The sequence below is a fragment of the Pseudochaenichthys georgianus genome, chromosome 4, assembly GCF_902827115.2.
Source record: "Pseudochaenichthys georgianus chromosome 4, fPseGeo1.2, whole genome shotgun sequence".
NCBI lineage: Eukaryota > Metazoa > Chordata > Actinopteri > Perciformes > Channichthyidae > Pseudochaenichthys > Pseudochaenichthys georgianus.
The window spans coordinates 10,307,927-10,450,298 of record NC_047506.1 but is presented as its reverse complement, the minus strand read 5'-3'; the positions used below and the strand labels follow the sequence as shown (position 1 = coordinate 10,450,298).

The 142,372-nt window shown below is 43.7% G+C and overlaps 5 protein-coding genes across 11 annotated transcripts; 1 reads left to right on the top strand and 4 right to left on the bottom strand.

Moving 5' to 3' along the window:
- Positions 1 to 21,393: 21,393 nt before the first annotated feature.
- plpp3 (phospholipid phosphatase 3) lies at positions 21,394 to 53,604 on the bottom strand. Of its 2 annotated transcripts, none has more exons than XM_034081491.2 (7): positions 53,013 to 53,604; positions 36,663 to 36,817; positions 33,446 to 33,538; positions 32,841 to 33,028; positions 32,678 to 32,735; positions 28,830 to 29,006; positions 21,394 to 23,650 (listed from the first exon to the last, which is right to left on the bottom strand). In XM_034081491.2, exons 1-7 carry the CDS (start codon positions 53,149 to 53,151, stop codon positions 23,522 to 23,524), a joined length of 939 nt encoding a protein of 312 aa, XP_033937382.1. In that variant the 5' UTR covers positions 53,152 to 53,604; the 3' UTR covers positions 21,394 to 23,521. The 2 variants fall into 2 exon arrangements, with proteins under 2 accessions (XP_033937382.1, XP_033937380.1); XM_034081489.2 differs by lacking the exon at positions 36,663 to 36,817 and adding an exon at positions 36,150 to 36,307 and having other exon boundaries at positions 53,013 to 53,602.
- A 1,906-nt stretch (positions 53,605 to 55,510) lies between these two features.
- On the top strand, positions 55,511 to 66,879 carry prkaa2 (protein kinase, AMP-activated, alpha 2 catalytic subunit). Its single transcript, XM_034080808.2, is given in 13 exon segments — positions 55,511 to 55,634; positions 55,636 to 55,687; positions 56,835 to 56,976; positions 58,086 to 58,101; positions 58,104 to 58,122; positions 58,125 to 58,180; positions 59,113 to 59,257; positions 61,269 to 61,356; positions 61,749 to 61,973; positions 62,396 to 62,558; positions 62,803 to 63,141; positions 63,231 to 63,357; positions 64,766 to 66,879. Coding segments are annotated over 13 exon segments (1,662 nt in total). The 5' UTR covers positions 55,511 to 55,586; the 3' UTR covers positions 65,008 to 66,879.
- Positions 66,880 to 67,420: 541 nt separating this feature from the next.
- On the bottom strand, positions 67,421 to 74,652 carry LOC117445276 (uncharacterized). Of its 3 annotated transcripts, none has more exons than XM_034080809.2 (12): positions 74,565 to 74,652; positions 73,532 to 73,691; positions 72,427 to 72,562; positions 72,311 to 72,345; positions 72,147 to 72,232; positions 71,952 to 71,986; positions 70,425 to 70,494; positions 70,266 to 70,337; positions 69,930 to 69,949; positions 69,684 to 69,717; positions 69,245 to 69,346; positions 67,421 to 69,155 (listed from the first exon to the last, which is right to left on the bottom strand). In XM_034080809.2, exons 2-11 carry the CDS (start codon positions 73,625 to 73,627, stop codon positions 69,259 to 69,261), a joined length of 672 nt encoding a protein of 223 aa, XP_033936700.1. In that variant the 5' UTR covers positions 73,628 to 73,691; positions 74,565 to 74,652; the 3' UTR covers positions 67,421 to 69,155; positions 69,245 to 69,258. The 3 variants fall into 3 exon arrangements, with proteins under 3 accessions (XP_033936700.1, XP_033936701.1, XP_033936702.1); XM_034080810.2 differs by having other exon boundaries at positions 67,421 to 69,152; XM_034080811.2 differs by having other exon boundaries at positions 69,930 to 69,946.
- Positions 74,653 to 75,705: 1,053 nt separating this feature from the next.
- On the bottom strand, positions 75,706 to 80,206 carry LOC117445896 (uncharacterized). Its single transcript, XM_034081834.2, has 6 exons — positions 80,146 to 80,206; positions 79,305 to 79,871; positions 77,665 to 78,845; positions 77,395 to 77,525; positions 76,049 to 76,240; positions 75,706 to 75,967 (listed from the first exon to the last, which is right to left on the bottom strand). The coding sequence occupies exons 2-6, from the start codon at positions 79,311 to 79,313 to the stop codon at positions 75,801 to 75,803; spliced, it is 1,680 nt and encodes a 559-aa protein (XP_033937725.1). The 5' UTR covers positions 79,314 to 79,871; positions 80,146 to 80,206; the 3' UTR covers positions 75,706 to 75,800.
- A 6,085-nt stretch (positions 80,207 to 86,291) lies between these two features.
- On the bottom strand, positions 86,292 to 129,016 carry dab1a (DAB adaptor protein 1a). 4 transcript variants are annotated; one of them, XM_071202859.1, is made up of 17 exons: positions 128,599 to 129,016; positions 126,558 to 126,682; positions 125,993 to 126,263; positions 108,970 to 109,109; positions 107,692 to 107,790; positions 102,403 to 102,534; positions 98,917 to 99,036; positions 98,446 to 98,484; positions 97,943 to 98,005; positions 96,459 to 96,512; positions 92,486 to 92,629; positions 90,186 to 90,248; positions 89,976 to 90,087; positions 88,789 to 89,180; positions 88,016 to 88,211; positions 87,783 to 87,931; positions 86,292 to 86,393 (listed from the first exon to the last, which is right to left on the bottom strand). In XM_071202859.1, the coding sequence occupies exons 3-17, from the start codon at positions 126,060 to 126,062 to the stop codon at positions 86,313 to 86,315; spliced, it is 1,854 nt and encodes a 617-aa protein (XP_071058960.1). In that variant the 5' UTR covers positions 126,063 to 126,263; positions 126,558 to 126,682; positions 128,599 to 129,016; the 3' UTR covers positions 86,292 to 86,312. The 4 variants fall into 4 exon arrangements, with proteins under 4 accessions (XP_071058960.1, XP_033937880.1, XP_033937883.1 ...); XM_034081989.2 differs by lacking the exons at positions 97,943 to 98,005; positions 98,446 to 98,484; positions 126,558 to 126,682; XM_034081992.2 differs by lacking the exons at positions 92,486 to 92,629; positions 97,943 to 98,005; positions 98,446 to 98,484; positions 126,558 to 126,682.
- Between the last annotated feature and the right edge of the window lie 13,356 nt (positions 129,017 to 142,372).

The window sequence follows — 142,372 nt, the reverse complement described above, 5'->3', positions numbered from 1 at the left end:
ACATTACATTACATTGCATTTAGCTGACGCTTTTATCCAAAGCGACTTACAATAAGTGTGTTCGACCAACAAAATACAAACTTGAAGAAAACAGAATCATATAAGTACATCAGGTTTCATAGAGCAAAAACATTTCAAGTGCTACTCAACTGGCTTTAGGTAAGCCAGTCCTTTATTAGTATATAAGTGCTTTGTTAATAGTTCCATTGCTCGAAGTGGAGTCGAAAGAGATGAGTTTTCATTCTGCGCCGGAAGGTGTGTAAGCTTTCTGCTGTCCTGATGTCAATGAGGAGCTCATTCCACCATTTTGGAGCCAGGATAGCAAACCCACGTGTTTTTGCTGATGGGAACTTGGGTCCCCTTCGCAGTGAGGGTGCAGCGAGTCGTTTGGCTGATGCAGAGCGGAGTGCATGTGCTGGGGTGTACGGTTTAACCATGTCCTGGATGTAGGAAGGGCCAGATCCATTCGCAGCATGGTACGCAAGTACCATTGTCTTGAAGTGGATTCTAGCAGTTACCGGAAGCCAGTGGAGGGAGCGGAGGAGCGGCGTGGTGTGGGAGAATTTAGGAAGGTTGAAGACCAGACGAGCCACTGCATTCTGGATGAGCTGCAGAGTTCGGATGGCACATGCAGGTAGACCAGCCAGGAGGGAGTTGCAGTAGTCTAGGCGTGAGATGACGAGAGCCTGGACCAGAACCTGCGTCGCTTTCCGGGTCAGCTGGGAACGTATCTTCCTGATGTTGTAAAGTGTGTATCTGCAGCAGCGGGTTGTAGCAGCTATGTTTGCAGTGAAGGACAGTTTTTTATCTAGGGTCACCCCCAGATTCCTTGCAGTCTGAGTCGGGGAAACAATAGAGGTGCCGATGTTGATTGTTAGGTCAAGAGTGGGACAATCTTTTCCCGGAAGGAAAAGCAGTTCAGTCTTGTCAAGGTTGAGCTTGAGGTGATGAGCAGACATCCACTGAGAGATGTCAGCTAGACAAGCAGAGATGCGTGCGACGACCTGGGTCTCTGAGCGGGGAAAGGACAGAATTAATTGGGTGTCGTCAGCGTAGCAGTGGTATGAAAAACCATGCGGGCTAATGACAGATCCGAGCGAGTTTGTGTACAAGGAGAAGAGGAGGGGACCAAGAACAGAGCCCTGAGGGACCCCTGTAGTTAATTGACAAGGGTCGGACTCCGACCCCCTCCAAGTTACCCTGTAGGTATGGTCTTTGAGGTATGCGGTGATGAGGGAAAGTGCAGAGCCTGAAACTCCAAGTTCTTGGAGAGTGCGAAGGAGGATCTGATGATTCACCGTGTCGAATGCAGGTCCAACAGGATGATGACAGAGAAGAGGGATGCTGCTTTAGCAGTGTGCAGTTCCTCAGTGACAGCAAGGAGGGCAGTTTCTGTGGAGTGACCTGCCTTGAAACCAGACTGGTGCGGATCCAGAAGGTTGTTCTGATGGAGATAACAGGAGAGTTGTTTAAAGACAGCGCGTTCAAGTATTTTAGACAGGAACGGGAATAGAGAGACAGGCCTGTAGTTTATAACATCAGACGGGTTGAGAGTGGGTTTCTTTACATTACATTACATTACATTACATTGCATTTAGCTGACGCTTTTATCCAAAGCGACTTACAATAAGTACATTCGACCAGGAAGACACAACCTTGAAGAAAACAGAATCATATAAGGACATCAGGTTTCATAGAGCCAAGTATTTCAAGTGCTACTCAACTGGCTATAGATAAGCCAGTTCTTTATTAGTATATAAGTGCTCTGTTAGCAGTTCTTTGTTAGTCATTCTATCGCTCGAAGTGGAGTCTTTAGGAGAGGGTTTACTCTTGCCTCCTTGAGACTGTTTGGAAAGTGACCAGAAGTTAGAGAAGTGTTGATGAAATGGGAGAGAAACGGTAGAATATCAGGAGTGATAGTCTGAAGGAGGTTTGAAGGGATAGGATCCAGAGGACAGGTGGTAGGGCGGGCAGAGGTAATGAGGGTAAGAACCTCACTTGGAGAGAGAGGGGAAAAGGAGGTCAGTGTGGAAGGAGGGTCTGGTGACCCATCGGTGAGTAAAGATGAGTCAGAAAAAGAAGAGCGAATATCATCAACCTTTTTTTCAAAGTGGTTAACAAAGTCGCTTGACAGAAGGGAGGAGGGGGAAGGGGCTTTGGGGGAGTCCAGGAGGGAGGAGAAGATGGAAAATAGTTTTTTGGGATTAGAATAGGAAGATTGGATCTTATCTTGAAAGAAAGTGCTTTTTGCCTGAGAGATCGAAGCAGAGAAAGAGGAGAGGAGAGCCTGATAGGTTAGGATGTCGTCTTGGTGTTTGGACTTCCACCGTTTCCGCTCTGCTGCCCGAAGGACGGTTCTATTAGCACGCAGTGCGTCATTTAGCCAGGGAGCAGGAGGGGACTGACGAGCCTGCCGAGATGTGAGAGGACAGAGAGAGTCCAGAGAGGATGAGAGAGTAGAGAGGAGAGTTTCCGCAGCAGAGTTTGGAGGTAGGAGTTGGAACGAGTCAGAGGAAGGGAGGGCTGAGAGCACCGATGAGGCAAAGGTAGAGGGGGAGAGGGAACGAAGGTTACGGCGGACAGGTGCAGGATGAGAAGAGATTAGTTTGTTATGTTTGGAAAGGGGTAGAGAGAATGAAATGAAGAAGTGATCGGATGTGTGGAGCGGGTTTACAGAGAGGTTAGAAGTAGTGCAGTTCCTTGAGAATATGAGATCAAGGACATTGCCAGCATTATGAGTTGGTGGGGATGGAGACAGTGAGAAAGCAAAGGCGGTTAACAGAGATGTTAGTTCGTCTATCTTCCCTGTCTGGAGGTTGAAGTCTCCGAGAAGTAAAGCGGGAGGACCAGTTTCAGGGGTGTGTGAGTGGAGATTATCTAATTCCTCCAAGAAGTCCCCCAAGGCGCCTGGTGGACGGTAGAGAACAACAATGGTAAATTGTATAGGATGGGTTACTGTGACGGCATGGAATTCAAAGGTGGAAGGAGTAAAGTTAGGTAGCTTGAAGAGGGAAAAGCTCCATTTGGGAGAGAGCAGGAGACCAGTGCCACCTCCTCTGCCAGTGGGTCTGGGTGTATGGGAGAAGGAATATGCTGTGGAGAGAGCTGCTGGGGTGGATGTGTTGGATGGAGTAATCTACGTCTCAGTGAGAGCAAGGAAATCCAGAGACTGCAGGGAAGCGTAGCCAGAGATGAATTCAGCCTTAGGAACAGCTGACTGGCAGTTCCACAGGCCGCCTGTAACTAGATGTTGGATGTCAGTGGAGCATGTGGGATAGACGAGAGCAAGCCAGTTATACCGATTAGGAGATATACGGGGCCAGTGATAATTGCGAGAAGACACATGAACAGGAATGGAGAAAATACACATGATTATAGCATGAGGGGCTAAACAACCAAATACAAATAAAACACCAGCAATACTTAGTTCAATCAAAGTAGGATGTGCCTCCTCTTTGCCACCCTCGTGACTCCAGCAGGACTCTATTGTCTTTGTCAGTCTTACTCCAGCAGGACTCTATTGTCTTCGTCTGTCTGACGCTCCAGGAAAGTGCTACCTAAAAAATGGACACCTGATTGCTGAGTTCTCACAGATGTAGGGCCACGTCCCTTTAATTAGTTAACTCTCTGCAGCTGGTGGCCCTCAAAAGGAAATCTAGACTGGCTCCCTCCTGAGTTGCTATAGTATCTTTTCAGTGGCCCAATGGTTTTACAATTACATTAAACCCTAAGTTATAAAGTTATGAGTTTAACCCTTAATACAGTTACACCTACTCAATAAAGCTCTTAGTATTCTACAAATGTTTAAATCAAAGTTAACCCTAGCAGTCAGTTAGTTCAGTTTTAAGGTTTCAGTCAAATTACTTGTCCCAAGTTTCTGCCTGACAGATACTGTAGCGGTTTTGAGATTTAAAATCACAATTTCAGTCAGATCAACTGCAGAGCATTTATACAGAGTACACACACTGAAACAGAGAAGTCTAAAGACAGAATGTTACTCACACAATTCTAGAAGTCACCAGTTGTTATCCTGTCAAAATCGAGTTGTACACTGGCCTCAGGCCTATGGGGTACCTGGGCCAGCAGCAGACTCTACCTCTGTATATGACAAACACACGAGGCAGAAATGTTAGCTGTTTGTAGCTCAACTGCAGGGTTTAATCTTCTTATTTGGAAACAATCCACAACAAAAGCATTTATCTATGCTCAGAAATACCCGTATGTTCGCTCACAGAGCATGCGCCCCTTAAGCCCCGCCCCCCGAGCTCCCACTCTCAGATGCGCGTTACTTCATAATGCAAGGATTAAGGAAAATAACTCTCAAAATGTTCATACTGGGTAGTTTATTATTAGTTAAAAAAAAATATCCAACAATTTACTGACCACTCTTTCCCAATGTAAGCCAATGGGAAAAAGTGTTTCCGGGCCCAGCAACCCATACAGAAGTGTAGTACCGCCGTTTGGCCACAACGAATATTTTCCTCAGAATCCGGCGTACTTCCTGGGCGCTTGGTTTGTGCACTTGCAGGGTTCTAGATCCTCCCGAGTGGTATCGACCTCTAGTGATCACTCAGTCCGCCACACAGTTGCAATGTAATACATTTTAATGACTTCTAAAGAGACTTCAACAATAACAAATATGGGGGTCACACTTTTATAACTTAACTTATTTTTTTAAGAATTAACTGGTTTAACCCTTTACATTTGCAAGCTCTTGTGGGGCCACAGAAAATGAAGTCACGGGCTGGATTTGGCCCCCGAGCCTTGAGTTTGACACCCCTGCTCTAAAGCAGCATCCGGTAAATCGTAATTTTAACTTGACTAGAGTTTACATTAAACAAATGTGCTTTAATGAGCACACATTGAGGTGAAGAGTGGTTAATGTGAGTTTAAAACGTAGTGCTTAGGCTTAAGCCTATATGACAAAAGACAAATAAGTTTGGATTTTACATTTGTAAACTTAAGTAAGTTTTCAAAAACAGTCACAGGCTGAACTGTCACACAAGTCTTATCTGTCAATATGGTTACATAAAATAAACACATGCAGATCCACATTCTGGCCAGGTTTAATGCTAGCTACTGATACAATCTTACTATAATGAGATGTTTGAGATAAAAACATCCTGCAGTCAAATATGGATGAATGAAGTGGTGTGAATATGTGCCTCATATTACATTTGTACATACTGTATAGGCTGTTGAGGGTGTCACTCAGGAATCCCCCGTCTCTCTGCCAATCATGGAGCTGCACGGGCTGCTGACTGAGGTGCGGGCCTGTGGTTGGGTGAGCAGACGGGGGAGGGCGGGAAGTGTGACGTGTACAATGTGCTGTGTTAGAAGTCAGGGTCAGTGTGTGTGAGGTTGAGCCTCAAGCTATACCCATCCGTAATCATCTGTGTAGAAGTCAGTTATTAAAGCCCAGTAACTTGAAGCTTGCCTCTCGACTCCTTCCTGTGAACGCTACATTGGTGTCAGAAGTGACTTGTCGAACGGAGGACGTCTATCCTGACGGGAGTTCGTAACTGCGTCACGAGCTAGCCGGTAAGCTAGCGGAGATGGAAAAGTTCAGCAAGATGGGAGTGAAGCAAGAAAATAGTGATGGAGAGGAAGATGGAGCATGCGGGTGGTCGAAGGACATGAGTGGAGAGTTCAGGAGTGCACAGGAGGCGAGAGAGCGCCTGAGAGAGTCGGCGGTGAAGATGGCTAGAGACGCGGGAATGTCGCCATCTTCAGCGCCATTTCACGCCATTTCCAAGCGGGATGTAAACAACAATGGCGGCGCCCAGCAACCAGTAGCAGCCGCCGCGTCCGTGAAGACACCCAAATACTCGGGTAAGGCAGACTGGGAGGCTTTCCATGCCCAATTTGAACTGCTTGCACATGCCGGGGGGTGGTCAATAGAGACTAAAGCACTACAGCTAGCTTTGTGCCTCACAGACGAGGCTCTTTCATGTCTGCTACTACTTAGCCCGGGGGACCGACTCACCTATGAAGCGTTAGCGGGGGCTTTGAAGAGGCGGTTTGGACAGTGTTTCCCACCAGAGCTGCTCCGGAACGAGTTGAGTAACCGCTGTAGAGAGTTTGGAGAGACGCTGCGTGCGCTGGCTAACGACGTAGAGAGCATGACGCGGCGGGCGTATGGGCACATGCCACCCGGAGTGCAGAGTGAGCTGGCACGTGACCAATTCGTCAGGGCTCTTCGCCCTGCGGACTTGAGGGTCGAGGTACAGCTGCAGCATCCACAGTCCTTGCAGGCGGCCTTGGAGATGGCTGTGGAGAGAGAGAAGGTGTGGAGTGGGGCTGCTAGGAGCAACGGAGGGCCGGCAGCACCGGCTGTGAGGAGCTGCAGGGAGGAGGAGAAGCCTGCATGGGTTACCGAGATGACTGAATTGATAAGGGCTGTTTCTCTGCAGCCAACAAGCAGACCAAGTACCAGGGTCTGCTGGGGGTGTGGTCAGCCAGGACATTTGGCCAGGGACTGCCCCAAGAGACACCGGACCCAGGGAAACGACGGGGGGCCCGCATAAAGGAGAAGATGCGGAACCAAGCCCGAGGACTCCTCAACCAAACCACAGCTGTAATGTCATCAACTCAGACATCCGAGGAAGGAGCCAGACAGCACAGCCGGGGGAGCCAGACTCTACGGCTTCCTGAAGAAGATGACAGCACATGCGGGGAGCATGTCGTCGCGGTGGGCCGTGCTGGTGGTGGGGAGTCCTGCTATGTCCCGGTCGACGGTCGCCGGCACTGGTGGACACAGGCTCTACAGTAATCCTGGTGAGAGCAGATGTGTTGCCCAGTGGGACTATGTTTGAGCCGACAGCGGTGCGTCTACGCACAGTCACAGGAGAGCTGGCGCCTATGAAAGGAAGAGGCATGCTGACTGTGGCGGTGGGGGGGAGTTGAAGTGCAGCACCCCGTGTGGATAGCGGATGTACAGGACCCGTGTATTCTGGGTTTGGACTTTTTGAAGGCGGCTGGCTGCCTCCTGGATCTTCAAGCAGGCACAGTGAGTTTCCAGGGGGGGCCTGTGATCACTATGACCCGTATCCACGACCCTGCTGAGCCTGCAGGGAGACCCTCTACACCCACCGTGAGTACCCTAGGAACGGAAGAAAACCCTCCCCCCTTTTCCGTATCCCCGGTGACGGCCGCTCGGGACAATTCCCCATCGGTCACCCCCGGACTGTGCCACCAGATAACAGCCCCCCCTCAGGTACCCCAGGCGGAGGTGGAAGAGGCTCAGTCTGCAGTATTGGAGGTGTGGAGGAAGAACTGTGGCGGCCTGAATCCCGAGCAGCAGGAGCAATTGGGGCAGATTCTGCTAGAGTTCCAGGGCAGTTTCGCCATGAAGGAGGAGGAGGTGGGCCGAACGCACCTTGTAGAACACGAGATCGATACCGGGGACTCGCGTCCCATCAAGTGTCGCCCGCGGTGACTCCCCCTTGCTCGTCAGCAGGCTTGCGACGAGGCAGTGCAGAGCATGCTGCAGGCAGACATCATCGAGCCCTCCGACAGCCATGGTCCCGAAGAAGACAGGTGGCTGGCGGCTGTGCTCAGACTACAGACCGGTGAACGGGGTCACCAAGAAGGACTCATACCCCCTTCCCCGCATCGATGAGTCCCTGGACCTGGTCGCAGGGTCGTCGTGGTTCTCTTCCTTGGATCTCCGCAGTGGGTATTACCAAGTTCCTCTGGCACCAGAGGCCAGACCAAAAACGGCTTTCTGCACCGGCCGGGGACTATGGCAGTTCAAGGTCCTCAGTTTTGGGCTGTGTAATGCCCCGGCCACCTTTGTGCGGTTGATGGACAGGGTGCTGTCTGGGATAACCCGCCAGCAGTGTTTGGTCTACCTGGACGACATCCTGGTGCATGGCAGCTCGTTTGAGGCGGCCCTGGGATCTCTAAGAGTGGTGCTGGAGAGGATCAGAGCCGCTGGTTTGAAGCTACATCCAGACAAGTGTCATTTCCTGCAGAGAGAGGTCACTTTCCTGGGCCACAAAGTGGGGGGTGAGGGCATCGGCACCCTACAAGAGAAAGTGCAGGCGGTCGCAGGCTGGCCAAATCCTCGCAACCAGAAACAGCTGAAGAGTTTCCTGGGCCTGGCCTCGTACTACAGAAAGTTTGTACGGGGTTTTGCTTGCACTGCCGCACCCCTGTTCCAGCTGCTGCAAAAGGACAGAGCTTTCCTGTGGTCTGAGCAATGTCAAGCAGCGTTTGACAGCCTTCGGCGTGCCTTGAGTGAAGCCCCGGTTCTCGCCCCAGCCAACCCCGGGCTGCCGTTCACCTTGGACACAGACGCTAGCGGCGTTGGGGTGGGCGGAGTGCTCTCCCAGACTACACCAGAGGGGGAGCGGGTGGTGGCATACTTCAGCCGGGCGTTCAACAAAGCAGAGCGACGATACTGCGTCACCCGCAGGGAACTTTTGGCAGTGGTGCTGTCCATCAGGCACTTTAAGTACTAGCTATGTGGGCAAGCGTTCATGGTGAGGACGGATCACTCTGCATTACAGTGGCTCATGACGTTCAAAGAGCCAGAAGGGCAGGTCGCCAGGTGGCTAGAAGAGCTCCAAGCTTTCGACTTCAGGGTGGAGCACCGGGCTGGGGTGCGGCACACCAATGCAGACGCTCTCTGCCGCCGCCCTTGTGCCGCCGGCGGATGCTACTACTGCGAGAAGAGAGAGACTCGGGAAAAGGAGCTGCTGGAGGAGGACATCGTCTGTGCGGCAGCGCGGAAAGTGGAAGAGGTTATCTGCCGGGAGCTCCAGACAGTGGACGTGGCCGAGTGGAAGCAACAGCAGGAGCTGGACGCCGTTCTACAGCCTGTACTGCAGTGGGTTGAGTCGCAGCATCGGCCACCGTGGGAGGAAGTGGCAGTGCTCTCCAAAGCAACCAAGGGGCTGTGGTCTCAGTTTGAGGCTCTACGTCTGTGTCAGGGCGTACTACAGCGGGCGTGGAAGGAGCCAGCAACGGGGGAGAAGAGGTGGCAAGTGGTGGTCCCGAGGGGTCTGCAAGAGGTCGTACTCAAGGCCATGCATGGAACGGCAGGCTCTGGGCTCTTCGTCAGGGCTGCTACTGGGGGCAGTGTCGGAGGGATGTCAAAGACTTTTGTCGCCGCTGTGATTTGTGTATGGCGCGGAAGGGCCCACCTGGTCGTTCCCATGCTCCGCTACAACAGTTTTCCGTGGGGGCTCCGATGGAGAGAGTAGCGGTTGATGTGGTGGGGCCTCTACCCTTGTCAAACAGGGGGAACCGCTACGTTCTCACGGCCATAGACTATTTCACAAAGTGGCCAGAGGCGTATGCTCTCCCTGACCAAGAAGCAGAGACAGTCGCAGATGCTTTGGTGGCCGGCATGTTCAGCCGTTTTGGAGTGCCGGAGACCCTGCACAGTGATCAGGGGAGAAATTTCGAGTCCCGGGTGTTCGCCTCCATGTGCTCACAGCTGGGCATGCACAAAACACGCACCTCCCCCTTGCGACCTCAGAGCGACGGACTAGTCGAGAGATTTCACCGCACCATGGGACAGCAGCTGGCCATCCTCACGTCTCAGCATCAGCGCGACTGGGACGAGCATCTGCCCCTCGTGCTCATGGCATGTCGTTCTGCAGTTCAGGAGTCCTCAGCCTGTTCTCCTGCCCTCCTCATGTTGGGGAGAGAGCTTCGAACCCCTGCTGTTTTGGCGTTTGGTCAGCCACCGGATTCCCTGGACACGCCTCCAGGGCCTGAGTACGCCAGGAGACTTCAGGACCGCCTTGATTCCGCTCACACTTTTGCCCGCGATCAGCAGAAAAGTGCTGGGGTGAGACAGAAGCGGAACTACGACACCAGGACAAGAGGGCAGCATTTCAGGGCCGGGGTGTTGGTTTGGGTCTACAGCCCACAACGGAAGAAAGGGCGGTGCCCAAAACTGGACAGTCAGTGGGTTGGTCCCTGCAGAGTACTGGAGAGGGTGGGGGAAGTGGTCTACAGGGTGCAGCTGCCGCCAAAGGGGAGAAAAGTGGTGCTCCACAGAGACAGGTTGGCTCCGTACAGAGGAGTCGCTTCTCCACAGGCTGAACCCCAAGGAACATCGGGGCCCACAGCCGTTCCCTCGACACCCCCACTCAGGTCCCCCGGCGAACAGAGTAGCAGTCCCCCATCAGGGACTGAGTGTCCCCTCATTGTTTCGCCGCCTGGGCCAGAACCGGCCACCCCTGTCCTCCTGACCCCAGTTCCCCTGCCGAGAAGGCAGGTACGACCCCCGGGTCGTTTCAGAGACTTTGTTTGGTAGTAAAGTAGAGTGAGACCCCTCGGTTCCTGTAGAGGGCAAGAATGCGCCCTGGTCTCATTGGAAGGGATGGTAGTCCACCCAGACCTTCCTAGTCAATGTACGGGAGTAATTATAGTGTTTGTGCTGAGTTTTTTTTGTTCCTCGTGGGCGAGGAATTTTGTAGTGGGGGGGTAGTGTAGCGACCCTGGTATAGGCTGTTGAGGGTGTCACTCAGGAATCCCCCGTCTCTCTGCCAATCATGGAGCTGCACGGGCTGCTGACTGAGGTGCGGGCCTGTGGTTGGGTGAGCAGACGGGGGAGGGCGGGAAGTGTGACGTGTACAATGTGTTATATAGGTGCTGTGTTAGAAGTCAGGGTCAGTGTGTGTGAGGTTGAGCCTCAAGCTATACCCATCCGTAATCATCTGTGTAGAAGTCAGTTATTAAAGCCTAGTAACTTGAAGCTTGCCTCTCGACTCCTTCCTGTGAACGCTACAATACCTTTAAACGGGCAATTTACGGATTGAATACGTGTACTCTGCTCACAGGTAATGAGGTTTACCATTCAACCAAAAGAGTTGTGACATGTGTTTTGTGGCTCTGTAAGAGCTTTCCAGAGTTTGGCAAGATATCCCTGATGATGTCATTGTGATTGAATCTGGTTATCTAATCCTGGGTTTAAGATTTACAATTGAACAGAAAGCCTGGTTTACAAATTGGAAGTGTGTTTTGAAGGAAGTTGGACATTAGGAGCAATTGTAAATGGGGGATACAGTTTTTTTTTGCATGACTAAAAAGTCTGGAAACTCTGCCTTTTTTGCCTCTTTATTCTGCCAGTCACACAAGTTTATGGATATGCATTTTTGCTGTATTCCCTTACCAAGCCCTCACAGTGAATCTAAAACAATGTGGTGAGAAGGCCATTGGAAATTAAACCACTGCAGAATAGCATTATTTGGAAAATCCAATGTTTAAGAATGTAATCTGTTCCATTTATATTTAATTTGATATTTATTTTATGATACTGACTGTGATTTGCACCGACCTTCAAAGAGCTAGCAAGTTTAACCCAACACTCAAATACAATATAAACAAAAATCAGTTAGTCAATGGATCTTGAGGACACACAAAGAGACAAACAAGCTGACAGCCGAGAATAGACAGAGCCCAGAGAGGAGGCGCTGGTCACAGCAGGAAGCCCAGACACACAGATTACCCCAGCCAGATAGAAAGATGCCCTTGTCCTCCACAGCAGCAGCCATAAACAAATGTTTTACCTTTCATCCTCCAGTGTTCTATGCTACCTGTTAACCTTTGACCTCTCACACATGATCTCCTGTATCCCGATCTCTGACCTATAACCTCTGGAGGTCATGGTCAGTGTCCTGATGTCTATCACTCAGTATCTGAAGTATTTTCTCTCCTTCATGCTCAGATGGGGTATTCCTTAGAGTTTACTTTGCTTATGAGTTTGTTAAAAAAAAAAAAGCCCCACTAATCCCTAGTCCTTTTCCTGCTAAACCAAATCAGTCATCCAGGATTGCCTGGAAATGAGCAACACAACATGACAAGAAGACAGAGGGTTGAGAGGGGGGATTGTTTTTGATGCAGCGCTTACGCCTGTAATCTCAGCTAAGATTGAATCCAGATGTCGGGATGACGAGAAGTGGGAGGCAGGAGGAGAGGAGTTAAAGAAGCGGTACTAAAGGTAGATGAGGAGGAGGGGGGGGAAAAAGCAATGTGTAACCCCTGAGTGCCCTGCTTAAAGTCTTGAAAAGTATCCACATCTTTCCCTGAGAGAGATCAGCAACACCTCGTAAATCTGCACATTTTCCTGCTTTAATAACGTTGAAGTTCCACAACATGAAACTTTAGTTCCTTTGAAGATGAGATGCCACACCTCCCAGGAGTTTACCTTGTTTTCCTACTTTTTCTTTAATTCACGCCATCATGTTCCCTTTTTTGCCTTTTCTTGCCCTTCTGAGTCTTGTATCACTCACTTTACACAAGAGCAAATTCATATAAGGGCACCTCAATGTATTCGAGTGAGTGCTGCGACTTAAAGAGACTGCAGATGTGACATTTGCTTGTCCAGAGAGGAATGCGTTCGTGTCAGGGGTTTGATGGCTTGCTTTTCCATGGAAAACCCGCTGAAAAAGGTCACATGAATAATGTGAATCATCTCAGAATTAAAAAAGACCTCTTTAAAAAGTTTCTCAACGATAAGAGATCATTTAGGATATGTGTCGTGGCTTCCTTTCCTGTTTTTCTAACAAGCCACAAGACGACTTAAACAGACATTTTAACTTGTTTTCTTTCCTTTACATTACTTACTGTACAGTTGAATAGTTGCTTGGCCTCCGATGGTTTGGATGATATTATGCGATGTGTTTGCTCAAAATAAAATAACAAACTTTTACACATGCAACAAAGAGAAGAGGCCTTTGCAATAGCCAAAACAAATAGGCAAAACTCAAATAAAATAACAAACAACTTAGGTATTCTTTCTTGTTTTCCTTCTTTGTGAAGTCTTATATAACTTGAACACTTAAAGGGGAATTGAACGGTTAAAAACTGTGCCTCGACGGCCAACAGGTTGCCCATCACTGTCACTTTAGAGCCCAGGCGCCGTGGGAGTTGTAGTCTTTTATAGTGTGTTGACTACAGACGTCACAATTAGGTGGCCTTTCTTATCAAAACTAAATACTGGCTCTAACAATATCTTCATGTCAGCTGTAAACAGCACTGATGTAAATAAGGTACATTTTTGGAAAATGTTCTTTTAGCTGCTTCAGTTATAATGATAAAGTGCTTTTTCACTGTCCCACTGTCATGACTTGCTGGGACAGAACGTGTGTTTAACATCTTAATCCTATTAATAAACAAAAGCAAACTCAAAAAAGAACACCATTCACAGATTTTTTTTACAAACCATATAAAGTCATGCTTTACACAACATTTTAAAAGGAAACATACCAAATCAAACACCAAACAAATGCTGCTCTCTCAGGTGTGCAGGAAGTAAGGCCCAGGTGAGATTCCTGCCCAGGAGGAGCTCACTAAGGGTGCTTAATAGGCTGCTATGGCATGACTTTTTTTGAAAATAACTCAATAAATAGAGAGAAAGAGAGAGAGGCTGCAGAATGAAAAACAGAGATTGAGACATGCCATTGTTCCAGCACAAACAAAGCCATTAGCAGCAGACTGTTTATGACAGAAATAAATTAGGCTCTCAGTTTGAAAAAAAAACACTTGAACTACTTTATGGTATTTGGAGAAAGTACTGTCTCATTTTTTTATAGCCATGTAAATTCATGTTGTGCATCTTAAATATAAATAGTTGAACACAGCCGAGGATAAGGCTAGCATTAGGAAAGAATGCTTTCTCAAATAGCTGTTAATGTTATTGTTTTCCCAAGTGTCAATGTATCAGAGCAGCTGACTTTCTTTCCCATTTTGGAATGAGTCTCTTCATCGTGTGAATGCAATAAAGACCTCATGGACATTGTCTCGCAGAGAGGCTGTAAAACATGTATTGACAGTTATTGTTCACTCTCAAAGGAGACTTTATCGTGTTGCTCTCCAGGCCTCAGAAGGACAACAAACAAGCATCTGGCCACGGACAGTTTACAGCACTGAGCCACACCACAGCATTTCTGAAGCTGTGCTCACTGAAAGTCATCTGTAGATGTATAAAAGGTGGTCTCTGTCTTTTCTCTAAATGTTTGACTCACTTCCTTTCACTATGTGTAGAACACATTAGGGGGTATGGAAAGTGTCTTGTGAGGAGGTGAAATGTGTGTGGTTTGATGCAATTCCTGTTACTCAAACGTGTGAGTTGTGGTTAGATAGTTTTGAAGATTGGTCATAGATTTCAGAAAAACCCACATACATACACGAACACACGTACAAGACGAGCGTGTGGGAATGGGCTTCATGGGAGCACCAGGGAACATGCATTTAACTGTGGGCCAAGAAGGGACAAGCGTGAAATCTACCATGAAGGACCTTTACCCAGTCTGTATCACTCATCTGCTTCTGTATGTCATCTTTCACACTCACTCCTCTGTCTGTCTGCTCCTTTCTTTTAATTTTCTTTGCTGAAGTCCTCCCCCTATTTGCTTTTAGCTAGCAGGGAATGATGGTCTGTTCATCGTTCCACAACTTTGCTATCTATCTATCTATTTAATGGCATTTTTACCTACATTGAATCACTCAATCTGACAGCTTACTCAACCCTGAGGTGTTTTTCTGTGTGTGTGTGTGTGTGTGTGTGTGTGTGTGTGTGTGCGTGTGTGTGTGTGTGTGTGTGTGTGTGTGTGTGTGTGTGTGTGTGTGTGTGTGTGTGTGTGTGTGTGTGTGCGCGTGTGCGTGTGCATGTGCATACATACTAAAAAACACTTTAAGTCAGAGACATTAGGAGCTGCTTTGAGGACAATGTACTGCATATTAAACTAAGTTTGAATCACATGTGGGGAGAGATATATCAAAATAATATTTCTACATTCTCAGTAAAAATGTTGAGGATGATTGTTTAGATCGGTCAGAATGAAAATACACGTATATTACATATAACAAATACATTAACATGAACTGTAAATGCATAAACATGAACGTCGACCAGATTTTAGCTGATGATGTACGGGCTTTGGGAGTTTTGTTCCGCACTAAATCACATTTCACTCGACTCAACCCAGTCCCATATCTGACCTTATGAAACCTTGCAAAAAGCTGCACTCTCCTCCATGCCCCCCTGACTCCCACAAAGACAAGACTGATACCAAAACTTAATCGAGCTCTACACAATCTATAATTCCTACTTTACTGGATATGGTCAAAATACAGCTTTCAACCTAAATTTGCACAAATTCCAGTAAATTCCTCCGAGCGAACATCACATCTTTACGAGTCTGATGGATGGGCCAAATGTCTGGAGCAGGTATTCAGCCCGTTGTCAGCGGGGCAGATGCATAGTCCCTAAGTGCTGAGATCACAGTTGGCGCCTTGCAGGATGACACAACAGATACACAAACGCTGCACAGACACACACTCTCAGGGCTGTCCAGTAAATCAGGCAGCAGCCTCTGGATCACATCCAGAGCGAATGAGCTGAATTCTGACTCCCCAAAATCACCCAGTGGCTCTGCTGGAGAATAAGAGTGTGTACTTTGTTTATGTGTGTGCATGTGGAAGCAATATATGTTTGGGGGTTTGAGTGCAGTGTTGCGTGAGCAGGTGATCCATGGGGGTTTAAGCAGCTTTGGCTGTATGACAGAGATCCCTTTGGCAACCTTGAAGAGAAAGGAAGGCAGAGAACGATGAGGGTGAAAGATGCTTGCCTGGCTCCATTTTGTAAATGTAAAGGATCAAAGAGGCCTGTGTCGCAGGCGTCTAACCCCATTTCCTCCTCACCAGTCATTGCTCTCCCTTCATCCTCTGTCCCCTTTCTTCTCCATCTCCCTCTGCCATCTAAAAGAAGTAGACACCAGTAGAAATCTGTACTCTGCATTCACTTAACCTGTCTGAATGCATCAGTGGAGATGATGACTGTGTTTGAGTGTGTGTTTGTGTATGTGTGCATGCACTCCTAAAGGTCGAGATGTCATTACGTATTTTTCCCTTGTGTTTCTGTTTTTACCTTGATGTTTGGTTCAATGATCTCTGGGTCAGTACTGAAGAAATGAAAATAACCACCAATAAAAGTGTTTGCATCTGCAAAATTTCTAGTAAAAAAGTTCAGAGCAACCATATCCCTGCACTCCTTTGCTTTTTTTGTCCATATGGGCCACAAGGGGACTGATGGGAGGGTGATATATTTCCCATACAGGGACTCACAGAAGGAGGTGAAATGTAATGCAGGTTTTATGATGTTCAATTTGTGAAGAAAAGGATGCAGGTTAGTAAATAAAGCTGGATCTTTAAGTGCACACACTTAACTGTTTGTAGAAAAGTTGGTAAATAGGGCTTTGCAAAATGTGAGAAGAAAGAAAGCAAAAGAGTAGCTGGACACAGAGACCATTTATGTGAAGATGACATAATCACCTGTTGCCTCCACGAGCAGCCAACATCTGTGAAATGTATTAACTTTCTATCCCTCGCTCTCTTTTTCCATTCAGCTCACCACACATGCACAGACTCCATGTCATACAGGGATAGTATTGCTGCGGGTGAAGTGGGCATTTAGTTTTGATATTCACGCTGTTGTCAAAGTTAAGCAATTTAAGAAAAAGGCTCTCGAATTGAAAAGGTGGGACTGTGTGAACCATGTCTTAGACTAAAACCACAAACATGAACCTCATGGCTTGAGAGAGAAAAGTCATGAAATCTCCGAAATCATGACGTGTCATCCTCTGGGAACCATGAATATCTGTGAAGGAGATCTCCAAAGTCTGTGAAATGTATCCTCTATGGACAATAAAAAGTAGTCACAATATTTCATGGCAATCCATCAAATAGTTGTTAAGATATTTCAGTCTAGACCAGGGGTCGGCAACCCGCGGCCCATGGGCCGCATGCGGCCCTTTAAGCCCTCTGCTCTGGCTCCCTTGAGCTTAGACAAAAATATTTATATTTTGTTGCATGGTTGAAAATGTTTCGTATCTTGTATTTTGAGGTGATACTGTGACATAAATAAAAAACTAAACGGTTTTAATTAGGTCAACTAAAATATGCGTCACATCCTGCTACGGTCCCGCGCGAGCGCCTTTTCTTGGAGGCGAATAACCTGACCCCCGGCTCGATGAGCGAACTATGGATAAATAAAAAATAAGTACCGGAGGAACACAGGATTTAATTCTGTGTGGACAGAGTTATATGCTTTCACAGCAAACGATGCTGGGTTATCGGTATGTTTGATATGTAGAGAGAAGTTGTCAACGGTGGTGCAGCCTTTACGTATTGAGGAACAACAAGGGAGAGGAAGACAGCTGAAGATCTTCAGTCATAATTCAATGGGGTATGTAATTTATTTCAGAAAACACTTTTTGTTATATTCCATGGAATGCTCTTAACGTCCCGATAGCAATGAATATTAAATGCTTTGACAATAAATATATACAAAAATTAATCTCTGGAAGCCGTAGCGCTGTAAAAAGCACGACCAATCATCTGAGCCGGCCCGGCTAAAATAACTGGATGGCCTACCTGCCTGTCAGCCTTCCATCTGTGCACAAACTTATCTCGTGCCCTCATTGGTCATGTGCGCGTTCGTGTGTGTTGGAGGAGGGACTCTGTAAGAAAGTCTGAAGGAAGAGGCATATTTTATCCGGTTGTGTACTTTCAAATTCTAGCGCACTCGAGCTGGTTTCTCCATTCGTACCTACCCTACCTTTAACTCTTTTTAGCGTGCAGCTATATGTTTTATTTATTTCAAAGTGGGCCCATTTTAATAATATTTTTTTTCCCTTCAAATGTGCAGAGGACTCCCCAAGTGCTGTGTTTAATTTATTTTAAAGTAGGCCTGTGTATTATTTTGAATTCTCCTTATAAGAGTTCTTTGTTTCTTATTAGAGGTTAACAGTTTTATATCATGTAATAAATAGCCTAATAAATGCAAAAAAACCTGTAGTTTTTGTCTGATATAAAAACAAATGTTTTGCGGCTCCAGACAAAACAATTTTGGGAAAAAGGAGCAAAATGGCTCTTTTGGTCAAAAAGGTTGCAGACCCCTGGTCTAGACCAAAGTTGTGTATAGCCACGCAGACATCTATAGAGAACAGTTTTTATACCAACTGTCTGTTACACACAGAAATATGAACTCTTAAAGGGGACCTATCATGCAAAATGCACTTTTGTACGTCTTTTATACATGAATATGTGTCCCCGGTGTGTCAGGGAACTCACCAAGTGTCAGAAAACACAACCCTCTCTCTTTTCCTCCATACCCAAATCTCTAAAAACGGGGCTGCAACGGAGCTGATACAGATTTGAATTTGTCTGACGTCAGAAAAGGGGTGCTACGCCTATATGGGCAACTCTCCACCTATCAGGGGAATGGGGGGTTGGGCCACGGCCATTGCCGCTCGAAAGCGCTGGAGATGCTGTAGTACATATGCCAGGCCTGTAGGTGGCGCTGTAGTCAGCCACAAAAGCAGAGAAGAAGACTTCTCTCAGAATTAGCCCTTGCAAAAACAGGGCTGGAAAAGAGCAAATAGAGCTAAATGAGGCATGGCTAAAATGCATGATCTGTTTGGTATTTTTTATATAGGTATGGTCCTACAATATATTATTCAAATATAGCATGATAGGTCCACTTTAAGGTCAGAACACAAGAATTAGGTTAATCCAGTCTGTCAAAACACCCCTTTACGCTCACTGGATTTGGATTTGATGTTTCATTCATATCAAAAAGCTCAAAACATCACTCGAGCTCAGACAAAGACCCATTGTTCTCATGCCCGATCATCATCATCATCATAACAACATGAAATTAATCCTTGATCAAATCCTCCTGCTGCCTACACATGTGCCCATTAGATGAGAGTCACACCCACATGTCCTTATTGTAATCACTCATATGCTTTTAAAACAGTTGATTGACTAAAAACGGTCTTCTTTTCATTTATTTGAAAGCTGCTCAGTTTTCACAATGTATCTAAATGAGTAAATGTAAGTGAGTTATTCCTTCTGTAAAAATCATTCTGACTCAGCAGTGCGGTGCGTGGTGTGTAAGCGGTAGAGGCATCTGTTTCTGTTCTTTTTTACTAATTTAATTTATCCATCTTTTCATTTTAGTCATTGAGTTCAAGATGGAAACCATTTGAATCAGCATTAGTGATGTTGGCACTAAAGCTGAAACTGAAATGTTTCTTTTTCTTTCTTTCTTGCTCACTCGTTTTCGTTTTTTGTCCTGCAGTTGGTTTATATTATGACTGCATACCTCATGTGTGTTAAAACCATACAAAAAGACACTGACATGCTGAAAACAGTTAACTGCCCATACTGTCTACTCCTTTTCCCCTTCAGGTAGTGCATAACCTTTCTCAGAGTGCTCTCCTCTCCTCAGGCTCTCCTCTGGCCCAGCTGCCTCTCTGCTCTCTGGCCTGAGCTGCAGAGAAAGACCCTCAGAGCTCCAGGCATCCAGACGGCTCTCCTGGAGGTGCCACCCTCACCACAACCCAGCTCCATCTCTCTCTCCCTAACACACACTCACAACTTTCCAGCCAAACCAGAGCCACCCACAGTAGCACTCTTGTTAATCCGTGATGCTTTTTATATCATGTGTGCCAGTGGGCCATTTCACTCAGGGCTTTTTGACTACAAGCACTGCATGGAAAGAAGAGAAGTCTGTAAGTCTGCCTTGTTTTGGCTCGTCAGCTGAGAGCCACTCTAACCACTTTTACACATACTGATTCTACTGCTACTGTGTTGAGTTAAATACAAACTGAAATTAATCTGCATCAATTCTAGCCTTTCAGAGAGTAATATTAACATTCAGTATATGGCATATGCACACATATGTTATCAATCAGTCGGTCTTCTTCTCAGAAAGCAAAGGTTTCCACAGCAATTACACTGGAATCTCTAACAAAGTGCAGTTGAGCAGAACAGGGTTAACTTGCTGTTGACTCTTACCAGCTGTCAAATTACACTTTATTTACATTCAATTGTATCAAAAATGTCTAATTAGCTCACTGTTGCATATCAAATTTATTATTTTTCCATATTTGAAAAAACATTGTTGTGCGGTGGAAATCTCCAAACCTGACTGAGGGAAAACTACCTTGTTTTTAATGTGACCACCAGGTATTTTTGAGTTTCTCTAAAGGGGTTTTGAAACAGTTTTATAAGACCGAGTGTGAAGGAATTCCTCTGCCCTCAGAGGAGGATGTAATCCATCCAACTTGTGTAAAAATGTCAACATCACCATCATCGAAGCTTCAGGGATTTCACATGCCAACAGTAACTAGTATATTTTATAAGAAGTTTGGGCACTGAGATGAAGGAAACATCAGCTTCATTTAAAGGAATACATGAGAGTCAACAGTGCCAGTTGATGTACTGTGCAGTGTGTGATGATGGAGGACACATACCCAGCACACTGAGAGGTGCAGTACGCTGTAATGCCTTGGCCTCGCTGCAGGGCCTCATGCCAGCTCCGCTCTGTCTGCTGCCAAACAAGACCACAACATGGGCCTCTCTCTGCCTCAGCAGCAGGCCCTCCACTATTACAGCCTTGCATGGCTGACCCCAGGCCTACCAGCTGTTCACAGGCACCGTAAATCTCACTTTGGTGCTGTTGGTTTTTTTGTGACTGACCTCAGACCAGCTGAACTGTCACTGTCAATAAAAGACTTAACTTTACAGGACACTATGGGGAAGCTTGCATGCTACTATAATGATAACATCAGTGTGATTGTCCAAAGAGATTGCCTTTTTACTCATTGAGTTTATAAAGCAAATACCAGTCATTCACTGATCCCAATCAGTTTCTTTTCCTCTTCTTTTTATTGTCACATTGGGAATACAATTAAACAAAAAGACATCTATTAGTTGTTGCCTGAGAATTTTAGACATTAAAAATATGTTTATAAAGTGCTATTCTGAACATTGTTATGTGATAGCATATGATGTGCTGTGCATGATAACAGTGTAGCTTTTGGTTTTTGAGAGGAAGCTGATAATCACTTTCATTCAGGCTTTTCTCTTCTTGATTCAAACTCTCTGTGGTGGAGAAAATGACACTTCTTGTTTAGTGATAATCACAAACCGTGATGACACACAAACCAGTGTAGTGTCTGCCAGAGTGTTGGATCACACACACACATCAGGGCCTTTGTTGTGTGTATTGCATGTGCCATTTTTGACAAGATGAACTACGGACTTGGAGAGGCCGCTGCAAATAAGATATTTTTCAGCTTCCATACTATGTAAAAGTAACTAAATCACAACATATATTTTTTACCATGTCAGAAAACAGACATACATATAAGGAACGTTTTTTTATTATATGCATAACCAATGCATACATTTCTTATTTGTGCAGTTTTTATATGTTCTTGTGTTTGGGAATATAGAGGACTTTCCTCATACACAAGAAACAAAGCAAACATTTACAACAACAATCCATAAAGCCAAACAAAACATATTCATATTCAAAACGTGTAGTCGAAGTGTGGGATCAATAGTCAAGACAAACCAAAGTTGTGTTCATATTGAGCTTTTTATTTGAAAGCACATGTATTAGAGCTAAGTACATTTAGCAGAAAAACAGCATTGCAACTATGTCTTTGTACAAAAAACGAGACGATACAAAAATACTAATATTGAATTTGAATACAATTGTGGGTGTATTTTTTGAATGCATATTACAAACATAACTATTACAATCTACAATAGTTGATAGTTATCTAGATACAAAAATCTGTCAATCGATGCTTTTTAAGCAGCATTTTGTAAATAACACAGGTCTGTAATCATAGTGGATATATCTAAACATGTTAAGAAACAATATCTTACAGAGTTAATTTTAGTGATCTATACATTATTTATATATTTATAAAAAGAGTGAAAACGGTTTTGTGAAATAATAGGACGGACTATACGATGAAAAAGATGTGCAACATGGCGGAGTGTGTTGTTGGAGGAGGATCTGAGTAGGCTGTAAATAAAAAGGGTTTCTGTATGTGTACTGTACAACGGTTAGTGATTATACAGGACATGCTAAAAACACACACGGTTAAAGATGCTTCTCAGCAGAGAATACAAATAATAGATCCACAGTTTTTAGAACGCTCACCTGCTCTCTGACACACAGTGGCAAACACATGCACACAGACACATAGACACACACACACACACACAGACACACTTGGCACAGCTGACAGTGTGTTTCATTTGACACACACTTAGTTTATCATGAGGGGGTTTGTTTTCACAGGGCAAATCGCTCATACCTATGTACACACACATTCACACACACAAAAGATGTACATGTACAAGCACACCCACACAAACACAAGAGTCTATAGGACACACACATACCCACACACACACACATCGAGAGACAAACATCCATTGCCAATGAGTGATTGGGTGGGTGAGAGCCCCTCCCTTCCAGCAGAAAGAGCCCAAATCATCCCAAACAATGTGCCAGCTTAGCTGTAATTCATCACCCTCTTCGCATTGGTGACAGCCTGCACCGCTTCACTCTGTGCACCCATCCCCTTCCTGTTAAGGAAGCCAAACAGATGGCCCCAACACCAGGAAGTGGCATGGCACAGCCACGCCTCTTTTACAGGTGCTGGGAGGCTGTGAGATCTGCCTCCCTCCTTCCACAGAAAATATTCCCCCTTTACTACATCTAACTCTCAAGAAATGCAACATCCCGGGTTTGGGCCGCTCTAAGAGTCCTCTACAAAAAACTTGATGTGCTGATCTTGGGACAGTTGTGTTGGAGGGCTTCAGTTCCTAATGCTAAAACAAAGTGTATTCAGATAAGGATGTCTTGCTTATCAGTAAGATAAAAGGCAGTCAAATAACTGCTTTGAAACCTGTTAAAAAGGTCGGTATATGACCCTTGCTATGCTAACTCTATCCTGGCTAAGCATGGTGAAACCACCACGCCGGGCTCTGTCGGATTCTCGGAGTCAATTCCTCAGTTTCATGTGCGTCAGCATCATCAAGTTTTTTTTCTCAGTGAGACATCTCAGGCAGCAAGTGGTGATAATGGACAATGGACTTAAAAACAGTGCTATAAGTTATATTTTTCTATACTGTTAATATTTCTATGCTGCTAGTTATTGCAGTAATATCCTTCCCATAGCTAAGGAAGTTGTTGTCATACGGCGTTCCAAGGCCACAGAGAGTTCAGAGAGGATGCATCACTCGAAATCCCTCTCTCCCTAGGCAGGGGGTTTGTCATTTTTTGTGTGTCTTTACTTCATTTGTTATTCTTCAAAAGTGTTTTCCCTTTATGTGGTTACACTTCCATCAACCCTCCACACCCTCAGCTCTGCCTGTCAATTTCTCAATTAAATGTGTCTTTTAGTCTTCCAAATCTTTTCTGTTTGTGCTCAAAACGATGGGCTCAAATGTTGATTAGTAGTTAACATAATAGTAAATAATGAGTCTGGATAGTGAGAGTGGACTCTGCTGTGCAAATCTCAAATCTGACACCCTTATCCACAAAGTGCCTTGCTGGACACTGCAAAAGGGAGGAGGGTGTCGTTGGAGGAGCAGCTACAGTCTCTCATCGCTACATTCTACTGTCCGATGGGAAGAGCAGCGATGTGATTGGCTCCTCAGTAACAGGAAGAAGTCGAGGCCACTCTCACACCATGTTGTGGTGATTGTTCCTCTCAATGATGTCGGACGATTGGAGCAGCTCCTTCTTGATGGGGGAGGGCGGAGGCGTGGCGGGCTTCACTCTGGGCTTAAACAGGTCTGACACATAGAACACCTGGTGGACACAGAGGGAGACAGGGTGAGGACAGGAAACAGAGACCACATGGGACTCATAACATAAGGAAGGATACAAGTTTCCTCACTAAATAAAGATGGGATTTCTTAGCCAAAACTAAATATGGAGATTATTTGGCTGGTCATGTATCATTTTGAAGTTCAGTTTTAATGCAAATGTACCACATTGCATGCCAGCAAAGTCATTTAGATAGAACATGTTAAACTAACCTCAGATGATTTGACTAAACCAGACAGCTGCCATGGCAATGCTACTAGATAACATCAAAATGTCTACTTAGCTTGTAGCCCTGGCTCAAACAAAAAACAAATCTAATGTAATTGTGCAAGTGAAAATGTGATTAATTTAATAGCAGATGTAAAATGCACATTTTATTTGGACCTGGAAGCAGTTTGGAAATAAAACGCGGGTCTGAACAGGGCTAGTGTTAATACACTGTAAGCTGGCGAGAAGCATAAAAGGAAGGGTTGCATTACTTCATGATGCCATGATGAGAAACTCCCTTAACCTCCCTCCTCCACACTTTGAAAAATCCTACTTTAGCTGCACGGAGTAATGTGGCTGAAGGACGTTATGTTAGTAAAGCTCACCCTAAACTGACATTCAGATATAGTAGCCCAATCTTTTATTAAATGATGCCAGGGGTGAATTTCCCCGTTCACATCATCTCTGAGGTCAGTCTGGCAGCAAAGGATGTAAGAAAAAAAAAAAAAGGCAGAAAGGAAATCTCTTCCTGAGGTCCTGATGACATCATATGTCAAACAGGAAAATGGGCAAGGGCGTACAGGAAGTGGGACCATGGAAACTACTGTCCACTGTAAGAGTGGATTACCGTTTCCGCTCACAAGGGTCTTGGGTCAATCATGAGCAACAGCCGATTAAGCTACACACACACACACACACACACACACACACACACACACACACACACACACACACACACACACAATTGGCGGGGGCAGCTTTTCCTTCCGTGCTGCCAGTGGAGTCCGAGTCTGTGCCAGGGAGACAAGGGCCGAGGGGGGAAGCTGCCATTCAACACTGAACTCTGAGAAAGAGTGCCTATCATGCACACTAGGAAAACAATATGGATAACCGTCATATGGGAAATTCATATTTAAGTTTGGCCATGTTTCGACATGCAGTCAATTATCTTTTTGTATGACAAAGACCGTCTTATTCCGAGTGGTGGGCTCAACACAAAGACATTCTCTTTTTACAGCTTGACATTTACTGACCATAAAATGACCTTCACTGGTGACCTTTGACTGATGGATGACATCACTAACGTATAGATATCTTCATAACACACAGCTGCCTTCAGAGTTAGAGAAAAGGGCTCTTTGTCTGTATGGCCATCAGTTTGCGCAGTGTCTTCAGTGCATCATTATATGGTATATTATGTATGATAGGGGAGTGTGGAGGGATGTGATGTTATTATCTCTGGGAATAACCCGAGTCGTCATGGGAAATATTTTAGGCTCGTTTCCCATCAGGAGGCTCAGCGTCCAACCACAGCGGGCCTTGTTGTCGTGTCAACCGACCTCCAACCTATCGCCCCTGAACCTGCCATGGTGGAAAGCTTATCACGACTTCACCACTTCCTGTGCCTGCCACACACACACACACACACACACACACACACACACACACACACACACACACACACACACACACACACACACACACACACACACACACACACACACACACACACACACACACACACACACACACACACACACACACACACACACACACACACACACACACACACACACACACACACACACACACACACACACAGAGAGCGAGAGAGCGTCCGGACCTTTTGTGTTGAAAGCTGCGGACTCAGCAGTTAGGCTCATAATACAGGAAAAAAGCAGATTCTTTAAAGGCATGTATATAAATGTATGGATGTGTGTGTGCATGCGTGTTTTTTTTACCTCCAATTGTGTGTCTTTAACCACTATTGAAATGTCAAGCCTGTCACATAAAGATGGTAAGTCCCGCAGGAAGTGAGTGTACTCATTTGCAGGAACTGTGAAAGTCTAAAAAACCACTGCATTACTCACTAGACCCCATCTGCCTCATGTCAAAAGATAAAACTGAAATGTTCTGCACGCACTTGAAACTATTTATATTTTTGCAGCCATCCCGACAATAAGTCAGTAAATGTATTCAAATTAACAGATGTAAGTTAGAGGATGGTACTGAATAAGATATAATGATGACTATACTTATAATGTGTGCAATAATTGTTCAATTGTGCAATACTCAAATACTTATCAAATTCTAACATTAGTGTAAACATATTAAGTCTCTTACTATATCCTTGGATAAATAAAAAAAATAACTTTGCTAGGGTAGATTAAATTAAATTTAGAAACTTGTGTGTGGAGGGATAAAATATGACTTCCTGCTTCAGTTCAATGACCACTCAGACGCTGCTTTTAATATTTAAGACCCTGAGTATTTACAGCATGTCCTTGTGAGTTTAAATCAGAGTGACTCCTGACCTGTACTCCTACAATGTCTGACCCAACTCTTCTCCATTGTGAATATGAACCTCGAAAAACGCTGCCCTAGCTTTCTCTCTCACAGCTGCTTCCTGCTGGATTCGGTCCTCTCGACCTTCATTACCACACATGTTGAGAAGGAGGTCACTGCGTCTGATAGGAAGTGCCAGGTAGGACAGACTGACCACTTCCTGTTTTGGTTCCTAATTTTTTGGGATCATGATTATGGACCACAGCCCTAAACACATCTGGGCGCGATGGACTCCAAACAAACATTTATCTACACATTCTTTATAAATCTTGAGTTCGACCACCCATCTTTAACTATGACGACAGACAAATGGTTTAAAGCTGCAATTGATTTACAAAGACACAGCCGCCACTACAAATAAATGTGTTCATTCTCACCCCAGGTTTGTTTTGTTCATTTACTGGCACTCAAGGGGGGGGCTCTGGGAATAAAGAGGTAACTGTAGTCTAGGGAAACCTTCGAAAGCTAAGACAATTAAGTCCAAGATCAACATGACATTCTAAGTCTCTTGCGAATACAGAAATATATTTGAAAAGGAAGACACTTTTCCACAAGGCCATGTAACCCACCATGTTACATTCAGAACAATTGTTCACAATCACTCACTTGGGACTGACGTGCAGACCCACCAATTTGACTACCGTGTTCTTTTGTTTTCCAAATCAGACCTTTCTTTGTATTGAAGTGCACTGTGAGTGAGTGCCCTCGCCATTATATGCACAAACTCAGATCCATGGACCACATTACCCAAGCTGCTTCGGGGTTTTTAAATATTAAATGCTTTATAAATGCATTTCATGAGAGGACAAATTCTCCAATAACAGAGCTGCTACTGCAACTCATTTGTTAGTTCAAGTAAATATAGTATATCCAAGCAAAATCATTTAAGACTGTTAGCGCTCTTAACATCTAAGAGACATGACTTTAGAGTGTAAACTCAGTCTTTTATCCTTGCACTTCAAACTTAACGAGAACAAGAATAACGACTGTCCACATGTTAACTTAAGATCTAAGGATGCTAACACTTGAGGACTTTCTGCTGGCTTCTCCAAAGCCCACAGGCTTCATACGTCCTCTGTCGGCCTCCACTCATCTCCTGTCAGCTTCTTTCTGCTCTGCTGCTTATTGAGAGACTGACACAGCCGGGTTTAAGCATTCACAGATGTGTGTTTCTACCAAGACTGGGCAAATCAGACCGGGCCTCAAGGATTGTTAAACTAACCTCAGCGCCTTAATCGGCAGGGGTTTAAAAATGAGTGTGCATGCGCATGTGTATTATTAATATATATATATATATATGTGTATGCAAGTGGATACAAAAAGTGTTTTTGTGTGTTTTAAGATGTCTCTCTGAGGGTAGTGGGATAGCTGAGTTGGATTAAACCCACGCAAATCCTGAGCCAAGATGTAGACAAGGCTCTTCTCTCATGTCACTGCTCTCCCTACACTCCTCCAGCCAGTTCTGCCCATTTAGAAGTCAAGCTCATATGTTGAGGATATTTATGAAACATTCTTCCCCCTTTTTTTTTTATCCTTGTCAAAGCTGATGTCATCCAGGAGCGCCTTCCAGCTGGAGGAGTGATGATTTTGCCAGAGCATTACGTTCTATTGTTACTTGCTGATTTCTACTTAGGGTTCATTTTGGATCATGGATTCAAAGGACCCTGGTGTGCTCTGTGTGTGTGTGTGTGTGTGTGTGTGTGTGTGTGTGTGTGTGTGTGTGTGTGTGTGTGTGTGTGTGTGTGTGTGTGTGTGTGTGTGTGTGTGTGTGTGTGTGTGTGTGTGTGTGTGTGTGTGTGTGTGTGTGATTACATTTTGGCAGTGCCAAGGTCTGCCTAGGCGCCACAACTACAGTCTTGCTGAATTTTATGAACCTAATCCTTTCCACGTTCATGATTTGGATCGTGTAGAAAGGTAAGGCTTGTTTGAGTCTGCCTGTGTGCAAGTGTGTGTGTGTCTTTCCATACGTTTCCCAGAGGCAGCAGAGTTAGGCAGGGGCCTGCTGGGCTGATAGAACCAGAGCCGCCAAATAAAAAAAAACAAAATAATTAACAGCCTCATTCCTGTTTCAAAGGCTAATCCTCTCTCTCGCTCTCTTTTTACACTCCCTCTACTTTCCTCTTGACCCAAATTCAATTTTCCTTCGTTCCATGTAGCTTAGTGTAATGATGAGGGTTACGAAAATCATCTGGCGACTGCCGTCACGATGTCAGAGGAGTAGTGAAGAGAGTATGGCATTTTTTCACACACACGCACGCACACACACACACACACACACACACACACACACACACACACACACACACACACACACACACACACACACACACACACACACACACACGCTTGACTCCAAGCAATGTGTTATTCATTAAAGGGAATCAGATTCTCCTCACTTCACTGCCTACAGAGAGGAGAAAAGTGAAAGAAGGAGCTTCTTGGAGTCAAGGTTTATTTAAAGGTTGGTGCGCCTGCAGGATCCCCAGGCAATTATAGAAAGGATTTAAATTGCAAAAAGATGTAAGCATTCATGCTTTGCACTCATATCATGTTTTCATGCAGTTTGCTGGTTAAGCTAGTGTGTTTCGAGTGACATGTGTGCACTCACTATGCAGTAGGCCACCAGGGCTCCCTGCACAAAGCCTGCCAGGACATCGGTCGGGTGGTGCTTGTGGTCGGAGACGCGTGACAGGCCGGTGTAAAAGGCCATCATCAACAGGGTGAACTGCAGCAGGGGGCGGAGGAGACGAGCGCCGCGCCAGGAAAACCTTGAATGGAGATAGAACTGTGAAGAGAGAGAGAGAGAGAGAGAGAGAGAGAGAGAGAGAGAGAGAGAGAGAGAGAGAGAGAGAGAGAGAGAGAGAGAGAGAAAGAAAGAGATATTGTTATTTATTTTGTCTTCATACAGAGTTCAATATGCAACATTTGTGTGTAACTTGTACATTTCCTCTCTGCGGGACTAATAAAGGTATTCTGATAACAAGCTCTGAGTCTCTGACATACAAACCCTTTAACTAAGAGTTCAAAAGATGCAAAGTTCCACATCATGTAACTGATGGTGCTGGGCTGGACACCTGCAGCATGTGTGTTAGTGTATTATTACTGTCTGAGAGGTCTAGACCAAATCAAAGTAGGCAGGCTGGCCAGAACCGCAGAAAAACCCTCTCTTCCACATCACACACACACTTGACTGCCTGAGACCCGGACATGATTCATGGTTTTACATCCCAGCTGTAAAAACAACACAACCACAGAGAGCCAGTGGAATACACACACACAGACACAACGGAACACACACACACACACACACACACACACACACACACACACACACACACACACACACACACACACACACACACACACACACACACACACACACACACACACACACACACACACACACACACACACACACACACACACACACACACACACACACACACACACACACACACACACACACACACACACACACACACACATTTCCAACCATGAATGTTTCAGCACTGTTGGGATGCACTGTCTACCCTCGATGAGAGTAAATAGAAGACAAAGCGGATGCACCTCCAACCCAGCCAGCCGCCATGAACCATCTCCTGGGTGGAGATAAAGACCGAGCCGAGTCTAAACAGGAACAAGTAGGTCCAAGGCCACTTACTGTACAGTCACTCCTAAAACTTCAAATACATTCACACCACCCTTTCTCTTTATATCCACATACACGTGCAGTGGTGAGATCAGCACAGGTCCCTCAGACATCCTGTGTTTCAGCACCACTCGTACCCTCAACTTCCTGTCCTTTACACCCAGAGACAGAGGGCTTAGGAGGGGCCGGCCTCAGCCAAGGTCTACCCAGACCACACCTCAAAGCCTGTGTGTTATAATCAGCTAAGATAACAATACCTACAGACAGCCGCAGTGCCTCCCAGCAACCCCGTCCACTACGAGCCCCTGAAGGTGTGGACGTAAAGCTCCCTCACACTTCCTCTACGACACCATCATTGTTCTTCTCCTAACGGAAGCAGAGGAAGCGATCCCTCCCATCCCTTACAGTTCTCTCCTCCCTGGCAGGGATGTTTAGACTTCAGGCTTCCTTCTCAGCGTTTCTCAGGTAACGGGCAAGGAGTACCGATAAGTACTTTTGTCTGACGTCTTGCAGTCATGAATGCAACGTCCGAACAGCCTCCACACAACACCCTAAACCTCTCAGCTTAAGCAAACGTTGGTGGCGGTTGGAGGAGAAGGGCTCAGCCAAAAGAAAGAGTTACAACCTGCGTAATATGGCCATATCTGACTGAAGGGTAAACCCAAACAACCTGTTCATGAGCACATGACGTCATGTTAACCGATACAGACGGTACATGACCTTCTAGAATCTTGAAATTGATTATATTCCCCTCTATAATCTGTCCCAGACACAAATAGACCCCTCTGACCCTAGCTGTCCTCCCATACATTAGTTTTGTGTGTCTCAAATAGTTAGATCTGAGAAAACAACAATGAAACACAACAATAAAACGAGTCCCAGAAGATTCCCACGACAGATGGAGACAAGAGCGACACAAAGTCTGGTGGTTTCTAAAGGAATCCAGCTCCTTCCAGTAAGATCTTCTCCCTCTGTCTTTCTCGCGCTGACTCAGCGTTCAATAAAAGAAAACGCACAACAAAGTGCGAAAGAACGAGTTTGAGGGCTTGATTTACACGCCAAGCCCCTTCCCATGCCGGTTCACACCAGGCTGTGAGACAAAAGCATAGCTGTGGTTAAGACCACTTCACAAACAAACATATTGGTTGTTTCTTTACAAACGACATGTTATCCCCTCGGTGACAGTCGGCTCTGAAGGCACACATAACCCACAGAATGATCCCAGCTATTTGTATCTGGATCGTTGTGTTCACATTAGACAAAACAAAAGATAGCTCAGTCGGCCAATGAATGCACACAGGCTTCTTCCCCTTGGCTGTGGTGTATCTGTACAGCGTGCCGTGCTGTCTGCGGCAGTTATCAGTGTGCCGTCTTGGAAATGTAAGCACAAAACCACATCAGTCACACTCGCAGCACTCAGACGCACTTGGCAGGAAATGAAGTGCTTCAAAATCAAAGAGTGACAATTAGTAGATAACTGGGGGGCTGTGAGTGGGAGACTGAGGTGATAGCCAGTGTGGAAATGACACTTTCCCCCGGTGAAAAAACAAGGGCCGATGGGGAGGGAAAGCATCACAGAAAGATAATGCTTTTTTCTTTTTAATCTAGTGCAGAAATTCCGATTTATTTTTAATTTGTCCAATATCTGATTTAGATTGCTGTGTCATTTAAAGTATCAATTTGACATTTTGAGGAATACACACATTTGCATTCATCTAAATGTTCTATGTCATGTATCCTCATCTATCAATTGAACTTGCAGTCATTTGTTGTCCTTATATTATATTTATTTGGCTTCAGAATTAGAATCATATGTTGTTGTGGACACATCACCAACACAAATATACTTTTTTAAGCACATCTCAACAGAGAGGGAGATTCTATAATTGAAAATGTGATGTCACATGACGTTCAGCTTGGAGTAAACAACAAATGCCACAGATTCCTTTTTCCACCAGGAATGCCTCAACTGTGGGCTTTGTTTCAGGATGGTTTAGTATTCCAAAACATCCACTACAAACCTAACATCCTCTCTTCTCGCTTTCTGTTGCGCTGTTTGCACCAACCTCCTCTGGCTGTGGTCTTGAGCTTGCCACAGCTGGAACATTGGTCTCTGACTAGTGTGTCCCTCTGTGGTCTGGAAGCATCACATGTCCATTCCCTCTCTGCTTTTCCACTTGCTTTTAATTCATTTCCCTCCCTGGTCCAGAGTGCAGCTGTAGGTTCACCAAGAGGCTGGGAAATACCCACAGCAAGCTCTTAGTCCATGACAATACACTACATCAGAACTTCAACTCTCAGCCCACCGTGAGAACCGAGGACACCAAGGTTGAGTCAGCCAGACCCAAAACATTGAATATGTTCCCCTTAGAGGAAGAGGGGGAGGATGATTGGGGCACTGTGAGATGGCAATTCTCTGTGTATGTGTAATTAGAAATGCATCTTGGGTGCTAAGCCCTGCCAGACACCCACAACAGGAGTGAGAGGGAGAGACTGAGGGAAATGGGAGAGGACAGGAAGTGCAAACGCAGCTGCTCTGAATAAAACAGGTGGAGTGCATCCATCCAGCTCTCAGAGGAGGAAAAAAGGAGAATAAAACTCTTTATAAACCCAGTGAGGAGAAGTGGATAAGAACAATGCCTTGCTTTTTCTTCAGGCGTTAAATCCCTAAATCACTGCCCTGCCTTCTTTCCATAACTCCCTCCACAATCTGTAAGCCACTGTTTCTGCTGCTCTAAGCATGTGTGTGCTTGCAAGAATGTGAGTGTGTTGGGATTCATGTGGAATAGATTTGAATAGTTACTTACAGCCAGGTAGAGCATGGTAAACATTGAAAATGAGGCATGTCCCGAGAAGAAGGATTTTCTGTTGAGAGAAAGATATCTTTAGTTAGTTTTTCCAATTCTAGGAGTATTTTTCAATACACAATAACTAATGTATGTTGTGTATGTATTTGGTGTTAACACACACCTGGCCTCCTGTACATCGCTCTCGTCACCAGTGCAGGTATAGTTGGTGATGTATCCCATAGAACAATCGATGGTGGAGAAATCTGGTTTACAAACATCTAAGAAGTGTGGCCTCATACGGCCCACTGACACCTTGGCAATGTCTGTAAATGACTGGCTGACGGCACATCCAAAGAGAAACACGCCCATCTGCAAGACGGCACAATAATATTAGACAAGATATCAATATAGCTAAGCCTTGTTGGAAGGACATGTGAGATTGTCTGTTCTTACATGGTACATGTGCAGTTTACTGTGATAGCGGTTTACAGCTCATAGTTTATAATCATTTCTGTAAAAATGTGTCCTTGATTTTAGACAGTGGTAAACATGAGCAATTTCAACAGTCAGTGTTGCTTTAATGACAGCTATTGCTAACAAATTCCTGAAAAAAAAAAAAAAAACTGTAACAAGCAGGCTAATTAAGCTAATGTTAGCACCTCAAATTGTTTGGAAACTATCTGGCAGATTTGTTCATGCTTCAAGCTTAGCCATTTTAACATTGTACGGTTCAGTAAAAGGCATTTATTAAAATAGATTTAAAAAGCACAATTCTTCATGGCTGACCTGCTTGTAGAGGGCTGCGACGTAGGGGTTTCCGACAAAAGACTTGGTTCCCTCGTGAAGTTGGTGAATCCTGAAGCATTCTCCAATAACAATCTAAAAGAAAGGATCGTTTTTAGATAAAAACAAACGGCACAGATCACAAACACAAGAACAATTCTAGCTTTTTTAACGTCTGAATCTTATAGTTTTACAGTAGGTTTACAGACTTATCACCATGCATTAAACATGAACAAGTTTGAGTGTTTATTCAGCAGGAACATCTAATTTCATTCCAGGGTGAAGTCACAGATTGAAGGGATGTGGAAAGGACAGACAGACAGGGAGAATGAGTGATTCACACAAACACAAACAAGTAGAATGAGCATGGCCTGCCTTTCCCTCGGGCAGTTTTGATGTGATATGAAAGTATTAATGAGTGGTTATCAATGCTCAATGATATGCTTTTTATGTGGGACATGAAGGATAATGACACAGTGAAGGCAAAGGAAAAGGAAAACATGAAAACACAGGTTCTAGACTGGGTTAATATCCCAGTCCGATTGACCTGACTTTGATAAAAAAGAGGATTTATTTCAGGGCAATGGTCTGCTTGAGTAGGCTAACCTGAATCTTGTGGTATTCAAGCCAGAAGGTTTTATGTCGTGTTGGGGCCCAGGGTAAGACCTCCTCTACACTGAGGGGGCTTACACCAAGCCAACCCCCAGGGCACGTAGATGTCAATCATATCTGTACCTCCTGGGGTATCTGACTGACGGACGGGCTGCTCTCCACCGCTAACCACATCTCCCTTTCCTTCTCCTTCCCACACAAGGCTCCAGTCTTCGGCCTACATTCTCTCAGGAAAATATTTACCTGCCTATCTCTAAGCCAGCTGACACTCAGTGCTCTTAATGCAAATAGCATTAAGACTTTTAATGTGTACACATCTACAGGATCAGCCTTTTCCCAGGCACCACCAAGTTAATACAGTTACATAATGTTTGCGTATTTACATCTATTGTTTGTGTGCTGTTAGGCTTGATAAACACATTTATCCTGCCTATTGGGTGGTCAGCTGGCAGGCTTAGAGCCAGAACAAACAAACATAGTGTCGCATTAGTGTGTGTGTGTGGGTGTGTGTGTGTGTGTGTGTGTGTGTGTGTGTGTGTGTGTGTGTGTGTGTGTGTGTGTGTGTGTGTGTGTGTGTGTGTGTGTGTGTGTGTGTGTGTGTGTGTGTGTGTGTGTGTGTGTGTGTGTGTGTGTGTGTGTGTGTGTGTGTGTGTGTGTGTGTGTGTGTGTGTGTGTGTGTGTGCTATTGTCAATGGATTGTTTTTGATCTAAGCTTGAGATTAAAACTACAGGAGGCTGATACAGGGCAGAGAAGTTTATTTGGGTTGTCGCCATTTGCATTCAAACCTCTCCGCCCCTTCTTCATCTCCCTGGCTTGGGTTATTGGTATGTGGCGAGTTTATCTTAGTGCAGACAGAGCCTGTCATAAATACTGCAGAACTTTCTGATCAGAGGAGAGGGCTCAATAGACGCCTGGAGGGTATATTTTGTTCGGCGATAGATCTGCTTATTGATCTCTAGCTAGCTAGAGCTAACTCTGCTTTTCACAGTTGAAACGTGGCCTTTTAGACATTGATATGTCTGACCAGTAGGACTGTTGGGATTTCCCTTGTAGCGAAGATAAACAAGAGACCCAACTGGAATCCGCTACCAATTTATGTATATGTGTGCATATCTGTGTGTGTGCCTGCATGAGTGGTGAAGGAATGGTGTCGGCATGGCACTAGTAATGAAACACAGCTGTGTGAGACACGCCAGCTTTGCCCACACGTGAACATGTGAGGGAGCTAACTAACACAGTCTCCTGGTTCCAATAAGCAGAACAGCTGAGGTGGTAAAGCGTGTGTGTGTGCCCACCAAGCTGATGGCGAGGAGATGGCGAGGAGATGGCGGCACAGCGACGTCTTAGTCTGAGAACTTATGAGGGGGCTGTGCCACAAAGAGGCTGGGGGCTGTAAAGATCATCTAGCCTGACCACGTGGCACTAATTGACGTACACATACCGCACCAAATGTCATTATAACATGTTTCCACTCACCCTGACCCCCCCTCTAATTTGCTGGCACTAGACTAGGGCCATTCCCTCTTTAGAGCAGGAGTCAATGATGGGAATGAGGACTTCATGCTGTTTTCTAACTGGTGAGATGCCTCAGGCCATCAGTGAGGCACTGCGGGCATGGGAGAGAGCACTGACACATTCACCCCGGGCGATGTGCAGGGCAGAAAGGGCATGGTGTCACTGTGCAGGGATACGAGTCGGAGGTTTGAGAATGAACCAAAGGCTAGTAAAATCTCTTTGGTCATTGGCATGCATGTGTCAACCCAAACTTGGGGGGCCTCTCGCCACCACTGACTTGCTTAGAGAAGTCATTAAACAGACCATTACAAATGGTTTGGATGAGGCGAAGCTGATACGGAAGAATAAAGTATGATGAAGAAAACGTAGGATGAAAGGGGTAGGACATATTTAGAGAACATTTAAAGCAAAAGACTGGAGTTTTTTGGGAAAATGTTGCATGATAGAAATCACTCAAACTTCTCAAATAAGGTTTTATGTTAGTGAGACTAATCTATTGGAGCAAGGTAACCAAGATTTGAAAAGAAGTGACTTTGGAGTACAAGCAGTAAACAAAGGGAGTTGTAAAGGTCGACTTACAGAGAAGATGGCAATAAGAATGCCAACACCACAAAGCACGGCATCGCTAATGGTGTCTCCCTCTTTTCGGGGGAAGCGGATGGACTCGTCCGAACAGTAAAACCCGCGCTGGTACGGCTTTATGGTGCTAGTCTCAATGATCAGGAAAGGCAGGCTAGCTACAAAAGACACATGAAAGAGGGGAGCAAAGAGAGAGAAGGACAGAAAGAGAGAGAGAGAGCATAAAAGCACCAGGTCAGTGACACAGACATAAACGGAGGAGAACAGGGGGGGCACAAGGAGCACACAAAACCGGGGGATCATGGGATAAGGCAAAAACGGGTGCTGCTTAAGATTTTCATGTATGGTCATCTGAGAGTGATACTTTTGTAAAATCAGAAAACTGACACCATAAATGATAAGCTATGATTTAAGAGTATTTTTCTTCTCAACCACCACCATGAACCGTCAGCCATCCCCGTTTCTGCCTTCAATGTTCCCCAACACCGAGTGCTCTTTGTGTGTGGGACTTACGGACACCGAGGGCAGTGTCAACCCAACGACAGTGAGCACTGAGGAGGACACGGTGCTCTTCTTGTAGGAGTATCTCAGGCTGGAGTCACTGCAGTAGAAACCCCTCTGGTACGGGCGCACAGAGGTACGATGCAGGACCAGGCTGGGCAGCATAGCTACACATACACACATTAATGAACGGATGTGTGAACCCAGGCACACAACTAAAACATGGAATCATATGGCCTCATACAGATAACTCCACTTACCTGGAAGCTGAAAAGAAATCTCATTAAAACACACTTTAACAATCCTTCACAGGTGTCTGGATGTTAACATAATCAGGTTGTTTACTCAGCACACGCCCTCCTGCTGCCCCTGTTGACAGTGTGACACACGGCTATAGAGAATTGAGGGTGATTCTTTAGCATTAGGAGACCCCTCCTGACAGGGCAAATACAGATTGACATTCAAGACTAGGGGTCCACAAAGGAAACCTTCCAACATGGGTACTTGGTCAATACTACCAGAACTCTAGTGTTATAGATTGCAGGGAAAGAGAGTGCCATTCTAGTTAGAGTGTTGTTGTTGATAGAAACAGCTTAGCATAGCAATCTGTACGGAGGCTCAGTCACTGGTACATTTTTATATACAAAGCCATGTTAGGGAAACTTCCATCTTATATCTGCTCCCTGATCTCACGGAGAATTGTAAGTGGCTACTGCCTGAGATCGAATGCTGTGGTTTTATTAAATGTGCCAACTGCTAGGACTGTCTTAGGGAAGACAGCTTTTAGATGCGCAGCTCCTCTGTCTTGGAATAGTCTGCAAATTAAATGGAAACTGAACAATCTGGTGCCACTAAATGTTTTTAAAGCTCGGTTGGATGCTACTCAATCGGAAGTTGTTGGTACCTGTTTATGTGGATAATTTTGTAAATGATGCTGTATGATGTCCTTTTGTTGTTCTATTTATGTTTATGTTTCATGTGGAACTACTTGAGCAGGTCTCCCTTGGAAAAGAGATCAATGATCTCAATGGGATTGTATCTGTATAAATAAAGGTTTGAAATGAAATGAAATGAAAATAGAGGCTGACAACAATATAGCTAGCCTGGTAATAAAATCCAGGTTTGGATGTATGAAAGAAGAAACATTTAATGTTAAAGCAAGATGTTATTACCTTTGGAGTAAGCCAGGCTAGCTGTTTTACCCTGCTTCAAGTCTTGTGCTAAGCTAAGCTAAGCTAACTGGAGTCGAGCAGTGGCCACATATTTTCCATAAATCTAGAGTGATATCAATCTACTTTTTATTCCCCATAATAAAAAAACATTTCACAAAATGACAAACAACTACTTTAACAACAGCCTTCATGAGGATCTGAAAGAGCTTGTCCAATGACCTCAACAACAAATACACAACCTGAGAGCAGTGCGAGATGTTCAATGAACTCTAAAATACAAATCTCCAAATTAAAGTACTACAGGCATGCACATTCTGGCTGACACTGTCCTTTAAAATGTGTGAATACCAAGAAAAACATAACTAAGCCCACCCAACTCTGGAACATTTTTCGCACAAGAACATGTTTGGTGTGTGTACGACGTCTGACTGTAGTAGCTCATAAGAGTGGGCTGAAGACATGGAGGCGTCCTGAAGACCCACACATAGACACACCAACATATACATTCATCTGCAGACTGCACAGATACTACTCCCACATGTGGTTCGTGTGGTTAGCTCACATCACAGGGATTTTTTGACATTTATTTGGGTCAAAGTCAGAACTCTACTCATGAATGTTTCTAATGCGGCTGAGAACCGCGGCTCTTGTCTCACTAGTGATGGGAGAAGGAGCTCATGTTACTGGTCTGTCCTGAACAACACAGCAATCATCGGTAACCATTCACACGAGACCTCAAAACACACTGTCTTATGCATGCTACCCACTCGAGGCTCCCACAGGTGTGACATCTGCCCTCACTTGAAATAAGAATGTGTGGTCTCAAGGTGCCAATGAGTCAAATAGCCATTTTTCTTCATTTTCTCCTTCTTTTTGCATATATGTGGTTTAATATATGTGGTGGTGGTGGTGGTTTTCGAGCATAGGAAATTATCATTTTGAAAGCCGTCTCAAAAAAGTGATGCTTTTTTTGGAGGGTTTTATGTCAAGAATGAACTTTACAACTCAACTTTTAACACACACAAGGTGTCCTTGAACATAAGTGCCTTCAGATTTGTATGTAATTACAATGTCTACATTTCCATGAACACTAAGGTTACTCCAACTGCTGATTCACACGATACATTTCAAGCTCCAGAACAAAGGCTTAATTGACTTTGAGGTGAGAACGTTTTGTCAACTGGTGATTTAAGAATCATCCTAGTAAAAACAACTTGAGAATTTAGAAGCTTCTTTTCATCCGTACTAAATAATACTTCCAAACAGCAGAGAGCCACTTAAAAAGCTTAAAGGGTTTTAAGCATGTTTCTATTGTTTTGAAGTTTCAGTGTAATAGAAACAGTCTGTCTCTCTCTCCAGGGGTTGGTAGAGGGCAGCAGATGGGCCGGTCCCAGAGGCAGACACCTGCACAAACATGGTGCCGTGCCAGGGCTGGACAGGCTGCTGGAGGGCCACACAGGGCCAGGCTCAGTGGTGTCTGAGAACCACACAACAGGCAGGGTTAGCTCTGGGTGAGCCTGTTCACACAGAATGACGTGGGCAACGGGTGTTTTGTCTTTTTGCTTAATGCCCCTGTGAAATTGGGTACAGTCAACACCTTGAAAACCAAGGGAACACCAATGCATTAAGTCCATGTAAAAAATGTGTTCTGTTGAGTAAACACACACTTTTTCTGAAATAGAAAAATGCTTTCTTCCACGTCAATCTCTCTTTCTCTGCTTTTCCAATTTGTACTCTTTTCCTTCCCTCTCTTTCTCCGTCCCTCCACTCTGTCCTACTTGTGGAGGGGGGATTCACATGCTAATGAGGAGAAGTGAAAGGAGGTCATGGGCTTACAGACATGGGAAACACACACACATACACACACACAAAAACGGTGCTTAAACCCGCCTAAACCGATCGAAAAACAGCACCTCAACACTATCTATTGAGAGTGAAAGAAAGCCTCTCTGTCCGTCCGCACACCGCCCAGCCTTGAAATGCCAAGCTGTTTTGTGCTGCCCCCCCCCCCCCCCCCATGCAATCTCCCTGAAAACATCCTGGTATGTGGGCATACCACATTTAGCACATGAACCTCTCAGCACAAAGTTACCCCAACTCTACAGACCGTCTGAGCCTAGTCTCCTGCAATCAGTGTTGAGAAGAAATATGACCTGTTTAATGGCAATAGGACAAAGAGCGGGTGACCTTCACAGGGTCTGCTGACCCAGAGAAAGAGGAAAGGGAGTGTCAGAAAGATGGAGAGATAAAAAACAGAAAGGGGAGAAGAGAAAGAGGTGGGTTGGGCTCTTGGCAAAGGACTGTGGTGTGTCAGTGAATTAAAAACAACTATTTTACAAGATAAGATCATTCAGTGATGCCTGAGAATCTCAAACACTCACTTAAGAGGGGAAAGCCCCTGCACTTTTGACACAGAACCTAAACGAAATGTTTTATATCCATTGGATCTATCGTCTTCAACTATTTTCACCAGTTGTTTTGATTGTTTTGTCTTGCTGGAGCGGTAGTGAGTTCTGAGCTTTGAGAGCCAACAAGCCTTATGAGCCATCAACGCCCTGAGCTGCTTTTCAAAGGCACAAACAGCCATCTGAGAATAATTTAAGGCAAAAAATAAATCAATTTAGAGAAAGAGAGAGGGGGGGGGGCAATAGAAAGTATGAAGAATGCAACAGGCGGAAAAAACACATTCTAAGTGGGTGGCTTGGCGAGTTTGAGGAACAGTTCTATTTGTCTTATCAGATCCTGTCATGCATTTCTCTTTCAGTCTATGAGGAGAACCGTTGCAGACCACTACACACTACTTACCACAGGTCAGAGAGAGAGAGAGAGAGAGAGAGAGAGAGAGAGAGGGAGGGAGAGAGAGAGAGGGAGGGAGAGAGGGAGAGAGAGAGGTATTTCTTTGGCTGATGCAGAGGTCATGCCGGTGCTTTATGTGCATGTGCGTGTACTGTACTTATTCTCCATCCGTAAATCCACTCAACTTCACGCTCCACTGCCTGCTAGAATTTATGGAACAAAAATAATGTTTATATATGATTTGCTGTGCACTGCATATGTATTTACGTTTGACTGTATGTAGCTTGGTATGTATGTATGTATGTATGTATGTATGTGTGTGTGAGAGTGCATACACCAGTTGTTTGTGTGACAGAGATTATCCAGCAAGCACTCGTTTGATTGGCTTAGGAGTTACATTTGGTATTGCGAGTTAGCTAATAGATTAGCAGGGCTAACACCATGAAGTCTGAGTTTTACACTTCACGCAGAAACACTTTCTATCTCGTAAGAATTTGTTTTTTTAATGCATCTTAACAGAGTTACTTGATATCCGTTTCTTTGTCCTGCGTGGTTAAGGATAATCAATCTATTATTTCCCCTCATCTTAATACCAACTGTACTTCAGAGAAGGACACAATGGTTATTCTTAAGGCAGCTTATCTTCTTTGACGGTCAAAAGGTTAATTCCCTTTGACATTGCACTACTTTCTCCATAGAGCTACACCTGCGTATCTGCTGAGACTGTAGTGGCAAGCTTCTCCCATGACGCTCTCTCCTCTCTGGCTCTCTATTGACATTTTAATGGGCTTCATGGCTCTCGGGGACAGAATTAGAAAGATATCGTGATTATGGTGAGTTAGCTGGAGCGTCAGCAGTCAGAGTGAGAGGTGAATGGGAGGCGGAGCGGTGTAGAGGAAGGGGTATTGTAGCCTGCTCTAATGGAGGATTTCCTCCTCCCGTCTCTCAAGCCCCTCATGTGACCCGTCCTAAAGAAGTGGGTCCAAGAATTCAGAGGAAGGTTAGAGAGGGCGGAGGCTGAGGGGGACTTGTCTGCACAGACCGGCAAGTCCATCAATCCGACTTTGTCTTTTCTTCTATGATTTTTCTCACTGCTCTACAACAATTCAGCCGTAAGAAAATTAATGGCTCAGCTCCGCCCAGAGTATATTCATGTTATTTTTTTTGCAAATCTTCTAGATTGCTTATTCTTTAGTATCAAGTACTAAGAAGTCATATGATAAAGTTAGGATTTTGCCTAATAACATTTGATACTGTTAACTCCTTTAAAGCAATTAGGCTTTCAAAAAATATATTGTAAACTGTGAAGACAATCTTTCCAGTGATCTATTTAGAAAAACCTGCTAAATGACTGATATTGTTGTGAATTTTACATAAATATCCTCGTGGGACCCGAGGAAAAAAAGTGTCTTCCAATTTCCCTTTTTTTGTGATTTCCTACCTATTTAGGGTTAAAAAACCATATTGCAATTTAGACTTTATTTTATTTTAAAATGTTACAGTATCTCCACTGTAGAGGACGTCGGGACCATATTAGTTTGAAAAGACAGCCAAAATTAACAGATGGACTATGTAATGTATTATGGTTATAGAGTGATATTAACACAATAATACATTCACCTTTATTTAAAACATGAATAAGTAATTGATCTGAACATTGCTGTTTATTTGGTCAATACAAAACTAGCTTGTTTTTTGGTGAATCTTTCCAGATCTTCAAAGACTTTGTAGTCAATGTAGTGGGAAAGTACCTCATTGACTCCAGTCGGCACGGGCTGTAGGGTCAACTTGACTAGTTTGATGGATGTGGTCTCCATTTGACCTGCTCATAGAAACAAAGCTTGCATTCCTGAGGCAATTCTCATTTTTCGTGGCTCCACTTAAAATAAAAACAATAAGACATACGTGCTACTCTTGGCCCACAGAGGGCCATGTCTTTCCAGCTCGTCCCTGTCTGTCTCTTTGTATCTATCTGTGCGCTCATGGAGCCTCCTGCATCTTTCCCCCCCTTCTTCTTGACCCTCTTCTATCCCAGGTGTGAAAGCCTCATCTCTCTCATCATCTGAGAGCTCAAAATCTTAATCTTTCTGAACTTTCTGGTACAGAAAATGTCTGCTTCAGTTCCGTCTCCTGCAACAATATTGAGTCATAAAGTCCATGAAGATAGTCCTGACGTCCACTAGAATGGACATTTATAAAAGGACTGTTATTTGAAAACGTATTATTTAATTGCTTTCAGAACTAATTATATAGTTCCTCACATGTTAATAAACAAGAACATATATAATTTTCATGATAACAATTACAATTATTCAAAAATATTTGACTTCTCCTCCTGCTTCTATACAATTTTGTTTTTCGTATGCCAGCCATTTTGGATGAAAAGAAAGAGGAACTTCCCAGCATGCAATTTTAACCAATGACATATCACTGGAAAGACCAGGATGTCCTCTGTACAGTACATCAGGGATTGATAGAGAAGCTCAAAAGAGTAAAAGGAGATGCATGTTAACAAAATGTCCACTACAGTGGACATTTTCAATGGGCTGGGTCCCAGGAGGTTTGGTTTGGGATTGTTTAGAAAACAAACGATATAAGACGCCCCCATTGGGCTCTGAATGATTGTTAGGGTCATTACTTACTTTTTCTGACATCAGTTGCAGTTCTTAACTTGATGAACTACTTAAATACAAACAAGAAACATTTCTTACCTTCTTTATCATAATAATTTATCTTAAGGAACCAATATTTCTACTAAGAAACTAGATGTGTTTGTGTCTTGTTATGACAGAGAAACCTGATATATGTGTACAGATCAATTACCTTCACAGGTGTATTTCATCCCAATCCCCGTCTCTGAAGAAATCTTTTGACATTCACTCAGTTGAAGCTCCACGGGTACACACACCCTGCAACATAACCTGTCGCTAAAGGACACTCCTAAGTAGATAATATGTTGTTGTTATGTAATGACAATGTTAACGTAATGAGTGTGACTCTCTCAGTGTCTAGAGAGTGAACGACAGAGAGTGTGTCTTTATTGAATTAGCACAGCCCTCTTCTCCATTAGTTTGGATGAAGGCTCTCTCCCACCGTGTAATTGCAGTGTGTGTTTGCATGTGGGAGGAGATTAGCATTGAGTGTGCGAACAGTGAGAGCGTGTGTGCTGTTTTAGTGTATCTGATAAGAACAAGGGATCAGAGAGAATGTGGCTCAGTGCCAGGTATACTATTTTGGTAGACATTATTATAGCAAATGAAGGCAGGTGAGCAGGAAGCTGGCTCCCTCAGTGGCAGTTTAAATGAATTTGTTTTAATGGAGACTTGGTACATACGCTTTATGTTTAACAAATTAAATTTGAAGAACACACACACACTTATTAGTATCAAACTATAACGCTGCCGTGACCTCGGTTTTAAATACGACCTGCCAAGCAGATGACTTGGATGTTGTGAAATCTGTCACACATCCACCACCACACAGTGCCGTTAGCCCTCACAGTTCCGCCTCTCTGTATGTCACTGAAGCCGGGAGTATGTGTGGCCTTCCAGATATTTGGGAACAGAGTGCATAGGTTGGCTGAGGTTCACGACCGGCCCTGGAAGTATCCACAGAGCCAAGGGTCAAAGGTGAGGGATGTGACATACAGTGGGGCAAAAAAGTATTTAGGCAGCCACCAATTGTGCAAGTTCTCCCACTTAAAAAGATGAGAGGCCTGTAATTTTCATCCTAGGTATACCTCAACTATGAGAGACAAAATGAGAAGAAAAAAAATCTAGAAAATCACGCAGTGATGTTTTGGGGCTGTCGATGGGCAACACGGACTTTCAACTCCCTCCAAAGATGTTCTATGGGGTTGAGATCTGGAGACTGGCTAGGCCACTCCAGGACCTTGAAATGCTTCTTACGAAGCCACTCCTTCGTTGCCCGGGCGGTGTGTTTGGGATCATTGTCATGCTGAAAGACCCAGCCACATTTCATCTTCAATGCCCTTGCTGATGGAAGGAGGTTGTCACTCAAAATCTCACGATACATGGCCCCATTCATTCTTTCCTTTACACGGATCAGTCGTCCTGGTCCCTTTGCAGAAAAACAGGCCCAAAGCATGATGTTTCCACCCCCATGTTTCACAGTAGGTATGGTGTTCTTTGGATGAAACTCAGCATTCTTTCTCCTCCAAACATGTCTAGTTGAGTTTTTACCAAAAAGTTCTATTTTGGTTTCATCTGACTATATGACATTCTCCCAATCCTCTTCTGGATCATCTAAATGCTCTCTAGCAAACTTCAGACGGGCCTGGACATGTACTGGCTTAAGCAGGGGGACACGTCGGGCACTGCAGGATTTGAGTCCCTGGCGGCGTAGTGTGTTACTGATGGTAGCCTTTGTTACTTTGGTCCCAGCTCTCTGCAGGTCATTGACTAGGTCCCTCCGCGTGGTTCTGGGATTTTTGCTCACCGTTCTTGTGATCATTTTGACCCCACGGGGTGAGATATTGCGTGGAGCCCCAGATCGAGGGAGATTATCAGTGGTCTTGTATGTCTTCCATTTTCTAATAATTGCTCCCACAGTTGATTTCTTCACACCAAGCTGCTTACCTATTGCAGATTCAGTCTTCCCAGCCTGGTGCAGGTCTACAATTGTGTTTCTGGTGACCTTTGACAGCTCTTTGGTCTTGGCCATAGTGGAGTTTGGAGTGTGACTGTTTGAGGTTGTGGACAGGTGTCTTTTATACTGATATCAAGTTCAAACAAGTGCCATTAATACAGTTAACGAGTGGAGGACAGAGGAGGCTCTTAAAGAAGAAGTTACAGGTCTGTGAGAGCCAGAAATCTTGTTTGTTTGTAGGTGACCAAATACTTATTTTACAGAGGAATTGACCAATTAATTCATTAAAAATCCTACAATGTGATTTCCTGGATTCTTTCCCCCCCATTCTGTCTCTCATAGTTGAAGTGTACCTAGGATGAAAATTACAGGCCTCTCTCATCTTTTTAAGTGGGAGAACTTGCACAATTGGTGGCTGAATAAATACTTTTTTGCCCCAATGTATATCTAGGATTATACTGCAGCGTACAGCAGCCCATTTAAAACTGCCTATTAAATCTAAGAGTGTGTGCCTGTGTGTGGCTATGTGGGTGTTAAAGTGGATTACTGTGTGGTTCCACTGACAACTTAAGCAAAGCCTTTCTCAAACATGTTTGAGTTGTCAGCCACAAAAGGCTTTAATAATGCTTGCACAATGCAAATAAAGAAACTCGGCTCCATAAAAACCACCCAGGTTTTTACGCCTAATCACTATTTAGGAAAATATACATTTAGAACATGCACACATGTAAACAGATGTTTGGCCCTAGATATCAGTTCCTTTGTTTCCACAAGCTGCTGATGAGTTGCACACATATACAAAGCTCACAAATACACACAGACACAGACACTCACACACACATTTGAGTGGCTGAGGTCAGCAGAGTGGTGCAGAGTGAATCCCTGTCCCTCTGTGTGAATGCTGCAGGGACCGGGGGGCCGCTGGCTGAAGCATGTGCTTACTCAGAGAGATTTTATTCACAGGAATAAATGCCCCTTTACACACAGGCATCAGTGGGACACTCTCTAGGGGACTTTGACCAGCAGGCACCTGCGAGGGCAGCCTCTGAATGCTGCTGCTGGCCTGTAGGTACATTTGAAGAGATGTTGGATTCAACACTGTTTTGTAGAAAATCAACTCTGGTCCACATTAGCGACTAGAGGATATTTATAATGCATTTTGAAAATATCAGTTACAACTCTTCAAGATATTCCTAATGCTTGGCCGCACTGTCAGTTGAGAGAGGACAAACGCACAGCTGCTCCAGTGAAGGGAAACCTGAGCAGTGTCCAGAGGCCAGATCAGGCTGGCTGGTTGGCTGGCTGGGCGTTTCTCTCTTGTTGCCATAATGGCATTATTACCCCTGGGACAAAAGCCTGGCTGCGAAGAAGAGGACCGTGGAGTCTTTGAAACCTGACGCCACTGTCTGGATAATGCTACCCTAAACCTAATTCAATACATTCCGCATGTTCTTGCCCTCCCTCCCCTCATCTGCTCCTTGATTTCCTGCAAATCTCTGAGCACATCTTTGGCTTTCTTTATCTGAAGACTTTAGGTGTTGAATTGACCCAACAGTGTGAATGTTCCGTATACATTCCGTAATGTTAAGTATTGAAGGGAGCTTCTTCTCTGTATGTAAACAGGATGTAGCTCAGTGGCTACAGCACAGATAAGGCCTGCGTCAATAAAGATGCAGCTGAGCTGATTACTGTGCAGCGCTGGCCACAGCTGAGCAGATAAGTACTCCACAACACAGTCAACAATGCGTCTGGAAGCAACAGCAGCACCCATAAACCACTGATAGATAATTAAGCGGCCTTGAGTGTGCAGCAAGAGGAGTCTCTCACTCTCATCTCTACCTCATTCACTTTTTTCCCTCCCTCCATTTCATCCTCCTTCTGTCTGCCACTGGCATATTGGCCCTCGTTAACGACACAAAGAGCACTGAGATGCATCAAAAGGGGTATTGTTCTCAGTGAAACAGTGAAATCTCCCTGACCCCCAACCCCCAATCTCTGGATGCGCACAGCATGTGCACACACACACAAATACAGAGGATTGTAGTGGGCCATGCAGTAAGAGAAAGTGACAGACAGGGCCCTGTGTAGCAGCAGGGAGGAGGCCCAGGCCAGGACAGTGTGGCGAAACAGAGAGCTTTCAGTCTGTTGGCTATGACGAAGCATGGCTGTATTAGATCATGCTGCCTCGGCTCTCATTTACATTACATGACATACAACCTAGTTGTGTTGATGTTAATGTTTTTTACAATGCTGATCCTATGTTAATAAGTAGAATGGCCATGTTGAGTGATTCCTCCTTCATATGATCCTAAAAATACAGTTGTGTGCAAATTGAAAAACTTCACTGAAATGGAAAAATAAAAGCTTATCAATGAGCTCATTCGCAACACATACAACTTCACAAGATATTCATTTCCGACGTCCACTGAAAAACTCAAACACAAGCTTAAACATATGCAAGATTGCCTGCTAACAAACGGTTATGGTAGGGAACAGCCCAGCAATCTGCTTTATCTAAATAAGCAGTTTGAGGGTGTTTACTGAAGAGGGATATAATCAGGGATGAGAGTGGAGTGAGACAGGACAGGCTGAATCTTTACTGCACTATTGTTGTCCAAGAGTAAACTACAAGCTGTTGCTCATCTCTTTTGTCAAAGTGTTGTCTTTGATTGTGTAATTCAATTGTTTGACCGTATGGAGACGTTGGGAAGAGTATAAAGAGATGAATGTGTCTGGTTTGTGTACCAACATAAAGAGAAACTGTCACATCCGTCAACATGATCCCTCTGGCTTGCCCACGGGAACCACATGCGATACACACATAACGCCATAGATGCCTCACACATGCTACCCACACATGCATTGCAGAGCGTGCACGTATATACACTCTTTCACCCTTGAGGCCACACAGTCCATCTAATGACAGCTCTGGGCGCTCATTCTACCTCATAAACCCATGGACACACACACACACACACACACACACACACACACACACACACACACACACACACACACACACACACACACACACACACACACACACACACACACACACACACACACCTCTAATCGCAGCCCTGCGCAGACATAAACCCCAGGGGTTTGTCCTTTAACTGATGCACCAGCACCAGCAGTCACATTTCACAACGACTGGCTGAAAATGTCTGGCCGCAATGCCAACACTACAAAATATATTTCAACACAGAAATGCACACTTAAAATTGCATACATTCTTCAAGGACTAGTAGCCTTGAGGCCTTGACTGTTGTAATAAACATCAGCTGATCTATATCCGATTACATAATCCAATGATGGTCTTCTGCCAGAGGACCCTCCTCACCTTCTTAAGAGCCCTAACCTCGCCTCGTCCTGCAGCCACAACATTAACACACATCACAACGCACCACAGGCCGCCCCTAAAGCCACAGATAACACCGAGGCATGCATACAGTGATGTAATCACACAGTAAATACCATACCATATATCGACTATAGTCAGAACTGATTCTGATGTCACATTTTCTTCTCCGCCGTTAAATGCATGCATCGAGCCCATGGCTGTGTGTGAGTACAGGAAATGTCATACAGAGAAAACTGCAAAAACAGCCTCTTTTCTGCCTGACCTTTGACCTAATCCGAAGAATAGACAAGACAACAGTGGCATGCAAACAACTTCCAAAACATCTCTTCAATCCATACACGTGGTCGTTCTTGGAACCTATAGCAAACAAGTTAGTGGCTACGATTTGTTGATTACAACAACAACAACAACAAATGAGTGCTGCTTGGCTAGCGCACTTCATGTAGATTTGGTACACTGTCATGTTTTCCCCCCACATAATTCCACCTCTCTTTTCCTCTGTGTCAAGCTAGATATTCATCAAGAGCACTTTTGTGCATTATTTCTCAGACTGCTCTTACTGACGGAAAAGACTCAAGCAGAACTCTTGAAAGTGTTTACCCTGACAATAAGGTTAGCCGTTTTGGACTTACTTTGTTTATAGGGACATCCTAATAGGTGTTGGATTACTACTCAGTGGGTTGTTATCAGGCGACTTTTTTAACGCATTCACTTTACTATATATTTCTGATTGTATTCAAGTATATGGTGATCAAAGATCTTTCATGGCATTTTTCGTCATTAGTGCTAAGCCATTTAAAAAGACGGAAGACAAGCTCAAGTGGAGAGGGAGCAGAGAGGGAAGGAAGGGCGGGAAAGAAAGGGAATGAGCTGCGAGGACAAAAAAAAAAAGGACAGGATTTCATTTCACAACCACACCTACCTCTGACCGACACTACCTTTCCGTTTCCCACCCTTTCCTGAGCACTATGTATGCACATACACACACATCGTGCCCCCTGGTTCACTCACTCCCAAAATTGCACCAGATGTCACTTCAAGAGTCTTTGGCCAGGGCACTACAGCCAGATGAAGAATTTGAGAAATTCTGGAAAATATTTGTAGAGCGGCTCAGGATTGAAGTGGCTGAGGCCTGGAGAGGTAGAGGTTAAACCTCTCCAGCTTTAATGAGGGGCTGTGTGCCTGACTGCTGTCATGCTATAGCAGCTAATGGAGAGGTAAGAGTTGGGTTTGAGCCATATAGGGTTAATTCTCCAGGGCCAGTTAAGAAGCCGATTCCCCAAGCCAAAAGGTTACACTCCTCTCCGCTACCAATAACAATCTCAGCGCCTGTCACGCGTGGAGAATCACGTCACTGAACACCTGACCGTAAAGCAGATCAGAGCGGATAACAGGACATTTGAGAAGCTGATGGAAAAAAGGCAATCTTGTGGCTAATATATTTGAGTGGTTAGTCACTATAGCAACACCCTGACAGATCTTGTGGAGCTTTAAAATAAACCCACAGGAGTGAAAGTCAATGGAGCCAGTCCGGGGTGAATCCATGTTTCTATTCTGCAGAAAAGGCCCCTGCAGCTCAAACTCTTGAGTGGCTTCCAAACCCAGACGCACTAATGTGGGCCAAGCAAACACACAATGTATAATCTCCTTTGCATTGTGTCAAACTTAATCTGAGTTTAGGCGAGGCTACTTTCAGAGATGTTTTCACAATAAACATCCACTCTCAACCGGATGCTAATAGGCTACCTGACAGCATGCAGCCATGTTGAGGACAGCGAATAAAGAGAAGAAGTCATTTCAGTCTGCGGCGGAGGTTGTGTATTCATAGTGAGTGTATGGCGTTTGTGTGTGTTCTCCTTATAGCGTCGCTACATCAACTCTGCTGCTCAGTAAGAGGGGAACCCGAGCCGAGGTGAATTCAGCAGATGATCTTGGGCTCAGCTGCCAAAAGCACACGCTAACTCCGGTCTCAGCGGTTGAGCACCGTGTGTGTGTGTGTGTGTGTGTGTGTGTGTGTGTGTGTGTGTGTGTGTGTGTGTGTGTGTGTGTGTGTGTGTGTGTGTGTGTGTGTGTGTGTGTGTGTGTGTGTGTGTGTGTGTGTGTGTGTGTGTGTGTGTGTGTGTGTGATCCTGCTGTGTTTGCATCATTAGCCTTAATAAGCAGAAGCAACATAAGGAGGTAACCATTCTTTAGTTTGTGCACATGTGTGTGAGTACAGATGGCCTCAGATGTCCTTTATGCAAATAGGAGTGCTACCCATGCCTGAGGGTGGGTGTGTCATGGAGATGGACAACATACACAAAGGTGTCCCTGCACAGTGTGTGTGTAGCACCAGCTGGCAGATAGGAACTAATTAAAAAGGTAATTTTAGGATATCTATGCATAGCTGTATAGTGTACACCACCCTGCTCTGATGCCACACAAAGCATTCATCTGAGCCCTACACACCCTCATTCCTCATTCAGGACCCTCTGATAACCCCCCTTCTCTACGGGGCTATCTCCTTTTTTCTTTAAACCCCCCTGTCCCTCCACCCTCTGAAAACCCCATGTGTGATCCCCCCTAAACCACTAAAGTGGGCCAACCAATCCCCACTGAGCAGCCAGATTGTGTTTAGCATGACAAAAGAGAATCTGTGTGACCATTCGTGTCTGTGTGTTGTTTACATGCATTGTGTGTGTGTGTGTGTGTGTGTGTGTGTGTGTGTGTGTGTGTGTGTGTGTGTGTGTGTGTGTGTGTGTGTGTGTGTGTGTGTGTGTGTGTGTGTGTGTGTGTGTGTGTGTGTGTGTGTGTGTGTGTGTGTGTGTGTGTTGTGTGTGTGTGACATGGAAAAGACAAGCTTTTACCAGTGAAGGAAGTTGGTTTAAGCAGGAAATTCACTCCACATGCGCTCAAAGCACATCTCCATGTATATGCGTGCAGATGAAACAGCGTATCTTTGTCTGAGGTTCTTTAATAAGCTAACCAATATAAGCCCACTGGAAAACTTTGCATCTGTTAAGCAGATCTGCTTCAACAAATATGGAGTTAATTTGTACCATTTTGTAACATCCTGGGGGATAAAATCCGGTTTCTTTGTGACAATGTTGCAATTGTGTTATTACCGTTGATGCCTCAGTTTCTCCATATAAAGCTGCGGCTCACACCTGCCCCTCTTATGCCTGGTCAGCCACGCCTCCCACCTCTCCATCTCTCTGTTAGATTGGAGAGGCATTCCCCTGCCACAACACATGCTTAAGCAATTATTCCACACAGTCCCATGGACAGAGAGGGAGGAAGAGGGCTAGAAAGGGGAGAGCCATGGAGAGAGAGAGAGAAAGAAATTTGAAGTGGAGTGATCAGGGGCAGCTGGCCAGGGATTTGCAGGGTTCTGGGAGAGAATGTGTAGAAGTTAGAACTCCCATAATCCTTTTCTAAAAGAGAGAAAGGAGAGACGGAGGGATTGAAAACAAAGAGAAGAGAAAGGGGGGGGGCACTGAGCCAGAAACTAAAAGGACTACAGTGACAACGGCCAAAAACAAACTAGCTATGAAAGCAACACAAACGCTGAATCTGGACGGGACGCCAGCTGAATAACAAGTTAGGACTAACAAACAAACTTTACATTACAAACAAGTTGGAGCAGTCAAGGCCATTGGCATCGCCTCGGCTTCAGTGACAGTTCGATCAGCTACGAATCAATTTTCAACTTTGTTACATCGATGTTAGTGTCAGTCAAATGTCATCTCTACTTTTGGACAGCTCTAGCTAGAATGGCACCTCTGGAGGATTAGGGTCAGATGAACAGGGTTCTGAGGGCACAGGAGGGGTGTCAAGGGCTACTTAAAAAGGGCAGGTTACAACACTTCAAAACACTCATGCCCCGGGTGTTGGCAGGCAGCAAGAGGACACTGATAGATCCCATGATGCTCTGTGGACTTTACAATTATCAATATATGATGTGTTGACAACATGTTCATCTTGCTGTCACAGCAGAGTAACCATACGCGTGTCAGTCGATCAGCAGAATGTCAACGTCTTATATTGATTAATAAACTAGGTTTGAAGGTTGTTTGTATTGTGAGATTGTTAAAAATACACAATTTCTAGCAAACAATGTGAACGCCTATGTAATGATGCATGTTTTTGCTATTTAGTACCGCGTCTCCGGCATGGGGTGGTGTGTTGGAACTGCATGATAAGGGGATGTTGCAGATAAAGTAGTCTTGTTGTGACAGATAACGGGGAATACTTTTAAAACGATAAGGCTTTTACTGCCAACTATTAGAAAGTGAGTTCCGCTTTTAATCTATTTATTTGTTCATGCTTTTGTGAATGCAGAGTTTAAAGCAGCTGACTCAAAACAGCTGATGTGAGGCGAAAACGTAAACAATTCAAATTATAACAGAGACGGAAACACACAAAACTGTTTCAAACACTTACCAAGTAGAAGACAGAAGACGTCGAGCGCTATTAGAAACTTCTTCTTGCTGTTGTCAACACCATTGTTGTTATTTAATGTAGAGGTTCCTCCGTTTCTTGTCTCTTGGGCCATTGCTTTCTCATACATGTACTTTTGCATTTGAATGTCCCCGTTTCAGCTCAAAATCCCACACCACGCGGTAGGTGAAGAAAGTCTGTCAGTGTCTCAAGTCCTTCAAAAAAAATGTCATGCAAAGCTCGGAGGTCTCGTAAAGTTTAAAATCTGCGGATGACACGTTGTCTCGTGTTTCAATTTCTCTATAAAAAGGTTAAAATATATGAGTACTATCTGGTGAACGGACTCGCGCCACGGACTCAAGAAAGAAAAGTTGCCTGCGCTCGCAATGAATGGAAAGCCCGCTCCCCTTTATCTGTCTTGGTTCAAAGACTTGGAGTGAGTGGAATTGCGCTGCGCATCGACAGCCGCTCTTGTTATATCAATCCTTCTTCTCCTCCTCCTCCCCCCTGCTCTCTTCAAGTTCCCCCCAGCAGCTTCAAGGCTCAGCCCTCTTCCCTCTGCTAGCGGTGGGTAATCACCTCCATCCCTGCATGGAAAACTTTCTCAGACTGACCGAGAGGGAGAGGAGCGCGCAGACACAGCGCCCCCAGCGGTAGAGCGGCACGTGACAGGCGCACTTGAGTGAAGCGGTTACCATAGTGGGAAATACTCACTCATCTTCGTAGGAAAACATGGAAAACACTCAATTTTAGAATCAATAGAATGAACTGTATATAGACACAGAGAAGTTAAAGTCAAAACGTGCACATTGTACCACAATACATATATTACAATGAATACAGTAGAGTAAATATATTAATAATGATATGCTTAATGGAATCTATTGTCAGGTCATGGCTGAAACCCTATGCTATTGGAGATGGGATGTTCTTTTGTTATCCTAAAAAAATTATAAAAGAAAAAAACGTATTCAACGATAAATATTCTAACAGTTTGTTTCACAAGTTAAGGTTGAAAGATTTATGCTGAGTAATGTGTAATAATGAAATAAAATAGAAACATGAAACATTGTAGAGATATGTTAAATATGTGTTTCGTCAATGCATCTTTAACATGACGCTGATAAAGATGGGGGATTTTTCGAAAACGATTAGGAAATTCTAAGATTTTATAGATTCCTGCCAGTACCAATTACACAAATACTTTTTTATGATTCAATCTTTTTTCCTTTTCATTATTCGTTTTTTCTGAGGAAAAGTGGAACAGGGACTTTTGATTGCTGTGGCCAGATTACTTTGACAGAGAGTGCTCACAGAGCAGCAGAAGTCCCAAGAGTTATACTGTATGATTATAAATTTGACTTACACTGCCATCTAGCGGTCAAACATGAACATGTCTTTCATTTTTGTTTGTAACCCATCTCGATGTAACCCTCCTGTTGTCTTCGGGTCAAATCTGACCGATTTACTACTTTCATCAATCATAACTTTTTTGTTTTACATTCGATTGCATTAAGGCTTTATGAAATCCTTCACAGTTGACATTTGAACATATACAATTGCTGATCACCACTTTCGTTGAAACAATATTTACAGTTTGAAAGGGTGTTAAATAAAATGTGGTGATGATTAATGGTTTTTGTGTTAATGTAATAGCAGTTAAACCGGACCGCGAACACCAAAGTAAGGGGGGGGGGGGGGGGGGGGGGAAGAGGAAGGCAATAGGAGGGTTTAACTTTATTTTCCTTGATATCTTCACAAACCCCATCTGTTGTAAACAATGAATGAAAGGTTAGCATCATATTAACGCTTTAAATAAAACTGGGGTCTTAGTTTTTACAAAAACAAGTTTACATATTGTATTCTGTGTGGACTAATCACAGCGAGGGACGTAAACTACATCAAAAAGCACTTATTTGTAAGAATAACAATGAATATGTCCCTGACCCTGTCATTACAAATTGATATGCCATAGAGATGGAAACTTGACACTGCTCTGGTTATGGACATTGGATGAAAAACCAAAACAAACAGCAGAATTACAATCATGCATTGCACTCCCGTAACATCTCCTGCCTGCCACTGTATGCACATGTTGGATTTTAATCTTTTCATGACAATTTATATAACACGTATCCTATTATTTACAACTCAAACATCAGTAACTGTTTGGGTTGTCTTGAATAATGATGGCCTGCCGTTGTGAATCCGATTAGTCGTGTGAACTGTCTATACTATAGGCTATATCAGGGAAGGAAGTTAACCGGGATGCAAAATTCGACACCACACCCGTGTGAAACGCACACCAAACAGCCGTTTGGCTATGGGGTCATAATCCCGGTTGTGACTCACAAAACGGTGTTTTACCATAGCATATGGGGATCCAGAAAGACAGTTACCTATTTCAACTACAATATTGACCCAAAAAGCGGACAGTGCGTTCTGCGCTTAACGGGGCAGAGTCTCCTGTGCTATCTCCCAGTTACTGAGGGTGCCCCGCCCCCTCCGCGCACACCACAGGCAGCCGGGCAGCACATTCTCCGCACCAAGCGAGCCCAGCCGTCGGTAACGGAGAAGATGGCAGAGAGGCAACAACAGAAACACGAAGGCAGGGTACAAATCGCGCCATTACATCCTCGGCAACACGCTCGGAGTGGGAACCTTCGGGAAAGTGAAGAGTTAAGTCGTGCTGTTGTGAATGTGTGCGTTTGTGTGTGAAGTAAACATGAAGTAGTCACGGAGCTTTCCCCCAGTTAGCGTAGCTCGACGGGTTACCAGCTGTGACAGAAGGGATTTAAAGCGTAAATCTGCTTCGAGAATCCGCCAGCTTGAAAGTCAAATTCTTTCACGAAGCCCCCGCTGTGGCTACTCTTTACAGCTATGGCAGGTGAAATTACGTACGTCAGCAGCTAACGGAAGATGCACAGTCATACCCACTTTATTATCTTATAATAATGTAAGAAGTTTGTGTTGTGGTTTTTCTGCCCCGTGTAGCATCAAACACGGTTTACAGCTTGCCCGAAACCCACCGTGTGAGCATGATGTTAACTGTCACTGACAAGATGTTTATACACGCTGTAGGTTGTCCGCTATATGATCCCATTGCAAACATGTGTTGGCCTGCTAATGCCCACTAAGTCGAGACAACCTTACGTTCAAGTACTGGAGGGCTATCTATAGGATTTTATTTCACTTTTTGCGTGACCTTGTGAGCTTTAACAAGCATGTTTCTTGTGTGCGTAAGGGATGTATTAGTTTAGCTGGGACAACCCTCCTCATGTCTTGGCTACATCATAATCCCCTTATTATATTTTTTTGCAATCTAGCAAGCATCAAAACTATTACAAAAATCAGTTTAAAACGTATTTACATATTACAAAACACGTTTTAGTTGCATAGCCTACCTAATACTGCCTTCAATCCAAATAATGAAAAAAAAATACACAAGATAGAAAAGAAAAATGTAAAAACAAAAAACATGACAAACTGAGCTGAAAAAACTAACCCATCAGTGGACTGCAATCCAATACACAAAACATCATGCATGAAAAAACAGCTTAAAAAACAAAGACTTCAGACCCTCAGAAAGGCCGATAGCTCCAACTCCCTAAACAAGGACTTGGCCAGCAGATAAGGAATAAGAGAGCAAAACATTGTTTGCATAATTGTAATAACAACAGTAATATACTGTCATGTTGAAGCCCACGGTGCTTAAGATAATCCAAATAAAACATAACATATATCTTTCCTCTCTCTTGTGAGTCCCTATGTGTTTTTTTATCTGCCTGCTGCATCTGCTTCATATCTACATTCTGTTGTTTTCAGTTGGCGAGCATCAGTTGACGGGTCATAAAGTGGCTGTAAAGATCCTAAACAGACAGAAGCTCCGCACCCTCGATGTCGTCGGGAAGATTAAAAGAGAGATCCAGAACCTCAAACTGTTCAGACACCCACACATTATCAAGCTGTAAGTGCAGACAGATGACACATCCTGCTCAAAGATTGTAAGACTCTCTGTGCTGACAGTGACACAGAGAGATAACAGATATTTGAAAATAAGGGGGCTTATGTAATGTGGCCCTTTTGCTATGTTGTGTTGTCTCTGTTGTGGCATGTTTTGCATGTTCCTGTTTGTTTGCTACAGCTGCTTGTGCAGTACTGAGCATGCCCACAGGGCTCCCATGAGGTAGAACACAGAAATGCCAATACAAAATCAATGCACACACACTTCTGGTTAGCTCAGAAATCCAGAATTGGCTATTATCTCTTCATGTCTAAATCCTTGTCCTCCTCCCAGATGTCTTGGCCTTTTGTGTTTTTGTTTTCTTTGACCTTGTGTTCCCTGTTTCTCTTTCCTTCATTCTCACTGACCTCTTTCTCCTTGTCAGTCCATGTCTCTCTGTTTTCTCTCCAAACAATCTCTTGTGTTATTTTTAGGTAAGGGTTAGTCCACTGACATACTGTAAGCTAGTGCAGATATATGAGCTTGAGTGCTGTGGAACACTCTGTCACAAACATTTACATTCAAAACACTGGCACAAACACACATATATTTTAGACTCAGAAGCTTGCATGGACACTCGCCTCTTTGTTTGGCTATATTGGCCCTTTTTGTTGGAACCAGCATGAAAGGAAACTAATAAGAATAAGTGTCCTAACGTATTACAGACAAAGAGAGAAATTGTGATTTGGTTTGTGCATTTCCGCCCAAGGTCCCGGCTGTGTTATGCTACACTCGTCTAAACACGAATAAATCAGATTGTGATGAAGTACAGAATCTCCTGAGAGCAACCACTCATGAGATTGGGCCTGTATTGTATTAAGCCTGACCTTTATGAAATAATGCCTACCCTTAGCAGTCATACATCACAGCGTAGCCTCGCCTTTCTCTGCATTGTTTCTCTATATTTCTTCCTTTTGTGTTTTGAAGCAAATACATTTTCTCTAGACATGATATAATAGCCTATTGACATGTTTATAGTTATATTACATGTAGGGATAGGATGTTAAAGAGGCAGAAGTGTTCATTAACTTACAGTATGTAGATGTCAATACAAGCACATGTTTGTGTTTTAGGTACCAGGTGATAAGTAAACATCCACAGACTTCTTCATGTTATGGAGTATGTTTCTGGCGGTGAGCTGTTTGACTACATCTGCAAACATGGACGGGTAAGATATTGCATTTATTAGTTGTTGTGCTCAAAGCTGTCTGTATTTGCAGTTTAAATGTGATTTCTAATAATGTTTCTGTCTGTGTTTTAAAAAATGTGTGTAAAGGTTACTATAGGGCCCCCTCAAAATCAGTTGCGACATCTCAATGTGTTTTCCCTTCAATAAATTCAAGTTATCCTCATCGACTAGGTCCCAGGAGACACTGCATTACAGACATAGTTAGTCCTGTAGTAACAGCTCGAGTTGTATACACAGTAATGGCGTTGCAAAGCAGTGTCTGAGGTGATGTGACCTTTTTTTAACAACACTTACGGGATTTGTTTTATTTGGCAGGTGTTCTAAACAAGTAATACTTGTATCAGTGTTTCATTGGGGGTCATAAACACTGCAAAATGCAACTTTCTTTGACTATAGAGATATAGTTATTTAGGATAAGTTGTATTAGCATTTTTTTAGAACTATGAATGTTTTCCTACTCTGTAGAGACAGCTAAATACTGTCTAAATTACAGCTAGCTTACTTTTCCTTTCACTATTCGTGTGACCTTCCAAGTAATATGATTTATAGTTTATAAGTCATGAACACTTGATTGACAACAGTTTTATTTTTCTGTCAATATGAATTTTAATGTTTACTTCACTCACATTTAACTTTCTTTGAGATTTAATGGTATTGGTATTCCACAATCACACACACATATAAACAAGCACATGTAAGACATCTACGTAAAGACAATCTCTTCTTGGGACTGTCTTTATTTTTAAAAGAATAATCCTATTTGGACCTGGGCCATGAGCCATAACAACCTCATGACCAGCCCTGAACATGATACTTTTGCTCAAAACAACACGTCTTATCCAACGTTCTTACCAAACAATAAGAAAAACACTCACGGTTCGATCATGTGGATTTCATATTGTGTCTTTCAGGTGGAGGACACAGAAGCTCGGCGTCTTTTCCAGCAGATTATCTCAGCTGTGGACTACTGCCACAGACACATGGTGGTCCACAGAGACCTCAAACCTGAGAACGTCCTGCTGGATGCCAGCAAGAATGCCAAGATAGCTGACTTTGGTAAGAACCCTAGAGACTTACAGTTAAAAGGAGAGACAAAAGGATTGGTATGGCAGAATAATTGTTAGGGAATTTAAGAAGAGAGAAAGCACAACAGAATATTTTCATGGGGGGAAAAAGAAACACGAAGAGGCAGAGTTGTGGCAGAGCAATTGGAAAGTTGATTAGAGGCAAGAGAACATTGGTTGCAGTTATATAAGTCATACACTTAATTATACACTCATACAAAAGTGTGAAATCACCATCTTGCACCTGTTAACCTCATAATTAAATGAACATTTATTTCTCACTGAGCACAGTTTCTCATCGGTTATGGCATGATTTTTCTGGCTGATTTGTTAAAAGACTGTACCCGAGGCAATAAGACCATGAAAGAGAGAAATATTTTCACAAACACACTTAGGCCCGTGTGCACAGCAGGGTGTGTGGGCTGCAGAGAGGTCCCCTAGCAACGGCCAGGTCTCATATCATGTCTGGCAGGAAGCCTTGAGACCCAGTGTCATCCGATAGGGAAGGAATCGTGGGGGCTTACAGCAGTGGTTCTCAAACTTCTTCTGTCAGGCAGAAGGGGGGCCTTTGGAGAAAAAAAAAAGTTGGGCCCCCCCAACACAAATAGTCAGGCTCAGTGGCGGTGCCAGAGATTTTTTTTGGGGGTACTGTGGGGTAGCTTGACGTTTCATAGAGGGTGCTCAAACATTTAGGGTTTCCCATTAATGTACCGGGCGCTACAGTGGAACTTTCTACTGCAACAATCCCCACGCATATACACAATGTCCCCGCGACTGTTACAATGAAGGCTCGATAATCAGCTCACGGCATATAGGTGTAAGCAGGGGTAAAGTGATATTTTTATAGGTGGTGTGTGGACCTCACATGGGGGGATCCGGGGGCAAGCTCCCCCGGGAAGATTTATTTTTAAATATTGAAGTTAAAAGCATCAATCTGGTGCACTTTGAGAGCAACATGAAGAGATCTATGGATACATCTCTCAGCACCCATATGAAACAGAACTGTTAACAGATTTACTATTTCTTTATGGATATTTTACAAATCACTTCCCTTTTAAACTTTATACATTTTTTAATGTCATATAGTATTTCATACCTGTTTTTAATTTATTCTCTTATTTTTTTATAACTATAATGATCATATAAACGTGTGCCTCGGAAATAATTGTTTACATTAATGGTGACCAAAACGTTTGAGATCCACTGAGATAACACTGAGAGAGTCCTTTAGCTCACTGAGTCTCTCAGTCTGACAGGAGAGGACTCTCCTCCACTTTGTTTTTAGCGTAGCTCGCTAGCATCAGAAGCTAACATCAACGATCTCCGGTACCGGTGCGCTCTCTCTCTCTCTCTCTCTCTCGCTCGCGCACACACACAAAATGGCTTGTTCCACACACACACAGAGCCGAGCTTTAATGAAACACAGAGACCCAGGCGTAATAGTACTGTACTGTATCATATTATTTTCGATTCAATAATTTTTCCAAATATGATTTTTTTATTTTTATTTTTTTAATAACCATTTTTCCTCCTGGTCTCTCGCGCCCCCCATGTCATGCCTCTGCGCCCCCCAGGGGGGGCGCGCCCCCCACTTTGAGAACCACTGGCTTACAGCAAGTGTTTTGGCTGAGGGCAACAGACACTGGAGAGCAGGGAGAGGGAGTGTTAAAGGAACCGGGCTAAAAGATAAAGGAAAGGTCAGCACTTCACAGTGTTTAGCGTTTGACAGAGGCCCTGGCAGGCAGAGACAGGCTCATCTAATTAGATGAGCTTTGTGCTTAGAGCCTAGAGTCTTGGCGGGTAAATGAGGATAAAGATATCGGCCGTGCCCGCAACGTAAAACTCTGCCCTCCCTGTCTGGGGGCCATGTTCATTTAACCAAAGGATCAATGGCAATAATACGATGATAGAGGATTGTTTCATTAGTCTGTGTTATTGTCCGACTTAAACACCGAAGGGTGTTAATATGCATCTGATATATTTATCCCGCGCTTGGCTAACAGGTCTGTCGAACATGATGTCAGATGGGGAGTTCCTACGGACGAGCTGTGGCTCACCCAACTACGCTGCTCCAGAGGTCATCTCAGGAAGGTGTGTGTGTGTGTGTGTGTGTGTGGTGTGTGTGTGTGTGTGTGTGTGTGTGTGTGTGTGTGTGTGTGTGTGTGTGTGTGTGTGTGTGTGTGTGTGTGTGTGTGTGTGTGTGTGTGTGTGTGTGTGTGTGTGTGTGTGTTGTGTGTGTGTGTGTGTGTGTGTGTGTGTGTGTGTGTGTGTGTGTGTGTGTGTGTGTGTGTGTGTGTGTGTGTGTGTGTGTGTGTGTGTGTGTGTGCGCGCGCGCGCTACCCCACATGGGATTGAAGAGAGAAAAATGAGAAGACTCACAAACAGAACTCAAACGATCTAAAAGCATAAACAAAATGTTATATTAATATTACTATATAAAATGTTTGTTGGTTACCTGTCACGTCTTCTCATGGCTCCGTCAGGCTCTATGCCGGCCCAGAGGTGGACATCTGGAGCTGTGGGGTAATCCTGTACGCCCTGCTGTGCGGCACGCTGCCCTTCGATGATGACCACGTCCCCACGCTGTTCAAGAAGATCAGAGGAGGGGTCTTCTACATGCCAGAGTACCTGACTCGCCCGGTGGCCTCGCTGCTCACACTTATGCTGCAGGTGGACCCTCTGAAGAGAGCCACCATCAAAGACATAAGGTGCGCCCCCCACTCTGTGTGCCGCATTTATCTTCTCTTGATCCCTGCCATGGTCACACAGGTTAAATCATTGTTAAGAGCTGCATTGTCTTTAGTCTCTGCACTCTGCGGAGGATTGAGTAACATTTGTCATTCAGCTTTTTTCACCACATTGCCTAGAACCCAGCATTTTCAGATGATTGTATTAACAAGTCATCAGATTTTATTTCTCAAAGCAGTGGGAGGAAAATTGAAGTTAACATCAAACAGAAGTGTATTTTCTCTTATCTTAGTGCTTGGCCTATAATGGTAAAGGTCCCCCATCTGAAGTGTGATTACAAAAACAGCATTATATGTCATACTGTGACATTTTGAGATGATTTGCTTTTCCATATCCCCTTAGGTTGGGTTTTCTGATAACTGACGGTTATTCTCTCTGTTAGGGAACACGAGTGGTTCAAGCAGGACCTGCCGTGCTACCTGTTCCCCGAGGACCCCTCGTACGATTCGTCAGTGCTGGATGAGGAGGCCGTCAGGGAAGTGTGCGAGAAGTTTGAATGCACCGAGACAGAGTTTGTGTCCAGCCTTTACAGCGGGGATCCACAGGTACACAAGACACTTTTTAAAGAAATAAATCGGCCTTTTCTCTGTTTACTAAACTGTGACTGTTTTAGTAGTGAAGCCATATATTTGGTGTCATGATCTTGGCAGTGAAACAATGTGTTATAAGATATTTGACGCTAAAGTTGGGAGTTATTTACTTTACTTTAGCCAACATCAACGTCTGCCTTTGGTTTCAATGAATTATCTCTTTAGTCTTTAAATGACTGCTTCCTCCCTGTCTATGCAGGATCATCTGTCCGTAGCTTATCACCTGATAATAGACAACCGTCGCATCATGACCCAGGCCAGCGAGTTCTACCTGGCCTCCAGTCCTCCTCAGGGCTCCTTCATAGAAGAGGGCATGCCACTGCCCCCCGGGGTTAAAGCCCACCCAGAAAGGATGCCTCCCCTCCTGGCTGACAGCCCAAAGGTTCGTTGTTCTCTGGATGCTCTCAACACCACCCGGCCCAAACCCCTAGCCATGAAGAAGGCCAAGTGGCACCTCGGCATCAGGAGTCAGAGCAGACCCTACGACATCATGGCTGAAGTGTACAGGGCTATGAGAACCCTCAGCTTTGATTGGAAGGTAAGAGGATGTGTCTTAAACATAACGTATACATACAGTATTTACAAAGGCGTATATATGAATGACATGGTCTGTTTTATGTTCTGAAGGTGGTGAACCCATATCACCTGCGGGTGCGGAGGAAGAATCCAGTGACAGGAAACTTGGTGAAAATGAGCCTGCAGCTGTACCAGGTGGACAGCAGATCTTACCTCCTCGACTTCAAAAGCATCGATGGTTAGTGACAGACAAAACTGATTTTACAACACCTATCATTTGGAATAATCCATACCTAAATGAAAGAACATTTGCATCATAAAGAATTTGTTCTTCTCTGATAGCAAATGCATTCACAATGTTGCTACACTGCAACTCAATTTGTCTGCCCTAATTTCACGGCTCTAAAATCTGCTTTAGCTGAGTTGGTAGAGGAGGTGGTGTTTATGCAGATTAAATGGCAGGGTGCACTTCTGGTACTTATTTAAGCATCAACTTGCACTTACGATGCAGCCTACGCAGGCCACCTCTTTTACAAACGCAAGCACAAAAGGCATCTTTTCATTCGTCATGTATATATGCCGTGCTTTCCTATGTGTTAGATTATTCTACACACAAACAATTGTAAAAATATTTACCACCAATTATCATGAGTAGATCGTGACCGTCCTCTACCTCTGCCTTATTCTCATCTTCTCTTTTTAAGATTGAATGTGCCTCGTTTAAAGGGGACCTATCATGCAAAATGCACTTTTGATGTCTTTTATACATAAAGATGTGTCCCCGGTGCGTCGGGGAACTCCCGCAGCGTCAGAAAATAAAACCCTCTCTCTTTTCGTCCGTACCCAAATCTTTTAAAAAGAGGGGTACAACGAGCGGATACAGATTTGCTGCCGATTTGACGTCATATCGGCAGCGGACCCACAGAAAGTTGCTATCAGAAACAATGCCTGACGTGTTTTGGACGTAATCTCGTCTTTGTTTACATTAGCAAGCCTTGCTAACACTCAGAGCTAACCTGTACTGTCGAGCACGTGTTTAAAAAGCAGGAAATAAAAAAAGGAACTCACCTTGTGATAAACCCGCAAGAGAAAAAGCATTTGAGCTCCATACTGTTTCAGAAATAATCCTTGATGTGGTTTAGAACAGGATGGCGATTTATCACAGCAGAATTGAACTTTATCTCCGGTAGAATTCTGATCAGGCATTAGCTCCGCCTACTCTTTTTTTTTTTTTTAAGCTAATGACCCAAAATCCGCATTTCTCTAACAGGGCTGCAAAAGAGGGGTATGAGCAGTATGAGGCATGGCTACAATGGGTGATCTGTTTGGTATTTTAAGCAAAAAACTTCACAGACATGTTTTGTATAGGCCCTACAATATATTTTTCCAATATAGCACAATAGGTCCACTTTAAAGGCTAAATTCCTAATTCAATTCAAACATTTTTCTTGAGAGTACTTGAATTTATTTTAACATGAGAGTAATTGGTTGTGATTTATAATTAATCCAGTAATTGCATTATGGATGCACGTTAAACATTTGAATTCAACAGACAAAAAACGTTTCCTATATCATTTTAGAATCGCTATACAAACACATTGACCTCATTCCCTCTCTGATCATCTGATTCTCTCTCATCACCCCAGATGACATCATCGAGGCGGCAGGTAAATCAGGGTCGTCCACTCCCCAGAGGTCGGGCTCCACGGCCGGGCTGCACAGACCCAGACTGAGCATCGACTCGGCGACCCCGGCGCTGGACATGCAGCTGCTCAGCTCCTCGGGGTCACTGTTTGGCTCCTCCCCCCTGCTCACCTCACGCCAGGGTTCACACACCATGGACTTCTTTGAAATGTGTGCCAGTTTGATCACTACGCTCGCACGCTGAGACCTCCTCACCTCGCTGCCACCTGGGTGTCAGTGGGGATTTAAAGCCAAATGCTGATCTGGGATGTAGGGAGTGTAGAGGTTCGGAGTGACTTCCTCTTTCTGTCTCCTCGCCATCTCAGCTCCAGTGGTACTGGACTGGAAGGGTGAATGGCTGTCACCTCAGATCAAGGAGACATAGAGAGGAAGCCTTTCTCAGAGAGGCAGATAATTAGTTTTATTTTTTCTTGTTTTGACACAGTCATGGGGTCAGAGTCTTAGAGTTTAAACATCCAGCCACAGCTAATGAAAACTGATCCTGGGAGTGGAGTCTGTGAACTGGTCGGCATAGAGAGAGGCATTAGGGCACAGCTCAGTCGCGTTGCAGTCTGCAAAGGTCAAGTGTAACGTCACTACTCCCACAAACACCTTCAATCTGTTATTCACTGCTGTCATCAACCCAAAATACACTGATCCTGCTGACTTTGCCCAAGCCACTGATCAGAGGTCAGTTTTAATGTTTGTCTTATATAGTGATCAAGACACTGGTTGATACACTTTACATTGAATCTGTGTTCTGAGGGAAAGTTAAAACATATAAAATCTTATTTCAGATTTTATATTATATGGTTTGTAAACTGCTTTTGTTCTCCATGTAAACAATATATTTATGATGCAATCGTATAACGTGGGTGGAAAGGTTGGCCAAGGTATACCAAATAACAGACTTTATACAACATAAAATAGATCATTATTTAGATATCAGATCCATATTTATTTTTGAAAGATTGTTATTTAGGCACTGTTATAGTATTTAAGCACAGAATCTATGTAGAGGTTTATTCTGATTTTGAATAGATTGTAGAAGATTAATGAACCTGGAGAGACAGCCGGATAGCCGGGCAATAATACTCTGCATAACACTGATGAGTGTCGAAGCACAGATACACACCATCTCACAGGAGTTTACACAACCACCCCATAATCTGACTATTGTTGTGAAGCAACGGACTGTGCATAGGTATGATATTCTCTGATATTCCAAAGAAAAGACACACACACTCTACACTTAATTTAAGTGCATGAATGCGTTAATGTTGCGTAGTCATGCATGTCCAGAATATAACTGAAAAACATGGCAGTCAGTCAGATAAGCAGTGAGCTAAGAAAGAAGCCATGTGCTAGGCTACAATTAATAACAATCAAAACCAAAGTATTCCCCTTAGGCCTTTTAAAAGGCATCAACAATAAGCGCCTAATGTAGATCTATAATCTATATAATCTAGAATAGATTTTCTCTGTGCATATTAATATTTACTTCATAAATTACTACAGAAGTCAATCAATTTTCAAAATGGCTACTAATCATTCTAGAAGTAATAAAGTTAATTAGCCGTGTGTACGAATAGATAATGATGATGACAATCGATGAGAGGAAGATGATCAATCCATGTGAGCTGGTGTGTATCTGCTGCAGGACAAGCCACAGAAACCTTTTTCCAGCTGCCTTAAAGAATGCAACACAGTCATTCTGTGCATGTGTTTATGGAGAGTGTGTGCATGAGCCAGTGTGTGTAGAGGAGATCAGATGAGTGTGTCACATGACTTTCTTGTTCTTTGTCTGGAGGATCTTTGCAGTGACTTTAAAGTTGGTAGAAAGTCGTGTCAAAATGGGATGTCTGTGTGTTGGCGCTGTCCTCTGTGTGTTCCGACTGTTGAGCTGTCTGTTCGTCTGCACTTTAAAACTCATTTGCAGATTTAGTGTTGTATTGCATCACAGCCTTGTTGTGGATACATAAACTTTACTGTACCTGTTGTTTCTTGTCCTATGTTTTCAGACTGCATGTTAAGTGAAAGTTGATGCTGCTCAGATAAATCCTCCTGTCCGTCTTTCTCTCGGTTTCTTTCCTTGGTTTTAGAGCAGCGTATTTGTTTTCATAGAGGTGTTGCCTTTCTACTGTTCTCAGTCAAATATGTAGGGGGTTAGTAAGGCAAGGCAAGGCAAGGCAAGGCAAGGCAAGGCAAGGCAAAGTGCTTTACAAAAAATGAAAGACATTAAGCACTCTACTTAAGACAGGTGTAACAAAACCCCAAAATGGCCAATATATAATATATTACACACCCTCGTAATGTGTTATACCTTTGTATCCATCATTATATTCACAGGCTGTGGGGTAGCAGGCAGGGGTTTATTTATTTCTAATTAAAAAGGAGATTAACCGGAAAACATTTCAGAAACTTTGGTGACGTTGGAGGTTTACACACATCGCTGACTATTCAACCAGTTACAGTGTTTTATGACTTTATTGGACTTAATTTGATGTAGACGAGTTGGTTACTCTACTGCATCAAACTCAAAATGGAGTCAAATTTGGCCTTATGAGAGCACTGTGAAGGCTTTTGGTTGAAACAGTGAAAGCCCATTCTTACCTAAATCCCTTTATTACATTATCCTGTTTCTACGTGTGGTTGCCTTTCCTGTCTGGCGTCACATACACTGAATATACTCCGATGTGCTCCCTGCTGCCAGACACATGCCACTGCACACCGCTTTTAAACAACAATCAATGTCAAACCTCTATATTAAACTCCAGTGCTGCTGTGTCTAATGACTTCTGTTTAGTGAGCGACTCGGTTCACATCAGGATCACATCTGGCCCATTATGCATCTGATTCTGCATTGGAGAGGTCATGGGTATTTTCCCTGATATAACCAGTTTTTACTATCAGATGCAGCACTGGACATTACAACTGTATGCAACTACCAGTGGCATGTTAGTAGTTAGACTCTAATCTGTGTTTAAAGCTGGGAAACACACGGGGCCGAATCAAATACTCTTTATCTGTGGTGGGTTTTTATGATAAGTAACTTAAATACACCTGTGTATGTTGTATGTGTGTGTGTGTGTGTGTGTGTGTTTGCACACACTGGTTATTGGGAAAGAAAATGTATAAGCCTGTGTTTGTCACAGTTTCTCTTCCTGTCTCTGTCTGATTGGGGTTTGGATTTCTCTTGTTACGCACTGCATGAAATTGCTGTTAGAATTTGAACTTGAAGAGTATTTATTGAAAAACAATAAAGCAACATATAAAAGGAAAATGTTTTTGTCCTAAATCATAGGACCCGCCATCACAGAGGATTATATAGGTGTTTTTTCCAGACAAAAATGACCTCAGGTGATCATCACACCACTTTGTCTTTCTGTAACACTTGGTATTCATCAGCTTCAGGGAAAGTCGTAGAAGAAAGGCGGTAAGATAAAAGTGACACCTGCTACACATCCGCTCCATAACAATTAAAGAAAGAAAATAAACTTTATGGATTGTGCTTCCCTCCAGAATGTGCAACTGTGAACAATACATAGCAACTGGTCTTTGTCTGTTTTAGATTTCCCTCCATGGTTATTGGTGCCATTAAAGATAATTATACATACTATCTTTAAAGCTCAGCATTTAAATACTATGACATGAGTTACATATGCACTTCTATAATCCATAATGATATTTAACAACACTAACAGGGGTACATAGAAGTAGAAAAGATACTCATGTACAAAAAAACAACAATAATACAAAACACATGGAAGAACTGACTAGCCCAGTATTAAGTAAAAAAAGAACTATGTAAGTTTATATATGTAATTGTATATGCAATTTATTCATTTGTATGTCTACAAGCTATACTTCCATGTACTCCTTTGCTACCAACACTGTAAACTGGTAACACGTGTATTGGACACTAACTAACTAGATTATCCTGAGGAATAACCTGACTGGTGATTTCTCGGAATTTTCAATGTAAAATTGTAAATGTTCAATGTACATTTCAACGCATGAGGTGTGTTTGAAACATGTTGTACTTCTTTTTCCTGGGATCAGCAGCTCATATTGGTCCAATTTCTCAAAGTCATACAGAGCCACCAGGTCCCTCTGCTTTCACACGGAGAGCTTGAGGAGACGGTGTATCGCTTGTTGAGAAATGTCCTTATCTCGATCCTCTTCATCATCATACTGATCCATAAATGCCGTCACCAGGTAAACGAGGTCACAGTCAGGAAGACGAAGACACTGTCACAGTATTGGGTGACTGACACGGGTCACGGTGTGCACAATAACAGTATGGACACATGTTTGTTGTGTTTGTCCTCTGCCTGGCTGCTCTTTGTCCTGCTGTTACAAACAGAAAAACAATGTGTCGGTAAGTGAAGTGCACAGTGATGTCATGTAGAGACGAGAGAGTCCAGGCGATTTATTATTACCTTGTTTATGAGAATTACTCCACTGTCAGGTCAGCATACATGTCAGGAGGAGGTAAAATGATCATGTCAGGATGATCAAAATCTAATGTAGTAACTTCAGGCCTGTAAGAAAACACATTTTAAATTATTCAACATGCCCAAACACAACCCAGAAACTTACAGTTCAGTATGAGGTGCTGCAATGTGGGTTACTGTGCCAGCAGGAATCAGTATGACTATGAATATAACTCCTTGTAAAAATTCCAGTACATGGAATCAAGTCATTATCCTACCAGCCACAAGATAACTACTGTCAACAAAACAACAAACAAAGAATGTCATGCTCAGCAGAATAATACAAAGGGCAAAGAGGAAGGACACTTTTCTGTCTGCAGGTTGCACAACCTTAGCTTTGTCCTTTGTGCACGAGTGTGTGTGCATGTTTTATAACTCTACTTACAAGGAATCTTCTTCCTCCTCCACTAGCACAGGACCTGTGATGGAAACACATTCAGTCAAATCGAATGCTTTTTAAATGGTATAGATGGATACACCGATTTTTATTTAAAAAACCAATACTATAGGTATTCACAATAAACTTTATAAAATGAAATGATCATGTTGCACATTATTATACAAACACATTGTCATTTTACTTTATAATGTTTCTATATTTAACAATCAGGGATGTTCAGACATCACTTACTTGACACTGATTCAATGCTGCTGTAAAAAATAAGGAAAAGCAACAATTAAAACACAGTTTGTGTGTGCGTGCGTGTGTGTGCGTGTGTGTGTGTGTGTGTGGTGTGTGTGTGTGTGTGTGTGGTGTGTGTGTGTGTGTGTGTGTGTGCGTGCGTGTGTGTGTGGGTGTGGGTGTGTGTGTGTGTGTGTGTGTGTGTGTGTGTGTGTGTGTGTGTGTGTGTGTGTGTGTGTGTGTGGTGTGTGTGTGTGTGTGTGTGTGTGTGTGTGTGTGTGTGTGTGTGTGTGTGTGTGTGTGTGTGCGTGTAAAGCGGACGTGCAGTTTGTGCTTCATGCCTACCTTGGAGCAGGTTCGGCAGGTTTTGGTGCATGGAAAAATGTGGCCAATTTCTGAAGTGCTTCATGTCTTGCTCTAATGAAAAATGAATACTAAAAGAGTCAAATACTATTCGATATACAATGAAGTGTATATGTGTAAGAGAGAATCAGGTAAACTCACTTGTCATGTGTGCCCTCTGCGCTGATGTCACTTTGACTGTGTTGGTGGTTTATGCTTAGATCTCTGTTTCCTAATAAAATGAAAAAGACAAATACAGGCGAGAACTTTACAACACATACCTATTGCATTCATTATATCATAAGCACACAGGTACTGAAGACACTAAACCTTGGAGTCATTGTAACACACTTTAATTACGAACATCTTCCTGTGAACTCAAACAACCTGCTCCTCTGCTGATGTTGTAATTCAGCTTTTATAGTATGCTAACAACTGAGACTTCTGTGAGTCTTTCAATGATGATTAATACAGAAGGGAGTGGGATTCCAGTAGCTTGACAAAAAGTCCTGATGACATGACATCGCTTCTCTATTGTATCTGCACACTTATATCAAGATAGGAGATACAACAAGTGTCGACACCAGGGCCAGCCCTGACCAATTTGCTGCCCTAGGCAAGATTTTAGCTTGCCCCCCCCCCCCCCCCCCCCCAAAATGCAGACACTCACTATGACTTGCGCGTGCACGGTGTGGCATGACCACCAAAACAGAAAGATATGGACACAAGATGTGTGCAACTGTATTTAGTTTCCTATCCAATTGAACATGATTTAAGTGGGGTGGGGGGGGGGGGGCCTTTTTTGTAATATTGAAGTTAAAAGCATCAATCTGGTGCATATGAGAGCAACATTAAAAGATCTATGGATACATCTCTCAACACCCATATGAAACAGAACTGTAAGCAGATTTTCTTTTTCTTTATGGATATTTTACAAATCACTCCCCTTTCAAACTGTATTGTTGTTTATTAATAACAACTTTTTTGTACTGTCATATAGTATTTTATACCTGTTTTTCACCTATTCTCTTATTTTGTATAACTATAATGATCATATAAAGGTTGTGCCCTTTACCTCACTGAGCTGAGGTTATCAGACCCGCTCAGTCTTTCAGGAGAGAGCTCTCTAAAGCTCTCCCCCCCGCGGCCCGCTTACGATGTAAATTCCAATGTGAATAAAAGCACACAGAAGCTGTGTACGTTTTTTGGGAGTTTGATTTATATTGAAATGAACACAAATACAAATTAAAACCTATAATTGCACACTAAAACCATTATTTAAAAAAAAAGAACAATTTTCACATAAACCGGCTGGGGCAGTTCAACTTGATTTTGGGGGGGGGGGGGTGGTGTGCCATAGTTTTATGGGCGCTGTACGCAATATAGGCGTAGTTCTGTTAGTATAAGATAATAGATGTACTTTGTTGATCCAAAATCGGGAATTGTGTTGTGATGAAATTAAAATGTTTCTTTTTTTTTTTTTGGCCCGCCATATGGGTTGATGCGCCCTTAGCATTCACCTATACTGCCTATGCCGAGGGCCGGCCCTGGTCGACACCATATGAGAAACACAAGTGTCACACTGTGTGGTACATAACACAACCAGTGACATCATCACTAATTGTTAAGTATAAACAGTAAGCTAGGAACACAATGTGTTGAAGAAAGTCCTAGTTTTAAATGTCTTACCCATATCTGGCATTGAGAGTGTCCTGTTGTGGCCCCTGCAGAGGAAACAGATTGACAAGACGAGGCATTGATAATAAGAAACTGAACGCATAGCCAGCGATGACTTATCAGAGATCAGTGTCAATGGTGCTGATAGGTCTCTATCTCAAGATGTAATATCAATCAAAAGCATAATGTAGATCCATCCTGACTTACATTGGAGTCAGTGAATCTGCGGTATCAGGAGGAGGGGAGGTGGGTTCTTCTTCGTCACCGGTCCCACTCCTCACTGTCATCTGTGACTGCACACAACATCAACATCAGACTGATGCAGAATAAGATCAACACAGTTTTCATGAATAAGAACAGCAAGATATTACAGCTCTCCGCTGACAATGGAAAGTGGTTTGAGGCCCTGAGAAAAAGAGAGAAATACAGCTATAAATAATGTTCCAACAGTGTGAGGGAGAATGATTGAGGGAGTGTGCCCTCCTACCTGCTCCCCGAGCTGGTAACCTCCTTCTCTGCGACCACATTGTTGTTGTTGCCCCTGTGAGAGATGGCCGCCTTCTTTCCGAGCTCCAGCATCTCCTTGATGTCCAGCTCCACATGATCCACGGCAACATATCCGTCTGTAACAAACACACACAGGGTCAGTGCCGTGATACACAATCAAGGAATGTGATTGTTTGTTTGTTGATCATTCTGTGTGTGCATTTTAATTTGATCAATATAAATCAGGGGTGTCAAACTCAAATACACAGTGGGTCAAATAAAAAATCGGTACTAGTCAAGGGCCGGACTGGTTCAATGTTTATTGCAGGACTTATTGAAATTAACTTATTGCACATATTAAACCTGGAACTAACAAGCTTAAATTATAAAAACAACATTAAACATTAAATAATCAGTCACATTCATTTCTTATGGCTCTATCTGCAGCTTTTCCAGAGTCATTTCTTATGATTACATTTTTCCACAGGCCAAAAAACAGCTTCAAAAAATAAATTTCCCTCAAAGCCAAACATGCCCTGTTGTCGCAAGAAACAAAAGTGCAGAAGGAAACATCCATTGAAACTCAGGGTGCTGCTCTGTGATGCTAGCTCAGATACTTGGCTTCTCATCTTGGGTGCTAGTTCATCAATGTTTGGGCTCAGGCTCTGAGCGGAGGAAATCCTCAGGATTGAGTGAAGGTGTGCGTGCAATATACCGGCGGGCAAGATCTAATAGTAATTTAAAATGATCCTGCGGGCCGAAATTAAATCTACCAAGGCCTGATTTGGCCCCCGGGCCTTGAGTTTGACACATGTGACCTAAAGCGACAGAATTAGCTGTGCTTGGTTTGTTTTAAATCATTTCATTCGATTTTAATTATGTAGCATATAGCCCCGGAGCATTGAATCTAATTTTCTACATGGGCCTGCCTAGTGTAATCTATTGCTTTAATCCCACAATTACAGCATTTCAAGTTTTCTGTGCGAACAACTTTTGTAAAGTTATTATGTTATTCTCTGACTTTCCATTAATCCATTTGTTCCTCCTTTTACCCTTTAGCTGAACAAAATGCTGATGATAACACATGGCTTTAATTAAAAACTCACAGTTGTTGCTGCTGTCCCTGGCCAGCCATTTCCCTTTGGGACAGTTGGTTGTACTGATGATGCTGATGATGTCCCCGCTGTTGGCGGACAGATCATTTTTACGTCCCTTGGTCGCCATGGTTACGGTTGCTTCGTAGATGGCGTCCTCCTGTCCTGTGATCTAACAAATACAGCGGCAGGTTAACACAACACCTCACATATACGTGTATATGCAAACAAACTACAGAGACTTTATACAGAGAATGTAAACAAAATCAAACTTTTTAATGGATCTTTTTCACAGCAGATATATTGACATGATCCAGAAGGAAAAGCACAGGTGTAATTATTATTATTAACATGAACTGTTTCCCACTTAGAGGGACTGACTTAATGGTGCACTGAGCCATAGTTAATGTTTCCAATTCCACCTGTGCTTTTCCTGTTATCACAAGTCAAAGTGTTTGCAGTACAAAATAAAGGGATTTCATACCTAATGACATTAACTTCCTTCCACCATGTGAAATGAATGGTTTCCAAAATAATGACACAGTTTGAATTTAAACCTGCAATAACTGTTTTTTTTGTTCAATATTTGCTCTTATTTGAACTTTGTTTTCATAGGCAAATATCTGGTCCATTAGCTGCTCAATGCTCCACTATGTAACTATAGTAACATTCAAGAATGACTTAGTTTCTCTCTGTACTGCTAGTTCTAACTAAAATGTATCCATTTGTCTTTGTCTGGTAAGAACCATTTGTTTCAAAGCTTTCGAACGTATGCAGGACCCACTAGATCCTGAAGAAAGTTATTGTGTGAATATGGTAACCGTACATTGCATAATAAAGAACAGACTATATATTGTCTGTCGTAAAAAAACGATGAAACAATGTTTAGACATTCCATTTGAGCCTGCTCGTGGTGCTCAGCACGGCTCTTCCACCAGGAGGAATGAATCCCGACAGGTTTGTATGCCAAGACACATACCCCACCCTCCCCCGCCGCTCGAACACCTGCCATACATCCCTGCTCCGTCAAAACAACAGCACTCACTTTGAATTTCTTCTTCATCTCATTCTCCTTCTTTTCCTTTTCTCTCTGCTCTTTCTTTTCCTTTTCTTTTTTCTCCTTTAGCTCCTTCTTCTCCTTCTCCCAGTCGCTGCTTCTCTTTCTTTTTCAGCTCTTTCTCATCCGGCCCTTCAGCTTTCTTTTCGCTCCTGCAGAGGAGAGAAAGAGTTATATCAGTGTGTTTGAAAGGGACTCCTTGCAGGATATTTAAATGGCAGAGGAGATTATGAGGGAAACAAAGGCAGATCAAATTCTTATTTCTAACACCGTCTGGGGGGGAAATCCAGATGGAAAATGAACTGGGTCAAAAAAGAATATGGCCTTACCTGCCGAACCTGCCCGGCTTGAGTTTCTCTACATTCTGTAAACAACAACAAAGAGATAAGGCTTTATTTAACTTGCATTGAATCTCCAACAGCATGACTTATCTCACGTCTTTTGTATTTTAAAAGTGACTTCAGACGGAGGCAAGCAAATTCTCACAAAAGCTACTTACTATTTCTTGTTGAGCCACAGCATATGGATCTGTGATAAATAAAGAGGTCCACAATTCTTTAAGTCAACTTTGATAACAAGCAATGAGCTGGACTATTTTTAAGATAAAATCAAACTTCTTTTTGGTATTTATTTAAGAAATGTTGGTTATAGTGTTGGTATTTGTCATTTAAATGAATGGATGAATGCTAATACTCCATCTTTAGAATTTGAGGATTTAGTTAAATGTCGCACTTCATGCATGCAGGCATCATATAGCAAAACATATGAACTTTCAGTCTATGTTTATTTGATAAAGGGATTTATATGTCTTATCAAAGTTATATGACCGATGCAATTATATCTGGTGTTCCAAATATCTTATTACTAATATGATAACTGAAAAGACTGCTCACTCTTTGGGGGTCCTTTGCGTTTCTTTCCACCGTCACTCTTTGCTTTATTTTTGCCCGAAGACGTAGTGATGTCCTCGTAGACATTTTCTGTGCTCTCATACACATCGTTGTGAGCTTCAGCAGGAATCCTGAAAAGAGAAAGGATGACATCTAAGTTCTCAGAGACAAACAAGTATTTTGAAACAGAGAGCACGGGGTCCCTCATGTGTCTTACCCCGGAGCTTCCTGAAGGACTGGGAAGGAAAATCCTGATAGTCGATTATCTGGATGATCGTCTACAAACGTTGGAGATGCATGCACCTCAGCTTCAGGTGGAGTCGCCCCGTTACTGTCAAACTCCGGCAGGTTCTGTTGATCTGGAGTCTCTGGACCGGTGTAATCCCCATCCCCCCCACTCGGGCACCTGCAGCTCTGGAGGATAAGCATCTGAGGTCACATCATCAAACTCTGGGATGTCTGTGGGGTCAGCCTCGGAGAATTCAGGAAGAGCAGGGATCTCTGTAGATAAGATGATATACTTGTTAGGCGTGGTGTATGGGTTTGATTTCACAATGTCAGGGTAACAATGCTGACCATTACCTTCCAGAGGAGGAGGAGGGATGAATTCCCATAGGTTGACAGAGGGAGGTCTGTGGGGTTTCTCTGGAGCAACTCCCAGAGACTCGGGGTCTGGGCGGAGCCGTTTGGGGGGAGGAGGGGGAACCACCAACAGCTCTGGGACAGGGTCCGACCCCTCATCAGTGATACCTTCCAATGCTGGAGAGGCTTGCCCTGCAAAGAACATGCCCCCATGTTAATACATGATCACGATTATTAATGTACCATGTATGACTCGTTTGTCAGAGACTTCTGGGTTTCCCAAAGTATTGTATTAAAATAGTATCTGCATTTCAGGATCAGCATTTAAAAACAATGAATTGAAAGGGTGAAATATTTCAGCTGAAACACCCGACGGCAAGAGAAAGTGGAATAACTTATGTTGTTGTTAGGAGAAAAAAACAGTTAAACAGTTCACAGAAGTCATCGAACTAGGCCAGAGCAGAGCTAATGAAAAAACACACAGCAGACCTTAAAAATCTCTGTGTAACTTTACCTTTTAAGAAACATCATTTATTTTAAACATATTTCTTTAAATCCAAAGAACTTAGTGTGGCACTAGTCCTAGAAAGGTGCAATTGTATTTAATTGAACCATTTCTTCTCATTATAATGCAACATTTTCCTTAAAATGTTATCACTTTGTATTACAAATAGGTGTTTTGAAAATAAAAAGGCAATCATTTAGACTCAAAAAGCTTTTTCCACTGAGAGTTAGCATAGATATACAAGTGTATTACTTTACTATAAGTGACCACAGATAGGGAAATAGTTAACAGCATGAGGTCTTTTTAATTGATACATGCAGCGACATGCACAATTAATACGCTAATAAAGCCACTGTGACCACAGCAGCAGACTCCTCATTATGCACTGCCAGTTCAACTGACATCGCTCCTCCTCACCTTCATAGCTGACATACCTGTGTGCCCTGCCTGCTGACGCAATGGAGGAATGTTCTGTGTGTGTGTGTGTGTGTGTGTGTGTGTGTGTGTGTGTGTGTGTGTGTGTGTGTGTGTGTGTGTGTGTGTGTGTGTGTGTGTGTGTGTGTGTGTGTGTGTGTGTGTGTGGTGTGTGTGTGTGTGTGTGTTGTGTGTGTGTGTGTGTGTGTGCGTGTGTGTGTGTGTTTGAATTGTGAAAGTTACTTCTCCAAAGGTATCCTAAAGCATAAATCATACTATACATACCAGCTTTTCTGTATAGCTGAGACACTACACTAAGTAAAGATGTCATGTAGTTGAAAGTACTTCCTGATGATTAGATTATACTTCTGTGTCATACATTTACAGTTTAAAACTCAAAGAACCACAGTAAATTGTGTAGACTTACTGTGGTCCAAGCTGTTGAGCTTTCCCTCATAATCAATGGGTGGTATATCTGGGAGGGAAATGGTGGGACTTGGTGGACGCTCTTCAGAAGGTGGGGTGAAGGAGTAGGATTCGGTGGGGTTCGTCGGTTGGCTAGAATCAGATGGACACATTAGAAACCCACTAAATAGCATGAATCAGCTGAACATTTGGTCCTACCCTCCATCACTTGAACAATGTTTCAAATGTTGTTTTAATTATGTTTCGGCGCAGAGAAAGTTCTTTTGTTTACCCAATCTTCTTGCGTGCCTTCTCCAGCGCATTGAAGATCCTCTGGTCAACCGGAGACATCTTTCTCGCTGGGCTCATATCCTCCGCCCTGGAGAGGGCAGAGAGGGCCGAGATGGGTCGCTCAGCTTTGGGAGACGACGGAATGGATGGAGGGTCTGTTCTAGGAGGAGGAGGAGGAGGCGGCGTCTCCACTGCAGATATATTTACAGCCTCTACACAAGCCTCAGCAGCAATCTCAGGCTCAGGAAGTGATGGAGGAGGAGTGGGGGCCACTGGAGAAGGAATAGAGATGGCAAGACTGGGTGGGGGGGTTGGGGAATCGGTGGGTGGATTGGTAATGACTTCATTCTGACTAGCAGGCCTGGAAATGTGCACTGCAGGAGTCTCCATCTCAAGAGGAGTTTCAATCTCTAAGGTTGGCACTTGGAGATCTGGGATATCAGGAACAAAGGTAGGAGGGGGGGTCAGTTCGGGAGAGGCAGGGATAGTGGAGGGCGGGGTTATTTCCATTACAGCAGCTGAGTCCGGTAAGATGGGGATGTTTGGTAGAAGGGCCCTTGGGGCAGAAATGTCAGGTGCTACAACACCATAGTCAACATGTACTGGGATAAGTGGCGCTGGTCCAGTAATGCCTAAGGTGGGAGAGTCTAAGATCTGATCTTCAGGGACCTCTGCTGAATTTCTTTTTGTTGACTTCATGAAATCCAGGATGCCCCTCTTCTTTGACACTATGCCTGTAGGTGGGGGTGCGGCTGGCACCAGCTCAGCAGTTTTCTCCTTAGATGCTCCAGGGAGCTGCGGGAGCTTCTTCACTTTCTTCGGTTTCAGATCCTCTGAAATCTCTTCAAGCTTCTCTTTGCTTCCTTTCATTGTCTTGTCTTTCGCTTTTTTCAGCTTCACTTCAATCTTGTCTTTGCCCTTAGAGATGAGAGGCGTTTTGCTCTGCTTCTTATCCTCTTTGAAGATCACTTTGGGGGCATTAACTGTTTTCCCACCGAGGGTCTGGTTGATGGAGGTCAGAAGGGAGGGGCGTGCTCCTGCAGGGAGGAAGTGAGAGGGACTCGTGGGAGGGGGGACACTTTTAGGTTTGTCTGGGAGGGCAGGTCTGCTCTTCGGTTGCTTCAGAAGAAGTTCTTCCTCCTGAAACTTGGCCATCAGGGCCTTAAAGTCCAGCGTGACCTCCTGGTGAAAGGACCGAACAATGTAAAGCTGATGTACAATACTACGCTCAGGCAAATACAGAAAGTATATGTTTACTTGTTATCACAAAAAAGATGTCACTTGTTATGAAAGATAGTGTGGTGCTTAGCTAAGATGAAGATTGAAACCATGGCCATGTTCTACCCTTCACATAACAATGATTTTTTTTACTCATTAGCATATCTACAAGTATTTCCAACCTGATAGTGATCTTTCAACAAATGTCAACAAACACATAGGAGGCCTGTATTTATATAATAAATAGCTGCCAGACAATTAGTCTGTACTACTAACTCAGTCAAAGCTTACTATGCTGTCAAAGATTACACCTATTAACACAATATCAATTATAACAATAGTATTGCAAATAGTATAATTATGATAACATAAAGCAAAGTTAAACACACTTTGCGTAATGTTTGATATTAAAGGGCCACATACCTGATCCATTGTGTCTAAATGTCCACCGAAACGTCAAAATTCCTTCTTAGTCGAGTAAGTTAACTCCAGTGAGTTCCTTTATCAGCTTCTCATTATATGTGCAAATAAATCACAGTTAACAGTTGTAACGCTTTATAAATCCTGTGCCAACTCAGTGCGTCTCTGCTCCGTGCTGATCGAGACTGGTGTGCGTCCCTTGCGCACAGGAGATGGTTTCGGGGCAGGAATGAGGTTGAGTAGGAATACTGACACTCGTCTTTACAAAACAGCCCGTCTCGTCAAACGGGTCTTGGCCCCGGTTGAGCATTTAGAGCAGCGCAGTGACTCTCAACAGCTAGGATTGTTGTGTTTTTATCCTTCGGGAATGTTGCCTGGCTGCACGGTGTTACGCGCAAATGTGAGTCACTGTCATGAAACCTCGCACCTGGAGTTGTGTTCTTAAAACTGTTAAATATCCACCGTGATTTTGCCAATACAGAACATCCTGAATCCTAACAATATAGGTGTGTTTGCTCCTGTGGGAAGATGTTGTCCATCGGTGCATGTTGTCTGCAGCTGAAGTTTAATCTTGAAAGTTAACATAAAGAAAAAGCAAGCAAAAGAGGCTTGTCAACATTCCAGGTTTATTATTACATAGTATTTAGGTATGCATTTGCTTTCACTGACATGTGTGCAGGGACTCAGCAGCTCAAGAGCTTAGACCTCATGTAAAAACATTTTTGTCGTTGTATTACTGTCTGTGTAGAAACAATCTTAAAAACTATAGAAACTGCAGATTAGACGAACCTTAAAAGGGGCAGATCACCCAATAACCAATATACATGTACGCATTTCCACTTACCCTTGGTTGTATCCAGTTATGCAGATGTTTCCAATTGAACCTGATCTCACCAGAATGCGTGACTCCACCACGACTTCTTAACACCACAATGCGTGGTGGAGTCACGAACTTTGTTACATCAATACAAAATGTTGCCAACACAATAAGACAATGGCGTGAACGGAATCCCATGTGTGGACAGCTTTCATAGAAGAAATGTTTACAAAGAAAACTGCCGACAGTGAGATATGTGGATTATTAAGTAACTGGGACAAGGTATTTGGAAGACATTGTGGAAAAAATATCACAGATAAGTGTCTTTATTGTCTTCTAGTTTGAATTTCTCCTGAATACAATTATTGAATCAACGAGTGTGTTAAAGTTGTCTTGATGTGTTTTCCCCTTTTCCACAGGGAGGAGGGGAGAGGCAAAATAAGAGGACGAGGTCTTTGTTCTGTAGTGGCTTGCTAATAAAGCTTATGACAGCTTGCATTAGAGGCTGCCAGTGGAGCAGAATGTGACAGGCCATTAAAGCTGTGTTAAATTACAGCAACATACTGTGGAACTTGCTTTACACTATAGCTAAAGACTCACTGTGGTCACCTCTGCCAGGCACACACCATTAGGCTCACTTTCTCTTTCAAACACACACACACAACCTCATTACAACAGAGACACACACATAGACATATCAGTCATTTGGGATGTGTTTATTTGTTACAGTAATACATGGTGGAATACATAAATCAAGAGAGAACCAAAAAAATCATCTAAAAACCCACTGTAGAATGTCATATTCATAAAGATAAAAATAATGTGTCAATTTACATTAAGAAACTGTTAGCTGAGGTAAGTTAAAATAGGTCTAGAAATGTTATGTACTCAAACAGCACGTTTCCCTTTTTATTCAACTTCTCTGCTCATCTTCTAGTTGTCAAATTTGAAAGTGAATCAACATCATAGTCCAAAAGAGTTCTCAGTGACATGGGGGACTCTGGCCATAAAATAGGGAGTCATTGGCATCAAAGTTGATGTAGTTGTAGCAGAGGAAGCTGCCGTCCACACACAGACGCGGGGACAGCAGCAGTTGGCACCTGACCAGCAGACAGACAGATGGGGCGGAGCATCACCGTATCTCAAAGACTATAGAGGGGGGAATGGATGGAGGAGCAGACTACGTTACAGTGAGTGACACATGTCCTCTGCAACATAGAGAGTGTGAGGTACAGAAACACATACATAGGCCATTGGTGACATAAACTGCAGAAGCTGATCGGCTATCAATGTGAGGTGGTGGACTCGAAAAGACAGAAACGAGCAGGGTTGCAGCTGGAAACAGGATTAGTAAGTGAGGTTAAGACAAGACCAACAACATCCATGCACAAAATCAAAACAACATTAGAGGATTACAAAACATAGTGGGAAAACAGGAAAAGAAACATATGTTGGTATTGCTTGGTTAACGTCGAGAGTTTGCATAACTGAAGCCTTCCTATTTTATGGCACAGAAGTCCATTAGACAAAATGGTTGTTGTTGTCGTTATTTACAAAATGAGTTTGGCAAACCAACGATCCGATGCTTAAAGCCATGGTTGACTCTATAACTCCTATAGAGCTGACCCAGCGGCTTGATTGACTTATAAAATAAAAATTCAATTTTTTAATTTCTTCTTTTTTTAATCAGTATTGTACAAAAGCTATAGAGAATGAACAGTTCGATCACAGAATCTGTTGCAAAACACTTCCTTCTCAGCGTCCATCCTCAGTTTGTCCGGTCCTCTGGCCTCAGTGTGCGTCTGTCTGTGAGGACAGACGTTGGCAAATGATGTGTATGTTAGAGAGGGTGGGAGATGACTGCATGTGTGTGCGTGTGTGTGGTGTGTGTGTGTGTGTGTGTGGTGTGTTGTGTGTGTGTGTTGTGTGTGTGTGTGTGTGTGTGTGTGTTGTGTGTGTGTGTGTGTGTGTGTGTGTGATAGGAGTATATGTAAGCTGATTGTTGTGTTGTGTATTTGGGTGGAGTAGCTCCCAGAGAGTCTGTTTCTTGCATAGTGAATCCAGCAGACACTCACAGAATTGGGAGACATTGCCCAAACCAACAATCCCATCAGAAGCAGTGATCCTAGTAACGGGCCTCTGGATAGGCTCGTTAGAGTCCAGCTCCTCCTGCAGGATCCACTCGCTTCAGGTGCACATTCTGTCCATTAAATGAAAGATGATCATTCTAATCCTGATGAGCGAGCGGTGTGTGTGTGTGTGAGACAGCGAGGCACTGCTTGATTCAGTCTCCCTTGACGGCACAGTCCTCTGGCCAGAACAGGAGGCAGAGGGAGGAGTGTATGAGCAAACACAGAGAAGAGGAGGGAGGGAAGGAAGGAAGAAGGGAGCTAGGGGAGGAGCAGGTTATGTCTGTAAGGCTGTGTGTGAGTCACCACAGGGAGGGGAGAGGAGAGGAGAAGACAGCGCAGTGGAGGGAGAACTGGATCCGTCTCGGTGATTGATATCCCTCCTGCCTGGAGTGAATGACCAAGAGGGCTCACTCCTCTCAGGAGGAGGAGGAGGAGGAAGAGCACAGCGGGAGGGCAGAGGGAGCGTGGAGGCTCCTCCTGGGAGGCTGTTAGCCGAGGAGGAGGAGGAGGAGAAGAAGAAGAAGAAGAAGGGCTTGGCAGGCTGGGAGATATGCCAGTCACGCAAACACACACACACACACACACACACACACACACACACACACACACACACACACACACACACACACACACACACACACACACACACACACACACACACACACACAACACACACACACACACACACACACACACACACACCACACACACACCACACAACGGTGAGGGTTATCCCCCCCGTTCTCTCAGTGCTGCTCAGGTCCGTCTTCCTGCGTGTCTCTTTATTTCTTCCCTTTGTTGATCTGGGCGTAGAGAGGGTCCCTTCCCCCTTCTGTGCAGGAGAGAGGAAAAACATCAGGATTTCAAACCGCTTTTACTTCACAATTCAAATCTAGTTGGACTCGTAAGGATTTGCCTCAGCAGGTCTGAATGTTACATAATAAAAGGGAGGACCCGAGTTTCAGATGATGATTCATTCTCTCGATCAACTAAACCTACGGGTATCACCTACAAGCCCCGACAAGTACATCCAGACCTGCAGAGGCTTGTTACTTCCTGTACTAACATGGCCACCAGGTGGCAGTAGCACGCTTCTGTGGGGGAGACATCCAATAATTTCTCTTCTCTGGCCATTCAGAGCTCTCACTATAAAATTCACATCTCACTCTCAAAACCTTTTCATGCCTCTGTGTGCGTGTCTGAGTTTTTCTTCCCGAGTGTGTCATTGGGCGCGCACATGCTTATTCTTCCCCATTTCTCTTATGTACCAGTATGAATCAGAGGTAAAACTAGCGCCTTGAAAGACCAGTTTATGAGTCACCGTGTCAGTATTCTCCATATCTGAGCCGGAAGACAACAGGTTGATGGAACAACCCTGCAGTTCAGAGCCTCCACCCTGCTGTTAGTCACTCACAATGGGCCCGTTATTATCGTACACATAATTACAGCCAGCCACTCAATATGCCATGCAGACAGCTTGATTGGAGACTGCAGGATGGCCTATTGTGTGAGGACTTCTCTCAATGGTGGCAGTTTGGGGGCTACCAGTAGCTGCCACACAAGGATATGGAAGCCAATGGTTATTGTTCATAGAATTGAATGAAAACTGAGAAAAGGGACCAGACGAAATGTCTCTTTAGGGCAGAAATAAATGTTTCCAATTCTCATCAGATAAAATTGCTTCTGCTGCAAATGATTGCTGCCCTTCAGTTCAGTTAATACTAGATGAAAAAAGCAAGATAATGCTATTTATAAGTAATTGTAATAATGAATGATAATGAAAAAAAATCCTAGTTCTAATCATGTTAAAACACAAACTATACAAATAAGTATAGGTTCAAATGTGCACTAATCAAAGATTTGATTGTTTTGATTTGATGTTGCAGCTTACTCATGAGCGTCAGTCTCCTTTGGGAGAGAAAAGAAGAAAGACTTACAAAAATCTTCTCATGCTAAAAATCTCATCACCGAAAAAACCTGTTGAAATCCAAATGGCTTTCATCTGAACAGAAAAGTGGGTTAAAGTTGGGAGGAATGCTTTAGCTGAGTGTTGGGGCTCTGGGATACAGAGCTGTAACTCCGGCCAAAGGCAGACAGTCAGCAGAAAGTCTCTGCCAGCGGCCCGGAGAGAGGTGACAGAGAGGCTGAGACGAGCACTGACAGCCAGCACACATCGCTCAGCCCTCAGCAGAGCCACAGCCCGGCATGATCCTGCATTATGTGACCAGCGCCGCCAAGCACGGCCGCCTCAGCCTCATAAACCTCAGGCTGGGAGCGGGAGGGGGAATGGGTGGAGGTATGAGCGATGTTGCCGGTGTGGCACTAGCCTGAAGGCCAATATATCTGGCCCGGCTGGTACACGTGTGGACATTTATGTGCGCGTGTGAGTGGAAGGCCCTGGGCAGGGGCAGCTATGTGAGATTGTTCAGTGAACCGTGGAAGCAGGCCATTTCACGGCTGGGACTCGGGAGCGTTCGCTGGACATGATGAGATCAACCCAGAAAAAAAACACTTACACTCCCAATAGCCTGAACACATGTCTGTCCAACCACACACCGTGGGAGGACAAGACAGACGGCCATGCCCAGCAGCAAACACACACATATGTTTGGCTTTGATATGAGCACAGGTGGTGACAGTATCGATCACAGGTGCGCTTGTCTGGGGAATAAGTGGCCGATTGCTCAGGTGTGTGTGTGAGGGGGTGTTTGGGGAGTTGTCTAAAGTCGATGTGATTGAGCAAGTAAACACCGTATGGGAGCAGCTTCATTGGACCAGGACCAAAGCAGTCCACCAGTCAGTTCTCCACAATCCGTCCTCCCACTTAGGGCTCACATCCACCTGCTGCCCCTTTCAGAGCGTCTGAATGAGAGGAGGGGGGGGGCTGCTCAGCAGGGAAAGGACATGAATGCTTCTTGGGTTTTAATTAATGCCAATTATGCCCGGGCAGCCATTAATCTTGGCACCCCAGTATTAGCTGATGAAAACAAAACCATTACATTTTCACCGTGTGAGTGCCAGCAGTTATCATAAAGGGGCCACACTCTGGAGTTGGGTGGGCGAGGGAACCGGGTGGGGGGGGCAGGGATCAGAATGTCTCTCTTCTTTGGTGTTTGTGGTTGTGTGTGTGTGTGTGTGTGTGTGTGTTGTGTGTGTGTGTGTGTGTGTGTTGTGTGTGTGTGGTGTGTGTGTGTGTGTGTGTGTGTGCGTTTGTCTGTTTCCTTGTGTAGGCAAACAGCATGTTGACATATTGTTATAAGAAATCTTCAGCCTAGGTAGGTTTTCTGGGAGTTGCATTGATGTGCAAAAAGTGAGCAAACACGCACACATCATCATTTTCTTGAGTTTAAATAGTAGCTGCTGGTCTTTCTCAGTTTGAGCCTCTTGCAGTAATGCACATACTATTAGTAACATGACATCATGTAACATATATAATGCATAAAAATGACAGCACAAATCATTATTAAATTAAACTAAACATCCGAGATCAGCACATTGCACACAACATTGGCAAATCCCAGATGACGTCCTGTGCACTGAAGTGTACCGTTTCTGATTGGCTGTCACACACTAGTGCCTTTTGCAAGTGAGACGTGCGCTATTTAGGGAACTGGGCTTGATTTAGGGACACGTCACAAAGACACAATGAGGGCACCGTGCACTATGGCCAAAGTCATGATACGGGATGAGATCAGACATGTTATCACACCATTATAGATATATACTTACAACATTACAGGTGAGGTCACAGCGAAAATTACCGACACACCAAATGAAACACAAGCAAATGTACTCATACATGCACAATCACACACACAACACATAACCAGAACACATGCGTGCCTTCGAGCATGCCTACACGAGGGAAACAGTGTGAAATTGAAACCAAAGACACAACAGAAGGAGAAAATTAGAAAAAGGTGCAGCACACGGAGATACAGCCTGAATAATGTCAGTGGGAGGTACAATGGTCAGCCAGAAGAACAGATAATGGCATGGAGATGAAGAGGAGGAGTTGGGGGGGCAGGAGAGGGACTGATACCTACCCTGCCCTGCCGCTATCTAGCTCCCAGCCTCTGGACTGGCCTGGTCTGGGCTCGGCTCTGCTGTCTCACTGGGGCAGGGCGACCCAGAGCCACATGCCTAGAGAGGGGGAGGAAGGGAGAGAACCGATGGGAAGAAAGGGTAGATGGAGGAGAAGAGGAGAAGGAAATAAAGGGGATTAGAAAGTAGACATAGAAGAATACATCTGAAAGAAGGGTCGCAGTTTGGCAAAAACTCCAAGAGTAGTAAACAGGAAGCAAAAGAGAAAAAGGTGTCAATACTCTAAAGAAGGAATAAGGACAGAGAGAAGCCCCAGGCCACACTGTCTCTTTCAGAAACACAATCACACACGAGCACTAATTTACTGTTCTCTTTTATTAAAAACCTTAGTTCTGTCGATGCGCTGCTTTTTTTTCCAAATACACTTTAGTTTTTTTTCCACCTCGCCTTCGCTCCATCTTCCTGTCGTATTTTGTAACCTTTGCACGAAACTCACTCACTCACTGTGTGCCGCCACCAATGCACATTTCTCTGGATACTGTAACGCTTTTGTGTGTTATTCGTGGCCTGGTGACATTTTCAGCACTGTGAAGGTCTATTTTCTTCAAAAGAATTGCTGGATTGAAGGCGTAAAACTAATGATCCATGTCTGGGGAGTGGAGACGAAAAGAAAGAAAGAAAGAAGCATTAAAGAAACACAAAAAGAGAGAGGGAGACAGGAAGAAAAACGGCAGGGGAAGCACTACAAAAGTCTTGTTTCTTGGAAGGTCACTTAATCTACAAGGTCACTTAATCTACCAGGGTGAGTTTCTCCCCCCTCGCTAAAAACCTATTTATCTTGTCAGCTCTTCTTAATTTCTTTCACTTTCTCACTTAAATCGAGGTGCTGCTGGTAAAATAAATATTAATTGCCCCTAGAAGAAGAAGAATTGGAGCATTATCCCTTGTCTCTCTGAGATGAGTGTGTCCATGTAGAAGTAGTGATGTATGGACGCTACCTGGCTGATATTAATAACAGCTTAATGATGTCTCTGACACTTCCTCCAGCTAATTTAACGCTGTGTTGACCACACACGCACACACGCACGCTACTGCTCATGTTCACACAGAAACACACACTTCATGTGCACGTTCACAAACACACCGACACACACGCTCACACTAAAGGACACAACAGCATTGGCCCCCTAATCAGCCAGAGTGATTACCTGGCCCGCCAACATCGCTACAGAGGCTATTTATCAGCTGATCTCCACACACACCGCGCAGGTTATAACAGCATAAGGAGTGAGTTATTAAAGGCACACACACACACACACACACACACACACACACACACACACACACACACACACACACACACACACACACACACACACACACACACACACACACACACACACACACACACACACACACACACACACACGTGACTTACTCCACTTCTACTATCCTCACACACACATACACACAACTACACACACTTACAGCATCTTCCTCTCCACTGCGACTTGGACTGCCCTCTACTTCCCCAAATGAGTCGTCTGTGGGAGGGTCTGTGGCGTCAGTGGGGGGGTCACTGACATGCGAGGCGGAGGACTTGGAGGGTGAGCTCTGCCTGGGAGCTGGGGTGGGTGCTGCAGAGGAGGAGAAGCTGAGTCAGACGTAGCTACAGAGAAAGTGCGTTACTCAGAGAACAGACTGACCGACGGAGTTCTTACGTGAGTTGGTGGATGGTGTTGTGGAGGTGACTGGTGTCAGATTCATTTGAGAAATGTCAAAATCGTCACAGTCATCCGTGTCCTGGGCTTGGCCCACACGGCTGAAGTAAGAGCTGAATGCATCTGAGGTCACTGCTAAGTTGGGCTGTTCCCCCTTCTTCAAGGGCATGGCAGGGGGCTTCGCCAGCTGGAAGTCCTGTGGAGGGAGGCACATATTGATCAGGAACACAACCATTAGTACTGGGCAATGTGACTTCAATATTTTTGACTCACTGTATGGGCAATCAATATCTATTATTTATGTGCTTTTATTTATTATGTTTTTTGTAACGTTGTTTCTATCATCCGGAAGCTTTGACTGAAAGAACTCCACAGAGGCTCATAATAAATCAATTAGAGTTGTGCCCAGCCCCCGCAAAACACTAAGAAGGCCAAGTTACAGCGCCTACCATGTCCACAACGTCCCATAAGCATGTCGGGGATCTCAGCATATTTTTCCCGATCTCTTTCCTCACTCCCTCATCTTTCTAGTGCCTACCAACTAATAAAAGCCTATGATTCACCAAAACACCACAGAATAAATACTATTCCTGGTTTCTCCGGTTGATATTTGCTGGCCTTTTTTTCTCTTCTTCTGTATCATGAATATCAATTTTTTTATTTTATTAAATTAATTATCTTCTTCTTATGACTACCCTTTCTAAAAAAGAATACGCTACAAAATAGAGTTCGAATTGTTATATTTCTAATATCCTCAGACGACTTCTACCCACCTTGAACATCTCCTTTCCCATCATCCTCGCCCTGTCCCCGTGCTGCGGACTCGACGACGCTGAGGCGCCGGCTCCAGCCCCTAAATGGCTCTCGCCGGCGGGAGTCAAAGACGTGACGGGGGTGAGAGTCTGGAACATGGCGGCAGGCAGAGTGCCCATAGATTGGGCAGGGAGGTAGGCTGTGGGGGAGAAGGCTCCAGCTGCCATGGCTGCCCACTGCTGCTGGGTGGCAGGGAAGAGGTTGGCCTGGCCCCAGATGAGAGGCTGGCCGCCTGGCAGCACCTGGGCGACGGCACCCAGAGAAGACTGGACCCCGAAGGCCAGCGGCGTCTGGGCAGCAAACGCCTGCTGGGACCAGTGGCCAGTGGGAACCGCTCCCATTGTCACATAACCTGGAGGGGAGGAGAACAAAAAGAACATGTCGATGTGTTCTGTATCTTTATGAGGTAAAGTGAAGTGATCTAAATATAGAGTGTACATGCTCACCACTGCTTTCCTTCTACACTCAAACACGCACAGAGGATAACCCATGCATCACCAGAGAGTGCTGCCCTACTTCTGCCTGCAGCTAATGTGGTGTCTCTTGATGGTCATGGTGGACTATCATAATTACCTCCAGAATGAGGGAGAGTCATTATGAAAAGGAAGAGCCCCAAACACTCATTAAAATCATTCAAAGTCATCAGCCGAAGCACACTCTCTAGTCTCCGGTTTCTGGCTGCGACCGACAGCAGGAAGAGCTCACATGTTATCTGGTAACACTGACATATAGACAGAGAGAGGAGGAAGGGAGACTGAAAGGGTGTAAAGAAGGCATACACACACGTCTAATTCACAGAGCCTGTGCGTGCCGAGGACTCTTTCCTTCTCAGCATGCTTTATTACTTTCCTCTGACCACCGTTCTGCAGCCACAGGTACATTAGTAGCATCTGAGGCAGCAAGGTAATGATGCATTTCATATTCAACACACAACCAAAACCACCTTTCTCCTCTTTCCACTCCCCTCATCTACATTTCAATTCTATTCCGTCCCCCTCTATTTATTTCACCCCCCCCCCCCTTCTCTCTCCTCTGACTCTCGAGCTCCCCTTCATCTCCTTTCTCGACGCCCTCTCTCCCGCTGCGTGTGTTTTCCCCTCCGCTTGTAGCGGTGGTGTATTTAAGCAGACAATGAACAAGGTCCTACCTGAGGGCACAGACGGATTGAAGGGAGAAAACAGTTCCGCGGGATGCTGCAGACCCTGCAGACCCTGTAGACCCTGCAACGGGTCCAGGATGTTGGCTGGAGAGGCGGGGGTCTGTGCAGGATGTGATTTATTGTGGGGTTGAGCAAAAACACATCATTGGAAACATGGATTATGTGAGATGTGAATCACAGAGCGCGTGCACGACTCACCGATGGAGAAGTGATGTCAGGGGGCGTGGACATGTCTCCAAAAATCTCTAATTGGTTGATATTCTGAGAACAAGAGAAAGTGGACTCCCAGTCAGATACAAAAACACAGCTTTCACTATATATATGATCTGGGTCAGTTTACATTCCAGTGCAACATGCGACACCTATTGCATGCAGCACGACACTTAGCTTGGCATACTTGTGGTACCTACCGGAGCACTGTGGCAGCAGCACAGACGAGGTAACGGAGGGTGAGGAGGGAGGGGATAATGAGATGAAATGATTGATTATGATGACATACCTACCGAGAGTTATCACAATCCCAAGAGGAACAAAACACATTCTTTCTCGTCTGCCCCACACGAAGATGCTTTCCATCAGCTCGTCTAAAAGCAGCCCCCTGCATCAGTACTGTACCCCTGGCTTCTCCAGGACAAGTCATTATGGTCCCACTGTCGGAGAGGATGTGTGGTGTGCCTCAGAGGGAATAGCTATCAAAGTCAGCAGTCTTTCTATTTGATCGCAATTTGTTCTGTAACATTCTGTTTCCTTTCACAGTCTCCCCACGATCCCTCTCTTTAGTATCTCCCCCCTTTTGCACGTTAATAATATCTTTAGGCCGGTGGCAAGTGACGCAAACTCTATTTTTAGCCGTAAAGGAATTTAAGCCTTGAATACATGGTCAGAGATTTGCATAAATCATGGGTGCGGATAATTTCTTTTGAGATAATGAATGTTCTTAGAATATCTTGCCTCTCGTTCACTTCCGTAGGTCACAAAGTTATTTCTTACTTCTATCAGAAAATGGATCTGCGAGCATGGTGTTTTACAGTCATGGGTCTAAATGGGTATTTGTACTAAGAGTGGAGGAAGATAGGAGGCTGTGATATGTGCTATTGTTGCTGCCGAGTCTAATGTAGCAGATACAGATCAATTCAACAAGACGAGCTGAGATATGCAAAATGAACTGATAACCTAATGTCACTAGGATTCAACTGCAAAACGCATTTTAAGAAACCCCCTCCTGAACATAAAACACTCCTTTAGTTGCTTTGCTCTGTCCTCTGAGTCAAGAGCACAGTGTCTCTGCTCATGTTCTTTAAACAGAAGCCTGGGATGCTCATTGGGGGGGTGTTCCAACAGTAGAGCAAGTGGGACGTTAGAGACGGAGGTGGGAAGAAGTGGAGTACAAATACTTTGTTACCGTACTTAAGTACATGTTTCTGGTATCAGTACTTTACTCCACTACTTATTTTTATGACAACTTTTTTACTTTGACTTCTTACATTTTTAACACAAATACCTGTACTTTCTACTTCATACATGTTCAAGACATGTTCGTTACTTTAGTTTTATTCTGTGTTTGGTGGCGTGATCATTATTATTTAGAGTCATTGCGTGCCGTAGTTCAGCATCAACACATTCATTAGCTAACAATGACATTATTGTTCTATTAATATGAAGTGAGGTTACTCTTTAAAACAGCTGGTAGTTATGGGTTCTTTTTACTTAAGTACATTTCGAAGCCCATACTTCTTTACTTTTAATAATAATAATAATAATATATTTTATTTTTAAGCGCCCTTTCATTCATTTGCATAAACAAAACTCAAAGTGCTACAAAATTAAAAATGAAAAAGGGTGAAACAAAACAATAAAAAAACAATTAAAACAACATAATAAAAGCTGTGACATTCATGCCCGCATGGCATAATGTGGGGGATTTAAAAATCTAGTTAAAGGCTATTCTAAAAAGATGCGTTTTTAGGCCTTTTTTGAAAGCCTCCACAGTCTGTGGTGTCCTCAGCTGGCTTGGGAGGGCATTCCACAATTTTACTTGAATAAGTACTGCTACTTTTACCAGAGTATAGTATTTTGACCCTGTACTCTTTAAATGTGGTGGTGGGGTCAGACTGCTGTGGTTATGAATGCTTTATGAATGCACTGTGAGCAGCTTGACTCTGCAGGTGCTGTCCGCTGACCCCCACTCGCTCCCTGACAGACGCTCTGACCTTTACGTCCACCTGCCCTCAAACAACCTCTGCTTAAAGCTGCTGGAGTGTTTCTGTTCTCTCACAGATGTAACTTTCTCCCTCAACATAGTTGCTTTGCAACAGCAAGGTTGCATGGTTTTTTCCAATACATGACGGGGGTCAACAGTCGAGGTGACTTGTGTCCAGAGAGGAACAAAAGTGGCTTGTTTTGTGAGACAGGAAATCATCTGAAGGATCGGTTCCCTGCTCACAAGAGCAAACAAGAGCACTGTGCTTCTGTTACGGTATGTTGGAATAGTGCCTTACCTGAGTCACCAGTCCCAGGTCTAAGTCTATCAGATCTGCCACTGCCTGCTGCGGCTGCTGTTGAGTTTGTGCTTGCTGGAGAGGCTGGTCGTGAACATGATGATGGTGATGATGATGATTGTGGGGGGTATTTTGATGTCCATTCTGCAATCAAAACCCCAGTGTTAGATGGCTGGTGTGATGTAAATGTGAATATTAGTTTTCTTGCATACAATCAGATGTGGCAAGACATGAGTGAGAGGTGAGATGAGGGGAATAGAATGGCGATACAGTCACACAACAAACCCATGTACACACATTCAGGCACAGAGCAATATATTTCTTGCCAAACTTAGAGCCTAAGTCCAGAGTAAAAAAGGTTTAAAGATCATCCCCACCTTTAGTCTATACTACAGCGCTGAGCTGGGGTATAAACCCCCTTTGAGTTTCTGTGAAGCCTGCTCCCCTGTGTCTGGAACCTCAGTGTGAAACAGACTGACAGGCAGGCAGTAAGAGGAGCTGGATTCACTCAAATGTTATATGTGAAAGCAAAAGGAAGGAGTATGTAATAATAATATCTGGGAAAGATATTTTAATTTCCACTTGCTTTCTCAGTGGCATCACTAGCTCGATGTCCATTAAGGTGAATTACAATCTCTTTTTATTATCAGCAACAAATCCCAACGATACAAAGCAACACTGAGGTCTGTGCAGCCAACAGATGGTCTAGCATTAGCCTTCATGCTTCTGAGCTATGCTTAAAAAAAACATACTGCCGTATTTGCATATATTTTGCACCGCCGCTGAGAAATCGGACTGCACAAACAACCTCCAATATTTATTCAGCTACAGCAGAATGATGATGGGTTCTGCCAGAGCCTCCGCCAGCACTGGCACGGACACATGATGTGCAGATTGGTCTGGCAAAGCAAGAGGAGTTGGTGCACTATAATATTGCTGAGTGTGTCCTTTTCTTTGGATGAAAGCACGAAGTATGGTCATCATTAGCTGACGCTGGAGAACAATAACAGCTTGCTAAACACTAATCAGTTCTGCAAATATTGTCTATTTTTCAACAGGATGTTTTATTCTGACAGGACTTAAATGGTTCACTCAAATCCAACTGACGAATGTACCTAACCTTAACGTTTACATGAATCTGAAGTTTGTTTGAAACCCATACTATTTACTTTTAGCCTTGAACGCGACAGTGTACTGCTGCCCATTCTCTAGCTTTCTTTTTTCAATCTTTCTGCATCCATCCCTCTCTCTCTCTTGCCCTGCCAATTATCCCTCTGTGCCCATTATACACTCCCGCCATCTCTTTGCCCAGCCCTTTATCTTTATCAGTACAGCCGCCACCTATCAATTACCCATCTCCAGGGAAACAGTAATTACCTGTGCACATGTGTTCTGCATACAATTATCGCAGCCCCTTTAATTAACGCCACCTTGCTGATCCCCTACCGGCTGACTGATCACACACGGTGGAAAAACCTACTGAACGGTCACATACAAACACAAACACACAACTCAACAACACAACCTGGCTATGGAGACGATTCTCTTTCTTTGGGTTATTTCCTCGGCCAATCTGTCACTCTGCAAAACCCATAACCCATCATACTTAGGAGGCTATTTAAATGAAACTTTAATTTAAACTAGGAGGCTCAGCCAATCAGGGCACATATATGGTTCATATATATAAGTAATGTAATACATCAGTTTAATTTCAGTTGATGACTTCAGTTGGTGTGTTTGGCTGGTATTATGCTGCCCTCTTCATGTGGACTCTGGGGCTTCTGTTGATTCAACACACTCTTAGTTCTTACAGGGTCAAAGGCTCAGTAGATTGAAATGGCCCTTTGTCGTGTGTGTGTATGTGTTAGCGTGTGCGTGTTTTATTGATTTGTCATCGTTTAAGAAGGTGACAAAGTAAACAACGGAAGAGATTGCTTTAGACAGGAGGTCGCATTTCTGCCAGTGCTATCATTTCATCCTCGCTGCAGTGTGTGCACACACAGCAATGATCTCATCTAACACCACTGTCCACTGATAATCCCTCTGCTGAGAAAACGATGACCCTCTCCTACCAATGTCACAACAGGTATTAGCTCTGTGTTCGCGCCATGTTGGCTCACAAGGAAAGATGAGAAAACATCCAAGCATCACTTCAAGGTGCCAACAACCAAAGACAGTTGTGCATCATACATTTTATATTATTTAGACATATCTAACTTGTGTATGCTATACAACACATTTGTACGTAGATTTCTAGCCATTTTAGCAATATTTGTTTTAATATTTCGGCAGTACTTTCCACTAAATAAGAAACGTTTAAGCTTTCAGAAATGTCTTTGTGTGGTTCATAAATTAAGAATATGATATGAATGTAGCATTTTGACTTCTCATAGAAAAGACCATGTGTAACATCACTGACTGTGGTGCAACACGCTTGAAAGAATAAACCCATACGAAGCAGCAGTGTTATGCCCTCTGTGAGTCTGGATTTATGTTAAATGTAATTATCTTTAAATTACAATACGAGCTGTCAGACAAACCTACATTCTTACATTTCTATGATCCATGTGTATCTCTATGATCCTTATTTTACTCCCTCTGACTGTCTTGGAAGCAGAAAAGACTTGAACTTGCTTTATTTAAAACCAGAATGGACGACAAGTCCAATTGGTTGCACAACAAGAGGAACATATTGGATGTGCTCACGTTCAGACACCTGCCAACACAAAGGCAATCCAAATAGCAGCATGTGTTGTGGGCAGGGTGAGGGGAGTACAGAAATACTATGGCGCCTGTAAGCTTCTTACCAAAGCTGGGGATAATATTCAGCCAGAAAATGGCGAGACTGATTCCATGTCTTCCAACATTCAAAGAGTGGGATTGTGACTGCCAGTAGTGACATGGGGGAGTCCAGTTTTAGCGGTTTAAGGATAAAATAAACCACTGCAGGGAATACACACGCTGAGACGGTGGGCTCTGGATAGGCTGAGGGAACACTGATTTACAGACCAACAACATGGGATGAAGTGTTTGCATACAAATCCACATACAAACAACACAACCACACACACAGCGCAGGGGCCTGGTTATTGGGAGTGTGGAGATTTTAGTGGATTAAATCAGGCAACAATATAACTAGCATCTTTATAGGCAGATAAAAGAGTAGCTGAATTATAGTGCATCGTGACAGTGGGCAAGGTCATCTTTCATTATAACCACCAGCAGTGTGAGGCAACAACACACACACACACACACACACACACACACACACACACACACACACACACACACACACACACACACACACACACACACACACACACACACACACACACACACACACACACACACACACACACACACACTAGAGTACAAAAGTGGTAAAAATGTACACTGCAAACACTCTTACTTATATGCATGAGCACATCCTAATATATAGATAAAAAAATATGAGGCCATGCACATTTAACACCAGACACATCATTTATATCCATTAAGAGGACGGATGACAGTGACACAACGTGTGTTCAGCGCAATCTGGAATAAGGTCATGCAGGTTTGCACTGGATTCACCACTGGCAAGCCACAGCCCGGCATGCTTCATCGAGCACAAAGGACACAACACACACATTCACACACAGTATCCCAGTTAACCGGAAGGAGCAGGCACCACGGAGCACAAGGAGAAGGGCACCAGCCATCACGGCTGCAGCACAAGCAGAGGAGGAGCACAGCACACTGCACAAGAGCACTGGGTCCCGGCAAACCTCTCAGGGAAACTTTAAAGACACACTGTGTGGTGAACAGGAAGTAGAATCGCTGCAAAATGAGAGCTTCACAAGGCTCTAGGAAGGAGAGGGCAACGAAGGGAAGAAAGCTTAACACTTGTGGCGGGACAGCTGAGAGGTTTGTCTGAGAGGGGGAGGCAGGCTGAGACGGGTGGTGGGACACGGGCAGACACACGGTCACTCACTCTGAGTCGCTTTGGGACGTCATAGACCCCTTCCTTCTGCTGACTGGTGGGAACCTACACAATCGACCAATACAGTCAGAGAGAGCCTCTTACCTCTGGTTTAATCAAACAATGAAAAAGTCTTTACACATCACTGTTACAGCACTTGGACACACTGTACGCCGAGACAACACCCTGAAACCTGGCTCCCAGGGAATCGAATCAATCACTAGTAGAGCGTGTGTGTGTGTGTGTGTGTGTGTGTGTGTGTGTGTGTGTGTGTGTGTGTGTGTGTGTGTGTGTGTGTGTGTGTGTGTGTGTGCGCGCAGGGATAATCAGAATTAAAATCTGTGAAGTGAGAACTCATCTACTAGCTAATCAGTAGACGATCGGCCTGCTGCGATGGTCTCTTTCTTCCTAATAACGAATGGATAAGGCTGCTTATCACACCCACAGACATGTAATAACTCAGAGTGTCACACACATGGAGACATGTAATATCTCTATGTCACACAGGCAGATAGATGTGACAGTGTGTGCAATGAAGATACAATGAGCACTGCCATATGCTGATATATGAAACCTGGGATTTCGATGGCTTTGTTTGTTCCACACGGACATGTTTCAAATAAAGTTTTATTCTTCTCTAGTTTGACGTGTCCTGATCAGACTGTGTGGTAAATGAAAAATAGCACTGATTAAGTATCCGGATATCTATCTAGCCCAGCCTGTCTCTTATTTTCAATGCCTTATACATGTTTATTTCCAGAAGCTTCCATCTTTATTCATACATTAGTTCCTCTGTGGCTAGAGGCTGGCTGAGGCTCATGTTTCTTATGCCTGATGTGTGTGTGTGTGTGTGTGTGTGTGTGTGTGTGTGTGTGTGTGTGTGTGTGTGTGTGTGTGTGTGTGTGTGTGTGTGTGTGTGTGTGTGTGTGTGTGTGTGCAATCTTCTGTTGGTGTTTGTGCACGCGCCAGTACTCCGTCTATTTTCAATCCATTTTATTTAAAGATCAAACGAGAGGCTGGTGATTAATCTTTCTTTCCCCCGCTTTCTTTCATCTCCTTTGGAATGGAAAAAGGGGAGGAGAGAAAAAGAGGAGGGGTCTGCCTTACACGCAGGCCAGGAATAACCTCCACACACAGGGTACCCTCCCCCTCCTCAGCCCTTGGAGGTCTACCCACGTGGAGTGCCCCCAAGGAAAGGCTTGTCGTGGCCCTTAGAGAGCGGGAGCGAGTTGTTGCCTCAGATTCAAACCGTCTTTTATTTCACCTATGTACATTTTTACGAGTGAAAATAAGCAGCCATTAAGTTTATGAGCAGCCCACAAAATATCCATCCCATTAAAGAGGGATGTGTCTAGTACCTAGTAGCAAGCAAATGTAAGATTACATCTCTTTGTTTAAACACTTCAAAGAGCTTCTTGTTGTGTGTGGCTAAACCACAGCTGATCACACGATGATACAAATATAACTGAGACACAAGCAGACAAGCTTGTGAGTACCTGATAAATGCTCTCTTCTGATTGGTCACGGATGGGCTCGTGTCCCGCCTCAAACACAATGTACTACAACGTCAGCAGCAGAGGGAGGAGAGGAAAACAAGAGGCAGGAGAGAAATTGGAAGATAAAGAAATTGAGAGAAAGGTGGTGAAATTGCAGAGGTGATTAGTCAAACAGCATTGTCAATAGGCTCTCATTAAAAGGAAGTTGACGGGGAAAATATAAGTAGCAAGGATTCCCGAAGCAGAAAAGTAATACATCTTTCAGCTTATCATGCACCCCGACTGGCAGACATGCACACAGACACATAAGACCCATGGTCGCACATCATTGGAAGATCTCCTACTGGTTTTGAGTCCACATCTGGACTCAAAAACATCTGTAGAGGTCTAACCCGCCAAACACCATAACCAAACAGGACCGTCTCCCCACAGTGCACACAGAGAAGAGCAAGCTGAATAGAATGCAGCAGCAGCAGCAGCAATGTGATTGGTCAGAAAGTTACCTGATAGACCGGGTCCTCCAGATCCTCCTCCAGTATTGTCTGCAGATGAGCGGCGGCAGGAAATTGAGGGAGGAGAGGAGCAGAGGGGAGAAGACAGAAGAGGCGGAGAGTTAAGCCGGTGGAGTAGAAGGAGTAGGCGGAAAGCACAGCAAGACATCGCAGCTTCCCAGCATTCAGATAATCATCAGAGAGAAAGAGACCGTCAGAGAGATAAGGAGGAATTAAACAGGAGATGCAAAGAAGGCAGAACAGAGGAAGGTGAACTAAGCACAATGGGCAGATGGTGCCACTGATGAAACCTGAAAGTGGGTGCTCCGTGTGTCCTTCGCTCGCTTTGAAGCGTTTTCAAGTCTGACTTGACTTGTCCGTCAAGAGGCTCTCAGGTGGAGCTCGTCACACTTATGTTAAATGATTAAGGTATAAGGTTAAACAGGGGAGACAACGCTTCTAACAGTGAGTTTGCATAAGCACCTGGTAGACCGCCTGCTCGCACTGCTTGTCTTTCTGGGCCTTCTTCTCCATCTCCTCTCTCTGCTTTATCTCATAGATGAGCTGGAACAAGTCCCGCAGGTCCAGGATCACCGGCTCAGCCTGGGAGGATAAGGACACATTATGCACCTTCCCATTAACACACACACACACACACACACACACACACACAATAAACATAGCATTGATCAGAACTCACGAATTGCAACCATGCCTGCTTATTCTAGTTATATGTGGCGAGTAATGTTTACTAACCCTGCACTACATCATGGCAGGAGATTAAGGCCATGGCCAGACCAATATGAGCATAATCTCCTAATTCATTTTGCAGTGATACCACGACAACGGCACAGGGCTATGCGGAGGGCTGCTTTGGGATATCAAAGTGCACATTTCTGGGTAAAAACTACTGTCAACACCGGTCAAAAAACATTATCACCATTATTATTTCTCAGAACTGTGCTTCTAGACGACTTATCTTCCCACCTGTGGCAAAAGGCCCCAAACGGAACAGATCTTTAAGATGTAATATGTCAGTGCTTTCTAGGGTCTGAGCGTGTGCTTGGGCAGGATGAGTCAGAGATACTGGATTGGTTTGATGATAGCTCAAGCCCATTATGGATTATTCCATTAGGCCACAAGCTGAAAAATAAGTGGCAGCTAAAAGTATTTTACACTCGTGTCAGTTCTGCAATTAGTTTGTTTTAAAGCTCTCTATAATGATTACATTGTCTTTTTTGACTAATTGATCTTTGTGCCCCTGTGATTGGTAAACATTGACTCATTCTTGTAAGAACTGAACGTTACTACACTCAGAGAATGGACGTCCCAGACTATTTCTAAATAAATAGCACTTTCTATGTAACGGCTAAAATGTTTTAGCTGTTAGTCATACATGTGTGCATTCGATGCAGTCGATTTAGATGAGGAAAGAATATTTACTTTGTAATCCACATGTTTCAATCCAGGTACAATCCACAGAGTAAAGTGTAGTAAAACACTAGAAACAAATACATTAAAAGTCTGTTCTTCTTAAATACTAATCCTCATGAAAATGATCAAATAAATTATAACTACTGTACTTTTAGTTTATTAATGTTCTAAACTTCAAATTAAAATATACACCTTAAGGAAATGAAAAAGAAAACTGAAAGGAAAATAAAAAGAACATCCTTGTCTCTTACTGTACATCCTGTGATTGGGAAGACGAGGACACATCCCTGAATATTCTACTATTTCTCTCGAGGCATCTTGTCTTATATTTCCACTTCTTGTCAGGGGAGCAAAAGTACTGACAACAAACCTGCTTCACAACTTAGATGTATTGTCACAGAAAAATGTCTTAAAGTAAAACAATGTTTTAGATCTTATCAATTATTGACTCTGGGTTCCCCGAAGTGCACCGAGAGTTAACAGACTGAACTCTGCCTAGCATGGAAATAGTTCTATTTTAGTGTCGTCTTCCTGCACGATGTGCTCAGCCGCATATTGCTCTTGACAGACACACTGGGGTGAACGGCGGCTCACGCTGAGCCAACAGGGAACATAGTGTCGCTGTCAGACTCAGATCCTCTATGCCTTTGAAAACACATGCTCTAATTTCCATCTCCTTCAGCATTCTGTTCCTCATTCATTTCCACTCTCTCTGTGTAATGACTTCGAGGTAAGAGGAGACAGTGTTCATTTAAAATCTTCACTGATCAGTAGTTTTGGTTAAAATAAAAATCCCCCTGAATATTAACGCAACACATTCACACTTTACTCAAAATGACATCTGGTAGATATCTTGTCACTGAATTTATTAATTATTTAAATGTTATTGAACTTTCCTCCAGCTGCCTCATCTAAATCAAATTCACCAAGTGATTTCCTCCATTTGCAAAAACAATCTCGAAACATTGGGCCTAAATATACGGCGAGAGAAAGAATAAGCGATCGCAGCAATGATACCAGTAACACAAGAGGGAGAAACATTTAAAGTGAACAGAACAGTGTTGTGCAATATACCTGAGCGAAATGTATTTATCTGAAATTGTTGAATCCCGGAGTCAAATTTGTTTGCGGCCACTTAACTAAAATAGAAGTACAGCACCCAATAAACAACAACATGTACCCAGAAATGTACAATGTACCGTGCACTTTGCATATTCTATTTTACAAAAGGTCAAATGTATTGGCTTAACTTTTCCATTAGCAGTGAAATATAAAGCGTTTTGTTATAAAGCAGCAGAACATTGTGCAGAGGAAGCCAGACTCGCCGATGATTAGCACAACATTATTTTCTCTTTTGTGGTTGCTTTCATGATTTGCTCCTGGTGGTAGTTTTGTTGTAAATGTTTGAAAGAGATCAAAAGAAAATATCTAATAACTCCAGGAGCCAGAAGTTGAATACAAAAAACCTAGTAGTCTTTCAAATGTACCCTTTCAACAAATTAGATACAAGGTTGATTTCCTCACAAAAATATCTATTATTATTAATTACAATTGTAACTCTTCTAAAAAAGTTATAACAAAGACAGTGATGAACTCAGAGTCTATGAAAGCCCTTCTAACTCAATTAGTGTGCTTCCATCTCCACTAAAACTTGCTTAATAAAACACGTCCTTCTTACGCTGAGACTTTGGGTGGAGTGGTAAGCCAATTACTTTCGAATGTACCCCTAAATTGGCCTTTCCGGAGCAACCTCAAGTCTTAGCCTTTTTGAGGACAGAGACGCTTTGTTAATTCACATCAAAGTGGTTACTTTCCAATTACAGCCTCAGCCATAAGCTCCGGGTCTGCACGCCTCTCATTGTACGCTCCACAGCTAATGGTCTGAGTGCGAGGGATGGCGGGTTCAAAACCTGAACATGTGAGTAAAATATAACCGTAACCTTTCCTCAGCCACATGTAATGTAAACGACTGATGAGAGCTCGGCCTCATGCTTTGCTGTTCGTCATGGTAGCATTGGGATTGCGTGCAGGTCTGGCTGCTGTGTGTGACTGTGTGTGTGTATCTAAGTCAGGGAGCCACGCTTCATGGCCCTGGGAGGATGGATATGCCATTAGAGCTGGTGACACACACTCAAACCCTCATCGACTCACTATGGGAAATCAATATGGCTGCAGAGTGAGCCAGCTGGATCCAGACTAAACAAGCCAGGCACATAGATACAACAACAACAGCAACAACAACAACCATAACAGGTCCAAGAGGCGTGCTCAATATCATAAAGAGTATGTTGCAGCAGGACTGAATGTGAACACTCCATACACACATAGAACTAACACACACACCTAGAGCTCCAGAGAGTAGTTGTTGTTTGATGAAAAGCACAACGGGACATGAGACCATGTTCAAGGGTCCTTGTCTAAATGTCAAGAGGTTTGTGCGATTGAAAAAAGACCCAGGTGAATCATGCACTAACCTACACACATCGGGTGTATGGTGCCACATGCACACACAGCTGTGTACACACAGACACTTACCGACTGTGCGGTCTTGATAGCTACGAAGCGGTGGTTCCCTTCCTTCCCGCAGACGTAGCCAAAGGCTCGGTGGTCCGTGATGTCCTTGGCAATGTAGGAGATCTCATGGACCGCATGATGATGCTGGAGGACCTGAAGCGAGGCATGACACAGAATGTTTAATACATCATGTAGACAGAGCCGTATGGGCTGGTTGAAGCATTACCCAGGTGATATTACTGTGGATCTAACATGTACAACATCATGCCAATGAGCTGCAGCTTTCTTACCGATATAATGACTTCATTCAGGAATTCTCAGATTGTATTCTCCAACAGTTGTCCCAATATTTATAACAACCAAATACATTTAAAATCTGTTTGAAAATGTTTGAAAAAAAAACCAGCATGTTTCTCAAGTATTAATATTTGCTACCCTTGGAACCAGGGAAATCACTTAATGGAAATAATGTTTTGCGAATAACAAATCGTGAATGACATTGATTGATTAATTGATTGAATTAACTTTCAGGTATACAAACTAATATCAAAAAGTTAATTATTATTATTATTATTATTATTATTTAACTAACAAAATTACAAAAACTGACAGAATAATTCTCCTTGTGCACTTTTCCAAAAATCTGTGGGAATCAGAACAAGACCCCACATTCAAACTCCCCCAAGTGCACACACAGAGACAACCACCCTGACAAGGAGACCAACTGATATTAAACTGTTGGAGCTCCTCTGCCCTCTCTAGTTTAGCCTGGGTGGAGAGTGCCAAGCTGGCATTGCCCGTGGCAGATGGCACTGTTTTCCCGAGGACAGGGGGGGGGATCAGTGACAATCACAGCTCGGCAAGCTGTCGACTTGATCACTTCATCTGTGCCCCTACGCACAACACACACAATCACACACACAAACCCAGTCACAACTTAATGTGCAATAGCCCCCTGTTACGTCACACTAAATGTCTGCTTTGTTGTTATTGTCTAGGCCAACTGCATGCTGGGAGCAGAGACACACAGTCACCATAATGACCCAGTAGCCCTTCAGTGGATGCTGCAGCTCTATACATCAGAGGCTCAACACACACATCGGCTCTCTTTGAAGCTATTCCAGACTCAAGAAGAAATAGATAATCATTGTAGGAGTCATGTCTTCTAAATTTAATAATTAGAGTAATGACTATTATTATCACCTCTGATTGACCTGAAAATGAAAGCTCACTCACGCGCACGCACGCAAACACGCACGCACAAACACACACACACACACACACACACACACACACACACACACACACACACACACACACACACACACACACACACACACACACACACACACACACACACACACACACACACACACACACACACACACACACACACACACACACACACACACACACACACACAGGGTTCACTTGCAGAGGTTATTGAATTATCTCTGGGTGGGTGCCGAGGTGACAGAGAGAGACTCTGATTCACAGATGAGAACGAGAATTCAATTGCTCTTCGTCTTGGTAGCCAAATCTTCTAAGAGAGTAGACGCAATTTGCATATGCTTACAGTCAGTAGCTAGTTTGTCAGGGGAGGCCGATGCTACCATATGTGTTGATACACAGATTTAACATCCATGAAAGTGTTTGACAAGGAACTTGATAGAGGAAACCATGAAGGGGATGCACCTGGTCTTTCACGTTGCTGTGTAGAGGAGAAGTGGTACTGGCTTTTTATGCCGTTAGTTTACCCATAAATCTCCTAACCCTCAAATAGAAGAGAACATAACCATGTGACATTAATGATGAAACTGAAAAATGGACTCCGTATGAACCCTCATTTTCTAATTGGCAATGCACTGTTAGAAATGGCTTTTGCCTTTGGACTTTTCCTAATTGAGCTTCCATTAATGTCATGCACACAGACTCTAAAACCAGATGAAACTGTACTTAATTTAATTGAAAAATAAATATAAGCAATCTTAGACAGCACTCAAACAACACTGCTGATTTTGTAACTTGCTTACTCTTGTTGCTACCTTTACACTGTCAACACCACTGAGCTGTTCATTGGCACAACACTGTCTACTTAGATCTCTTAATAACGAGGCAGTTTTTTTTACAAACGTAATCTAAATGTTTTTGTTGGGTCAGTCTTGGTAAGTTTCGGACACAACAGTACGATTAAATGCCAGGAGGCTGGCCGCTGCAGGAGCCGACATGTCTGGCAGCATCAACTATCAGATGGCGCTCAAAGTCGCTTAAACAGATGTATTCTCTGGGGAAGTGGGGTTTATCGAAAAGCCCAATACTGACTGTGTACTCTATTTTTATTTTTTTTTCTCTTTCTCTTTCTCTCTCTCTCTCTCTCTCTCTCTCTCTCTCTCTCTCACACAGTGTCGGTGTTTCTGAGTTTGAGCGGTTTGCCCTTCAGAAGAACAAAACCAAGATATTCCCTGACGCTGGAAGTGGGCAGGAGAAGCAGCAGCTACTGTCCTTCTCTCCCTCTTCACAGCTCTTCACATGGCCCTCCTGAAGGGGAGACCCCAGAGACACAAGACGCTGTCCAGTCTCCAACCGGGAGAGGCCTGAGATTTGCATTTAGCATTAACTAAGAGAGCTCTTTGTCAGTCACCGACAGAAAGGCGCATGCACATAAGATCAACTGTTCCTACCCTGGAATGAATCCTGATTTAAAATCTAACAGTTTGACCCAGAGTTGTGACCAGAAAGCTGAACACACACATAGTAAGGTGCTCAGCTGGAAAAAAGCACACACATAGTAAGGTGCTTAGCTGGAAAAAAGTGCCCCACCTAAACAAACACTTTTCACACATTTTTCCTTGCTTTTTTGAGAAATTGCCCTTACTTAGTCTTACTTAGTCTTACTTCCTTTGTTCCCCGATAGTACCTCTACTTTAGACATACATTATACAAATGTAACCCAATGTTCATCCAGTCAAGCTTGACCCTCAGTTGATCCCCTCAGATAGGACCCAATGTGGACCTATGGAATAGACTGGAAGGAATCACCAGTTTTTCTGGCTCTTACCTCGTCTGTGTTGTTTCCATGTCTCTGTCTGGCATACTTTCTACATTGCTTTCATTCAAGCTACTTTTTATTTTACACATAGTCCTTTGCGCTGGCTGAACTCAACTAATTTGATCTTTCTGATTTCATCTCCGAGGGCGCGGCAGGCTGGCGAGCTCAGCCCTTCACTCTTGTGAGACAAAAAGGGCTGAAGTGTGTAGTGTGCTTGTGTCTTAATGTGTGTATGCGTGTGGAGAGAGGCTGGCAGAGAAAGAGAGAGACATGCCGGTCTGCCCTCTGCCAGATTAATGTCTCCCCTCTTCTTCTCCTCCATCTCAAGCACCACCTCCCTCCATCCTGCACGACCTTCCCTCCTCCAACAGAGAGGCCATCCATCCATTCTCTCACCCATACATACATCCGCCCATCTGGCTGACTGATGCACAGGAGGGGAACGAGACTGTCAAGAACCCTGAACCTCAGCAGTCATTCTCTCTCCCTCCGACTCCCCCTCTCCCCCCGTCCCAAACCATTAGAAGTGGTTGAAGGCCTGATAGTAAGGACAGCATATCTCTATAGTTAATATTAATGTGTGGAGACAGAGGACAAAGTCTCTCTATAGACAGCTTTACTTTGACATATGTTCACTGATTCTCTACCTATCCCTCTAACTTTGTCTCAGTCTGTCTTTGTCCCTCCCTCTCATCCTCCCTTCATCCGTCTTTTTCACATTCTTGTTTCTTCTCACCTTCTCTTTTTCTTGTTTCTTCACTTCTACACGGTATCCTCTTTGACTCAATCTATCTCTGGTTGCTTCTCTTTATCCCTCTCAATCTTTCACCGTATAGGGTTTGAAGCATCAGGAAGGGGAATGAGACGGAGAGGAATGAGGGTTATAAAAAAAGAGGGATTGGACTGCTGAGGGATGAGTTTGGCAGAAGGCAATATGGCTGCCATGTGGGAGGCCACTGGTTACTGTCCTGCCTGCCTGATACCCATCATTTATAAATTACCACTGGGTTCACTTCACACACACAACAGCAAGGTGTGTGTGTGGAGGGCCAGGAGGAGTAGGAAGAGCAGATGAAAATGCTTTATTATGTTTTTTCATAATGCTTTGTATTATTATTTACTCACATTTGAAATTAAGCCACAAAGTGCCCTTCCTGGTTCGCAGAGATTTTAAATAATAATATTCAATACATTTTAAAATACATTAAAACACCACCTTCTGGGCTAAAATAACTTGATTGTCACCTTTTTGCCAAATTCCCAAATCCTACCCCTGTATCCTTTAACAACAATATCCCTCTTCCACATACCGTCTATTATGTTTTAACAATTTCACTCCAGCTGCCAAACATATCAAATGTAACATGCCCAGCTGCTCTGAGTGGTCTGCAGTGAGCAAATTGAGTTTCTCATATTTCCAGGAGTTTCTGGGATTGAATCTGACTTTTCTATTATGAACACAAATGATGGTGAAATGGCCCCTTCAATGAGGCTGTCCTCCAGCCACAGCGCTAAGTGTCCTGGGAAATGTAGGCGTTATATTTCCTGCTCAAGGATATTATGACAGATAAGGCCAGTTGGGGAATCGAACCTGGACAATAACTGTCAGAGGATCCTTGAGAAAGAAATCACTGCGCTCTAATGGCGACTTTCCCCTGAGATGCATGCATACTCTCTCTGGTATTTAACAGCTGACTTCACGGTTAAGCTGTCCATAGAGTGTCCTTATCTACGAATGGTCCCATGAGTGCCAGACTTGTCTATACATCTCTACACCAGTGAAATACAGATAAACTATGTTGCTTTTTGTGGGGGTTATTTGGATCATTCAGGTGCCTCTCTTCAGTAGAAGTCTTGCAGATCCAGGGCTAAGAGTGATTACAAAAATGTAAAAAAGGTTGGACATCAAATCGTACATAGACAGTCGGTCAAGCACAAAAGCAGCGATGTGAGATTATAACATGTATAATCCTGAGGCGTAATCCAGAACCAGTGTTGTCGCTGTTTTCAGAGAGGCACACAATAGGATAGCCATGTTCTCTCATCTACGGAGGCCTTGTTCTCAGGGTTTCAATTAGGGCCTCATGATTTCCCCAGGGGCCCCTCCCTCTCATGGAGATGCCTCATTACAGAGGACACACACACACACACACACACACACACACACACACACACACACACACACACACACACACACACACACACACACACACACACACACACACACACACGCACACACACACACACGCTTCTGAGCTTACCCCTGACTTCTCATCAAAGATCTTGATCCCTCCAAAGGAGATGGTCAGAAACACCTTCTGTTTGTGGTCTCCTTTAGAGCGCGCTCCTGCTGCTACACCCTGAGGACACACACACATCAAGAAGAAACAATGTTAGAAGCAGGACAGAAACATATGACTTTAATGAATGGGAATGTAAGCCCATAAATGGATATTTCTTTAACTGTCCAATAACTGCCAGTTGAAGGAAATCACCAAAGAGGAAGTGATATCATTCCCCGATCCACAGAAGTAAGAATAGCCCATTTAAATCTTTGAAAGCTATACAAGATATTTAAGGTGGAACACAAACATCCACCAAATATGTCTTATCTAGTATCAAGCTATGGTTGCTCTGTTCAGGTGAATGCAAAACCTTACCTGCTGAGAAGCATTGTAGGAAATCAATAATAGCGGAAAAGGCAGGTACAGCGAAAAGGTAAATTGCAACAATGGACGACAACATAACTGATTTATAACTCGACAAGTGTATCTAAGGGTGGCACTCCCTCAAACATCCACCCCGACCTTATTTGCATAGGGGAGTCACAAAAGCAGAAGAAAAGAAAGGAGCGAGATCAGACAATTGAGAGTCGGGCGAGAAGAGGGAGGAGCAGTTTGAAAGAAGAGGTGGGGAGATCAGAGAAAAAGAGTTGATGGATTTCCTGTCTGAATAAATGAGGAGGAGGGAAGCTGTTTGATCAATGGGCTGTCTCTCCTCTCCTCACCCTTCTACACCCCGGCTGGATAGAGTTTTCACTACATATAAACAAAAGGTAAATGCAATTTTCTCTATTGGAATATCTCCTGCCGTGCGATGATCCCGTGTGATAAAGGACGATTAATAATGAATAGGGCGCTCGACACACTGACTGTTTTCTCTCAGCATTCATTTGTGTAAAAATAAGAAACATTTTGTATTCACTGTAAGGTCCGTGTAATAAAGAAAAGTGTTCTCCATCTGCAACTTACAGTAATAATATATATAACAGCTTCTTTGTTAGGATTTAATGTATTATAAAGGCATAAATAAATGGCTTATTTCTCCTGTTCTTGCAGAGGACACATTCACAACGATCCCCTTCTTATTCATACAGCTACTTTGTACTTCCCCATCCTAGCATCCTCCTTTTCATCTATTTTCCCTACTTAGATCTATAGAAGCAAGCTTTATGCAGTAACTTCAAAGAGCAGGTACGTTTTTTTAATTTACGACACATCAACAGAGAGAAAAGAGAAGAGGAAAGAGACCCTCCTTACCTTGAGCTTCATCATCGAGTCCTGGCAGAGTTTGTCTCCACGGGCGGCAGTGACCTCGTCCAGGCCGATGAGCTTGGCCTTGTAGCGGACGCCATCGCCCTTAAAACGCCTGATGAGAGTCGACTCGCTGCGATCCTGCCCTGCACACACACAAACACACACACACTCTGAAGTCTACAGTACATCTTCCAGTCAAGGACGTCCATCTGACTCAGACCAGTTCCATTAACTCGAGATCATCAATCACACGGCCCACGAAAGACTTCAACAGTAATCTTACAAAAAAACAACACAGCACAGGTCAAAGCTACTGATGGTAGCAACTTCTTGTTATTCTGGATCGGAGGCATTGAACTCTGGTATCGTATGAATGGCATCCATCACCATGACACACGAATCAATGAACATTTGGCGGGATTAGAGTTAAAAATGTGACTGCTCTCCTCTCCGGCTATTTCTCCTGAAAAATAATGTGGTGACATTTTGCTCTTATCTCCCTCGGTGCTCCCTCGCTGCTCGCCCTCTATTGTGTGCAAGATTGTGGGCATTGTGCACATGCATTAGTGAGTGTCGCTATGGCGTCTGTGTTGACCTTGCTCTTGTCCAGGAAGTCTATATGTTATCTCCTGAAGTGACTATACTACTGCTTCACATACAATACAGAGCAGAGAGGAAGAATAGTCGCTCACAAGGCTCAACTCACTTGCTCTCTCCATTAGGGCTGCTCAATTAATTGTATTTTAATCGCAATTACGATTATGGCTTGCAACGATTACGAAAACAACGTAATCGAAATAAAACGATTTTAAAAAAAAATTATTATTAGAAAAAAATTATAATTTTTTTTCTTTCTTTTTGGTTTTTCAGTTGAGTTATACTTAAAGTTCAGGGTAATCAACTGTTAAAAACGTACTGTCAAAAAAAAAATTCTATAATAATAATAATCGTTTTTAATAATCGTGATATCAATTATTGACCCAAATAATCGAGATTATGATTTTTGCCATAATCGACCAGCTACTCTCCATTTTTCTCCTGTTCTGTTTCTCTATGTTTCTCCAACCTGCAGTGCGCAAATATTTCATCATCAAATATTGTATAGGAGAAACACTCCTGAATGTGTGACATATGTGTGTGTGTCTTTGCATTGCGTTTCAGAGTTTGAGAGAAAGACTGGGAGAGTGATAGTGAGAAGGAGAGGCATAATGATAATGCAGCATATTCCCATAATATATTGAGGCATTAGTTCTGTACTCTATAGCAGCGTGACTCTTGGAAGGTCATAGTCGGAGTGATGGAGAGGTCCTACTCCTCCTCTCTTCATTCTTTCACACTCTCTTCATTCATGCAGAGTCCCTACAGTATTGCAGTATAGTAGAACATGAGCCGTTTAACCACAGACAAAGCATCGCGTTAGACTGTATGGCTCCACTGAATCACCTTTGTCCGACACTAATCTCCCACCTCCCTCGGCTTTGTCTTCTGGCCCACACATAAAAACACAAGCATGCCCATTTTTTAAATGATTTATTTGCATCATCTCAATTAAATCACACTTAGGCGAGATTCTAGGGGCTGGACATTGTTTGAAGACATTTAAGGCTACAAACAGCCTCATCATTATCGGATAAATAAAAGGATTCTCATGCTGGGTTTGCCCTTGCATTAATAGCCTGGCCCTGTAAAGACCTGATATAGCAACTTTGTGAAAAATGTGCAGAGTAGAATAAACACTCTGTTGTTCTCCATTGATAAAAAAACCCACACACTGACTCACCCGTTAATGTGGTGCGGATGAGCCAGCGTTTCCGCCAGGGGGCGTCTTGACGTCATTTGATGCCCTTATTCAGCTCGGGACGCCCTGAACCCGAGCCGAGGGCGTCCAACAATATTAATAATTCGAGAGAAGATCGAGAGTTTTTATCGCTTGAAATAACGAAAAGGAAAAAGGACAAGGACATTCCTCTGTTGGAGCGGCAAAGGAGTCTGGTGGGATTATTTTAAGAGTATTGCTGATCGTTTCCCCGACATCGGCGATGCCTGCTACAGGGCAACACGGAACGTACGCGATTTGGACGCGATGAGCGGTGCTAGTGGAGCACGCGCGTGAGCTGCGAGCACCAGAGCCTCGCAGCAGCGAAACTGAGGCTCCATGGTAAACTGTGGTAACATGAAGAGCCGTTTGGGAGCCGAAAGAGCCGGCACTTTAAGGGAGCCGAGCCAAATGATCCGGCTCACTAACGTAAAAATACAGTATCTATAAAGGTAGTGATAGGGGAGTGATAGGGAGTGATAGGGGAGTGATAGGGAGTGATAGGGGAGTGATAGGGGAGTGATAGGGAGTGATAGGGAGTGATAGGCCCCCCCCCCCCCCGAGAGCGGGGCCCTGGTTTGTAATTAGCATAGGTGAGAACACACATAGACAAGCAGGCTCAGCATCTCTGATGATTGTCAGAGTTTATAGATGTCTTCACGGTCAGCCGTATATTTTCCACATTTTAATGCTCCTTTAATTCTGTTTTGAGATGTTTAAATTCTAGTATTGTTTTTTACTCTTTAATTTCTACTTAAGTGTAATGTCTTGTTTTTTTGCTGTTGCAACGCAAACATTTCCCAATGATCTTATCTTATGACCCACCCTGCGTAATGAACCACTAACATGCCGGTAATGCTGCTACTCAAACTGTATAGAACATCGTTTGCATCCTTTTGACTGCTTACAAGAGTAACTATGATATTCTCTAAGAATATAATTTAGTTCAAATTAGTTTGCACTGGTCTGAGCGTCCATTTCTTTCATTTCAACATAGTCTGGGGCAGTGCAGAAGCTCATCTGTGAGTGGTTGCTTGTAAGTGTACAAGTGTTAAATAACTGGATGTGTCCAGCTGCTTTTGTCTCAGTGGAACACTGGTTTTCATTTGAGTTTGACATTTAAGACCTGCTCCCTCCATCTGCATCCATCACCATTACTGCTGCTATACTTAGCACACGGAGGGAGAGCAACACAGAGAAAGGCCAAGAGGGGAGGAAAGAGAGAAAAGGGTAGAAGGGGTCCGGGGTTACTTCTCCTGCTGAGTGTTTTATATTATTACCTTTTGGGAGCTTGTCGCATGAAAGACCTCCTGGTGAGTGTGTGCATGTGTCAGCTGGGGGGGCTTTCAGTGTGCTGTAAATACATGTCTGTTACTGCTGTGACCCCACTGAGCTTCAAACACAACTAATGAAAGCATCTCCCATTGCATCTGTCATGGCTGACGAACACACACACACACACACACACACACACACACACACACACACGCTCATAACTCCCACTCACATCTGTACAACTCAAAATGTAAAACCACATCTACAATGCTACGCCGGAGTTGTAATTTCAGTGTGTGTGTGTGTGTGTGTGTGTGTGTGTGTGTGTGTGTGTGTGTGTGTGTGTGTGTGTGTGTGTGTGTGTGTGTGTGTGTGTGTGTGTGTGTGTGTGTGTGTGTGTGTGTGTGTGTGTAAGTACTTGGTATGCAGGGTTGGTTTGACTGTCTGTCTGAAGCAACAAGCAGAGAGGGAGGGAAAGACATAAAGCGCAGAGCAAAGGATTGAAAGGAGGAATAGAACGTGATGGATGGATGAATGAGCGAAGCCTCCATTGGATAAATGTCACTCAGGATTAGAGCATTATGACAGGCAGAACCCCCCCCCTCTCTTCTCTCGTACACACACATTCAGACACACACACACACACACACACACACACACACACTACACACACACACACACACACACACACACACACACACACACAGGTGATAGATGGCAGGTGACTGCTGGTACAGTACCGCTCGTCCTGGAGGGAAGCCCCTAGCATCGCCCCTGGCCTTTGTAAGCACCTGGCTCATGTGTGCCCCTCCATCACTCTCCACCAACAAGTTCCCCTTCTACCCTCTTCTCCATCAAAAAAGCCCTCCCCCCTTTTTGTCTCTGCAAGACTCTTCACCTGTGGTCGGGTTACATTTAGATTACATACATATTGAAATAATGATATAAATCGATATGTGTTTATCCTTTTCAACAGACAGTTTGAGTAATCGAGCCCAGAATCAGAAACCAAGACAATTAGAAAATAGAGAATAGGGCGGTTAGATTGAGGCCACTGGGTAATAATGATGAGATTTAGCAGCTCTATATGTAGAAGAAAGATGGACTCTTTCTGATTTTTTCAATGTTTTGGTTACTGATGTCTTTGAACAATCTAATATTCATTACATTACATTACATTGCATTTAGCTGACGCTTTTATCCAAAGCGACTTACAATAAGTGCGTTCGACCAAACAGAATCATATAAGTACATCAGGCTTCATAGAGCAAAAACATTTCAAGTGCTACTCAACTGGCTTTAGGTAAGCCAGTCCTTTATTAGTATATAAGTGCTTTGTTAATAGTTCTATTGCTCGAAGTGGAGTAGAAAGAGATGAGTTTTCAGTCTGCGCCGGAAGGTGTGTAAGCTATCTGCCGTCCTGATGTCAATGGGGAGCTCATTCCACCATTTTGGAGCCAGGATAGCAAACCCACGTGTTTCTGCTGATGGGAACTTGGGTCCCCTTCGCAGTGCGGGTGCAGCGAGTCGTTTGGTTGATGCAGAGCGGAGTGCACGTGCTGGGGTGTACGGTTTAACCATGTCCTGGATGTAGGAAGGGCCAGATCCATTCGCAGCATGGTACGCAAGTACCAGTGTCTTGAAGTGGATTCTAGCAGTTACCGGAAGCCAGTGAAGGGAGCAGAGGAGCGGCGTGGTGTGGGAGAATGTAGGAAGGTTGAAGACCAGACGAGCCGCTGCATTCTGGATGAGCTGCAGAGGTCGGATGGCACATGTTCCTCTGAAATGTGGCACAAAAGCTGACGCCACTGCTTATTTCCAGCCTGTATTGTGTGCAGCAGCTAGAAAAGGGAGTAGCTTGTTGTCTGTGCTTCAGGTGAAGAAGCACCCAGAGGCTCTTAACTACAGCTGGGATGGTTCCCAACAAACACTCAACAGCACATGAGGGAACCCAGCAGTTCATTTCCAATTAATCCTGCTTCAAAACCGTGCTGCCGAATGTGTGCGTGTGTTCTCGTTACCTATCAGAGGCTTGTTTTGGATGAAGCTCTCACTCATACTCTCACACAGACTCTGTTAAACCCACAAACAGCAGGTGCCAAGAAAACAACAAGTTTCCCCCTTCTGCTCATGCTAAATTCCGGGTGATTGATTTGGCACACAAAAGCTCACACTTCACTGAGTATACGCATATGTGCATCTTACAAACACATAGCGGTGGTTGCTGAAGTGAAACGTCTGGTTTAAAATGAGATTACAAAGTACTGTTGCCACTCATCACATAAATGAGTACTGTCTGGGATGTCTTATTTCTGTCTTATTTGCAACATGACTGCTGTGAAAACACAGACAAAATAAAGATGCTTCTTTTGAACTAGTTCATAAAGAAAGATGGCTTTCGAGATGAACCAAGGAACGCAAGACTTATAGTGGTGTGTTTTTTTACATGTTGTCTCTCTCTCCAGTGCTACTTCTTGCATCTCCCCACCGCTCTGACCTGGATGACAGCAGCAGAGCCAGAGACCTGAGCGGTGTGAGAGTGTGTGTGCACGCGTGTGTGACGTCCTGAGGCATCCACAGCTACCCTCGCCGGCAGAAAAACATTAGCGCTGAAAAATATGTCAGGGACAGACACGACACAGTGTCCCATTACCCCCAACACCACAGCCAACGTCAAAGTCACCTTGACTTGTATGGGAGTTAGGGGAAGAAACACTCCTCGAAGATATCGTTTTTAGGATTTGACAACAAAGGCACTTTTTGTCATTCTGTAGGTCAAGAGAATAAAAGGTAAACTTGCTGTCTTTATGCTATGTTTACCTTTTGTATTGAAAGTAAAATACAACTTCTTCAAAAAGACATTTTGTGTTTGAAAGTGGTTCCTGTCAGTCTTACTCTTATACCTCTTTAGGGCTTTTATGTAATGCCCTCTTGAATACATTGTGCCTATGATCTTATTGTTTAGTGCAAGGCTCGCTAATTCTAGCCTCTATGGATTACTCTGCAGTGTTGAAGTCAGTACAGCTAAACTTGAAGTGTCTTAGAATGGTTTAACTTTACATCATGAGGGTTACAACTTTTAAAGTTTCTTCTCACAGATTTAAAGTTGGCCATATTCTCATCAATGCAGCTTTAAATGTATTTTTGAAGAAACAGCAAAACAACTATTTTCTTTTGTAGATGTACTGAATTTATTTGGTTATTGAAAATCTGCTTTGTTTATTTCAAAGGGGGATTATTTGCAAGAGAGTCACAAATCGTGCAGCGCTGTGCAGAAATATTGAATTTATAAAATTCTGGTTTGGCAGAAATCATTGGCCTATTACCCTTTAGTAAAGATACACATATTGAGATGTTATTCTTTAAACTATGTCCCCCAGCCCTAGCACCGATTTTGCTTTATTGAGCCGTCTCAGATACGCACACACTCGCCATGGGCCTGGCCGACTTTTTCCTTGTTATTTTTTTGGCAGAGATCTCTGTATCCAGTTACAAACCCACTGAGGCTTTTGTGTGCAGACAGAGAATCATGTCAAGAGATAATTCCATTTCTCACTTACTTGTATGCAGTGAAGAAGAATTTTAGGGAATGCTTGAAGCTTTTCATACTGCACCGAGGGCAAACCAGCACAACTCCCTGCTCTGAGCCTCTGTACTTCAGCATGGTTGTATTCTCAGTGGCAAAGCTGTTTTTCACCAAGACATGCTTCTGGATTTTATGAGCAAAATAAACCCGGGTGATGTTGCAAAATGAAATAGAATTCACTGTATGTCCAACGCTGTGTTTTTAGGAGTTGATATCCACTGCTATTCACATCATCATGTTTTTATCTGAGGAAATGGATTTCATCTTATTCACACAAAACATGCATAAGAACCCAGCATGTAAGAATAAGTGGATTTAATCATAGTCTCGTTCCCGTTCATTTTCTCTTATCTTTTTTTATTTTCTCCATTTAATAAAATCCAACAATAGGTGAGCCACCATGAGGCATTTCTCAGTCGTGTGAACTCTCTCTCTCCTCCTCCCAGCATGCATCCCTCTGTCTGTGTAGGACTCTGGGTGCTAAAGCTTGTTTCCCGCCCTGGCTTTAATTACAAGGTAATTGGTCTCACTAACGAAGAGAAACATGGCCTGCGAGGAAGCATCCTTACTGTGTGTGTGTGTGTGTGTGTGTGTGTGTGTGTGTGTGTGTGTGTGTGTGTGTGTGTGTGTGTGTGTGTGTGTGTGTGTGTGTGTGTGTGTGTGTGTGTGTGTGTGTGTGTGTGTGTGTGTGTGTGTGTGTGTGTGTGTGTGTGTGTGTGTGTGTGTGTGTGTGTGTGTGTGTGTGCATTTAGTGTGTGTCATTGTGCATGTGTTGTGTTTGTGGGTGCAGCTGTGTGTGTTCTGGGCTCTGACAGGCTATCAGAGAGTGGGCTGTGTAAACAAGCCGCTAGCATCCTGTCATGCAATGCTGAAGCGGTTCCCCCCATTGACTGCACTGTCGGTTGACCCTGAGCGTGTGTGTGTGTGTGTGTGTGTGTGTGTGTGTGTGTGTGTGTGTGTGTGTGTGTGTGTGTGTGTGTGTGTGTGTGTGTGTGAAAACGATTTGCGCACACACACACACACACACACACATGCACGCACGCACACACACACACACACACAAATGTCCATATAGTGCAGCAAAAGAAGAGCAAGTTTTCTGAGCCCTGAATAGTGAGCTTCCACCAAAAAACGTTCTTTTATCAGAGAAAGTAAAAAAAAAAATCCTTGTCGTTTATCTGTAAGTCGCTAACCTGAATACATTCACACATACACACACAAACTAACTATTAAGTCCGTTCAAACACTTAAAAACACTTCTAACTGAAAAATGTATTTTTATTTGTTTCCTAAATCCCCAGTTCTGTGGGAACAGGAGGTGTGCCTGTGTGTCTGCGTGGGGGACCCTCAAACACTAGAGGCCCTTCGCTCAAAGCATTAGGAAACATAGGTAACTCCTCAAATCACACCAGTCCTCCTTTCATGCCGAGGCAAGCGTGCCAGAACAAAGCCCTCTCTCATGTCTGTCATCTCTTCCAAAATATGGAACCACTTGAAGTTGTTGTCCTTCCCCTCTCTGTCTTTCTGTGTCTCATCTTGCGTAATGAACCTCTTCCCTTCATTCTCTCAGCCGGGGTCCTGGAAGAGAGGGTCAGAGCAAAGGGGGGCTGAGGAACATCACAGAGCATGAAAGGGAAGAGGAGACTCTGCCATCTGCCAGAATGTGTGTCTGTGTCTCTAACTCTTTCCTGTTTCCTCACTGTATTACCTACTATCTTCACACGCAAAAATACATGTAACACACGTCTGTACTCCATTTTGAGAAGAGTTACAGTAAAGAGATTAGAGATGCCACAGTACCAAACATTAAGTAGTCAATCTAATACCAGTGAAATTCCACTAGTCTCAATATAAATTAGATACCGCTTCAAATATAAAACAAAAATAAAACAAACCACCGTTCTCGCAAAAGAAACCTTGCCAAACACACAATAGTACTACATTTTAGATTTCAACATGTATTTGTTGTTCACAATGTAGTATTAACAGGACAAAAATATGTTGTATATACAATACTGATATCATACATATAGTATGTGAGTTTACGGTGTCCAAAACTCAGTTAGTCTCGAGCCCCACTGTGATAAAGGGCACTACATGGAAGTTAAATAACAACTAATAATAACACCTCCATAAATTAAATAAATGGTGTTATGCAATATTATTTAACAATACAGAACTTGCTATAACTCTTAGTACTGATGTGCTTTGATAAGCTCTGACAGGGTGCTTTGCTTGTGTGTTGTCGGAAAACTGAAATAGAAAACAGCATCCTGTCCACATCTTATGGATGAGAAAGGTCCTTTCAACACACAGTCCTTCAGCCACACAGCAGGGTGAGAGTATCCGCCTGTATTAGAGCCTGTGTGGGACATTGGGACATTTTCTTTTGTGCAAATTATGAGCAGGGAGCAAACTGTTGCTATGGAGACTGTAGTTAGTGATGCTGCGGCCACACCAACTAGTGTGCAGGAGAGGACTAAGCTGAACATACTGAGAGGATCACAGAGTACACACACACACACACACACACACACACACACACACACACACACACACACACACACACACATGACTCAGGAAACCAAATAAAAGGCTATCACTGATATATTTTTTTAATGCGTATTCGGTGTGTTTATGTTTAAAAGCTGGAACAGGGGCAGAAGAGTGTGTCATTGGAGCATCAGCAGCACAGAAAAATGATGCAGGTTTTCTGAGGGGAATGATTTCCCTTCCTGGGAGATACATTGAACACGTCTCACCACCCTTACCTTCCCAAGAAAATGATCAAAGTGCTGAAAAAAGAGGGTGGATAAATAGATGCGTACGGTGAGAGCAAAGACTTGTGAAAGAGTAGCGGGATGGACAGATCACTAGTTTTCCTGAAATAAACGGATGGGAGAGAAGGGCAGAAGATAGGAGGAGAGGACAGAGTGGAGGCAGTTATCTCTAAATGTAGTTGTAGTGCTGGAAAAGCCATGTTTGGAAAGTGTGTGCCACTATCTGCCATAAAGTGTCGTTGTTGTCTTCTATCCCCGCCTATCCACTATTGACCTCCACTGACAACCACAACAGCAGACAGCCAATTCAATTACATCTCTGTCTGATTGGAGGGAACAGATCTGATTACCTCTCATAGAAGACACACACATGCACGCCACTCACACACACACTCAAAATACCGTTGTTTGTGCTCTAAGATTCCCCAGGGAAAGATATGAGAGTAAATGGCTTCGGTGATTGTGCCAGATAGACTGGATGTGTGCATAATATCCACACGAAGAAGATAATGTGTTTGCTAATCGCACACCAGAGACAAGCAAACACATATCCCCACACACACATACATGCACAAAGGCTAACAGCTGCACAGCTATAACCCTTAACCACTCTTTTCATGCAGTTGGCTGCCAGCTACAGTAGAAACACACTCTCACACATCCTCAGCCAAATCCCATTGTGGGAGCGTCGTGATTTTTCAGTTGCGATGACTGTTGACTGTGAGTGGTGACAGCAGCGGAAGTTATTATTACTTGTAATCATAATTGGTGCCAAATCACGAAAGACAGATACGCCTAAGAAAAATGTTTTACTTAAATGTAATGATGTTATTAACACAAAAAGAAAATATTTTTGTTTTGTTTATTGGCCAGAATGAGCAGTCAGTCACAAAAATACAGTCAGTGTTGTTTACAAGAAGCTTTTTAGGAGTCGCTTAGAACCAAATGATTGCAAGTTACTTTTCTTCGTAGACCAACGAGAGTTAAAATGTACCAACATTGGGTTAGCTTGAAAAATTTATCCATAACCCTGATAATGTCCAAACATATTGTTACAAAAATACGGGCACAATGCCAGCTTCATAGAGATATGCCAATGGGGTGGTTGGCTAATGGTTATACAAGCCAACAAATCGGTATGACATCATAAAGTGGCCAAAATCTGATCAGCTCATTTTCAGACAGGTTTTTATATAAATGGGTCAGGAGAAAAAGTGAGAGAATCTTTTTTCCTGAAACTTTCAGAGTCTCTTTACACAGAGGGGACACATGTTGATGTATAAAATACATCAACAAGTGGATTTTGCATAGTAGGTCCCCTTTAAAGCACTGTACAAATAAAACTCCACTGTCTCAGGTTGAGACCAACACCATACCAGTTTTGACTAGAGATCCTCTAGAGCAGTGCTTCTCAGGCTGTGGCCACACGAGGACGAATTCGGTCGTTTGCGTTACTGTTTAGTGTCATATAGACCGTTCGGCCACACGAGGACGACCGAATACGGCACTAAACGACTGAGGAAACGATAACGGGTCCCAAGGTGGATAGAAAGGCATACGCAACTCTCTGGGGGGTCAAACGGCTCCGTGTGTATGCCCTATCCGAACATTTTCAGATCACTGATAGTGATTGCGCAATAGCCCCGCCTCTCCCCACCTCTTCTGCTCACCTCCGTTTACCCCGCGCCATTGCTGAAGTGTTTCGCCACCAACAACAACAACAATGGCGGATCGCAGAGTTGCTATCGTGCTCCGGACGCTGTTGACCATGCTACAGTTGTTTGTGCAACATCTACAGCAATAATGATGAGGCAATAGCCCCGCCTCTCCCCACCTCTGCTGCTCACCCCCGCGTCAAAGTAAACTGCACCCTGAATTCAGATTATTTATCTTTCTCTCGATATGGACCTAAACGCGAGTGAAGTCTAATCTGACAGGACGGAGACACGCAGCTCTGCTCACCTGCAGCTCCTCCCGCTGCAGCAAAACACACACTTCAAGTCAGATCATCACCCTTAGCTATTTTAATTACCTCTCAAACTCCCTAAACTAGTTATAAATATGTTTATTTTTACTGTCGGCCGGGTCACTCATTACTGGATCAGATGCTGCATGAGACAGATACTGACGCTGTCTGAAGAGAGGGAGGAAAAAGAGAGGCTCCGTGTATTTTATCATTATATTATATAGAGTCGTTATTCATTTGTTTTAAAGCTCAATAAATAACAAAGAAGACCTTTGACCGACACTTTTATAATTTTGTCCGGAAGATTTAAACTTTAATACACGTTGACTGGCGAAAAACTCTGCCCGGTTCCCTCGGCCCCCACCACGGAGAATAAACAGAAGGGCAACCATGACAACCATGCTTCTTCGCTGCTTTTGTGGAGGAAGTTACAACGCCACGTACAGGCTCCTGCATATGTACTGCAGCTTCTCCAGCGGTTGGAGCTAAACGGAGCGGTCTCGTGTGGACAGACACTATCCGGATAACTATTGCGTGTGGACGGAAGCTTGTTTGCGATTGCGTTTGCGTTAATCCTATGCGTTTAGCCGTTTTCGTCCTCGTGTGGCCGCAGCCTCAAAGTGTGCTTCGTGAGCGGCCCCTAGTGGTCCGTGAGTATATTGGTAAAATTTCACATTTGAAATAAATACATTTATTTAAGTTCTTCGCACTCTCGCGGGAATATCTCCGCAATGGAACGAGCTTAAGTTTCACTTTCGATTGCATGATATAGCCCAGATAAACACCTTCATCACACATGTTGCCACTTGTTTGTACCATTTTCAGGCGATTGGTAAAAAAACGATGTGTTTTTGGATATTTGTGGAGTTAGGTGGTCCGTGAGTGTTTTTTTATTGGTTAAGTGGTCCTTGGTATGAAAAAGTTTGAGAAACACTGCTCTAGAGTGTTAAGCAAAAGCAGAGCACAAGTTCATTAAGCATGCTTTAACACAGGGGTAGCCAACACGGTGCACTTACTTGCCCGCAGGGGCAACGTGGGTCGCCCGCAGGGGCATGTTCTAAAAATAACTCGCCAAGCAAATCCAAAATGTATAAAATACACAAAACAAAAAAGGAAATGTAATTAAAAGAATCTACCCTATGCATAAACGAAACCTAAATCAAAGTGAACTCTATCTACTTACTACAACCATCTAACACCCCTCCTCCCCCACAATGAATATCGACCAATCACGTTCTTGCTTGATTTGCGGGACCAGCGTTGCAGTCGGGAAGAAAAGCAATGTGGCACCTCCCCGCTGATTTTCCTTCTGGCAGAATCTACACAACACAGAGTTTTACTGTGTGTGCTGCAACTTGCAAATATATTTATTGTGAGCGAGCGAGACAGAGAGTGAGCGAGACAGAGAGAGCGAGCGCGAGAGCTAGGGAGGGAGAGAGAGAGAGGGAGAGAGAGGGAGCGAGAGAGCTAGGGAGAGCACACCTTTATCTATTTAAGATAAAGTAAGAAATCATTCCAATGTGTACTATAGGACAATAAAAACAAAAAACTGTTTAAAAGGGGAGTGATTAGTAAAATAAAAAGAAAGAATGCTAACTATAGGTAACATAAGATAAGACTAAACCACTTTAAATGATTTGTTATTGGTTGTGATCATATTCTAAAGATGTTTGGATTATTGAAAAGTATACAGCTCCCTTTCATCTGAGTGTTGAGAGCTGTATCCATAAATTCATTTTGTGCTCAAAGTGCTCCAGATTGATGCTTTTAACTTCAACATTTAAAAAAACATCTTCCCGGGGGTGCATGCCCCTGGACCCCCCTAGAGGAGGTGAGGACCCCCCCTAGAGGAGGTGAGGACCCCCCCTAGAAGAGGTGAGGCCCATCCACCCCCAAATAAAGTAGGTTAAAATAATGAAATTGAATACATTCTCTTTTAGTAAACCCTGAAAACGGGTCCCACAGACCCAAACAGCACACAAAGGTTAAAGGTAAGCATATAATAATGTTAAAATGTGCTAAATATATACACTGCAAAAAACAAAAAAAAGAGGAGTAAAAGTAGCTCACGACTTGTTTTATTTTTTGAAAGTAGCCCTCACCCTAAAAAAGGTTGGTGACCCCTGCTTTAACACTGGACAAAAAAGGCAGTGTTGTTGGAATCCTACGTTGTGATGTCTAAATGATTTGCTTGCACGGTGAAGAAAGTGAGAAATACGATTCAAAGATTCTCCCAGAGTAATGCGCCCGTGGTTCATCGTACTTCATTAGCAAGGTCGGCTCGGAGATGTAAAAGTTTTAAGTGGAGACAAAACTGTTTGCTGCTGTTAGGCTCAAATATAAAACTGGCTCGCTGTTCTAATTTGACATGCATTTAAAAGTCTTTGCACTGGCAGACTGTCAACTCAATGTTTTATTGATCATGGAGAATCTCAGAATGTGTTTCCTTCCAAAAAACTCATGGCTATACTAATTAACAAACATCCACTCCAAACATATACTGCAGCCTTATCTCTTAGCATTACTTCAAGGTTGCAATACGCAGACAGGCACACAAATTGCAATCTTGTAATAGGTGTCAGGCCCCCGAGTCGGACTATTTCAGCTTTCTACAAAATGTCTAAATGAAATAAACTGAAATAATTAGTTTGAACAACTCAAGAGTTTACAAATACCTGTGAATTGTGAAATGGTATGAAATATATATACTTTTCTATAAAAGGGGTAACACCTATAAGGAAGTTAACCGGTGGTCTAAATTACAGCCGAACCGCTACATTAATATTGAAATATATATGGTTTCAAGGGTACATAAGTAGAGGAGGTGGGGGAGGAAGGAGGAGGGGGTGGAGAGAGAAAATTAGAGAGGGATAGAGAGGTGGACAGATGTAATCTTTCTGGATTTATTGAGGATTAATAAAGACTATTCTACTTCAAGAATAACGCCAGACTAATTTATTGTCAGAGGAAGCACAAAGCGGCATTTATTCACCTCAGGTCATGTAAATGCTGAAGTTTGAAGGTTATCTTGATCTTGTCATGGTGATTTAATAAAAACCTTCTCTTAGAACAATGACCCCTGAGCTCACAAATGAAACACAATTGTGTGTGCAAAAAAAACACACACACGTGCACTCACAGGCAAAGAGTCCCAGTCACACACCAGCTTTGATTAATGTGTGACACGCAGCAGTCCCATAGTCCCTTTCATTCCATTCTTCACCACAGAACCGCGAAACAAAGGCCTGAGATTAAACGGCTCTGCTTCACATTGACTCATTAGTCTCTCTCACTCTCTCTCCCTGTGATCTGTGTCTCACTCATTCAGGGCAAGGTCATTTAGGAGTGGGCGGAGGAGCAGGATGAGGAGGGAAAGTAAGGATCTTAGAAAAGGCCCATCCTGCAGGGATTCTCGCAACAGAGCTGCTATTTGCATCCTAATGATAATCAGCTATTTAGAGGATCTATTCTCATTCAAATCCAGGCACTCTCAAGAGATGAAAACTAGGGGCTAAACGGAAACAGAAACATGTGTGTGTTCTGTATGTACATGAGGATTTCAGGTCATACACATGAAGCACAATAACAAAAACGTTATCACGGTTTCTTAATCCCAGTGCACGATTGTTGCCTGTGTGTGGTATATGACTGCATTTGACTTTCATCACCCTTCTGAGTGTGTGTGTGTGTGTGTGTGTGTGTGTGTGTGTGTGTGTGTGTGTGTGTGTGTGTGTGTGTGTGTGTGTGTGTGTGTGTGTGTGTGTGTGTGTGTGTGTGTGTGTGTGTGTGTGTGTGTGTGTGTGTGTGTGTGTGTGTGTGTGTTTGTGTGGCAAATCAAAAGAAACAGACAGGGGAGAGGGCAGAGAGGAGAAGCTGAAAAACCCTCAAGTCTAAATGCTGAAGGCAACCCATTCATCTTTCCTCTCATATGCTCTTCTGGGCTTCAATCCCAGTCCTTGTGTGTGTGTGTGTGTGTGGTGTGTGTGTGTGTGTGTGTGTGTGGTGTGTGTGTGTGTGTGTGTGTGTGTGTGTGTGTGTGGTGTGTGTTGTGTGTGTGTGTGTGTGTGGTGTGTGTGTGTGTGTGTGTGTGTGTGTGTGTGTGTGTGTGTGTGTGTGGTGTGTGTGTGTGTGTGTGTGTGTGTGTGTGTGTGTGTGTGTGTGTGTGTGTGTGTGTGGTGTGTGTGTGTGTGTGTGTGTGTGTGTGTGTGTGTCTGTGTCTGTCTGCATCTCCCCACATATGGAGAGTAGTCTGAATGATGAACATGATCTCTATTGCATCAGAACAATGGTGTTTCTAAATAGGACATGAGAGACATTCAGCCTTCCCTCACACACTGTGTATGGGGGAACCTACGCGAGGAGCACCAAGTGCAATGAGGCATCTGCTGCAGGTGATAATGTATGTGTGTGTGTGTGTGTGTGTGTGTGTGTGTGTGTGTGTGTGTGTGTGTGTGTGTGTGTGTGTGTGTGTGTGTGTGTGTGTGTGTGTGTGTGTGTGTGTGTGTTGTGTGTGTGTGTGTGTGTGTGTGTGTGTGTGTGTGTGTTTCTGTGTGTGTGTGTTTCTGTGCATCCATTAAGTGCCGCTCCCAACGGTGTCCAGAGTTTTGCTACATCAATCAGATGCTTATTCAGAGATTGCGTTGCTCTGGCAGTCGGCCCCCCCCCTCCCCCAGCAGCTGGGTGATGGCTGCCAGCCCGGCCCCTGGCATCACCTCTGCTCTGAGACCACCCAGGCCTGCTCTCGTACACCTGCTAGCTACCTGCCTCGGGAGCTTTACACACCTGGATGTGTTTGCTTCACACCAACCACAACATTCCTGCACCTGTTTGGTAGCAACCTCTACTGTACCGAGATACCCCCCCACCTGTTAATTAGCTATGAACAACAGCCGGGCTGCGTTATGTTTTTAACCCAAATCAATCATTATTAAAGAGGAAGAGCAGCCGATAACGGTATGTGTTTGTATATGCGTGTTTTTTAACCAGCAATTAGGGTACAGGTTTAAAAAGTACTTATGTATAACCACCACATCCCCTGGTGGACCACCACACACACAGACTGTAATACCCCTGATGTGCAAATATAAAACTTTGTGCAATATACACGCATGTGCAATATAAACTAAGCCTTGTGCAATTCACGCTTTATTTTTTCTTTCAATGTATTTAGAATCGGCAAACAGTACCATTTAGGTCTTCATGGTATACTTCTTTTCTTAACACAGTATACTGCAACTTTTTTTTACCATGGTGTACTTCTCTGCTGTTTGTTTTTTTACTTATTGTGTTTTTATTATTAATAACGTGTGCATACTCAAAACATTGTGTTGTTGTAATATGTAAGTCTTTCCTCTTTACTTTATCTGCACTAAACTTCTGCTGTTGTAATAAAGTACAATTCCCTGTTGTGGGATAAATAAAGGAATTCTGATTCTGAAGTTTTTATAATATACTCTCAATAATGTTTTCTTCAGACAAATTACGTTATCTCAAAGAAAGTAAAGTAGTAGATGATAAGGGATGCCTTTAACTTTGGGAAAACATATGAATTCATATCACCTCAAGAGTATCAATGCCTCAAAGTGTTCCAAGGATGTTCCTACCTTTCCTTCTGGAGTCCCGTCTGACGCTGCTGGGCCTGACCGCTGGCTGGAGCTCTGTCTCTGTTGACATCCTCAGGCTCCAACTGGCTAGACTCCGCTCCGCTTGGCTCCGCTGGGCTCCGAGGGTCCAGTTCACAGCGTCGGTGCCGGCTGTCGGTGTGTGGGCGCCGGGTGGGTGCGTGAAGGCGCCAGGTGTGTGTGGGCACACAGGCTCATGGGAGAGGGATGGGCTTTAGCCCTGACACAACATCCCACACACACCCACAGAGAGCTGCAGAGAAGGAGAGGGAGAGGGAGAGAGAGGTTTGCTTCAGTCGGGGGTGTTTACTCTTGGCAGGCGAAACCTTGCAAGAGTTCTCAGGCGGCATGAGAATGAGCTTGTTTCTGATCGGTGCCTTGAGTGGATGTTGCCCGTGGTAACAAACAGTGAGACATGACCTACACTTCCTGCTTCCTTTCAATAATGTTTGGCTACAAGGACACTGCGCAAAGAACATTCCCACTTCCTTCATGCAATCATTGTTTAAACAGGTTTAAAAGTATACATTTAATCAAAGTTCTATACCAAAGAGTTTTGAACAACGATCAATCCGTCAACTGAAATTCTGGATAATTACAATCTTGGTGTTGTAGCCATCATTTGTGTTGCTGTACTCAGTAAGTTGAATGCTGTAAAGTAATGAGAAGAATCTGGGGGAAAGAAACACAAGCAGTCAGACAATCTGACATGTTGTAAACAAGCAAACCGTTTAGTCACATTTTTGAAAACAACCAAAAACCAAATGTTTCTGCAATTCAAATTGGACAGGATTTGTAAACTGCGATGGATGTGATTTGACCAGTGACTTTTTGAATGTCTTAAATAAGTGTTGCTAATAATGTACATCCATGCAAGTAGCACCATCCCATGTTGTTGGGCCTCCAATGTTAATATGATCAAAAGCAAGATAACCAAAATGTATAAGCCATGGTGGAAGAAGTGTAATTCTCCTTTAATGCTGCTACCAAACGTGTTGCCCCTCCTGGGCCCGGTCCAGCGCCTGGTGGGCCCCTCTGGCCCCAGATTTCTATTCCTTCTTTGCCCATCTGCCACTACTTTATTCTGAAGTGTTGACTGGCAGCGACTACGACAACGAAGGAGCCAAAAACACTCTAACCCTGTGAAAACACACACATTAACATGCACACACAAATGCAGACAAGCTCCTTTCATACACAGACGCTGAAGTACAAAGACAGCAGGAGACAGCTGCACGGTGACGTGTATAATAACGAATCCGACTACCTTCTGAGCTGCTTTCCACCTCTCCTTGCACTATCAGTCTTGACCTCTCTCTCTCCCCCTCTCCATCTAACAGTGACTGAGTGCAGACTTGAAGAAAACGAAAAGATTGGTACTTCTTGGGAAAGGGGGAAATCTCCCTTTTTCTCTTCCTCCCCCTCTCCACGGCGTTTCTGTGTGAATAGGAGGCCCCTGTGAGCCTCGAGCGAGAATAGATCAATTGAGAGGCTTTTAATTTGCTGCAGACAGAACAGAACAGTCCATTTAATTCTGCCAGCAGAGGCCATGTCGGCAAAATGCTGACAATATTCTTTATCTGGTCCAAACACACTGGAAAAGTGTGAGTCACTCCAATTACAGGCATTATCAGCAGCACTGTTCCACCAAATGGATGGAGAGAGAGAGTGAGTATAAAGAGAGAGGGGTTAGAGGGAAGAGAAATGAACAGAGTGGGAAGAAAGTGAGGGGAGAGGGAACACAGAGAGGGTGAACAGATAATGAGCAGGGGGTAAAAGGGGTGAGAAAGCCCAAGGAAGTAAAATCAGAAGAGAAAGGATGGACTTTGAACGGCTTCAGCTCCGACCCTGAACACTTCCCCCTCTGTCCCTCTCTTTCCTTTTTGTTCTCTGGATTTGTTCTTCTAGCTGAGAAGTCTTTCAGGCAGCATCTGGAGCTCGTGTTTAATAACGGCAGTTTGTTAATCCTCAACTTGGATCAGAAACCCCCCTACCCCAACTCCTTTTACACTACAGAACACAAGATTTAAAGACATGTTCCGCTGGTTGTACTTTGAGTGTATGATTAAAAAATAAATCACGAAACACTTTTAAGATTAGTTTATATTCTGACTGTACAAATACACCTTTGAGAGCACCACCCCTCACTAAGTGAAGAAGTTCAACTCATCCAACCGTTGCAAGCCGAGCCAACCTGTCTGCTGGGTAAAATGAGCAAGAAACGAGACTTTGAGACTGAAAATGAAAAACCGTCTGCAGCATCCCTCTCCAGACTTCTCCAAGGCTCCAGACATAAGGTTGTTTCTCCGGAGAGTCGGGGAATAGTTCTACATCTAAGCTACAGTCCCTGGAGGGCAGAACAAGCACATTTCCCCCCAAAAAGCACATGTGTAGCTTCAACTGTACAAATGATCTGCCTCTTACACACGCCGACGACATGAAAGAAAGAGCAGCGCAAATCACAAGCCATCGTGAACGCTGTCGTGGCGGTTTGACCTGGAATCAGCGCGCGAGCTAAAAGTAGCAGCAGAGAAGGATGTGAACACGGCTTAGTGTGTCTGGATTTAGACAGAAATCTGAAGCCATACCAGAGACTGGAGGAAAGGAGGCGAGAGGAGCAGGCAGTAAAATTGGTCGTCCGTAAATTGGTCGTCCGTAAATGGGGCGCTGCCAACAGGCGCGAGTGGGTGAGTTGAGCATCGGGCTGTGTGTGACTCAAGAAACAGGATGCTGCCAACAGGAGCTTAATGCCCAGAAATCATCTGCAGCTACAATAAAGTCCGCCAGGCGATAGGAAAGAAAACAGAAAGAAAGAAGTTTGCTGGCACTCTAGCCTCCCCTCTTTCTCCCACCTCCCACTCTCAGGGTAATTGTGTTCTGTCCATCAGGCTCACAGTTAGATTAGCAGCTCCACTCGTTCAGCTCCACTGCCATCTCAATAATAAATAATCATAGAGGCCACCTCTACGCTCCTCACTGTGCTATGTCCGTCTTCTGCTTCCCCCCAAACCACCTTTGTATCCCGACACCAATGCAGAGTCCTTATCAGCGACACATTTCTTCTCTGAGCTGCACTCGTTGATGAATAACCACGACTGCGGTATGAAAGGTTATCCGTGTTACAGTCCGTCATGGTTCAGATGTCTGAAGGGTAAATGAACAATCTCTCTCTCGACCAGTCAGACACAGCGAAATGCTCCTAGTTTTAGGAACCAACTTGATTGAAACAACATGAAAAGTCGACGGAGTTACTGCACTTGAAAACCAAAGAGAACATTTTTTATCAAGGCAAAAACAACAACAAAGGTGAACATCGACAGCCAAGAACATGAAATGTAGACCTACCAGTTTATGATATGTAGAATGTGAAATACAGTGTCCTCTCAACTTCGGTATGTTACCAACAGAAGTGAAGAAAGAGAGCGTTAAACGGCGTCAAGGTTTAAAATCAACTAAAGAAGTCAGAGGACAAAAGGGAGTAAGAGCTAAAGGACTGCTTTTGTGTGTGTATGCAAGAGAAAAAGACAGAGAGGGTGAGAGAGGTAGGAACAAGAAAGTACCTGAGAAAAGGAGCTGAGGGTTAAAGTGCAGTGTCACACCCAGATAGCTGCTGTGTATCATTTAACTTTATACAACACATGAAGTCCTTCATCCCATGTCACACTTATGAAGACATTAGCCGAGATCAAAGTTGTATTGATAGATGCTGACGGATACAACCGGAATCCTAAAATAAATGACCTGTCATTCTTCAAAAGATTAAACAAACTAATTCCAAGGCAGAGCCATCTTTTCTCAATGGGCAATCAAATGAAATAGGAGAGACAATCCCAGCTGCGGAGGCTGTGGCCAAATGTCCAAAGTCCTACTGGTCTCCATTGAAACTATGGCCGTGCACTGGGGGTTAAAGGTGAGCCATGCGTACTCCCTGTTTATTGTAAGCTGATGAAGAGATGTCCGACTGGTTTTGATGGTCATCATAAAATCCTCATGGTGAAGAAGAAATGGTGACATCAAATCAAATCAAGTTTTATTTATATAGCACATTTATAAACGATTTTCGGTGGAGCCAAAGTGCTGTACATGTAATAAAATTAGCCTACAGTCGAGACACTTACAGCAAATACAACAGCACAGATGTTCAGATATCAGTATGAGAAGAAAAAGGACACCCTCTGTCCTTAGACCCTCACATCGTACCAAGGAAAGACTTCCAGAGCCACAGTGACAGATATGATCTGGTTAAATGAGGTCCTGGCACTTGTTGCACATTGAACTTGCCATCTTATCTGCCAACATGTTCTTAATTGATCCATTTGTCAACAGTGATTTCTCAGTCATTAATTAATAATTAACAACTGCACCTTTATCACCAAAGTATTAATAGCATGAAGTTACTCTTACATTGCATTAAAACCTCAAAGGATTCGTAAACCTGAACATAGAAAGCGATTGAAATACCTCCAGCCACATGTGCGAGTACAGATTGCAAAGCACCCTTTGGTGGAGGGGGGAGCATGTCACTATTGGCACAGAATCAAATGTCAGTGCATCTCCTGCTGAGAGGCTGCTGTCAAAAGGCATACCGCCACAGCTCACAACACTCCAGTACAGCCATAGTATGATTGTACGAGGCCGTTGGTGAAAAGGGCCTCATGACATTGATCTAAACAGTCATTACACCCCCAACAGCACATTGGCAGCGCTTGATTTCAGAGAATTCCTCTGGAAGATTGAGGCAAAAAAATAATATGTGGCTTTAACAGTAGTTACATCTGCACCACAAACAACGGCTCAAAATGGTTACAGCAGCTGTCAAGTGGATAAAGCAGCAGCCAGTGCAGCAGGCCTGCAGGCTCATAGGAACAGCAGTGCAGCTAGTTCAGCAGGCAGTCAGCCAGGCCACCAGCAAGCACACTGCAGGAGGAAACATGGAAACACCGACTGTGAGCATGCTCCAGGTACTCCACATGGCACCCGCCTGTCTGAGTTGACTAGAAGGAACATGCAGAGGCCTCATCAGAAAGGTAAACACACACACTTTCCCACCCACAATCTCCTGCTGGAAATAGGATTACCCTGCAAGATGACAGATCCACATGCACGTGCACGTGCAAATCGCAAATTAACATGAAAAAAAAAAATGCCATGCAGTCTTCTTCACCTAACCTATTTACAGACACGGAGCTGTAGATATCAAAGCGCTGTGCTCTCTTTGGGGAATTCCTCCTTCTCATGTTTTAAGGGGAAATAGATGAAAACGAATCTTATTCTTCCTGCGCCTGTGTGTGTGTGTGTGTGGTGTGTGTGTGTGTGTGTGTGTGTGTGTGTGGTGTGTGTGTGTGTGTGTGTGTGTGTGTGTGTGTGTGTGGTGTGTGTGTGTGTGTGGTGTGTGTGTGTGTGTGTGTGTGTGTGTGTGTGTGTGTGTGTGTGTGGTGTGTGTGTGTGTGTGTGTGTGTGTGTGTGTGTGAGTGTGAGTGTGTCTGTGGGTGTGTGTGTCTCCTTGTTAATGTGCTGAAATGTAAATTGGTAGTGCTCCAAAAATGTGTTTAAGGATGTCTTTTAATGCAGAGTGGAAGCGGTGGCTTTGCCGACAGAATGTGGATATGCCTTTATTAACAACCCCACACTGATTCCACCTTTCCGTCTCTCTCTGATCTCTTTTCTCCCTCGTTCAAACACACGTTCTACTACAGCAGTCTGCCATCATTCTCATATTCCCCATTAACGCATTCAAAACAAGTGTGCTGAACTCCAGCATTGCATTTAGAGTGCAATTTGATCATTCATGCTTTGGTTCAGTTCTACTGCAGCCTGTATTTCTATTCATATCTAGAGATGTATCAGTTCAGTTCAGATCTTCACACGTTATCGCATTCTGGCTGTGACACTGCCTTCGCTTTCAATGTTTATAATACTTCCAAACTCCTGACATTTTCTCTGTCCCGACTCCCGAGTCACCAGCTGAACGTAGCCTCTCGTTAGCTTACTGCTACTATTAGACACTGCGCCCACTCTGTTGCCAGATTTCAGAGAAATAAGCAACCAGGTCTGAAACAAGCCCAAAGAAGCAACACATACATGATGTTGTGTCATTTTAAACCAAACTAAGGCCTCAGGATGACTTAAGACGTGAACATGGTCATTTTTGTTTTGTAACATTAAATATTAATAAAAAAAAAAAAAAATTATAAAAATAAATAAAAATCCCGATCCCCGATTTTTCTCTCCCGATTCGATCTTTTGAAAATCACGTGATCGGCTCCGATCCCTGATCACGTGATCGGATCAGGACATCTGTAGTTTGTACACACCCCAGACTGTCTGTAACATTCCAAAAATGTTAATGGGTGTTAAAATGTCTTCACACTATTTTGATAATGTGGCTTGTATAACCAGTATGTCCCCAGCAGCTGTAAAAGCAGGGTAACCCTTTGGTCTAGAAAACCATCTTTACTGATCTGTAGTCTACTGTGGTTGTTGCCTGTTTAAAAATGTCCACTCAACTTGATTTAGATCCCCCAAGGCCCCTCTGGACCCCCATCAGCAGAGCCTAAAATGAGTGATGGATACACTACATCTGTGGAGTGGAAGAGAGGAGAGGAGAGTCTGGTGCATAAAAATAGAGCCGGAGTCTGCCGGAGCAGGAGACTGAGAGTTAATTAGGGATGCAATCATCAATTATTCAAAGCACTTAATCATGGTGTCGCACAATGCTGTTGCACAAACACACACATGCACAGTAACACACACACAAAGATATGTACCACAGGCTTTTCCAACTGTGCCTCTGATGGCAGACGCACAGAGAAAGATAGATGGATGAAGAGGAAATAAAGAAAAGGACTACTGTTGCTTCTGCCTCGTTTTCTACTGACACACATTATGACACACACACAGTGTCACACAAACACAAATAGACATAAAGACAGTACACAGATACACTTATACAAACATGGACATTTAAATCCTTCCTTCATCTTTACCCATTGCAGTTTCACAGGGGACTTCAAGCCTCTGTGCACAGGGTGAAAGGAGAAGAACAAATGGGACAGGTTGCCAGTCTGTCAGGATACCAATGTTAAAATAACCATTCACACTTATTGGCAATTTGGAGTCATCTCATTCCCCTAACCTGCTTGCTTTTGGATCATTCAATGAAACTGGAGCACCCACATTTATTTTTTGACCCCCACCCTTACCAATTAGTAGCAAGAGATATATTGCATAAGTCCATTGATATTATTCAACATGTCGGAGGCTGTAGTGGTAAATAAGGCAGTTCATTTAATGTGAAAGATGCAGATTTAGGAGTTAGTATTCTGTGAGTTGACTTACAACAAGATATCTAGTGACATCAATCTATTCTAGATTTGTCGCGTGTCTCAATTTCTTTATTTATAACGTAGCTACAGAGTTTGATAGTTATGGTTGAATGTTTCTTAATCCAACTGACATCTCTTTTGACATCCGGTTTAAAAACACAATTTAATTCAGCAGTGTGAAAAAAAGTGGGTGACTGAATGCAAACACTATCAAACTTGAGCTGTGAAGCATGACCACTGCTTAATATAGCACGACTACACTTTTTACCACACTACTGCCCTTTCTAGGGATTTAAGGGATCCTACATTTTGGCTTTTCTGACTGAGAAAGTACAGCAAAGACAGAAAAAGGAAGCGCCAGGAGACACCATGAAGCAAATAGCTGTGGGTTAGTTGTAAAGCTAGGCTGCTCAGGTTAGGACTGAGCCTGAGTCTATGGGGCACTCGCTCTACAGGGTGAGCTACCAGGGCACCTTTTTACTGACATTCTAAGTGGATAGGGTATCAGCCACAATGTGACTGATCCACATATTATACAGTGACTTTGTCAATGTCATTGTAAAGATTCTGTTAGTCCCTCGTCTGCTATTCATTCCGTCATGGCAGACCACATTCCTCTTTTATTGCCACAGCAGTCTGGCCACTTTATACCTTATATAAAGAATTAGCCATATGATAGCTACAGTAGGGCTGCTCGATCATGGCAAAAATCATAATCTCGATTATTTGGGTCAATAATTGATATCACGATTTTAAAAAGGACTATCCATTTAGTTTGAAAACATCTATTTATTGGAGAAAAAAATGGTGAACACTATGTTTTTAACAGTGATTACCCTGAACTTTAAGTATAACTCAACTGAAAAAGCAAATACCAAAAAATGTTATAAAAACAAAAAAAAAATTCATAAGATAATTAAACAATAACTCCCTTTATTTCGATTACGTTGTTTCATAATCGTTGCAAGCCATAATCGTAATTGCGATTACAATATGATTAATTAAGCAGCCCTAAGCTACAGTATGTTGATTAAATGATGATTCAGCCTCTCTGGAGATAGACAGAGACATGATCATTTCTGACGTGAGCCTTAGCTAATCTGAACAAAACATTTGTATACTGCTTTGAAACCGGTATTCCAGCATATTGTGACTGTTGTAACTCCCTCTCTTGTATATGAGCAAGTGAAGGACACTGTTCAGGAACTAGTTGTACCATATGCTCTGTATGTGATGACGACTTCCTCTCTTGCAAGGATAATAAATACATGTATCCTGATATTGAAGCTCAAGCCGGTGACGAGTGATATTTTTCTAACAACAACCATGTGGAGTTTGTTTGGTATTCTCACGCTCTAAAGTAGGAAAGCAAAGACAAGATAGAGAGAGGGAGAAGGACTGGGTGGCAGAGGAATGGAGTTGGTAGGTAACTAAAAGAAACTAAAGCATGCTTTAGGCTAGTGACAACCTCAAACTTCTTCAATTGCAAGCCGCTGGCGTGCCTAGTCTGAACTGCCTGCAACTTGTACCAAGACACAGAACGGGTGAGCTCCATTAATGGCTTCAAACTCAGTCTGTCTGCAGGGGAGGAACAGATTACCCGACTCTGTCCTCAGAGTCCAGTCCAACCACAGAGGGACTGTCAATCTGCCCCTTTCAGCACTTGAGAGAAATCCCCGAGCGGGTGAGAGACGTACATCTTCCCCGCAGCCCTCCCAGAGCAGCTTCCTGCCACCAGCGGCCATCAGTCAGTCACAGATCCCGCCTCCTGCCCGTGTCTCTAATCGCCCACGCACACTGTCACAGTCGCCTGCCCTTCCAGTTAAACACAGACAGCCAAACAAAATCAATCTTTACTGAGTGTCCGTGTTTAATAAGGCCCTGTTGTTTCTTATGGACTCTGACAACATGATCAGCCCCCGCACCACTTCAACACACACACACACACACACACACACACACACACACACACACACACACACCACACACACACACACACACACACACACACACACACACACACACACACACACACACACAGGGGAGTCATTACAGCACCATTGGTGGGGCAGTAAGCTGGATATTTAACACACTGAACCCTTAATGTCTGTTGTACTACATGTGACCATTTGTTTTATTCTAACAAAGACAGACAGGCACACACACACACACACACACACACACACACACACACACACACACACACACACACACACACACACACACATGCCACGATGCACATTAAGCCCAGATAAACACTGCACTCTGATGTCATCAACAGACTCGTTGAGAATCACCACGGGATTGTCAGACTCAGAGCACGATTTGCATAATTTCCATTTCTGAATTCCAAACTCTTTGAACATTTCACACAAACATTACAGCCAAACAAACACAAACAAACGGCAATGTGCAAAAGTCTCTTGCTGCATGGGGTCTATGAATGTTCCTGGAGGTGAAACTTCTGCCAGCTCCAGAAATAGACCCTTTTAGCACCCTATGGTCTATTGGACTGCTGGTCTGTCTGAACTCGCACTGAGAGTAGAGGGGCTATTGGCATTCACTTCCCCATGGGGCTCCAAGTCAATACAAACCTCTTAAACTCAGGAAAGACTGCGTGTGTTTCTGAGTTTGTGAGAGGGAAAGAGAGAGTGAGAAAAGGGAAGGATGCTATTCAATAGTCACTTTTTCATCTGTAGGCAGGCAGGCATCTGAAAGACGTTCTTTTGTATTTGTATTTGTTTCAGACATGAAGTAGTGTGATATATGGGTGTGTGTGTGTGTGTGTGTGTGTGTGTGTGTGTGTGTGTGTGTGTGTGTGTGTGTGTGTGTGTGTGTGTGTGTGTGTGTGTGTGTGTGTGTGTGTGTGTGTGTGTGTGTGTGTGTGTGTGTGTGTGTGTGTGTGTGTGTGTGTCTAGCATTACTATACTTGTGGGGACCTAAATCTGTTTACATAGTCACGTGTGGGGACTGGCTTCCCTTATGGGGACAAATTGGAGGTCCCCATAAGGGGAATCATTCATTTTAGGGTGAAGACTTGGTTAGGTTTAGGATTAGGGTAAGGGTAAGGGTAAGGTTAAGATAAGTCTCCAGGAAATGCATGTAAGTCAATGTAATGTCCCCTGAAGTGATGTATACATGTATGTGTGTGTGTGTATTGTTATGTGTGTGTACGTGGTGCAGGTAATGATGGTGTGCTAAAGCGTCAGAGCCCAGCCTTTCAGTGCCATCCATCATAGTGCAGCTGCTAATGATACCAATACATACATCTGCCCAGAGAGGGTCGGGGGGGCTGGGGAGAGATGTGTGGAAATCTAAAAGGAGGACAGGGATAGAGGAAGAGGAAGAGAAAGAAAGTCAGCGAGGAAGATATTGTAAGAAAAAGTGAAAGAGGCAGCCGGGAATAAAAGAGAAAAAGATCAAGACCTCCACAGTTATTACCGAACTGTAGGTTAGGTTATGCGCAAATCACTGTCATTCCAATAAAGCTAATTTGAATTTGCATTTGCATTTGAGAGAAAGAGGAGGAGGAGGGGGAGGAGGAGGGGAAAGGGAGCTGGTGGAGAAGAGGCAACCAGCATGAAGAGGGAAGGAAATGTGCTGTCACAGGCTGAGGACTGAAAGAGTATCTGTGTGACTGGAATAGGCAATCTGATTCCCCCAGTCCTCCTCCTCCTCTCTCTCACACAAACACACACACACACACACACACACACACACACACACACACACACACACACACACACACACACACACACACACACACATACACACAGTACACACACAACTGTCCACTGCCAAACACACAGAGAAGCTCGCTGCATCTGTGTGGATTAATACAAGAGGCCGGTTAATGCTCCTTCTTTGAGTTGACCTCTTATATAAATAAAACACACAGTCTGCACTCCTACAGATTGTGTTTTATTTTTGGATACATCTCAAGTCCCTCTATATCTGTGAGTGACGGGATTATCTTTGATCAGAAACATCAATGAGAAGTGTTCACCATCCAAGCAGCACAGTGCAACACACCACCACCGTTAAAGGGTATTTGTTCCATCATGAGGTTTATCATGAAAAAAACACTTAGCACTTAACACTTTAGATAGAAAATGGATTCCCAAAAAGATGAATGTTTGTGTAGTTCTTTGGAGGGAATTTGAATCACTAAGGATGTTTTTTTTTAAATAAAAATACAGCAACTTTAACTTAAAGGAGACCTATCATGCTATATTTAAATGATATAGTGTATGACCATACCTATATAAGGTATATTTATACATTTTATTTTTCAAAATACCAAACAGATCATTTTTTAGACATGCCTCGTTTCGCTCATTTTCGCTCTATTCCAAGCCCGTCTTTGAAAATTCTGAGCAGCAGCTGACCACGCCCCCCTGCAGAAGAGCAGGCATGAGCCGGCGAGAGTCACGTTACCATGCTTGCTGTGATTACGAGTGTCGAATAAACATGTCATCTCAGAGCAATGCATGTGTTCAAGCATACTATCAATTTGATCCAGAAACTGACCCTGAAGCAGCGGAGGTTTTTGGTGGAGGTGCAAAAATCTCGGTTTGCAGCAGGACGTTTCTGAATGGTTAGCTGACAAGCTGTTGTCCCTATTTATTTTTACTCTGTTACGATGCTTGCTCCTTATTCCGTTCATATTTTGGCTAATTAGCAAGAATGCAATGTGTACAGTTTGTAACGCAAAAACAGCGATATATATATATATATTTATAAAGGGAGACATTCATATTTTCAGCATAATACGATGGCCTCATTGCGTTTAATAGTTTACAGTCCTTTTCTTCCAACATCCTGCAACAACCGTTGGAAAGTTGAATAACTTAGGATGATAAAAAGTATAACTCCAACAACACCTCAGTTGTCAGCAATGTGTGTAGTTTCATGTGTTTTTAAAAGCTCAGTTATTGACTTCTTTGTGCAAATTGCGCCACGATGCCTTCTGAACGGAGAATGTGTGCTGCATGGAGATACCACAGGTAACATTTTTGATAGCTTTACTAAGTTGTCTGTTAAAATAAATGTTTCACATGTCATTCAATATACGTTTAACACAATGTGTCAAGACGGATGCAGTAACTTGAGGACTCTGTAACCTGTATGGTGGACCATCCTGGATTGGAGCCTGTGTGCCTAAATGTGTTCTCCCTGCAGAATGCGTTGAATATTTACAGAGCTGAACATGGTGGACTACAGTTGAGACAAATAGAGCAGTGAGTGGTTTGTTTGTTTTGACTGAAATTGTAAAACGAATGCTAATATTGTTCATGGAAATAAATACTGGTGTATATGGCTTTATGCAATCTTTCATTCTGTCATTGTACTATTATATACTACACAGCAATGGCATAACACACCCATGTGTACGACAAAAAGGTCCACACACACACAACCTTATGCTTTTGAAATCAGAATATTCTTTACCCATCCAAACATGAATAATCACGACACATTTTGATATCAACTTGGAACTTTATTGTCAAAATCAACGGTTAAAAAAACCCATACAAAAAAACTAAATGTAGCCTACTTGTATTTTGTATAAATGACACTAAATATTTTTACAGAAGCTTTGTGAGCTGGTGCTGGGGCTTCCTTGGACGCAGGATCAGAGTGGTGATTCCGGCCTGCGTTGTCCTCAGGATACGCAGGGAGTTTCCTGATCCGTGGAATGTCGATGTTGGGTTCAGACAGCAGCCAAATTGAACCGTGTAGCATACCCGGCGATGACCTCCTCCCTGTCAGGTCGCTCATAATGGTGCAGGGTCCACAAAGACTTGGTCGAAGATGAGGTCCATCAAGTTGGCCACGTAGGGCTGTGCAATGGTAAAAAAAGCACAACAAAAAATGTGGTTTAGATTAGTATATGCATGTAAAAAACTGAAACTTCTTTCTAATTTTTTTTTTTTATATTTGTAAATAGTTGTATAATAAATATTTTAAACACTTACGGAATGTGGGGTCAGTCTTTACTGGTTTTGCTCTGCATTCTCCCTTCCTGGCCTTTGGGAACTGCAGTTTATACAGAGGGTTTCCAGTGGATGTAGTGGCTTGTGCACGCTCAGCGTTTTCATTGTAGTGCAGGCTGCCAGGTACAGTCTTTCATTTCCGCCATGATAAAAAAAAATGTAAATAATAGCAAAGGATGTACAAATTGTCACTAATTAGTAAGTATGTGAGGTGCTGGCCTGTAAAGAAGAACACACAGTTAGAACAAAATCATCTCAACTTAGTATTCAGGATGAGAAAATACTATTTGGATAAATATAGTCTGAAATCCCAAAAGATGGGGCTAAAACTCTCTATTTAGCAAAGCTCTCTATTTAGCAAAGCTCTCTATTTAGCAAAGTTCTTTGCTTAGCCTTTTCCAATCTGAGTTAGTTTTGAACCGTAACGTGCATGCTGTGTTTCTGACTGAATGCAGGTGATGTGTTGGAGAGGGGCTGAGCTCAGTAGACTGACTGTAATGAGTGCTAGCCACTAATTAGCCTGTTGCTAGAGGTAAGGCCTCGTCAACAACAACAGACCGACGGGGCTTTAGCTCCGTTTTACTCGTGGTGTGTGTGTCCCCTCGCATACATACAGTGTTGTATCCTAACACACCCCCATTTATATTCATGTGCGCAAACAAGTAAACACACAAAAACGTTTACATATAACGCTGCAAAACACGGCATGTCTCATTAGCGTAGCGTAGCTTAGCTTACAGATCGATGATATCTGATCGTTCTTACAGACTACAATCACAAAAGCGTTTACATATAACGCTGGAAAAAACGGCACTTGCCTACAGAAGATTACGTTTGTTATTATAACTTACTCAATATGATTGTAGAGGATACAAAATACTAATAAATAGGAGAATAAATACTTGTGTTATCGCCTAGGGCGTGGCTTTACAGCCTTCACACAGATCGCCATTACGGCAGTATGTCTGAACATGTTAGCAAATGCCTGATAATTCAAATGACAAAGCAAAGACTGCGGAGCGTACAATATAAAATGCTACAAAAATATATAAACACCTAACCGATTACTATTTGGGTTTGAGGCGACATTGATGCGGCGAAGCTACATGCTACATGCTACAAGCTAGAGATAGCTTTATCAGGAAAAACACCGCTAAATAAAAACTTACAGCTTCAAAATTGGATGTGTCCTCACTGGCCTGGTCCCGGATGGTTGGTATTGATCCCGGGTTTAGCATTAGTTTGGAGGCATATCCGTGTTGGACTTGAGAAGTTAATAAACATGTCCGTGGTAAAATGTTTGGAACACACAAACAGAAATCTTCCGTGGTCTTCTGGCACATGTCCCTTGTAAATGAAGTCTAGCCACAGATTCATTTCTTTTTCCACTGATGGCATTGCATGCAGTCCCCTGTCCCGAGTCTTGCAGCCAACAACAGCACAACGTTTAACTGGCTTAGACATCCTGGCAAGAGCAAGCAAAAACACAGATGTGACTGGGTGAATGAGAGGTTTGGCAATGCACGTGGCCGTGGCTCATTCCCCTGATAGGTGGAGAGTTGACCAATAAGCGGAGCACTTCTTTGTGACGTAGAAAAGTATTGGAATCTGGATCCGTTTTTTTCAGATCCGTTGCAGCCCCTTTTTTAGAGATTTGGCGAAGGAGGAAAATAGAGAGGGTTGTGTTTTCTGACACTTGGTGAGTTCCCTGGAACACCGAGGACACATATTCATGTATAAAAGACGTCCAAAGGTGCATTTTGCATGATAGGTCCCCTTTAAAAATAAAAACACCTTTACTACAAAGGCATCTTGATGATACACATTTAAACAATTGCACACATTCTTAACAACTTCCTAAAAGCACCAAAAAGGTTATCTATATATCAAATGATCCAATGTAGCTGTGAAAATTACTAAAGGGGTTAAGGCCCTAAAACCTGATGTGAGAAAACCGTTTACTCATCAATTAATCTGCACCACATCCCCATTCTTTGAGATTATAACAGAATACTTGAGAATGCCAAATTCATCTTTTGATTTTCCAGACTGCCATTACCTCATTCAGCTCGATCTGTTGAGAGAGCGAGTGAGACAGAAAAGGCTGGAACACTCATTTTCTCTTCTCATCTTATTCCCAAAACACACCATCCTCTTCACTTCCTGGAGCCAGATGAAGGCCAGCGGGGCTGTGAAAGTAGCCTATCAGATGCCTCCATCAGCTAACGAAGAACTCTGGATATGCTAATAGACAGGAGATTAAGATATGTAGCTGGGGGCACATGCACGCACACACACACACACACACACACACACACACACACACACACACACACACACACACACACACACACACACACAGCTTTGTTCTATGATTAGGAAACATTATAGGCAGATCGTGAGCACATCACAGTGTGCCTTGGAGAATGTTACAGTGTTATGAAGAGAGGAGGTAATGAAGAGGATTATTTCGTATATGAGGTTGTACAAAATCTTCATACCAAGAAAAGGATTTCAAATAAATGGTGCGAGTCTGTATGCAATTACAGCTTAAAGAGACTCACTAGATCACACTGGACTGTATCTGCTTCCGAGGGGGGACACAGGTGAGGATATCCCTCCCTTTCTTCTTCCTCCTCCTCCATCTTTCTCTGCTCCCTTGTTATCGTGGCGTTACACACACAGGTGCAGCCCCCCTGACCCCACACCACCATCCCCATCATCGATCTCCTTTAACAATCTACCCATGAGAAATATTATTTTCCCGTTCTCTTTGTCTCTCCTCCTCTGTTTCCCTCTCTCTGTGATGGCTCATCCTTCTTCATTGCTCTGCCGCCTCTCGCAGGCCTGGCCATCTGTACAGTAACAGGTGCACTGTGTGTGTGACTGATGTGTGTGTTACCTGTAGCGCTGCCTGCAGCCACTACTGCATGGAATATAGCTGCCTCCTGACCTACTCGCTTCTACTCTGCTCTCTTCTCCTACTCCTCTTCCTCGGTGTGTCCTTCAGATAGCGACAGGAGGAAAAGAGGAGGAGGAGG

Excerpts from the sequence above, each read along its gene's own strand:
- dab1a (XM_071202859.1), bottom strand. The coding sequence starts at position 126,062 with ATGTCAACAGAGACAGAGCTCCAGCCAGCGGTCAGGCCCAGCAGCGTC. Across the intron at positions 92,630-96,458 it reads ACGTCCCAAAGCGACTCAGA|AATGGACATCAAAATACCCC; the intron begins GTGAGTGACCGT and ends TTTTGATTGCAG. Across the intron at positions 88,212-88,788 it reads TGGGAAAGGAGATGTTCAAG|GACTTCCAGCTGGCGAAGCC; the intron begins GTGGGTAGAAGT and ends CTCCCTCCACAG.
- LOC117445896 (XM_034081834.2), bottom strand. Across the intron at positions 77,526-77,664 it reads AAGGCACGCAAGAAGATTGG|CCAACCGACGAACCCCACCG; the intron begins GTAAACAAAAGA and ends ATCTGATTCTAG. Across the intron at positions 75,968-76,048 it reads CCCTCCTCCTCCTCTGGAAG|AGATCCCTGCTCTTCCTGAA; the intron begins GTAATGGTCAGC and ends TCTTATCTACAG.
- LOC117445276 (XM_034080809.2), bottom strand. The coding sequence starts at position 73,627 with ATGATCTGTCCGCCAACAGCGGGGACATCATCAGCATCATCAGTACAA. Across the intron at positions 69,950-70,265 it reads CCTGCCGAACCTGCTCCAAG|CAGCATTGAATCAGTGTCAA; the intron begins GTAGGCATGAAG and ends TATTTTTTACAG. Across the intron at positions 69,347-69,683 it reads GAGGAGGAAGAAGATTCCTT|GCCTGAAGTTACTACATTAG; the intron begins GTAAGTAGAGTT and ends GTTTTCTTACAG.
- plpp3 (XM_034081489.2), bottom strand. The coding sequence starts at position 53,151 with ATGCAAAAGTACATGTATGAGAAAGCAATGGCCCAAGAGACAAGAAAC. Across the intron at positions 33,539-36,149 it reads TTCTTATTGCCATCTTCTCT|ATTGTTATTGGAGAATGCTT; the intron begins GTAAGTCGACCT and ends CCTTTCTTTTAG. Across the intron at positions 33,029-33,445 it reads TCGCAGCCCTCTACAAGCAG|ATGGGCGTGTTTCTCTTTGG; the intron begins GTCAGCCATGAA and ends GCCGTCTTGCAG.